General features: G+C 53.9%; 4 protein-coding genes and 1 long non-coding RNA gene across 9 annotated transcripts in view; 1 reads left to right on the top strand and 4 right to left on the bottom strand.

The window, feature by feature from the left end:
* SMIM11 (small integral membrane protein 11) overlaps window positions 1-8,628 on the bottom strand; it is a 10,916-nt gene extending 2,288 nt beyond the window's left edge. For 2 of the 5 annotated variants that reach the window (XM_071567332.1, XM_071567323.1), the window contains exons 1-4: window positions 8,523-8,613; window positions 6,788-6,849; window positions 2,231-2,313; window positions 160-339 (exon numbers count right to left, since the gene is read on the bottom strand). In XM_071567332.1, the coding sequence (XP_071423433.1) occupies window positions 172-339; window positions 2,231-2,251 (189 nt within the window). In that variant the 5' untranslated portion in view covers window positions 2,252-2,313; window positions 6,788-6,849; window positions 8,523-8,613 and the 3' untranslated portion in view covers window positions 160-171. Of the gene's footprint in view, window positions 1-159; window positions 340-2,230; window positions 2,314-6,787; window positions 6,850-8,522 lie in introns of all 5 variants that reach the window. The other 3 variants (XM_071567350.1, XM_071567340.1, XM_071567359.1) reach the window with 3 other exon arrangements.
* A 7-nt stretch (window positions 8,629-8,635) lies between these two features.
* Window positions 8,636-12,293, top strand: LOC139677419 (uncharacterized). The gene is made up of 4 exons (XR_011698861.1): window positions 8,636-8,701; window positions 9,706-9,772; window positions 10,812-11,021; window positions 11,836-12,293. It is a non-coding gene; the product is annotated as an uncharacterized lncRNA (long non-coding RNA).
* On the bottom strand, window positions 10,547-12,893 carry KCNE2 (potassium voltage-gated channel subfamily E regulatory subunit 2). The gene is made up of 2 exons (XM_071567310.1): window positions 12,800-12,893; window positions 10,547-11,088 (listed from the first exon to the last, which is right to left on the bottom strand). The coding sequence occupies exon 2, from the start codon at window positions 11,081-11,083 to the stop codon at window positions 10,706-10,708; it is 378 nt and encodes a 125-aa protein (XP_071423411.1). The 5' UTR covers window positions 11,084-11,088; window positions 12,800-12,893; the 3' UTR covers window positions 10,547-10,705.
* A 66,700-nt stretch (window positions 12,894-79,593) lies between these two features.
* Window positions 79,594-124,632, bottom strand: MRPS6 (mitochondrial ribosomal protein S6). Its single transcript, XM_071569077.1, has 3 exons — window positions 123,664-124,632; window positions 91,008-91,147; window positions 79,594-80,293 (listed from the first exon to the last, which is right to left on the bottom strand). The coding sequence occupies exons 1-3, from the start codon at window positions 124,630-124,632 to the stop codon at window positions 80,113-80,115; spliced, it is 1,290 nt and encodes a 429-aa protein (XP_071425178.1). The 3' UTR covers window positions 79,594-80,112.
* Window positions 100,131-123,753, bottom strand: SLC5A3 (solute carrier family 5 member 3). The gene is made up of 2 exons (XM_071567298.1): window positions 123,664-123,753; window positions 100,131-108,779 (listed from the first exon to the last, which is right to left on the bottom strand). The coding sequence occupies exon 2, from the start codon at window positions 108,497-108,499 to the stop codon at window positions 106,358-106,360; it is 2,142 nt and encodes a 713-aa protein (XP_071423399.1). The 5' UTR covers window positions 108,500-108,779; window positions 123,664-123,753; the 3' UTR covers window positions 100,131-106,357.
* Window positions 124,633-140,007: the final 15,375 nt, after the last annotated feature.

The following is a 140,007-nucleotide window of genomic DNA, read 5'->3' as shown; positions in this document are numbered from 1 at the left end:
AGAATGGGCATGGCATGAGTGTGCAAATACAGAGACATCCCAGCTGCTCCAGGAACTCAGTCCATGGTGATGGTTCTGACTGCACATCCAACCCCAAACTGATGGGATTAACATGGCACTGCCATCAGGGAACAGCAGCAGGTGGAACAAATCCCATACCTGAGGGACTCCTCAATCCTCCTTCTTCTCTGCTTCTCTCCTCAGCTTCTCCTCACGTTCCCTCTTCAGTCTCTCTTCAATCTTCTTGCTCTGGTACATTTTCACTCCAGCAAAAGCCAAGCACAGGATCAAAGTTTTAGCTGCCAAAATGTACATCAGCAATGGGAAACTCTCCAAAGCCTGGAATGCAGAAGAGGTTCAGGCACTTCCTGCAACACTTGGATGACTCAAAAGGCATTTGCAGGGATGTTATAAAGATTCCTACAGCAACAGCATTATCCAGGCAGGGAAAATGCTCCCCTGTCCAGGGCTTTAATTCCCTTAAATCAGACAGATCAACAATCAGGGGAAAACCAAAGACAAAGCCCCTTCACTCAAGGTGTACCTGAAGCCCCTTTGGACAGGTCTTGGTGGGTTTTGCTTGTTTTACAACAAATGGGATGTTCAGATGAAAAGGGGAAGAACTGAGTGTTTTAGTGAAATTGGAAAGTGGAAATTGCTGAACAACTGTCATGGATAGGAATGATAACCCCTTGTAATTTTGCCAAGAACTTGCCCAGCTCTGGAAGGCAAAGATAAAATGCCTTGCAAGTGGAAGACAGGGAGAAAATCCACAACCCCCAGTGACTGTTCCACCAGCTTTTAAGGCCTGTAATGACCAAAAGTGCCCAACATATTCTGATGTTATAAAAGCAGAGGCTGTAAGTCCACATGGAGCAGCAAATGGAATGAAAATGGGTCGTGGGCACTGCCCAGGCTGCCAAGGGCATGGACAGGTGGGATCTCAGCCAAAGGCTCTTCCCCCAGAGGGTGGTGGGCACTGCCCAGGCTCCCCAGGGCAGTGGGCACGGCCCCGAGGCTGCCAGAGCTGCAGGAGCCTTTGGGCAACGAGACAGGGCAGGGGGGACTGTTGGGGTGTGCTGGGCAGGGCCAGGGGGGCACTGGCTGGTCCTGGGGGTCCCTCCCTCCAGGATATTCCATAGTAACACTGAGAACTTGGAATATTCTGTGCCCCCTCAGCCTTGCAGCCCCTCACAGAGCTGTGTGGACATCTCACCCTGCTGCATTTGGGCAAAGTCTTGTACCCACTGCCCAGCAGTGCTCAGAAGGGCAGCACCAGCCTCTGCCAAGGCCCACACACATTAGAAGTGGAAATCTCTCTAAATTAACTGCTCTGCAACAGCAGAAAAGCAAAGCCAAGGCTGGGGGTTGCATTCCTGTCCTGGCAAAGGCTTTGATTGACATGTTAAAGTGATTTATCTTGGAAACCTGGAATGGTTTGAGTGGGAAGGGACCCCAAAGCCCACCCAGTGCCACCCCTGCCATGGCAGGGACACCTCCCACCAGTCCAGGCTGCTCCAAGCCCTGTCCAGCCTGGCCTGGGACACTCCCAGGGATGGGGCAGCCACAGCTGCTCTGCCCACCCTGTGCCAGGGCCTGCCCACCCTCCCAGCCAGCAATTCCTTCCCAATATCCCATCTAGCCTATTCCCCTTGTCCTGTCCCTCCATCCCTTGGAAATGGTCTCTCTCCATCTTTCCTGTGGCTCCTTCAGCTCCTGGAAGGCCACCCTGAGGTCCCCCCAAAGCTTCTCTTCTCCAGGCTGGCCAATGCCAGCTGTGCCAGCCTTTCCTCCCAGCAGAGCTGCTCCATCCTCTGCCCATCCTGGGGCCTCCTCTGGCCTCTCCAGCCGGGCAGGGCAGGGCAGGAGGGACTTGCTCAAACATTGGGGTGCCTCACACACGACCCTGCAGAGTCTTTATGGCCCCAAAACACCAAAAGGCAGGAGCAGAAAACCCTCTGCAGTCCCAAAGGAGCTGAGGGCAAAGCTGGGCAGGGCAAAGGCAGGAGCAGAGGAGTGCCCAGGGCTGAGGGTGAGGCCCCACCAGCAGCTCCCGGGGCCAGGGAGAGCACACGGAGCAAGGAAGGACAACAAGGAGTCCCTGGGGGTGTGGTGGGGTCAGAGAGCCCTGCCCTGGGCAAGGGGGGTACCTTCAAACACAGAGCCCACCCACCTCCTGCTGCCTGGAAGAGCAGCCATTCTCTGCTTTGGGAAGGGGAAACAGCCTCACCTTCCAGTTAAATGCCACCATCTTGGCTGCGTCCGCCCCGACACGTGTCACACTCCTGAGGGCACAGGCAGGGCTGGGAGCATCTTGGAGAAAAGGAAATCAAACCAGAATTAGATCTTGAAGGCATCAAAATTAAACCAGGATTAGACCATCTGCTTGTGCTGAGCAGGACAGCCCTTCAGCTCCAAGGAGCTCATCTCCCCAGCAGTGTCCCTGCCCCATGTGGCCCCCAAGTGACCTTCTCGGGTTCTTCTGCAGCTGAGTGACAGCAGCAACGTCCCTGCTGGAGGACAGGGGGGTGACAGGCCCTGGGCAGCTGCCAGGGCTGGGGTTGCACAGCCCAGCAGCTCCCAGAGGAGAACACACAGCCCTGACTGCTTGGGAAAGCTGCCCAGGGTGCCTCGGTGAGTCTGAGCTGTGCAGGACACCAAGAGGAGCCCCTGGTGGTGTCCCAGTCCTTCCTCCTGCTGGTGGGAGCCTGAATGCAGGACACAAAGGCACCAAGAGGAGTTCTTGGTGGTGTCCCAGTCCTTCCTCCTGCTAGTGGGACCCTTGAATGCAGGACACCAAGAGGAGATCCTGGTGGTGTCCCAGTCCTTCCTCCTGCTGGTGGGAGCCTGAATGCAGAACACCAAGAGGAGCCCCTGGTGGTGACCCAGCCCTTCCTCCTGCTGGTGGGAGCCTGAATGCCTGATCCATTTTGAAACCTCCTCTAACTTACCACTTTTCTGTGATTTACTAATAAATTCAATCCTCCATATTAATACTCCAACTTAAATTAAATCCTTCACACTCCAAACACAGAAGCAAACCCAGCCACTCCCTGGGTGCCCTGAGTGGTCAACACACATTTCAGAGCTGAATCTCTGGTTTGGGAAGTGCCTGAGAAACAAGGAGTCAAATCAATGTTCTTGCAGCTCCTGCTCTGCTCAGGCAGCAGATGTTCACATTTCTCCAGCCAGGGAATCCTCTTCTCTCCTTCTCCCCCAGCTGCAAGACCCTCCCCCTGCAGGGACCACCCTGGAAATATCCCCGTGGAGAGACACTCCAGAGATCCTCGTCATGGAGAGCCAATCACATCAAGGCACAGGAGTGGCCACCCCATCTGTCAGCCAGGATTTACTGGTTGGGCCTGAGCAACTCCCTTATCCTTATATTGAGGGAAAGTCAGTCAGGTGGGAATTAATGAGAGTTCCACCTTCAAAAAACAGCTGGTTTGACTTGATGGAATCCCAGAATCCCAGAGTGGTTTGGGTTTGAAGGGCCATTAAAGCTCATCTAGTTCCAAATCTTCTGCCATGGCAGGGACACCTCCCACCAGCCCAGGCTGCTCCAAGCCCTGTCCAACCTGGCGTGGGACACTCCCAGGGATGGGGCACCCACAGACTTCCTGGAAATTCCATCCCAGCCCCTCCCCACCCTCACAGGGAAGGATTCCTTCCCAATATCCCATCTAACTTTACAAGGAGTTTGAAGCCATTCCCCTTGTCCTGTCCCTCCAAGTCCCTGTAAAAGATCTCCCTCCATCTTTCTTGTAGGTTCCCTTCAGGGAATTTCTGATGTTCTCTCCAGAATTCCAGCAGCCACTCAGATTTGCAGTGCCCTGCCAGGTGGGCACGGGAGAAATGCCCCATCAGGGCAGGGTCTGGTTGCCAGTGCAGGACTCAGAGGGTTGGATGAAATCCCAGTGACACAAACCTGACCTGATCCGAGGGGACCACCTGGGCTGTCCCACCTCAAAATTGGGTGGGGCTTTCATCCCACACACCCCTCACTCTTCTCTTCAATTGCTGGAAATTCTGTGCCTCAGGCACAATCCATTTTCCACCATGGAAAAAGGCAGGAATTCAGCCATTCAAGCACGAAGCAGCACCTGCCAAAGGATGCTGAGTGTGGGCTCTGAGGGATCTGTTGTGTGCAGAAGTTCTCGACTCAGCAGACGTTGTGGGAGCCCATCTGTGGGGGCTGATTGGAGGGGGCAGTGCCAGCCCAGCGCTGTGGCACGTGGGTCACTCCTGCAGAGGCTCCTGGGTGGGATTATTCAGCCAACACTGCTGGAATATCCACTTTGCTGAAACAGGAGTGGGCCTGGATTGTGGATCCCTCAGGGAGCTGCACTGGAGCCACAGAGCAGGGGAAGGAAAGAATCACAGAATCATAGAATGGGGTTGGAAAAGTCCTCCCAGATCATCAAGTCCAGCCCTTGGGCCAACTCCAGTCCCTTTACCAGATCATGGCACTCAGTGCCACGGCCAAGCTCAGCTGAAAAACCTCCAGGGATGGGGAATCCACCCCCTCTCTGGGCAGCCCATTCCAATCCCTGAGCACTCTCTCTGCAAAGAATTTCTTTCTGCTCTCCAACTTCAATTTCCCCTGGCAGAGCTTGAGCCCATCGTGCCCCCTTGTCCTATTGCTGAGTGCCTGGGAGAAGAGACCAACCCCCACCTGGCCAGAACTTCCCTTCAGGCAGTTCCAGACAGTGCTGAGGTCACCTCTGAGCCTCCTCTTCTCCAGGCTGAACACCCCCAGCTCCCTCAGCCTCTCCCCACAGCACTTGTTCTCCAGAAATTCTCCCTTTGATCTCAAGAGTGGTGTTTTGATCCAAACCCATCAAATCCTGGAATGGTTTGGGGTGAGAGGCATTTTAAAGATCATCTCATTCCAGCTCCAGACACCTCCCACCAGCCCAGGCTGTTCCAAGCCCTGTCCAGCCTGGCCTGGGACACTCCCAGGGATGGGGCAGCCACAGCTGCTCTGCCCAACCTGTGCCAGGGCCTGCCCACCCTCCCACCAGCAATTCCTTCCCAATACCCCACCTAACCCTGCCCTCCTTCAGCTCAAGACCATTCCCCCTTGTCCTGTCACTCCATGGCCTTCTTTATAATCCCCAAATGTTTCCTAGGAGAGCTGACACTTGTCAGTCTGTTCCCACCACATCTTCTGTGGTTGGAACTGCCTGGCAGTGCCACTGCTCCCCCCATGCTGCATCCCCACATCCCACAGCACCAGCAGCCAAGCACTTGTCCTTGTTTCATCTCTTCACTTCCACTCTCCATTTGATTCAGATCTTATTAAGTATGAGACCCCAGGACTGGAAAATGTGCAGGAAACTGGAGATGAAAGTGGGAGGAGGAGAGACAAAGTCAGGAAGTTGTGGATTCCTCACCCCTGAAAGTGCTCAGGGCCAGGTTGGATGGGGCTTGGAGCAACCTGGGCTGGTGGGAGGTGTCCAGGATTGGAACTGGCTGATCTTTGAAATCCATTCCAAGCCAACCCATCCCAGGCCTCAGTGAAAACCAACCTTTCTCAGCACTGGGGCTGTCAGTCCAAAAGCACAAAGCTCAGACAATGCTGGGCTATCTTAAAAGCTCGTGGGCAAATAAACAGCTGGGACTTCATGTTTGCCTTTTCCTGAGGCTGATAAGGCCCAGAGAGGAGCTGGGAACACATCCACAGGCAGGCATTGTTCCTGCCCCAGGAAAACCCCTGGGCAAACACTGCTGGGCACAGCCTGGGCCCCACAGAAGGGCACTGCTCCCCTCACTGCCAAGCAAGGAGGTCCCGTGTTGAGCCACGTGAGGAAGGGACAGGAGCACCAGGCTCTGCCTGAAGCTCTCCAGATACTCCAGGACAGATGCTCCATGTGCCATCCAGCATGGCATCAGCTGGGATCAGTCTCCCATGTATTTACTGGGATGGCATCTCCCAATCTCTCCCTGTTGTCTCAGTGGTGCAGATCCAACTCCTGCAGGGGGAAAGGACAGGGTTTGCCCATGTCCCACCTCAGCACTGCACTGGGGGCTCTCTGGGAGCTCCCAACACTGTGGCACCCTCTGGGTCCACTCAGCAGGGCCCAAGGGCACCAAATGCCAGAGCCTGGCTTAGCTGAGAGCAGCCCCAGGAGCTCTGCACAGCCCTGTGCCACACAGACCATGCCAGCTGGGCCCAGTGGGACGGGGACCTGTGGTGGAGCCTGTGGTGGAGTCCAGGACTGAATGCAGGTCCCTCAGCCACTGAACTGCAGCTCCAGCCCAGCCCCACATCCCAGCCCAGCCTCTCATGGCACTGTTGGCTCCATCAGCAGCAGGGCATGGACTGACCACCACAAAACATCCCCACAGCCCCCTGGGTACTCACAAACCCACCTGAGCTGCCTTGGCTGGACATCTCGCTCTGCCTGCCAACAACTCCATCCACCCACCCACCCCTGGGATATTCCCTTGGGCACTCCTGAACAACTCCATTTGATCCACTTGGTTATCAGAGTCACCAGCCAGGAGGCCTCAGAAAGCACCAACCTACAGACTGCACTGGGAATGGGGGGATGGTGGAGATGTCCTGAGCCAGGAAAAGGCTGGCACTCCTCAAGGCCACGTTGGACAGGGCTTGGAGCAACCTGGGCTGGTGGGAGGTGTCCCTACCTGTGGCAGGGGGTGGCACTGGGTGGGCTTTGAGGTCCCTCCCAACCCAAACCAGTCTGTGATTGTGGGTTTGGATCAACTCAAGGAACATCAAAACAAGTTAAAAACCATCAGGACCATTGTAAGATCTCCATACCTAACGAAGCAGAAATTAAAATATTAGTGGTTCCTCTGGCAGCTCCTCACATGCTCCAAACTCTGGAAAATAAGAATGAAGCAGATGGAATGTATCAATCACAGAGTCTGGATGGAAACCAAACCCCAACCAGAAAGGCCAGTGGCACATCAGCAGTTCCAACGTGGCTCCCAGGGCATCTCTGGGGCCAGGAAGATGCTCCAGGGCTGGAGCTCCTCTGCTCTGGAGCCAGGCTGGGAATGCTGGGGGGAGAAGGGAGACCTCAGAGCCCCTTCCAGTGCCCAAAGGGGCTCCAGGAGAGCTGGAGAGAGACTGGGGACAGGGCATGGAGGGACAGGACAAGGGGAATGGCTCCCACTGCCAGAGGACAGGGATAGGTGGGATATTGGGAAGGAATTGCTGGCTGGGAGGGTGGGCAGGCCCTGGCACAGGGTGGGCAGAGCAGCTGTGGCTGCCCCATCCCTGGGAGTGTCCCAGGCCAGGTTGGACAGGGCTTGGAGCAGCCTGGGCTGGTGGGAAGTGTCCCTGCCTTTGGCACTGGGTGGGCTTTGGGGTCCCCTTCCAACCCAAACCAGTCTGGGATTCTGTCCCACCCTGGGAGGGGTCTGCAGGAGGCACCTCCCCTGATCCCAACCCCACCTCAGCTCTGCCCCAGGCAGGAGAGCAAGGAATGGGGACTGGTGAGCAAGGAAAGGGTGAAGAGCAAGGAAGGTGGGATGGAGAGCAGGGAAGAGGGATGGAGAACAAGGAAGAGGGGAAGGAGAACATGGAAGGAGCTGGAGAGCAAGGAGGGGGCTGGAGAACAAGGAAACAGGGAAGGGAGGCTGGAGAGCAAGGAAGAGGAGAAGGAGATCAAGGAAGGGGGAATGGAGAGCAAGGGAAGGGTGAGGAGCAAGGAAGGTGGGATGGAGAGCAAGGAAAAGGGATGGAGAGCAAGAAAAAGGGATGGAGAGCAAGGAAAAGGGTTGGAGAGCAAGGAAAAGGGATGGAGAGCAAGGAAAAGGGATGGAGAGCAAGGAAAAGGGATGGAGAGCACTTAAGGGATGGAGAGCAAGGAAAAGGGATGGAGAGCAAGGCAGAGAGCTGGAGAGAGAGCCAGGCCGGGGTGGGGGCTGGAGGACAAGGAGGTGGGTGGAGAGCAAGGAAACAAGGCAGGAGGGTTGAAGGACAGGGAAGAGGGATGGAGAGGGGTCAGAGGAAGGGTGGCTGTCCAGGGGTGGGCAGGCAGGGCAGGGCAGAGCAGGGCAGGAGGGCAGGCAGGGCAGGGCAGGAGGGTAGGCAAGGCAGGCAGAGCAGGCAGGGCAAAACACGCAGGACAGAGCAGGGTAGGGCAGGATCGGCAGGGCAGCACAGACAGGCAGGGCAGGGCAGGGCAGCGCAGGAGGGCAGACAGGGCAGGGCAGGAGGGCAGGCAGGGCAGACAGGACAGCCAGGCAGGGCAGGAGGGCAGGCAGGGCAGACAGGACAGCCAGGCAGGGCAGGGCAGGCAGGGCAGGAGGGCAGGCAGGGCAGGGCAGGGCAGGCAGGGCAGACAGGACAGCCAGGCAGGGCAGGGCAGGCAGGGCAGACAGGACAGCCAGGCAGGGCAGGGCAGGCAGGGCAGACAGGACAGCCAGGCAGGGCAGGCAGGCCCCGCAGGCCGCGGGCAGGCACCGCTCGGGCCGGTGTCGGTGCCTGTGCCCGTCCCGGACCGGGGGGCTCCGTGCGGGGAACGGGGCCGGGGAGCGAGTCCTACCTCATGGGCACGGACACACGGCCACGGACACAGACACACGGGCACACAGACACACAGACACACGGACATGGAACTACCGGTCCCGGCAGCGCCCGCGCCGCGGAAGGGCCGCCCCGGGCGGGGCTGGGCCCGGAGCCCTCGGGGAGGGACCGGAGCGAACTCCTCATTCCCTAAAATCGGTGTGTCTGTGGGAAAGCCGTTCCACACGAATTGTGGGGCACCTCCTGGGCTGGGCACACAGCTGGGCAGGGCAAGGCGGGGCAGGGTGGGCAGGGGGGGATTGTGCCCCTGTGCCCCTCAGGTGAGCCCCCCTCAACCTGCAGAGCTGCTCCAGCCCTGGGGGCAGCACAGGGAGGACATGGAGCTGCTGGAGAGGCCAGAGGAGGCCCCAGGATGGGCAGAGGATGGAGCAGCTCTGCTGGGAGGAAAGGCTGGCACAGCTGGCATTGGCCAGCCTGGAGAGGAGAAGCTTTGGGGGGACCTCAGTGTGGCCTTCCAGGAGCTGAAGGAGCCACAGGAAAGATGGAGAGAGACCATTTCCAAGGGCTGGAGGGACAGGACAAGGGGAATGGCTTCAAAGTGCCAGAGGGCAGGGCTGGATGGGATATTGGGAAGGAATTGGTGTCTGGGAGGGTGGGCAGGCCCTGGCACAGGGTGGGCAGAGAGGAACAGCACAGCCAAGGACAGGGAACGGGCTGCTTTCATAGAATCCCAGAATTTCAGAATGGCCTGGGTTGGAAGGACCCCAAAGCCCCCCCAGTGCCACCCCTGCCATGGGCAGGGACACCTCCCACCAGCCCAGGATGCTCCAAGCCCTGTCCAACCTGGCCTGGGACACTCCCAGGGCTGGGGCAGCCACAGCTGCTCTGGGCAATGAATAACGAAATCAAACTGGCAGTCAGAGTGTTTGCTTTGCAGTGACTTTGTGGAGGTTCAAGTCACCTGCTGGATTCACATCCATCACATTGTTCACTCAGGAGATGGAAATCTGCTCTTTTCCTGGGCATCTCCAAGTTATTTTTAAGATGGTCTTAAGTCATTCAGTTTGGCTCTAAATGACCACTTTGGACAGCTAATTTACAGTTATTCCGAGGTGGGAACATCAGGATCTGCTTCTGGATTTGGGAAAAAAAAAAGCTAAAATAATCAACTTATTCATTCTCTTTGTTTTATTTTCCTACAGGAAAGAATCTCAGAGTGAAGCACAATCAGATATTTCTCTTGGGAGTTTCCTGAGTGGCTGTGCCAAGGTCCTTGTGGGAACCAGTGAGGGGGACTGGGAATCAGTAAGGTGGATTGGGAACCAGTAAGGTGGATGGGAACCAGTAAGATTTATGAGAACAGTAAGGTGGATTGGGAACCACTAAGCTTGATGGGAACCAGTAAGATTTATGAGAACCAGTAAGGTGGTTTGGGAACCAGTAAGTTTCATGGGACCCAGTAGGGTTGGTGGGACCCAGTAGGGTTGATGGGACCCAGTAGGGCTGGTGGGACCCAGTAGGGTTGGTGGGACACAGTAGGGTTGGTGGGACCCAGTAGGGTTGGTGGGACTCAGTAGGGTTGGTGGGACCCAATAGAGTTGATGGGACCCAGTAAGGTGGATTGGGACCCAGTAGGGTTGATGAGACCCAGTAGGGTTGGTGGGACCCAGTAAGGTGGATTGGGACCCAGTAGGGTTGATGAGACCCAGTAGGGTTGGTGGGACCCAGTAAGGTGGATTGGGACCCAGTAGGGTTGATGAGACCCAGTAGGGTTGGTGGGACCCAGTAAGGTGGATTGGGACCCAGTAGGGTTGATGAGACCCAGTAGGGTTGGTGGGACCCAGTAAGGTGGATTGGGACCCAGTAGGGTTGATGGGACGCAGTAGGGTTGGTGGAACCCAGTAGGGTTGGTGGAACCCAGTAGGGTTGATGGGACCCAGTAAGGTGGATTGGGACCCAGTAGGGTTGATGGGACCCAGTAGGGTTGATGGGACACAGTAGGGTTGGTGGGACCCAGTAGGGTTGGTGGGGCCCAATAGGGTTGGAGGGACCCAGTAGGGTTGGTGGGGCCCAATAGGGTTGGTTCCTCAGCACTCACTGACCCCCCTGTTAATTTAATGACCCATCCCCAGCTCTCCCTAATCCCAGTGAGCTCCCACCAAGTGTCCCCGTGGTCCCCTCTCCACTGCCCCCTCCAGAAGCTCAGGGGGACTCCGGGCTCGTTTTGTCCCTTGCTCCCACATTCTCATGGATCACACACTTGAGGTCCTCTCGGTTCAGCACCTGGTTCTTGTACTTCTCCCCCCAGTCCTCCACGATGTACTGGTGGTAGGGGTCGTTGGAGTGCTCCCTCCTCTTGGACTTCACGGTGCTCACCAGGATGGCCACGATGATGAAGGAGAACATCCCAATCATCACCATCAGGTACAGGATGACGTAGTCGAAGTTCTCGGCGGCGACCTCGGCCTGCAGCTTGTTGGCTGCCTGAGTCATGTTCCTCCTCCAGCTGTTCATGTAGGTGAGAAAGGTGTCCTTGAAAATGTCTTCCACTGCCCACGTGAAGTTCTTCACCTCAGCCATCCTTGCTGAAGACAACACTCACTTGAGTCAATGTCAGCACTGGCACAGTTGCATTGGTGTGTCTGTGTGAGGGCAATCAGTGAGTGCCACCCACCCAGCCACCCTCTGCCACCTCCAAGGGCAGCTTTAGGTCTGCTCACTCCCCATCTCTGGGTGGGTCAGTAATTCAGAGAGCCAAGGAGGTCTTACTCAGAGTGGCACAATGGTTTGGGTTGGAAGGGGCCTTGAGTATCACAGAATCCCAGACCCCAAACCCCCCCCAGTGCCACCCCTGCCATGGCAGGGACACCTCCCACAAGCCCAGGGTGCTCCAAGCCCTGTCCAACCTGGCCTGGGACACTCCCAGGGATGGGGCAGCCACAGCTGCTCTGCCCACCCTGTGCCAGGGCCTGCCCACCCTCCCAGCCAGCAATTCCTTCCCAATATCCCATCCAGCCCTGCCCTCTGGGACTTTGAAGCCATTCCCCTTGTCCTGTCCCTCCAGCCCTTGGAAATGGTCTCTCTCCATTTTTCCTGTGGCTCCTTCAGCTCCTGGAAGGCCACACTGAGGTCCCCCCAAAGCTTCTCTTCTCCAGGCTGGCCAATGCCAGCTGTGCCAGCCTTTCCTCCCAGCAGAGCTGCTCCATCCTCTGCCCATCCTGGTGGCCCACTCAGGTCTGTGTGGTCTATGGGGAGCTCTGGTGAAGCCCAGTGAGTTTGGACCCCCATGACCCACATCAGAGGGGCTGAGGGACAGTTCCTTCCCTGCACAGGTGAGACACCAAGAGAAGGATTTCCCCTGAGGAGCAGACAAAGCCCTGCCTGGCATCTCTCAGGGAGGGATGTGACCTTCCTCCTTCCTTGCTGGGCTCAGACATCACACCAGCTGCTGCTCAGGACACCATGAGCCAGGTCTCCATCCCACAGCAGACACCCCTCCAGCACCTTCCTGTTGGACAAGGCTGACCTGGGGTCCCATGGACAGAGCAGCCAATTCCTGCAGCTCCTCAGACCCCCCAAGCCCTACAGGCTGTGGAAGCTCCCCCAAAAGCCCCCTGACCTCAGGGCAGCCCTCAGGCAAAGCAAAGGTGGTGGCTTTCATCACTAGAAGGCACTGGGGTGGCTTTCAGACTGGAATCCAGGAGTTCCTCAGCCTTTGGCCCAGCCTGGTGTGCACACACAGGAGGTTGAAGGTCCATGTGCAGATTGTACTGAATTAAAAGAATCCAGATCATGCTGAAATTGTACTCTCATATGTGCTCAACCATATAAAGGTAACTAATGAAAATAGAAGCAAATATAAATGCAAACTGCCCTGAAACACCTGCCTGTAAAATCTCTCTGCTCTTCCTTTGATTTGAAACTTTTCTGTCTGTAAAATCCCTCTGCTCTTCCTTTGATTTGAAACTTTTCTGTCTGTAAAATCTCTCTGCTCTTCCTTTGATTTGAAACTTTTCTGTCTGTAAAATCCCTCTGCTCTTCCTTTGATTTGAAACTTTTCTGTCTGTAAAATCTCTCTGCTCTTCCTTTGATTTGAAACTTTTCTGTCTGTAAAATCTCTCTGCTCTTTCTTGGTTTCAGAACCAAAATTGCTGTGATTTTCAGGAGGAAACAAAGACTTACTGCCAGAAACTTTCCTGTGCCTGTAAAACTCTGTAAAAACTCTCCTTTCACTTGGACTCAGAACAAAAATTGCTCTGCTTTCCCAATCGAAGATAATGAAGAACAGAACCTTACCTTTCCTGTGGCCCTTTTCCAGGAGATTCCCTCAGGATTTTGAGGTTCCTCTGGCTGGAGGGTTATAATCCCACAGCTCCAGCCTGCCCGGGGCTGTGGGCTCTCTGCAGGGGCAGCACTGCCTTGCACTGCCCCTCTCTGTTTGCAGGCAATTAAAAGCCCAATCTAATCTCCCCTGGAAAGTTAAACACTGGCTGGCACTTCCACGGGCACCCCGGGGGGTGCTGGCTGCCACTCCTGGGGCTCAGTGCTGCAGATCCTTGTCTTTTAGGAGCACTGCTGTGCCCTCCTGGGGGCAAACAGAGCTGCAGCCCCAGCCTCGGTGGCCCAGGCTGGAGGAGACCCAGACTGGGGAGGGGGGAACCATGAGCTCTGCAAAATGATAATAATGGGAATTAGTAGAATTAAATTATTCCCTGTGAGGAAGTAGAGAATGGCTGCTCTTCCAGGCAGCAGGAGGTGGGTGGGCTCTGTGTTTGAAGGTGCCCCCCTTGCCCAGGGCAGGGCTCTCTGACCCCACCACACCCCCAGGGACTCCTTGTTGTCCTTCCTTGCTCCGTGTGCTCTCCCTGGCCCCGGGAGCTGCTGGTGGGGCCTCACCCTCAGCCCTGGGCACTCCTCTGCTCCTGCCTTTGCCCTGCCCAGCTTTGCCCTCAGCTCCTTTGGGACTGCAGAGGGTTTTCTGCTCCTGCCTTTTGGTGTTTTGGGGTCATAAAGACTCTGCAGGGTCATGTGTGAGGCACCCCAATGTTTGAGCAAGTCCCTCCTGCCCTGCCCTGCCCTGCTGGAGAGGCCAGAGGAAGGCCCCAGGATGGGCAGAGGATGGAGCAGCTCTGCTGGGAGGAAAGGCTGGCACAGCTGGCATTGGCCAGCCTGGAGAAGAGAAGCTTTGGGGGGACCTCAGTGTGGCCTTCCAGGAGCTGAAGGAGCCACAGGAAAGTTGGAGAGAGACCATTTCATATCTATCTATCTATCTATCTATCTATCTATCTATCTATCTATCTATCTATCTATCTATCTATCTATCTAATCTATCTATCTGTCTCTGTCTATCCAGAAAGGTCCAGCTGTTGTCAAGCAGCCATGAAATCCAACTGGCAGCTCTGGAATGTTCCTTGTTCAATCCCATCCTGAAGGTCACTTTGCTCAGGCTTTGCTGACTCTCAACAGCAACCAGGTGGTGGTGGAGGACAGAGAGTGTGGGAATGGTGGGAAAGGAGGAGGGTCAGTCCAATGTCTGGGGCAGGAGAGGTGACAGAGGTGACAGCCTGAATGGAGGGGCCAGGAATGGAGATCAGTGCTGGGCAAAGTGGTGCCGTGGAATCATGGAATTCCTGGGTTGGAGGGACCCCCAGGGACCAGCCAGTGCCACCCTGGCCGTGCCCAGCACACCCCAACAGTCCCCCCTGCCCTGTCCCATTGCCCAAAGGCTCCTGCAGCTCTGGCAGCCTCGGGGCCGTGGCCACTGCCCTGGGGAGCCTGGGCAGTGCCCACCACCCTCTGGGGGAAGAGCCTTTGGCTGAGATGCCACCTGCCCCTGCCCTGCCACAGCTCCAGCCCTGCCCTGGGCCTGGCCCTGCCACCCAGCAGAGGGTGAAGATCTGGGAGGCCTTTTCCAAACAAAATGATTCTGTGCTAAAGTAGCAGAAGATTCTTATTGATAATTATGTTTGTCCCCAGACAATTCCCTTTACAGGAACTTTCAGCACTTGGGCACTTTTTCCATTAGTTGTTTCCCTTCATTCTCTACAGTTTTGCACTTTATTTTCAATCAGCAGCTTCTATTTTTATACAATTTCCCCCTTCATTTTCTTTAAAGTGAGGAAACCAACCATGCATAACTTACAGGGTCCCAAACTCAGGATCATGAATTTTACAGGGTTAACTCTTCGGGAGAAAAGAACTGAGCTGCTCAAGGTGATTATTGGGCAGTTCTGAGCATCCTTTCTGTGCCCCTGGGGGATTTACCTTTGGGATTTTAACTATGACTGTTGAAACCTCTTAAGATTACTCAGAATTGCATCTATTAATTAAGTTTAAACTGTTCATTTATGTTGCCTTTCCTTTACAATCCTATTTTTATTTATCTTCAGACTTTTTCCTGCTCCTTTATTGTAGGTGTTGCTCATTAAAGGTGCTGCCTCTTTAGTTTGGGTTTGCAGCTTTTTCTAACTCTCTTCCCTGTTCCCTGCAGGTTTGTACCAGGCCTTGGCTCAACAGTTCACTCTTCTGCCTCTTTCCTTTTCCCCCAAGAAAACCCCAATTCTTTCCTTTCCTGCTGCATTTACCCCATGAATGAGGAACATCCTGTGACAGGGGCAGCTCTTGTGGCAGGGGCAGCAACTCTGACAGGGGCAGCTCCTGTGGCAGGGGCAGCAACTCTGACAGGGGCACATCCTGTGGCAGGGGCAGCTCTTGTGGCAGGGGCAGCTCTTGTGGCAGGGGCAGCAACTCTGACAGTGGCAGCTCCTGTGGCAGGGGCAGCTCTTGTGGCAGGGGCAGCAACTCTGGCAGGGGCAGCTCCTGTGGCAGGGGCAGCTCCTGTGGCAGGGGCAGCTCTTGTGGCAGGGGCAGCTCTTGTGGCAGGGGCAGCTCCTGTGGCAGGGGCAGCTCTTGTGACAGGGGCACTCCCAGCTCTGGCAGGGCTGAATCCCTTTGGGAACAGCAGTGGCTTCCATCTCATTCCTTCACATCTCATTCCTTCTCCTTTCCCATCCCCACCAGAGTCCTGGGAGCTGCATCCAAACCCCTGGTTGCCCTTGGCCCCTCCTGCCCTCCCCAGGGCACTGAGGGGCTGTGCCCTCCCTGCCCAGGACAGTCAGAATGAGGCTGATTCAGAGCAGGAAAATGCACCAAGAGTGTTGGAGGAAAAGGACATTGTGTCCATTCCCAGCAGAGGATTATTCTGGGCAGGTGTGACCATGGTTGCCCCACTCATGTTCTTCCTCAAGCTCAGCTTGGTCCATTCCCTGACGGGTTTCCTCACCTCAACTCACCCCACCCTGTCTGGTGAAGGGAGGAGAGGCAGGACAGGACTGGGGGAAAGTTCAACGATGCCTCTGAGGACAGAGACGGAGGGAGGGTGGGAAGGGCACCAGGAGGCTCCTGCCCAACCCAAGGGGGCACTGACTTGGTGGAGCTTCAGGTGGGACAAGAGGAATAAAGGGGGAGGGCAGGGGAGCTGCCAGAGCCTTTCTGGGAGGTTCCTCAGGGCTCAGATGAGAAAAACCTGCACAGGAGCCAAAGGAAGTGCCTGAAACCAGGACAGTCTCACATTGAACAACTTTAACACTCCACCATGGGCTGTGTTTGCATCAAAACACCTACACAGGACCTTGAGATGGTTTGGGTTGGAAAGGACCTTCAGATCATCTCGTTCCAACCCCCTGCCATGGGCAGGGCACCTCCCACTGGCCCAGGGTACAAACCAGACCACACATGCAGACACAGCTTTTGTATCTCAATCCCTTCTGGTTTTAAAGACCAGACGAGTCTTTCCTAAAGACTCAGGGAACAGAAATGGCCTGGAGAGCCCAGGACAGGGCCTGGGGCTTGGAGATGCTGAGCTAAAGCTGGAAGTCTGATGAGACAGCAAGTCAGGGTGCAAAGGTATGACCACTCCTTCATCACAACCTCAGGGTGAGCTCAGCCTTCACTGCTCCTCATCCAGGTGTGCCCTGAGGTCTCTTCCTACCCCAGGGGCTGCTCCTGCCCCTGGATGTCCTGCTGGAAGAAGGTGCTGGCCAGGGATGTGCTGGAGGGCCCATGTCCAAGTTCTTGGTGCTGGTGAGCTGCAGATTTGGGTCAGGAGCTGCCTGGCTCTGCCTCCTGTGTGGGAGAAGAAGAGCCCTATGATCTGGTTTGAGCAGCATGGCCATGAACTAAACCATGGGAAGTTCCACCTCAACAGGAGGAAAGTCTTTATGTTGAGGATGGCAGAGCACAGGAACAGCAGAGTGGAATGGAGGCTCCTTTTCTGCAGACATCCCAAACCCACCTGGAGGTGTTCCTGTGCCACCTGCTCCAGGTGACCCTGCCTGGGCAGGGGGTGGGACTGGGTGATCTCCAGAGGGCTCTTCCAACCCTGATAATTCTGGGGTTGTGTTACTGGTGGGTCCAGCTCCACCAACACGTGCCTGTGCCACGTTGTGCTGCTCAGGGAGGAAGAGGAGGAGACCACCCAGCAGGGGCTGTGCCAGAATTACCTGGTGTGAGCACCTGGTGCCCATGGCTGGGTACAACCTGCTGCCCAACCCAGGGTGTGGCAGAAGTGCCCAGCTGGGTCTGGAGCTGCTGTGTTGGGGTTCACTGCACCCCATCGCTGCCCATCAAAGATCTCCTTGGTGGAGATGCTCATTGTCCATCCCTGGGGCTTCCATGGAGGGCTGTGGTGGTGGAGCTGGGAGAGGAAAAAAGGGAAGAAGAGGCCAGGTGAGGACATTTGGATGGGACAGAAAACCCAGAGTGAATCCCCACCCCATCCTCCTGCCACGGTGTCTTGAGAAGTTCAAAGGAAAACTCTGATTTGTGATTCCCTTTCAGGAAAACAACTTGGAGGTGTGTCCCACCTGTTAAAAACAGTTGGAGTGAGGAGGAACCAAAACAGCTTGGAGAAGTTCAGTGGTTTGTGTGGTCACTGAAGGACTCTGTGATGGCCCAAGAGGGTCAATCTGCAGCTCCTCAGCTGTGCCTGTCCCTGCTGACCCACCAGCTCTGGGCACCTTTGATGCAGGGACTGGGTTATGGACCCACCACCACGGAACGCTGAATTCTCCCTCTTGTCCAAAGTCCCTCCTGTGCCACCTGCAGGAGGAACCTGCCCGAGAGTCCCCGCAGAGCTGACCCTGTCCCAGAGCTCCCCCTGCTCCCTGAAACAGGAATTAGGGATTCACAAGCGACCAGCATTTTTAATTGCTCCACAATACCAGATACAGGTGCCTGAAGCTCCCAGAATGGGCAGAGGAGCTGGGGAGGGGCTGGGGCACCAGGGCAGGAATGCCAGGGCAGAAATCCCGGGGCAGAAATCTCAGGGCAGGAATCCCGGGGCAGAAATCTCAGGGCAGGAATCCCGGGACAGGAATCCGAAGGCTCCAGGAATCTCAGGGCAGAAAAGGGAATCAACACTTTTCCTCTTCACAAACTGGTCAGTGCCGGAATTTGGCCATTCCAAAGCCTGGCACGAAGGGCCACATGACCCTACGGGTTTGGTCACTTGGTCTTCGCCCTTCTGTGTGCCTATACCTGGCTTAGGAGAAGACAAGCCAGAGGCTCCGCTTATCCCAGAGGCTCAGATTGTCCCAAAGGCTCCGCTTATCCCGGAGGCTCAGCTTATCCACAGCTGAGCTCCTGCCGTTCGCAGGAGCGACCACGGGGTGCCCCCACAGCGCTGTGCTCTGTCCCTGCTCCATCCCTGCTCCGTCCCTGCTCCGTCCCTGCTCCGGCCCTGCTCCGTCCCTGCTCCATCCCTGCTCCATCCCTGCTCTGTCCCTGCTCCATCCCAGTTCCCTTCCTACTCCGTCCCTGCTCCGTCCCTGCTCCATCCCTGCTCCGTCCCTGCTCCATCCCTGCTCCGTCCCTGCTCCGTCCCTGCTCCGTCCCTGCTCTGTCCCTGCTCCGTCCCTGCTCCATCCCAGTTCCCTTCCTACTCCGTCCCTGCTCCCTCCCTGCTCCATCTGTGCTCTGTCCCTGCTCCGTTCCAGTTCCATCCCTGCTCCCTCCCTGCTCCATCCCAGTTCCCTCCCTGCTCCCTTCCTACTCCCTCCCTGCTCCATCCCAGTTCCCTCCCTGCTCCCTTCCTACTCCATCCCTGCTCCCTCCCTGCTCCCTCCCAGCTCCATCCCTGCTCCATCCCAGCTCCATCCCTGTTCCATTCCAGCTCCATCCCTGCTCCATCCCAGCTCCATCCCAGCTCCATCCCAGCTCCATCCCTGCTCCATCCCAGCTCCATCCCTGCTCCATCCCAGCTCCCTCCCTGCTCCTCAGCGGGAGTGCCCAAGTGGCAGCTCCTCTGCATGCCCATGAATGTGCCCCCTCCAGGCTGCTCCGGCCGCTGCCACGGGCAGGGCTGGCAGCGAAACCCCCTGACCTTGAGCTGCTGCGGTGCCCTCGCAGCGGGCACGGAGGGGCCAGCGCGGGCAGTGGGAAAAGTGCCCAGCAGAGCACCCAGCCCTGGAAACCCAACAGTGTGGGGAGGGCACAGGGCAAGGGCTGCAGAGCCCCAGGGGCCCTGCCCGTTGGCATCGGGCACATTGTGCTGAGAGCCCAAATATCCCAAAAAACTCCTTCTTGTGGGATGTTTGGTGTCCCTGTGGGGTGGGAGGGAGAAGCCTCCCTGTGCTTGCTGGGCACACACCTGAGCCCACCTGAGGGCACAGGAGTTGGGGTTACAGAAGAACTTGGCCCTCTAGAGCTGCCCCTCTGCCCCTCAGGTGAGCCCCACCTGCAGAGCTGCCCCAGCCCTGGGGGCAGCACAGGGAGGACCTGGAGCTGCTGGAGAGGCCAGAGGAGGCCCCAGGATGGGCAGAGGATGGAGCAGCTCTGCTGGGAGGAAAGGCTGGCACAGCTGGCATTGGCCAGCCTGGAGAGGAGAAGCTTTGGGGGGATTCCAGTGTGTCCTTCCAGGGCCTAAAGGAGCCACAAGAAAGATGGAGAGAGACCATTTGCAAGGGCTGGAGGGACAGGACAAGGGGAATGGCTTCAAAGTGCCAGAGGGCAGGGCTGGATGGGATATTGGGAAGGAATTGCTGGCTGGGAGGGTGGGCAGGCCCTGGCACAGGGTGGGCAGAGCAGCTGTGGCTGCCCCATCCCTGGGAGTGTCCCAGGCCAGGTTGGACAGGGCTTGGAGCAGCCTGGGCTGGTGGGAGGTGTCCCTGCCCATGGCAGGGGTGGCACTGGGTGGGTCTGGGGTCCCTCCCAACCCATTCCATGGTTCTGTATGTGCATGACCAGCCCTGAAAGCATCAACAGGAACTGGAACACCTGAACTCACCAGGATCCATCAGGAATGTGGTCAGGACCCCCCAATCCCCCTCCCTTGCCCTTTCAGACACGGGGTGTCTCTTCACATCTGGGCACTGCAGGTGCCACAGGCCCTCTCTCCTCCCTGCCCACTGCCAGGTGTGCCAATCACCTGAGACCCAAGGAAGGGGGAGGGCAAATAAGGCCCACATTGTCCTGAGGAAATGGGGAGGAGACACCGATGACTTCTGGGATGCTACAATTCCATAATGGGATGTAGCCCCACCTGAATTGTCTCCACAGCCAGACCTGCTGTGGGTTCCCAACCTGCTGCTCCAGCTCCAAGCCCCTCACCCAGACCAGGGGCATGTTTGAAGCAGGAAAAAAAATAGCAATGGCACAAGAAAGATCCCAACTCTTTTAATGCCTCTCAGTTCTCCTGGTTGAACTGCACCAACTCCTTGACACCCAAACTTATCTCACAACCTCCAAGAGAGTGAGGAAACAAGGCCAGGAATTGAGCTGTGGCTAAGACAGCTCCTGGTTTTAGTTAAGACAGCTCCTGGTTTTATCCTGATTTTAGTTAAGACAGCTCCTAATTTTAGTTAATACAACTGATTTCAGTTACTACAGCTCCTGATTTTAGTTAAGACAGCTCCTAATTTTAGTTAATATAAGAACTGATTTTAGTTAAGAAAGCTTCTGATTTTAGTTAATACAACAACTGATTTTAGTTAAGACAGCTCCTGATTTTCGTTAAGAGAGCTGCTCCTTTTAGTTAATATAAGAACTGATTTTAGTTAAGACAGCTCCTGATTTTAGCTTAGTTAAGACAGCTCCTGATTTTACTTAAGACAGCTCCTGATTTTAGCCAAGACAGCTCCTGATTTTAATTAAGAGAGCTCCTGATTTTAGTTAACACAGCTGCTGATTTTAGTTAATATAAGAACTAATTTTAGTTAAGAAAGCTTCTGATTTTAGTTAATACAACAACTGATTTTAGTTAAGTCAGCTCCTGATTTGAGTTACTACAACTCCTGATTTTAGTTGACAGCTCCTGATTTTATCCTGATTTTAGTTAAGACAACTCCTGATTTTAGTTACTACAACTTCTGATTTTAGCTAAGACACCTCCTGATTTTAGTTAATACAGCTCTTGATTTTAGTTGACAGCTCCTGATTTTAGTTAATACAACTGGTTTTAGTCAATACAACTCCTGGTTTTAGTTAAGACAACTCCTGATTTTAGTTAAGACAGCTGCTGATTTTAGTTAATATAACAACTGATTTTAGTTAATACAACTCCTGATTTTAGTTAGGCCAGCTCCTGATTTTAGTTGACAACTCCTGATTTTAGCTGATACAGCTCCTGGTTTAAGTCAGCTCCTGCTTTTAGTTAATACAACTCCTGATTTTAGTTGAGAGCTCCTGATTTTAGTTTAGTTAAGACAGCTCCTAATTTTGGTTGACAACTCCTGATTTTAGTTAAGACAACTCCTGATTTTAGTTGACAGCTCCTGATTTTATCCTGATTTTAGTTAAGACAGCTCCTGGTTTTAGTTAAGACAACAATTGATTTTAGTTGACAGCTCCTGATTTTAGTTAAGCCAGCTCCTGATTTTATCCTGATTTTAGTTAAGAAAACTCCTGATTTTAGTTAAGACAACTCCTGATTTTAGTTAAGACAGGTCCTGATTTTAGTTAAGACAGGTCCTGATTTGAGTTAAAACAGCTCCTGATTTTAGCCAAGCCAGCTCCTGATTTTAGCTAAGCCAGCTCCTGATTTGAGCCAAGCCAGCTCCTGATTTTAGCCAAGCCAGCTCCTGACCTTGTGCTTCCGTGGGAAAGGGGGTCAGGAATGAGGTGCTGGTGGTCGGGGTGGCTGGTTGGGCTCTGCCCCTGCAGACTGGCAGAGCCAGGGCACACGGGGCTGAGTCCCACAGCCCTGCTGGTGCCTGGCAGATTCCAACCCTCGGCACATTTGCTGCCCTTGCCCTTCTCAGAAATGTGGTCTCACATTTTTCTCCCCCAAGCTTTGGGGTTTTTCCACTCCCTCTCCCATGATGGGAAACACCTCCAGGTCTTCTCTGCACCTTCCACTCCCGCAGGTAAATTGAACCTGCAGGCAAACACCACCCATGGAAAACTCCAGCTCCAAAGGGGAGTGTTTTGGAAAGTCAGGAGAGTGTGAAAGTAGGGCCATAATGGAAACTATTCCTGCCACAGGAGGGAAGGGATTGTGTTCCCTCCTGGGCTCCTTCTCCGCAGAGTTTCGGGTTTGGAGCCAACCCTGAGACGCAAAGTGCACCAAAGGCAAACGAGGCCAACCACGGGCTGACCAACAGTCAATGTTGTTCCATGAAACATAGTTGAGGTGAAGGAAATTGTGTGGAATGGCAGTTGAGGTTGAGTGAGCACAAAGGCAGAGGAATTTGGGCCCGTGGAGGGAATATCTTTGCCTTTGCAGCTGGTACAAATTGGAGATGAAAGTGCCCACCCTGGGCCAAAACGGTGGTTGGGCAAAGCAGCTCCATTGTCTTCGAAAACTAAATATTGTTTCTCGAGGATCTGGGTTTGTGGAGCTTCGAGATATTCCACAGGGAGCTCTGCAGAGAGCCAGGGGTGAGATAAAATTATCCTGCAGGCAAAGCTGGAGGGCTGGAAAGAAAAGCTCCAGGAGCTCTGAGAAAGGGCCCTGTGAGGCTCGTGGAGGTGGCACTTCCAGGGAAAGGTGTGGAAGGGCAGGAAGTGCTGCCCATCCCACCTTTGCTGGGGAGTCTCCTTGTGCAAACCAGGCAAGGTGGGAGTTTGTCCTTCCCTGTGCATCGTCCACTGGGTGGGAGAGGAAGGACGGACAAGGACTGTGGAGATCCAAAGGCAGTGGCAAGAATGGCATTTCAAATCCCACAATCCCGGGATCCCTGAGGCTGGCACAGCCCTGCTAGTCCCTGGAGCCCACCCTGTGCCCAATGCCCACCTTGGCACAGCCCTGACAGCCCCTGGAGCCCACCCTGTGCCTGGTGCCCACCTTGGCAAAGCCCTACCAGCCCCTGGAGCCCACCCTGTGCCCGATGCCCACCTTGGCACAGCCCTTCCAGCACCTGGAGCCCACCCTGTGCCCGATGCCCACCTTGGCACAGCCCTCCCAGCACCTGGAGCCCACCCTGTGCCCGATGCCCACCTTGGCAAAGCCCTGCCAGCCTCTGGAGCCCACCCTGTGCCCAATGCCCACCTTGGCAAAGCCCTGACAGCCCCTGGAGCCCACCCTGTGCCCCATGCCCACCTTGTCCCCCAGCCCAGAGCACTCAGTGCCACGGCCAGTCCTGCCTTGGGCACCTCCAGGGCTGGGCACTCCAAACCTCCCTGGGCAGCCCCTGCCAGTGCCCGCCCACCCTTTCCAGGCAGAAATTCCTGCTGTTGTGCCCCCTACCCCTGCCCTGGCCCAGCCTGAGGCCGTGCCCTCTGCTCCTGTCCCTGTGCCCTGGGGCACAGCCCGACCCCCTGTCCCGGCTCCCCCCTCCTGGCAGGGATTGCAGAGCCAGAAGGTGCCCCCTGAGCCTCCTTTGCTCCAGCTCAGCCCCCCCAGCTCCCTCAGCTGCTGCTCCAGCCCCTGCCCAGCTCCCTGGGCATCCTCCCCCCATGGAGTCCCCACTGCGCTGAAGCTGCTCCTGCCATGAGCAGAGGGAGAGAAAATGAGCTGCTGCCCCTCCTGGGAGGGGGGGGGGGGGGGTTCTGTGCCAAGATTGTCAGGAAAACATTGAATTCCCTGCCATTTTTTATCCCTATTCAGCCAATCAACTGTTTTTTATGCCTTGGAGAATCATCTCTTGCTCCACAAGAATGAAACTCAAGGAGACAAAGACCCTGAGACATCCCAGCTCAGGCATCTTCACCCTCACACCTCAACCTTGTGCTGGTGGCCAGAAGGGTGTGCTGGGAATACAAAGCTCTAAAGGGGCACATGGAATTCACTTTGTATTCACCCTCTGGAAATTTCTGCTTTCCAGGGGCCAAAAAACCAGAATTTTCCTGCTCCTTTCCCCCTCTTTTCCTTACAGAACAATTATTTGAAGTGATGCCATTTCCAGGACATGGCAGTGGTTGGGGCACTTTGTTGTTGCTTTTCTGATCATCCCAATGTGCCCTTCACCACCCAGATCTTTGGGGTGCTCCAGAAATGGGTTTGCATGGAGGAACCCAGAAGGTTCTCCTAACCCAAGGTCAGGGTTTGGCTTAGAGGGACTGTAAATCTATTTATCTCTGATTAGGGGCCCTCTGCATTGTGCTGAAACATTTCCCTCCACAGCAACCTCCCTGCAATTTCATTTCTTGTCTGACCCGAGAGCCCCATTTCTTTAGTGAGATTTGGGGGGTGGGGATGGGATTTCATTACAGGAGCAAAGAGAAGATCATGGGAGAGAAAAATGAATAGTTTCCCTCGTTGCAGTTTAATCTGTTTAAATGACTTTGGAAAAGGCTCAGGGCCTGAAATATCTGAGTGTTCCCCAGTAAAGCAGCTTAGAGAGTCCCCTGCAAACCCCTTGATTGGTTTTCCTCAGGGTAACTGGATATTTAGGTCTTCAAACCAGACCTTAAGGCAGCATTTTCTCACTCTCTTGGAAGAGCTGAGAATTTATTTTTCCACAGGAAAAAAGGCCCTTGGGAGTATTTGAGTTTGCTGTGACTGAGTTCAGGCTCCAGAGCCCAGTGAGATTTTACACCCGGGATAAATCCACGCTGGGACTGGACAATGTCCCAACTGAGGCCCATCAGAGAGACCATGAGGGGTGGTTTCCATTGGGTGGGGAAAGGCTTTTCTAGAGAAGTCCTGAGTTAAGAAAACAGAACTTTCTGCCATGCAGTGAGCAACAGGAAGCCCCTTTCCCCCCAGTGCAACATCCATTCCCAACCTTGGCCTGAAAACCTTCCTGGGGTGGGTGCAGAACATCTCAGTGACTCCTTGTTTGCTGCTGGGACAGGGACTGTTACTCCACTGAGATCCCAAATCCAAACTATTCCAGGTCCTGAAAGCAGCTCCAGACTAAAAGATCTGAAGGTTGGAGTTCAAAAGAGCCAATAATGTGAATTTTCCTGCCTCAGGTCCTCTGTGCTCCCTCATGTGCTGTTACTGCTGGGGGATGATGAACCATTCCTGGGGCAGGACACTGGGGGAGGCTTCAGTGACTTCTTGCTTCTGGAAGAGCCTCCAAATGTCTCTGACTTGCTTTGGCTCAGAGCTGAGCCCACCGTGGGGCTGTGGGAGGACCTGGGGTTGCCACTGACAAACATCTGGTTGAAGAAAATCTCCCAAGTTATCAGTGAAAAATGTGGAATCCCAGAATGCCAGAGGGGCTTGGGTTGGGAAGGACCCCAAAGCCCACCCAGTGCCACCCCTGCCATGGGCAGGGACACCTCCCACCAGCCCAGGCTGCTCCAAGCCCTGTCCAGCCTGGCCTGGGACACTCCCAGGGCTGGGGCAGCCACAGCTGCTCTGGGAATTCCATCCCAGCCCATGTTCCCATGGGTGCAGCTCCACCCTTGGACTGCTGGAAGGCTGGGAGAAAGCAGGATTGGTTTGCCACGGAACTGGAGGGAGAAGGAACCTTCCCAGCCATGGTTTGGAGCTCACTGCAGGTTCTGGAGCTTTCTGACTGCTCCACCTGCTCTCACCTTTCCCTGGGAGTCACTTGTGTCCCACCAGCAGAGGGAGGACCATCACCTTCCTGTGGGAAAGAGCTGAACTGAGCAAGGATAGGAGGGAGGAAATGTGGGATTGATCCATGTCCAGCCAGAAGGAAAGCAGGTCAGAGCCACTGAAATCCCTCCCAGCTGCTTCTCCTGGCCATGTCCACAACTTCCTGTGGTCCCTCTGGAGGCACTCACAGGGAAACACTGATTTTTGGGACAACTTGTTCCTTGTTCTTACAGAGACTCCTGGAATGGGTTGGGTTGGAAAAGACCCTCAAAGCCCACCCAGTGCCACCCCTGCCATGGGCAGGGACACCTCCCACCAACGCAGGGTGCTCCAAGCCCTGTCCAACCTGGCCTGAGACACTCCCAGGGATGGGGCAGCTACAGCTGCTCTGGGAAATCTATCCCAGCCCCACTCCCAGCCAGGAATTCCTTCCCACTGTCCCATCTCACCCTGTCCTCCTTCACCCCAAACCCATTGCCCCATCCTGTCATTATTTGCAGGTATCAAAACTCCCTCTCCCTCCTTTGAGAACCCCCTTGGGGCACTGGAAGGGGCTCTCAGGTCTCCCCAGAGTCTTCCCTTCTCCAGGCTGGACATGGGCAAACATCCACAGCTTGGGCACTGCCCTGGGCAGGTGTGCCAAGGAGCTGGCAGTGCCCTGCAGCCCTGTTTGGGGTGCCCCCATGCTCTAGAGGTCCCTCCAGAGGGTCTCTCCATGGCAGGGACCAGGAGCTCCACCAGGAGGGTGGAGAGTGCCAGTCCCTGCAGCCACCAGGACTGCCCATCCTGTCCTGCTTCTGTTGGGCTGATCTTCAGCCAGTTCATGGAGGGGGACCAGGAGAGACCTGCAAGAGAGCAAAGGTCAAAGAAAGGACTCCTGGAGGAGAAAACCACCCCCTCCTGAACCTCTCTGACACTGAGCCCTTCTCTCTTGACTCCAAGGGAATGGTTTTGTTTTCCTGGGATGGAGCATCCCATTCCCTCCACTGGTGGCCAGGATTGAGCCATGGAGAGTGTTCCCTCCTGGCACAGCTCCTGCCTTTCTGGCCACCACTGACTTCTCCTTGGGCTGGAGCCTCTGGCCGGTGTTCTGGTTCCAAACAAGCCCATCCCACGTGGCTTTGTCTGAACTGTCTCCCAAGGGATCCAAACCTTTGGCCTCCACAATATGTTGTGGTTAAAGGGTTTCACAACTTAATTACACATGGAATTAAAAAGCTCTTCCTTTGGTTTGAAACCTCTGCCTGCTCCTTCCATCAGCCTCTCCTGGCTTCTCTTATTACCAGGAATGATGAGCAAGCCTTCTCTCTTCCCCATTCTTCATGACTTTATGGATCTCTTTTGCCATTCATCTCTTTTCCAATCTGTTAATCACTTCTCTTACATTTCTCCTCAGCTTTATTTCCCTCCTTGCCATCCCTGCCCAGTTGCAGCTGCACAGAATGGGTTCCTGCAGGGGCATCATGTCTGTTTTGGGGGTTAGTTCATTATAATCCTTCTTGCCTGTCTTTTCTCTTTTCCACCCTCCCTGAACACTGAGGTGGCTTTTCAGGGAATGATCCAGGACCTCCCAGACCAGTTTTCTGAATTGCAGCAACTCAGATCACACAATCATGGAATGGGTTGAGTGGAAGGAACCTTAAAGATCATTTAATTCCCACCCCCTGCCATGGGCAGGGACACCTCCCACCAGCCCAGGCTGCTCCAAGCCCTGTCCAGCCTGGCCTGGGACACTCCCAGGGATGGGGCAGCCACAGCTACTCTGCCCACCCTGTGCCAGGGCCTGCCCACCCTCACACAAAAGGATTTCTCCTGCAATGGCCCCTGTAAGGAAATCCTCCTCCGTGGGCACATCCCGTTGGCATCGCTGCCAGGGCAGGGGTCAGTGGCACAGCTGTTGCCAGACCCCTCTCCCTGGATTTTCAGACTCACACTCAGACTCCGAGCCCTCCTGGTGTCCCTGGAGCTGCAAATGCAGCAGCCCAAGGGCTGCTGTGCCCACAGCCCCTCCCTGCCCACGGTGCCCCCAGCCTGCCCCTCTCTGCCCCTGCCCTGGCACACAACTTGGCCTGTGTTTGTCCTTCCCTTCCCTGGCTCTGCCTTAGAAGGGCAGTCAGAGGTTTATTGAGACCCTCCTGCACATCTGGTGGCATCTGCACAACTCACAAGGAGCTCTTTTCTCCCCCCCAGGGAATCTTTGAAGAGCTTCCCAAGGCTCAGCCGAGCAGGACCAGCTCCCCCCTCCCTGCTGGCCGAGCAGCTGCTGCACTTTGGCCCCTCCTCTCCCCTCTTTGCTTCCCATTTTCCTCCAGAATCGCTGCTGTTGCTGAATTTGGGTTGTGCCTCGAGTTATTAATTCATCCCATGCCAAGGAGCTGGTTCCTGGTTCTGTTTGAGCAGCTGTTTCACATAATCCCTCCTTCCAGTTGGCTTCCAAAGCTCCCAGGAGGAGCCCAAGGACTCAGCCGGGTCAGGGCTGCAGGAATTCCTGGGAGAAGCCTGGGATGGGGAAATCCACAGTTCTCCCTGCAGGGATCAGGACACCAGGCCCATTGTTGAGACCAAACTGGGACTTCCAGTACAACCCACTTGTCCCTGACAGTCCCCCCCAACCTCCTGGGGCACAGCCTGAAATATTCTGCCTTTGCTCTTAGGCCAGAGTTTAATTTGTTTCCTTTTAAGAGAGAAGAAAATCTGTTCAGATTAGAACTGATCAATCCAACCAATTAAAAAAAAATAAAAACAAAAACCCACTCCAATGCTCCTTCAACTTGGCCAACTGCAGTAAAACTGTCCTTAAATCCTCCAATTTAGCATCTGCCACAGAGGAATGTGTGGTTGGCCCTGATGGGAGGACTGTGGCAATGAGCTCTTTGGATTGTCCTCCTGCTTTAGCAAGAAGTGGATCCGTGGCATGTTCAGGGAGTTTTTAGTTGGGGTGGTTTGACTCCAACCCAGACCTTTTTGTTGTCCTCTTTTCCCCAGGGCTTCCCATCAGCTGTTCCTTGGCAAGTTCTCAGACCCTGAGGGGTCTCTCCACATTTCCTGACCCCAACTGGCCCGTGGGGCTTTCGTGTCCTGCAGCACCTTCTCACCTGCACAGCAAATTCTGTGGGAAGCAGCTCAGGGTTGGGGACAACAGCAGGACAAGGTGGAATGGCCTCAGAGTGGAAAAGGACAGGGATAGGTGGGATGTGGGGAAGGAATTCTGTCCTGGAAGGCTTGGAAAGCTCTGACAACATTCCCTGGAGGAAAAAATCCGAGCTCCTTGTGAGTTGTGCAGATGCCACCAGATGTGCAGGAGGGTCTCAATAAACCTCTGACTGCCCTTCTAAGGCAGAGCCAGGGAAGGGAAGGACAAACACAGGCCAAGTTGTGTGCCAGGGCAGGGGCAGAGAGGGGCAGGCTGGGGGCACCGTGGGCAGGGAGGGGCTGTGGGCACAGCAGCCCTTGGGCTGCTGCATTTGCAGCTCCAGGGACACCAGGAGGGCTCAGAGTCTGAGTGTGAGTCTGAAAATCCAGGGAGAGGGGTCTGGCAACAGCTGTGCCCCTGACCCCTGCCCTGGCAGCGATGCCAGTGGGATGTGCCCACGGAGGAGGATTTCCTTACAGGGGCCATTGCAGGAGAAATCCTTCTGTGTGAGGGTGAGCAGGCCCTGGCACAGGGTGGGCAGAGCAGCTGTGGCTGCCCCATCCCTGGGAGTGTCCCAGGCCAGGTTGGACAGGGCTTGGAGCAGCCTGGGCTGGTGGGAGGTGTCCCTGCTATGGCAGGAGTGGCACTGGTTGGGCTTTGGGGTCCCTCCCACTCCAACCCCGTCCATGATTCTGTGATTCCACCACCACATGTGGGCAGAGGAACTTCTGCCCAAGGTACCCCAGAACCAGCTCATTAAGGAAATTAAGGAGCTTGTCCCCTCTGTGCCAGCAGCAGCTCTTGCAGCCTGTGCCCTGTCCTCCTTCTCCCACCCTTCCTGCAGCTCTGCCCTCTCTCCTGGGTGTCCGGAGCAGGCCCAGCTCCTGGGCCTCTCCCACCCAACAAGGAGCAGCTCCAGCTCCAGCTCCAGGAGGTGATGGTTTCACAGCCTCCCTGGCTCATCCTCCCTGTGGAAATGGTGCTGCCAACTCCACCAGAGCCAGCCTGTGGTTCCAGCCCAGGATCTCTGCTCTGTTCCTGGGATTCAGCAGATCTCCTGTGTGACTTTGGACAAGTCCCACCAGCCAAAGCCTCCAAAGAGGGGCCAAGCCCATGAGAGCTCAGCAGCCCCCCAGCAAGGGTTGGTTTGGGTGGCCAAGCACATGTGCCCGATGCCCACCTTGGCAAAGCCCTGCCAGCCCCTGCAGCCCACCCTGTGCCCGATGCCCACCTTGGCAAAGCCCTGCCAGCCCCTGCAGCCCACCCTGTGCCCCATGCCCACCTTGGCACAGCCCTGCCAGCCCCTGCAGCCCACCCTGTGCCCGATGCCCACCTTGGCAAAGCCCTGCCAGCCCCTGCAGCCCACCCTGTGCCCGATGCCCACCTTGTCCCCCAGCCCAGAGCACTCAGTGCCACGGCCAGTCCTGCCTTGGGCACCTCCAGGGCTGGGCACTCCAACCCTCCCTGGGCAGCCCCTGCCAGTGCCTGCCCACCCTTTCCAGGCAGAAATTCCTGCTGCTGTGCCCCCTGCCCCTGCCCTGGCCCAGCCTGAGGCCGTGCCCTCTGCTCCTGTCCCTGTGCCCTGGGGCACAGCCCGACCCTGTCCCGGCTCCCCCCTCCTGGCAGGGATTGCAGAGCCAGAAGGTGCCCCCTGAGCCTCCTTTGCTCCAGCTGAGCCCCCCCAGCTCCATCAGCTGCTGTTCCAGCCCCTGCCCAGCTCCCTGGGCACCCTCCAGCCCCTCAGTGCCCCTTCCCTGAGGGCCAGAACTGGGCACAGCCCTGGAGGTGCCTCAGCAGTGCCAGCACAGGGGACAGTCCCTGCCCTGGGCTGTGCCCACACAATTTGTCCACATCAAACCCCTCAGATCTGTGGCAAGAAACAGGCCTGGAAGGTGATGAAGTCTCTGAAAATCCTGGTGGTGAGTGAGATCTCCAAGCAAAGTGGATTAAACATCCAAGGGAATGTTTAACCCAAATCTTGGCTGTTGTAGAACAACCACCAGGGCAGTGTCTCCTCTGAGCCAGAAAAGCTGCTGTGGTTGGGGAACCACGAGGAGTTGTGGCCTTAGGAGGAGTTCCAGAGCAGCTGCAGCAAATTAACTTCTCCAAAGTGATTATGGATGGGATGGAATCTGGAAAATTCCCCCATGTTAGAGGTTGAGTTTTTTTAATGGAACTGTGAAGTGCAAGGCCATGGCTGAGGTTTCATCTCAAGCCTCTCACCCTGGCCTGGCCCAAACCTGCAGCCTTGGAGGGGACACACAAACCCAGCAGGGCCCTAAAAACAGAAATGCAGGGACCTCTTTTTTCCTGCCTTCCTTCCCAAGGACCTGCCCCACATCCCAGAGAGCTGAGGCAAAGGATCCCCCTGGAGGGGCCTGGGAGACCCTGAGGGGTGATCCCAAATGTTCTTACAGAACAGACCCAGGGAATGGGTGGGCAACACCAGGAGGAAACTCATGGGATGGTTGCCCAGCTGGCACAGGGGGAGATTCTGGATTCAGTTGGAAACTGCAAGTGGAAGTCACTGGTTTTCATGTCCAAAGGCAGCACTTGGTGTCCTGAGCTCCAGCAGGTTCTCCTGAGCAGCACCCTCAGGCCTCACCTGTGAAGAAGTTCCAGCCACTCAGCTTAGAGGAGGCACCTTGACCTTCTGGACAACCTTTTCCAAAGGGTAATTTGGGAAGGCACAGACCAGCTGGAGGCTGCTGAGCCCAGGGCAGAGCAGAGGACAGAGGTCCAGACAGGAGAAGGGAGGAATCCAACAGAGCTGCATGAGATGTGAAGTAAAACAAGAGGAGGCTTTGATGTCACCACAGTCACTGCTGGCCTCCAAATTTGTCATCTGGGAGATGAAGAGGCCAGAAAAGTCCTGGAGAAAATCTCCGAGACATGTGGGGTGGGGGCAGGCAGGGGTGGGCAGGGAAGAGCATCTTGTCTTGATGCTCCCAATGAAATCCATCCTGCAATGGCTTTAGGACAAATCCTTTCCATCTTAACCCCTAAAAGCTCTGAGTGAGCCCTTAGAGGAGCAAGTCCCCATCAATGCTTTAGCTCTGGGCTTTCTCTGAGTCCTCCTGCCCACTCAGGGGGCTCTGGAGGGCCCAGGGCTGTCCTTTGACTCGTGTCTGACACGGTGGAGAAACTCCTCAGCCTTGGGCTGCAGGTTCTTGTGAGTCTCAGAGCACTTGGGTCTAATGCAGCAGTACAAGGACAAGGCTTTTGATGTTCATGCTGGAGAAGACAAGGTTCTGGAGAGACCTGAGAGCCACTTCCAGTGCTCCAAGAGAGCTGCAGAGGGACTCAGGGCAAGGCTGGAGTGACAGGACAAGGGGATGGCTTTGAGCTGCAGTGTCACTCACATGTGGCACTGGCAGTGGTTGAGCCTTCAAAGTGTTCTCTCAGAACACACCAGGGACTTCTCCCCAACCCTCAGGTGAGGCAGGGAAGAGTTGGCACAAATGTGGAAACCAACAGTGTCCAGACTGTGTTTATAGGGTGGCTGAGTCAGACCTGGGCATGCTGGACCTCCTTCTCTACCTGAGGACACTTCCCATGTGGGGCACAGTCTGCAGGTCCCTGAGGGGCAGATGTGGGGCCGGGGGTGCCCCACAATCACATTTGCTGCATTCAAGCAGAGGAGTCACTTCAAACACAACCATTTCCCCCAAGCCCTGTGGAAGGAGGAACCTGAGCTTGGCCACCAGAGCACTTGGACCAGCCCTGAGATGCCTTGGCAAACATCAAAGCTCCTGACAGGGCTGTGGGTGTGATCCCTCTGCGGGCCATTCACTGAGGAGCTGGACTTGATGGTCCTTGTGGGTCCCTTCCAACTCAGAATATTCTGTGATTAATTATTCTGTGATTAATTATTCTGTGATTAATTATTCTGTGATTAAAATGGTGCCTTTTTACACAGCCACAGATCAGCCTCCCTGGAGGCAAATAATGCTGGGGGTGGCTGAGGCACTGACAGACACTGGTGGGGCTGTTTATTGCAAATCAGCTTAAAAATGTTAATTTGGGGGCAATCATTGGAAAGTACCAGAGTTGAAAGTGCCTTCTGTCTTTGTTTCATAGCTCAGATCTGGTGGCTTTGATCCCCCTCCTGTCTGGGGCTCTGCTTTGTCTTTCCCACTGTCTCCCTGTGCTGCCTGAGGGAGAAAGATGTGAAAGAGCTTCTGAATTAGTGATGGCAACAGTTTGGCTTGGGAGGGACCCCAAAGCCCCCCCAGTGCCACCCCTGCCATGGCAGGGACACCTCCCACCAGCCCAGGCTGCTCCAAGCCCTGTCCAACCTGGCCTGGGACACTCCCAGGGCTGGGGCAGCCACAGCTGCTCTGCCCACCCTGTGCCAGGGCCTGCCCACAGCCCTTGCTCTTTATAACACAAGGAGAATTACTGTGGAAAAAGACTCATTTGGTGGAGTTCTGAGCTATGGATGTCTCATAGTCAGTGAAGGCAAAAAGCAGGAAGGGAAAGCAACACGACCTTAGTGTGATCTGAACTATTCCAGGACAAACTACCACATGGAAGGGCACGGCTGGGGCTGTGCCAGGGCAGGGGCAGGTGGGATCTCAGCCAAAGGCTCTTCCCCCAGAGGGTGGTGGGCACTGCCCAGGCTCCCCAGGGCAGTGGGCACGGCCCCGAGGCTGCCAGAGCTGCAGGAGCCTTTGGGCAATGGGACAGGGCAGGGGGGACTGTTGGGGTGTGCTGGGCAGGGCCAGGGGGACTGTTGGGGTGTTCTGGGCACTGCCAGGGTGGCACTGGCTGGTCCCTGGGGGTCCCTCCCAGCTCAGGTGTTTCCCTGGGGCTGTCAGGCCCTTGTTTCTCCACTCCCTCTTGCCCAATCCCCTTTCTCCCCTCCAGGTCTCCTCTCACTTCCCTCCCTTTCCCTCACACCATCAGTTTTAATCCTGGGATGATCCTGAAGGTCTCTTCCAACCCTGGGGATCCTGTGATTTTCCCAGGCCAGGGTAAAGATGGAATTGTGTCTGAGCTTCTGTTTCACCCTTGGTTTTATGACTGATGCTTCTCCTGAGTCCAGCAAGGATGAAACCTTTCCCACAGAGAAAATGAAAACCATTTCCCAACCACTTTGTTGAAGATGATGATCCCCAGTGCCAAGATGTGGATTCCCTGGAATACTCACTTTGTCCTTGCTGTAGGGCCCATCCTGGTTGGAATCAGTAGCAGGTTTTGCATCATCTCCAAAGCCCTCAGGATTCCATCCCACCTCACCTCCAAAGCCCTCAGGATTCCATCCCACCTCACCTCCAGAACACTCAGGATTCCATCCCACCTCACCTCCAAAGCCCTCAGGACTCCATCCCACCTCACCTCCAAAGCCCTCGGGACTCCATCCCACCTCACCTCCAAAGCCCTCAGGACTCCATCCCACCTCACCTCCAGAGCACTCAGGACTGATCCCACCTCACCTCCAGAGCCCTCAGGATTGATCCCACATCACCTCCAAAGCCCTCAGGACTCCATCCCACCTCACCTCCAGAGCCCTCAGGACTCCATCCCACCTCACCTCCAAAGCCCTCAGGACTGATCCCACCTCACCTCCAAAGCCTTCAGGATTCCATCCCACCTCACCTCCAAAGCCCTCAGGATTCCATCCCACCTCACCTCCAAAGCCCTCAGGACTGATCCCACCTCACCTCCAGAGCCCTCAGAACTCCATCCCACCTCACCTCCAAAGCCCTCAGGATTCCATCCTGATTAAACAAACCCCTCTGATGTTTCACTCTCGGGGGTTCCTCTCAGGGCAGGTGCCCAGAGGGGCAGAAGGAGCTGAGTTGTCCCAGCAGCAGTGGCTGGGCTGGGACTGGGTCACACCACGGGGTGTAAAACAACCCAAATACAAGAGAAATACAAACCAAATACAGCCCAGCCCTGCCCAGCCCTCCACAGAGGGCTCCTCTCTGGGTCCTACATTTGCATGTCTGATGTCAAAGCCACCCAGGGCAGTAGGTCAGGAGCTGAGTCCAAGGGCAGGTGACTCCTGGGACCACTGTCCTTTCTGAAGGCCAGCGAAGCTTCTCCATATTTTTACCACCTAAAATGATTCTCAGAAGGATTTGATTTTACTGGTGCCAACAAAATGGGGAGTCCTGAGACGTGGAATCCCCATCCCTGGGAGTGTCCAAGGCCAGGTTGGACAAGGCTTGGAGCCACCTGGGCTGGTGGGAGGTGTCCTGAGATCCAGGTTTGCCTCTGGGGCCATGACAGGCTGCCATTATCAGTGTATGTATATTATATTAACCAGGATTTTTTAGCACTGTAGATAAAGGAGCAAATGAAGAAGATTAAGAAAATTTGCAGCAGTTTCTCTCTCATTTTGTTCCTCCTGAGGCACATCAATACTAGAAACACTTCAGAGGCACTTTAAAAAAATTATATTTGCTCTGGATACTCCCAATTATTTGTAAATATCCACCATGTGAACCAAACTGTATTTTTTTATCTATATATCCCTTTCACTCCAGATGACCTGAGTCCAGGACACCACCAAGAGTCTTTGTTGGTGCATCATCTGCAGCGTTTCTGAAGCTGGTGCCTCCTGGGCTTGAAGCCAGGTGGGGATCTGTGACCCTGGGGCAGGACAGACACCCAGACTGGAGCTGTTTCTACCCCCAGCCTGGTTTGGGAAGGGGTTTAACTTCAGTCTTCATGTCCTGCAAACTTGGCCAAGCACACCCTGCCTGTACAAGGAGGATTAATGAAATGTCAGGCAGCATGTGAGGGACTCTGTCCCCATGTCCCCACTCTGCCCAAACTCCTTCCACACCCCTCAGGATGCTGATTTTTATAATTGCATTACAAAAGAAGAGCTGAGGCATCTGCAGGGGCTGCCTGAGCTGCCAGTGGTGCCTCCTGAAGTGCCATTTTCCAGCTGGGTGTTAAACCCCTGAAGGCACATTGAAGGAGGTGCCTTGGGTGGGACTTCACCTACCCCAGAACTTCGGTGTGGTCCCCCTGCAAACAGCCCCCCCTGGCTCATGGGGGTTACCAGGAGAGGAAGGACCTCCCTGGCCTGCTGAGCATCCCTTTGTCTCCTCCTGCTCTTCAATCTCCCTGGCAAAGCAGCCTCAGCCTCCTGGAAGTTGGCACAGCAGAGGGCTCAGCCCTGCTGTGGGTCCACCAAGTGCCAGTTCATGTTTCCCTTCCAGGAGCCAAACAAAATGTCTTTTTTCCCCTCAAATAACACCAGGATTGCTTTGTCCTTCTTGTCCACAGGCCATTAAACAGTTGGGCTCGTTTGTCACACAGAATCCAGTGAGAGAAAGCACAAATTGATGTGTGTCTGCTCCAAAGGAGGACTCACCTTCTGCCAGCACCACCCACTTGTCCACCCTGCAAGGGCCAAATGGCATTCCCCAAGCTGGGAGCAGCTCATGGAGCTCTGCAGTGCCAGACACGGAGCCAGGATTGCCTTCCCTGCTCAGGGCAGTCCTTCAGCAGCACTGCAGCATCTCCCTCTTCCCTGTCTCTGCCCTCCCTGCAGGCTGGAGCCACCTCCAGTTTCCTGTTTGGAATTGGAAAGCAAATGTTCCCCTTGGTCTGCTCCCAGCTCAGCCACCACCAGCTCCAGAAGTGCTGCTTGGATGTTCTTCCAAAGGTGCAGGGGGCACAGCCACATCCTGCTGGAGAGGGAAAAACAAACAGCGGAGCTGCAGCTGCTCCTGGTAGGAATTCCACCCTTGGAACCTGAGGAGACCTCTCAGCACCTCAGAAAGCTGTGCTTGGTGGCACACTGGAAGTCCAGCAGCATCCCAGCTCCATGGCCTGGTTCCATGGAGCTCCATGAGGCATTTCCCAGCACTCTGAGGCTTTTCCTCATCCAGGAAGAATTGTATGACCCCAAAGTCCTGCCTGACTGTGGGAAGAGAGAAAGGTGGAGAGAAACACGGTGGTGAAGAACAGGGCAGGTATTAATAGAGAATCCTGGAATGGGTTGGGTGGGAAGGACCTCAAAGCCCCCCCCAGTGCCACCCCTGCCATGGGCAGGGACACCTCCCACCAGCCCAGGGTGCTCCAAGCCCTGTCCAACCTGGCCTGGGACACTCCCAGGGATGGGGCAGCCACAGCTGCTCTGCCCACCCTGTGCCAGGGCCTGCCCACCCTCCCAGCCAGCAATTCCTGCCTAATATCCCACCTGTCCCTGCCCTCTGGCAGTTTGAAGCCATTTCCCTTGTCCTGTCCCTCCAGGCCCTTGCAAATGGTCTCTCTCCATCTTTCCTGTGGCTCCTTCAGCTCCTGGAAGGCCACACTGAGGTCCCCCCAAAGCTTCTCCTCTCCAGGCTGGCCAATGCCAGCTGTGCCAGCCTTTCCTCCCAGCAGAGCTGCTCCATCCTCTGCCCATCCTGGGGCCTCCTCTGGCCTCTCCAGCAGCTCCAGGTCCTTGCTGTGCTGCCCCCAGGGCTGGGGCAGCTCTGCAGGTGGGGCTCACCTGAGGGGCAGAGGGGCACAATGCCCCCTCCCTGCCCTGTCCTGCCCTGCTGCCCAGGTGTGGGACCAGCCCAGGGCACCGGTTTTTTCTGAGCTGCTTATCTTTGATATCTCCATTTTACTTTCCCAAGAATTCCCAGCCTGACCCTCCCTCCAGCTGCTCTCCCTCATTCCTGGTGGCACCTGGTTGGGAGTCAACCCCAACCACCCTTTTGCTGCTGTTGGCCCCTGGGTCAGCTCATCTTGCTGAGCTGTTTCTCCTCCTTCTCCATGTCCGTGTGAGCTTTGGAACGTTGTTGTCTGTCTGAGCTCCTTTGTGTCTCCTTGACTGGAGCCACGTGGGAAGCTGTTCCTGAGCCAGGAGTTCTCCTCTTGAAGCCAAACACACCTGAAGCCTCCAGACGACCCCAGAACGTGTCCCCATGTCCCTCAAGCACCGAGAGCTCCATCCCAGTGGAGATGCACACCCAGCAGGAGATGCACACCCAGCAGGAGATGCACACCCAGCCCAGACAAGGTTAAATTCATGGAGCACAAAATCCTCCCCGGGAGTGGCAGGACCCAAGTTCTTAAATAACAAGCACAACAGTTCCTGGTGGGTGTCAAAGTACCAGAGTGTTTCACACGTAATTAGCCATTAATTACTCATTAAAGTTGCAACATGTGAGCACATGGAAGGTCTCTAATTGCCCCTGTCTCGCTGGGCTCTGCTTTGGTTCCATTCTAAAAGCAATTTGGGCTTTGCAAAAGGGCAAAGAGCTTGTTCAGGCCTCAGGCCCCAAACTGTGGTGGGGGAAGTAGACCATGAGCAGGAGAGTTGGCATGGAATGATGGAACATTCTGGCTGGACCATCCAGTGCCACCCTGGCCCTGCCCAGCACACCCCAACAATACCCCCTGCCCAGGACACCCCAACAATCCCAGAATACCCTGAGCTGGGAGGGACCCCCAGGGACCAGCCAGTGCCACCCTGGCCCTGCCCAGCACACCCCAACAGTCCCCCCTGCCCTGTCCCATTGCCCAAAGGCTCCTGCAGCTCTGGCAGCCTCGGGGCCGTGCCCACTGCCCTGGGGAGCCTGGGCAGTGCCCACCACCCTCAGGGGGAAGAGCCTTTGGCTGAGATCCCACCTGCCCCTGCCCTGGCACAGCTCCAGCCGTGCCCTGGGCCTGGCCCTGCTCTCAGGGCTCAGAGATGGAGCTGCCCCTCAGGAGGAGCTGCAGCCCCTGCTGAGCTCTGCCCTCAGTGCCCTCTGCCCCTGTTCCTGCTCCTGCTCTTGGAGGATGAACCCTCTCCCTGTTGGCAAAACCTCCCTTCTTGCCCAAAGCCCAGACTCCCTGGGTGCAGCTCCAGGTGCCACATCAGAGGGAAGATGGCAGGTCCCAAGGCTGTCCCAAGCTCCCAGTGATGGTGCACTGGGATAGAGCCCAACTTTTCCTCACCAGTGGGTGCCTGATGCCCCCAGCCCTCAGTGCCACCCACACCACCATCAGGAGCACAGCCTGGCTGGCCTGGAGTTCCTTCCCAACATGCAAAGATTTGTGATTAATTGATCTGCAAGGTTGCCCAGAGATGTTGTAAATTCCCCATCCCTGGAGTGTCCAAGGCCAATGGAAGATGTCCCTGCCCATGGCAGGAACTGGAATGAGATGATCTCTAAGGTCCTTCCAACCCAAACCATTCTTGGATTCTATAGGTTTGCAAACCCTTGCAGGGGAGCAATGGCTGAAGAGCCCAATCCTTGTGGAGTTCTTTCCAATGAGGTCCTGCTCCTGCCTTCCTGGTGGGCCACGACCTCCACCCACCACCAGTCCTGCTCAGCCAGCACTTGATTTCCCAACCCCAGCTGGGGGTCCATATTCTCAGTGTAACATTTCCAGGACAGCCACACATTCCATGCCCCACTCCTGGAATTCCATCAGCAGTTCCTCAGGTCTTGGACATGCCAAGCAAACCCAGGAGCTTCCCAGAGTCCCTTCAGGCAGGAATTAAACAGGGGAGGCTGTAAAATAGACACAGATAAAGTGTCTGATCCCTAAAAAATACATCAGGAATCTGAAAAAGAGGGAAAAAGATGTTTGCTGGGAGCCCTGAAATATGGCCCACTATTCCCATGATGATCAGGGACAGGAATTCTGGGGAAAAAGCCCCTCATTGCTGCCCAAAACTGGGGTGTCCCATGAAACCTCGTGGATACAGAGGTTCAGAAAGTTCCTTGAAGAGCCCGCAGGGGCCTGGAGAGTCCAAGCAGCAGCACCAGGAGATGTTTCAGGCAGGATCAGCTTTACCTCCAGGGGAAGATTTGGGTGGTGGAGAAGAATTCTTGGTCCCACTGCCAAGAAATTCAAGCAAACAAGGCCCCAGTGAGTGGGAACTGGACCATGGGAATCCTCAGCAGAACCTGCTGGATTCAGGAGTGTTGATGTGCCACCTCAGCTGGGAGGGGCTGAGCTTGTGGGTTTGGAGTCACCTCTGGGCTGGACAGGAGAGCCCAGGAAGCTTGTGGAGATCCAGGGCTGGAGGTGTGGATGGATACCCAGCACTGCAGGCAGAATCCAGGGAGGGGAGCCCAGCCAGGGGCTTTTCTTCTGCCACTGCCTCTGAGATAGACACCAAAAGGAAGGAAAAATCCCAGACCTTGGCACCTCCTTTGCAAGGAGAACAGCCTAGAAATATTTATTATGAAGAGAAGTGGCTGAGCAGTGACATTCAGTGTTTCTATTCTTCCATCATTGCTGGTTATTTCTTCCTTTTTTTTTTCCCTTGTGGTCTTTGTACAAACAGCAGAATAATGGCAATTTATTAAGAACTGGCAGCCCCTCAAAATAGTTTCCCCTTCATGTGAATGCTCTTACTGACACTGTAAAATTTATTTACAGTTTCTCCTCTTTCTTCTGTTCATTGTTTGGATGTAGCAGAGGACACCCATAAAAAAAATAAAGGAGTCCTTTATGCTAAACAGATGTGGAAAAGCAGATGCAGGAGGGGTGATAAGAAGCAGCTGGGCCAGAGAAGCTGCTCTGGACTCTGGGGGCCCTTCAGCCCCCAGTTTTTGGGGCATTGGCTCTGCCACTCACCTGATTTGCCAGGCCAGGGATGTTTGGGGGGGACATCTGAGCCCCCATGGCTAAGGGGTGAAGAACAAGGGCTGGTCAGCCCTTCAAAGGGCTTCCCCACACCTGGTGCTCATCCCACCCGAAAGCAAAACTGAAGGAAGCCCCCCAAAACCCCAACACAACCCCCAGGAGAGATTAAAAAATTAAAACTTCAAGAACTCTGATGAAGTCCAAGTGCTGCCTGGGTTTAGCTCAGACACATCCACCTCCAGAGGTGGTGGCCCAGTCCGGGTGGGGTTTGTCCCAATGGTAGGAGAGGATCCAAACCATCATCCAGTGCCATGCAGAGGTGGGAAGGTGGCACAACCACCGTGGGCTCGTGGCAAAGCGGGCTCAAAGTGGTGCCTCAGGGCAGCTCAGACCAAGGAAGGGACAAACACATGAAACTGTGAACTGCTCCAGGCTGACAAGTAATAAAATCATGGAATATCCTGAGTTGGAAGGACCCCCAGGGATCATTCAGTGCCATCCCTGGCCCTGCCCAGGACACCCCAACAATCCTCCTGTCCCTGAGAGTGTGTCCAAATGTTCATCTAGTTTAGCTCTTGCCTTCTTTTGGACGGGGCTTGGAGCACCCTGAGCAGGTGGGAGGTGTCCCTGCCCATGGCAGGGGTGGCACTGGGTGGGCTTTGAGGTCCCTTCCAACCCAAACCAGTCTGGGATTCCACAACTCCAAGATTCCTTACAAAGGAAATGAGACCAAAATCTTCCAGCCCAGCCCCTGCTCTTCCACCCCACCAAGTGCCACAACCTCCTTTTCCTGACCTTGTTCTCCCTCCACCCCACCCAGTAAGGTCCTGATCCATGTGCTCCCTGGAACGCTGTGCTCCTGTTGGACCATTCAGTGGGTCTGGTTCCCTCATTCATGTCACCTACTTGTCCACACAGTCCTGGTGGACAGATGGCTCTCTCCCTCCTTGTGGCATCACTGAACACCCTGAACTGGGATGGACCCCCAGGGACCAGCCAGTGCCACCCTGGCCCTGCCCAGCACACCCCAACAGTCCCCCCTGGCCCCGCCCAGCACACCCCAACAGTCCCCCCTGCCCTGTCCCGTTGCCCAAAGGCTCCTGCAGCTCTGGCAGCCTCGGGGCCGTGCCCACTGCCCTGGGGAGCCTGGGCAGTGCCCACCACCCTCTGGGGGAAGAGCCTTTGGCTGAGATCCCACCTGCCCCTGCCCTGGCACAGCTCCAGCTGTGCCCTGGGCCTGGCCCTGTGGAAAGAAGGATGAACAAGTCCCATTCCAGGTGCTCTGCTGGGTCCACACTCCCTTCTCCCCTCTGACCCCGAAGGAGCCAAGGCCAGGACGGTGGGTGGTCTGAATCCCACCCCACCTCAGCCAAGGACATCAGAGCAGCTCAGCAGGGTCCAGCTGGAGGCTCCTGCTTCTCCTGCCTGTGGTTCTCCCTCCCAACTCATTCCATTCCTGTTGTTTGGTTCCCATCCCATAAAGGATCCATTTAACTCCGAGGGGAAGGAAAAGGAAATGGAAAGATGGGGGAAAAAAAGCACAACTGTAAATTTTGCAGCACGTTATCCCTGAGGGAAAGCTGGGCCAGGTGCAGGTCCCTGGCTGGGATCAAGGCTGGGAAGAGCTCCAAGGGCTGGATGGAGAGGAGCTGAGGGCAGGGTCTGGCTCTGCAAGCAAAGCAGCTCCTGCATGGCTGGGCTTTCACCTGCCTGGCAGGGCGGGAGGGGAGGGAGGGGGGGTGTCAGGGGTTGGAGAAGGTCAGTGCCTTGGCTTTGGGATGGAAGAGAAGAGCAGGATTGGTCTGGGCTGCACCCAAAGGGCAGTGGGCACAGGGCAGGGGGCATTGTGCCCCTCTGCCCCTCAGGTGAGCCCCCCTCAACCTGCAGAGCTGCCCCAGCCCTGGGGGCAGCACAGCAAGGACCTGGAGCTGCTGGAGAGGCCAGAGGAGGCCCCAGGATGGGCAGAGGATGGAGCAGCTCTGCTGGGAGGAAAGGCTGGCACAGCTGGCATTGGCCAGCCTGGAGAGGAGAAGCTTTGGGGGGACCTCAGTGTGGCCTTCCAGGAGCTGAAGGAGCCACAGAAAAGATGGAGAGAGACCATTCCCAAGGGATGGAGGGACAGGACAAGGGGAATGGCTTCAAAGTGCCAGAGGGCAGGGCTGGATGGGATATTGGGAAGGAATTGCTGGCTGGGAGGGTGGGCAGGCCCTGGCACAGGGTGGGCAGAGCAGCTGTGGCTGCCCCATCCCTGGGAGTGTCCCAGGCCAGGCTGGACAGGGCTTGGAGCAGCCTGGGCTGGTGGGAGGTGTCCCTGCCCATGGCAGGGGTGGCACTGGGTGGCTTTGGGGTCCCTGCCCATGGCAGGGGTGGCACTGGGTGGCTTTGGGGTCCCTGCCCATGGCAGGGGTGGCACTGGGTGGCTTTGGGGTCCCTGCCATGGCACGGTGGCACTGGGTGGCTTTGGGGTCCCTGCCATGGCAGGGGTGGCACTGGGGGGGCTTTGGGGTCCCTGCCCATGGCAGGGGTGGCACTGGGGGGGCTTTGGGGTCCCTGCCATGGCAGGGGTGGCACTGGGTGGCTTTGGGGTCCCTGCCCATGGCAGGGGTGGCACTGGGTGGCTTTGGGGTACCTGCCATGGCAGGGGTGGCACTGGGGGGGCTTTGGGGTCCCTGCCCATGGCAGGGGTGGCACTGGGTGGCTTTGGGGTCCCTGCCATGGCAGGGGTGGCACTGGGTGGCTTTGGGGTCCCTGCCCATGGCAGGGGTGGCACTGGAGGGGGTTTGGGGTCTCTCCCAACCCAAACCCTTCCAGGATTCCAGGAGTTTTTGAGTCCTGTTTCGGAGCCAAGGGAAAGGTCTCACTGTGGGGTTAAAGGGCAGATATTTTATTTTAAATTCTGTATTTAATTGTATAAATACTACAAATATTTTATATTTATATCGACCATGCAGAAATTTTATATAATTATTATTATTCAAATATTCCCATTTAAAATTGTGTGTTTAGTCATATCCATATTGCAAATACTTTTATTTATACAGACTGTGCAGAAATGTTATATAATTATTATACAAATATTTAATTTGAATTCTATAATTAAATATAAATATTACAGATATTTCATATTTACATGGATTATGAAATGTCATTTAATCATTGTACAAAAATTGTATTTTAAATTCTATCTTTGATTATATAAATACTACAAATATTTTATATTTATAAAGACTATGTAGAAAATTTATAAAATTATTATTATGCAAATATTCCTGTTTACAATCCTATGTTTAATAATATAAATATTATTAATATTTTATATTCTTATAGATTATACAGAAATTTTATACCATTATTATACAAATATTTTTACTTAAAATTCTATTTTTAATTATATAAATACTACAAGTATTTTATACTTTATTATGTAGGAATTTTATATAATTATTATAAAAATATTCCTTTTTTTAATTGTCTATTTAATTATATAAATATTATACTTTTTTATATTTATATAGATTATACAGGAATTTTATATCATTATAATACAAATATTTTATTTAAAATTCCATATTATATAAATATTACAAATATTTCATATTGAAATGGATCATGAAGAATTTTTATATAATTATTATACAAATATTCCTTTTTTAAATTGTATATTTGATGATATAAATATTATAAATTTTTTATATTTATATAGACTATACAGGAATTTTATATCATTATAATACAAATATTTTATTTAAAATTCCATATTATATAAATATTACAAATATTCCATATTGAAATGGATTATGAAGAATTTTTATATAATTATCGTACAAATACTCCTGTTTAAAATTGTATGTTTAATTATATAAATACTGGAAATATTTTATATTTATTTAGATTATTTAGAATTGTTCTATAATTATTATATAACAATTATATAATTATATATAATATAATTATATAAAATAACATAATATAATATAATATAATATAATATAATATAATATAAATTGTAATATAATATAATATAAATTTTAATATAATATAATATAAATTTTAATATAATATTATACAGGTTATGTAGAAATTTTATGTAATTATTATACAAATATTTCTGTTTAAAATTCTGTATTTCCTTTAATTACTACAAAAACTTTATATTTATAAGGATTATAAAAAATGTTATATAAATATTACAGACATATTTTGGGGTTTAAAATGACCTATTTTAATGATGTAAATATTATAAATATTTATATTTGTATTGATCACTTAGAAATATTACATAATTATTACATACACATCCTACGAATATATTTATATAATATCACAGAGGTAAAAAGAAATATTAATTTATAATAAGAGAATATGTTTTTCTAATGTATTATTATAAAATATAGTTGTATAATATATTATTTACAGTTACTACAAGTAGTTTATATTTATATTGATTGTGTAGAATTTTTATATAATTATTGTACAAATATTTCAGTTTAAAATCGTCTGTTTAATTATAGAAATATTAGAAATATTTTATATCTATAGAGACTCTACAGGAATGGTAGAGAATTATCACAGACATATTTTGTTTAACATTAAACATTTTAACGATGTCAATATTACAAATATTTTATATTTATATTGATTTTATAGATATGTAGTGCAATGATGATAAAATCATTGTATAAATACATTGGCTATAATTTTATTTATTATAGATAATATAATAGATATGTAGAAAGAAATATAAATTTAGAGTATAGAAATATATATTTATATATTTGTAAGGTGCAGTTATATATATAAAATATATAGTTATATATATATTTATAATATATATTTATCATGCATAGTTATATATATATAAAATAAATAGTTATATATATTTATAATATATATTTATTATGTATGGTTATATATATATAAAATAAATAGTTACATATATTTATAATATATATTTATTATGTATAGTTATATATATGTAATAAATAGTTATATATATTTATAATGCATAGTTATATATATATAAAATAAATAGTTATATATATTTATAATATATATTTATTATGTATAGTTATATATATTAAATATATAGTTATATATATTTATAAGTTATATTTATAAGGTATAGTTATATAAATTAAATATATAATTATATATATTTATAAGTTCTAGTTATATATATAAAACATATAGTTATATATATTTATAATTTATAGTTATAGAATTCCTGAATCTCTCCATTCCTCTGCATTCCCATTTCTCTGCTGTAGGTCCTGAGAACTCCCCAAGGACTCCACAGAAGGTTCTCAGACACTTGGAAGAGCAAGAACCTTCTCCTGCTTAATTAACAGGCAAGACCAAGCTCTGTAATTGCAGCAGAATCTCAGTCATGGCCTGGGACAGGACCAGGACAGGAGGACACCACGGAGGATAGGAGGACATGACAGAGGACAGGAGGACATCACAGAGGACAGGAGGACACCGTGGAGGACAGGAGGACATGACAGAGGACAGGAGGACACCACGGAGGATAGGAGGACACCATGGAGGGCAGGAGGTCACCATGGAGGGCAGGAGGACACCATGGAGGGCAGGAGGACACCATGGAGGACAGGAGGACATGACAGAGGACAGGAGGACACCACGGAGGACACCATGGAGGTCACGAGGACATCACAGAGTACAAGAGGACACCAAGGAGGACAGAAGGACACCACGGAGGTCACAAGGACATCACAGAGGACAGGAGGACACCGTGGAAGTCACGAGGACATGACAGAGGACAGGAGGACATGACAGAGGACAGGAGGACACCACGGATGACAGGAGGACACCACGGATGACAGGAGGACACCATGGAGGACAGGAGGACACCATGGAGGTCAGGAGGACACCATGGAGGTCAGGAGGACACCATGGAGGACAGGAGGACACCATGGAGGACAGGAGGACATCACAGAGGACAGGAGGACACCATGGAGGACAGGAGGACACCGTGGAAGTCACAAGGACATCACAGAGGACAGGAGGACACCACGGATGACAGGAGGACACCATGGAGGACAGGAGGGCACCAAGGAGGACAGGAGGACACCAAGAAGGACAGGAGGACACCATGGAGGTCACGAGGACATCACAGAGGACAGGAGGACACCATGGAGGACATGAGGACACCACGGACACCACTGACCTGAGGAGGAGGAACCTTCTTCCTGGAGGGCCACTGTGCTTGGCCATCCCAGAGGGATAAAACCCTCCCTGTGGCCATCAGGGCTGGCATTTCTGGGAGCTTCTGGAATAAATCCCCAAGACACGTGAAGGATCTTTGGGGCCCCACTTGGAAACTTCAAAGCCTTTCTGGCTTTCTCCTTTATGGTGGGAAATTCGTGGTGCTGGTGGAAAGAGACCTCAGGCAGGAGGACCCAACTTGGCTTTTTACCAGCCCAAGGTGGGGGAAGGTGAAAAACCAACTGGAAGGACTTTGGGTGGTGATCCAGGAAATAAAATCCAGGCTGGGGGAACTTCCAGAAGGGATGTTGGGATGGAACAAAGGGATGTTTCCAGTTCCTTGGGACTGGGAAGTGCCTCCTCCCCTGGGGCTGCAGCAGGAACAGCAGCATAGCCCCAACACTTCAGCTAATTAGCAGGTCCTAATTAAATCCCCATATTGCTTCAAATCAAGCTGAAATAGCAACTTGGGCCTGAAATTTTTTTCCAGTAAATCAAACTGGTCACAAGTGACATTAAATTTAATCAAAAAGGGAAACAGCTCCACTTTATCCGAAATAAAACTCTCTGGGAACTGTTTGTTGCTGGGAATTTCCAAATTGGGAATGTTTCACTTTGGGACAGTCAAAATAGTCCTTTTTTTTCCCTTTTTTTTTTTTGCTGTTTGGGGTTTGTTTGTGTTTTTGGCTGAGGGAATGAGGTGTGTTTGACAGGACACTTCAGGAAGCCTGTGGGAATGCTCAGCAGAAGGGGAAGAAGGGCCTGGGAAGGAGCCAGGGCTTGGCAAAGAGCTCTTGGAAGGGCAGGGCTGGGACCTCCACTGCCCAGAACATGGATTGATGGATAGAGGAGAGGAAATAATCCAGATCTCCCAGGTTTGGGAATCAGTTTAAGCATCACCCAATTTCCAGAGCACAATTATTCCCTTTAGTTGTGGCTGGACAGGCTCCTCCATCCCATCCTTCCTCTGGTGACTGAGCACATTCACCTTCCTGGGATGAAGGGATGGACTTGGGTATCATCAAATCTGGGACTTGCTGGATGAAAGTGGGGAGAAATAAAACTGCCAAAGAATAAATGATGAGAATGGAGTAAAAAGGGGCATCACAAAAATCAGTCCACTGGTTTAGGCCTGGAAGGAGCTGATCCTGGTGGGACATGGCCAGAGGGGTGGGAAGGAGTTGATCCTGGTGGGACATGGACAGAGGGGTGGGAAGGAGCTGAGACTGGATCCTGGTGGGACATGGCCAGAGGGGTGGGAAGGAGCTGATCCTGGTGGGACATGGCCAGAGGGGTGGGAAGGAGCTGATCCTGGTGGGACATGGACAGAGGGGTGGGAAGGAGCTGATCCTGGTGGGACATGGACAGAGGGGTGGGAAGGAGCTGATCCTGGTGGGACATGGACAGAGGGGTGGGAAGGAGCTGAGACTGGATCCTGGTGGGACATGGACAGAGGGGTGGGAAGGAGCTGAGTCTGGATCCTGGTGGGACATGGACAGAGGGGTGGGAAGGAGCTGATCCTGGTGGGACATGGACAGAGGGGTGGGAAGGAGCTGATCCTGGTGGGACATGGACAGAGGGGTGGGAAGGAGCTGATCCTGGTGGGACATGGACAGAGGGGTGGGAAGGAGCTGATCCTGGTGGGACATGGACAGAGGGGTGGGAAGGAGCTGAGACTGGATCCTGGTGGGACATGGACAGAGGGGTGGGAAGGAGCTGAGACTGGATCCTGGTGGGACATGGCCAGAGGGGTGGGAAGGAGCTGAGTCTGGTGGGACATGGCCAGACGGGTAGGAAGGAGCTGAGTCTGGTGGGACATGGCCAGAGGGGTGGGAAGGAGCTGAGTCTGGATCCTGGTGGGACATGGACAGAGGGTGGGAAGGAGCTGAGCCTGGTGGGACATGGACAGAGGGGTGGGAAGGAGCTGAGCCTGGTGGGACATGGCCAGAGGGGTGGGAAGGAGCTGAGATTGGATCCTGGTGGGACATGGACAGAGGATGGGAAGCAGCACTGACCACCAAGGTCCACAAAGTTTCTAAAACTTCCCTTAGACTTATCATGCAATCCCAGAATATCCTGAGCTGGGAGGGACCCCCAGGACCAGCCAGTGCCACCCTGGCCCTGCCCAGCACACCCCAACAGTCGCCCCTGCCCTGTCCCATTGCCCAAAGGCTCCTGCAGCTCTGGCAGCCTCGGGGCCGTGCCCACTGCCCTGGGGAGCCTGGGCAGTGCCCACCACCCTCTGGGGGAAGAGCCTTTGGCTGAGATGCCACCTGCCCCTGCCCTGGCACAGCCCCAGCCATGCCCTGGGCCTGGCCCTGCTCTCAGGGCTCAGAGATGGAGCTGCCCCATCCCGAGGAAGCTGCAAACCCCACCGAGGTCCCTCCAGGCCCTTCACCACCTGCACAGCCCCACAATTCCTTTAGGGATAGGGCCTGGAAAAAGGAACACTGAGGGACAATGGGCCCAGAATTCAGGTGATCCCAACAATTAAATTGCTCATTTTATCTGTTGAAAACTACACCCAAGGCTGGAAAGGTCTGCGAGGACTGAAAGCCAAACTGGAGGCCAACATAACACTGAATTCTTTTGTATCAGAGTTTGGTTTGATCTCTTTTTGTTTGGAACCCCCCTGGACTGTGGAGCAGCTGCCCCTGAGTTCTGCAATAAACTATTTCTCAAGCCCAACTTTGCATTTTTACCTCTCTAATAACCAGAACTCCGTTCACAGCATTTGTGCAATGGGTTCAACTGGCACTTCAGGAGCTCCAGAAATCATTCTGTGCACAGACAACTCTGCCTCAGGTGAGGGGAAGGGGAAGAAGCTCTGCAGGAAAGTTGAGAAAAACTGGCTTTTTTTAGCATTTCAGGAGGAATTTCTCCATGGAAAGGGTGATTGAACATTGGAAGGGGCTGCCCAGGGAGGGTTGGAGTGTCCAGCCCTGGAGGTGCCCAAGGCAGGACTGGCCATGGCACTCAGTGCTCTGGGCTGGGGGACATGGTGGGCATCGGGCACAGGGTGGGCTGCAGGGGCTGTCAGGGCTGTGCCAAGGTGGGCATTTGGAATAGGGTGGGCTGCAGGGGCTGGCAGGGCTTTGCCAAGGTGGGCATGGGGCACAGGGTGGGCTGCAGGGGCTGGCAGGGCTTTGTCAAGGTGGGCATGGGGCACAGGGTGGGCTGCAGGGGCTGGCAGGGCTTTGTCAAGTTGGGCATTGGGCACAGGGTGGACTCCAGGGGCTGGCAGGGCTTTGCCAAGGTGGGCATGGGGCACAGGGTGGGCTGCAGGGGCTGGCAGGGCTGTGCCAGCCTCAGGGATCCCGGGATTCAGCAGGGAGATGCCCTGCTGTGCCCACACATGCCCCAGGGCAATGGTGAGGTCCATCATCCCCCTGATTTCCACCCACAGACCTGAAGCTCCAGAACAAACCCCCCCACCCTCTGAAGGCTCTTCCCAACACAGGGAGGGGAGGGAGGTGGGAACCAAAACCCACCAAGTTATTCTTGCAGATTTGATGAGAGGTTCGTGGGCCAAAGGGTTCTGCAGGAAACCCAGGAATTGGGAGCCACCCCAGCCAAGCTCTGTGTGGTTGGTGCCACTGCTGGGAGCAGCTCCAGGGGCCGTGCCCAGGGCACCAGCAGTTCCACTGTGCCAGCCACAGATTAGTTAATAAACCACATAAATACCCACCCAAAGGTCCTGCCCTGCTGCCAGGCCTTGCCCAAGCCAAGCACGTTCAGCAGTGGTTGCCACAATGCAGCATTCTAAGAATTTGTACATAATCTCCTCTTTTTTTGTGTGTGCAAACCTTCAAAAAGGAGCTATTTCCATGGTGAGCATGTTTTTCTTCAAGAGATGACCCTCCTTCCAAGGCAATTAACTGAATGCCAATGAAAACAGGGAGAATTTTAAAGCAATACCAGCCTGTTGGTGAAGAAAGACAGAGGGGGATGAGAACACAGCTGGAACTCTGAAAATGTGGTCACTGGAATGAACCCCCTTCTGTGCCCAGCTGGAACAGGCCCTCTCCTGGAACACTGTCTGACCACAGGAGAAGGAACAAGGGCCTTCATCTTACAGGGGTTCTCACCTGGCTTTGCTTGCCAGGGGGTCCCTGTGGCTGCCTCACCTCAGGGATGTCCTAATGAAGGGGATAATTACACAATTCAGCCACAGAACAATCAGAAGGGGAAGGAAAAATCAAAAGCAAGAGAAGTTTTCTGTAGGATCAGAGCTGAGCAAAGTGTAGGGAATTCTGGGACAGCAACTCTGCTGTGCTGGAGGGTGGCACTGGATGAGCTTTTCCAACCCAAACCATTCTATGGTTCCTGAAGAGATTAAGAAAAAGCTGTTCCAGCCCCAAAGTTTCTCAGGGAACTGAAGACATTTCCCTCTCCTGCAGCCTGAGGTGCCATCAGGAGCTCAGGGCCTCGAAGGGCAGCTCTCCTGGACTGTGCCCACCTTGAAGAAGAGCTCCCAGGTCCCCTCTGGAGGTGCAAACTGCTCTTCAGCAGCTTTGCATCCAAGGAACTGTGATGGTTTAAATGGAAACCAGCAGGAGAAAACAAAGTCAAAAGAGATTATAAATCAGAGTTACAATTTAATACCAATATCACAATAAATGCAATGGCACAAAGAGAAATTGGGTTTAACCCCCAAGCCCAGCAGTGTAACCCACCCCCTGGGGCACAGACACAGGGGGGTTTGGTGGCCCCTGTGCTGAGCCCCACATGGTGCCTCCGAGGCCAAAGAGACAAACCTGTTGGAGCAGATGATGGCACAGTCTGGGGAAGAGTGGTGGGCTCCTCCTGGCCAGGGTCTGCTCCTCCTCTGGATCCCATGAGTGGTTCCCCAAGTCCCCAAATCCCAAGATTCCATCCCCTCTGATTGACCCTGAGATCAGCCCAGTTGGTTAAAACTTGGTTGTAATAATGCCAAGGTCGTGGGTTCAATCCCCTGTGTGAGCCATTGACTTAAGAGTTGGACTTGATGATCCTTGTGGGTCCCAGAATAGTCTGGGATTCTGTGTGAGTTCTCTGGATCAGTTGGGAGCCCCCAGTGCCTCCCCCAGGGCAGGGAGTTCCACACTGGGGGATCTGACTCTGGCAGTCAGGGGGGATTTTGGAATCGTTGCTGGCCCATGGGCAGAGCTGAGCCCTCAGGTGGGTGTGGAGGTGCCAAGGAGTCCCTGCAGGGCAGTTCTCCCAGCTCCTCTGCCAGGCTTCTTTCCCAGCCAGCTCCCAGCCTGAGGGCTCAGCTGTGCCCTGGGCAGCTGCTGCCAATGGGCCATTGGGAACAGTTGGTGGGCAATGAATGGAGGGTGGAGAATGCCCAGCTTTGGTCACACCCACACAGGGACAAACTGGTCCCACCTGCTGGATTAGGACAGAAACTTTCACCAGGCAACTGTGGGGCTCCCCCTTGGCAGAGTTTGAGGAGAAAAGTACTCTCTTGCAGCCAATTTTCCTTCATTAGCACCCATTAATTAGCTGAGCAGGGTCCCTGGGTCTCTGCATTAGCCTCTTGTTTTCTAACTCCAATTTCCCACCGTTCCCAGGGGTTCAGCAAAGAGCCCAGGCCAAGCTACAGTTCCTTTTTGTCTGTGATGCCCACCAGGGGCAAGGCTGAGTGCCAGGGCTGCCAGACCCACCTTGCTTTGTGTCCTCCCTTTCCTGGGGAGATGCCACAAGGGAAGGTTCAGCTCCCCTGGCAAATCCCCCAGCTGGGGGAAGGGGTTTTAACCTCCTTTCACAACTTGCTCCATAAATTTAAGCCCAGCTCAACATCCACTGGGAATTTATCTTGGAAAGCCTCATGTGCAGAAAGAACTTAAATTTTCTCAGCTCCTCAGTTCTGATGGGGCCCCCCTTTTTTTTTTCCTCTTCTAAGTCTCATGTCAGGAATTGGAGCCAAATATGGAGATCTCTTATCCTGCATCTGCATCTAAATAAAAACTGGGTCACAAATCACATTTTCAGGATTTTTTTTCTTTCTAGCAACTTATCCTTTCTTTCCTGAGGTGCTGTTAGAACCAGTTGCTCTCAGGCCTCTTTGCAGGAGGAGGGGAAAATTAATGCCAGCAGCAAAGAGATGCTTTGCTGAGATCCTGGTCACAAAGGGTGCCCACAAAATCCTGTTTCCCAGGACAATAAACCAAGGAGAAGCTCATGCTCACAGTTAATGAGTCTCCCCCTTCTGTCAGTTCTGCTTTTTTCATGACAAATTTAAATGTTTCTGGATGAGGTTTGATTTTTCTTATGCACAGTGACTGCAGATCCTCCACTTTGCCATCAGAGAGTCTCTCAGATCTTATTTCTTGCACCATCTCAACCCTTAATTCTTGTCCCATCTCAACCCTCATTTCCTGCTCCATCTCAACCCTTAATTCTTGTCCCACTTCAACCCTTAATCCTTATCCCATCTCAACCTTTCTTGTCCCATCTCAACCCTTATTTCATGTCCCATCTCAGCCCTTATTTCATGTCCCATCTCAGCCCTTATTTCATGTCCCATCTCAGCCCTTATTTCATGTCCCATCTCAACCCTTATTTCTTGTCCCATCTCAGCCCTTATTTCATGTCCCATCTCAACCCTTATTTCTTGCTCCATCTCAGCCCTTAATTTTTGTCCCTTCTCAACCCTTATTTCATGTCCCATCTCAGCCCTTATTTCATGTCCCATCTCAGCCCTTATTTCATGTCCCATCTCAACCCTTATTTCATGTCCCATCTCAAGCCTTATTTCTTGTCCCATCTCAACCCTTAATTCCTGCTCCATCTCAACCCTTATTTCATGTCCCATCTCAACCCTTATTTCATGTCCCATCTCAGCCCTTATTTCATGTCCCATCTCAGCCCTTATTTCATGTCCCATCTCAGCCCTTATTTCATGTCCCATCTCAACCCTTATTTCATGTCCCATCTCAGCCCTTATTTCTTGTCCCATCTCAACCCTTAATTGCTGCTCCATCTCAACCCTTAATTCTTGTCCCACTTCAACCCTTAATCCTTATCCCATCTAAACCTTTCCTGTCCCATCTCAGCCCTTATTTCATGTCCCATCCCATCCCTTAATTCTTGTACCATCCCAACCCTTAATTCTGGTCCCATCTCAACCTTAATTTCCTGCTCCATCTCAGCCCTTATTTCTTAACCTCTGCCTGGGCCTCATCTATTTTTTCCCTCCCATTTCCCTGTGAAAGGAACTTCCTCCAGAGCCAAGATCTTGCCCCCAGGCTCCCAGCAAGCCCTTGCTACAAACAGCTTGGCATCACATGCTAAATCCTCCTCTGCATCTTCTGGGCTCTCCAAAAGCCCTGCCAGGTCTCGTAGCAATGGGTGGCATCTCCCTGTGGGCAGACTGGGAATGGTCACACTCTGATTTTGTGCCAGGATGGTCCAAGGTTGCCTCCTTCTCATCTCTCCTCTTGTGTTTCCCAAGAAGTGTAGGATTCCAGGAGAGAGGGAGTGGGAGACTGGGGGCTGGGGCTGCCTTTGGGACCTCTGGCAATGCCACAACTCTCATGGATCATGAGAACTCCTCCAAGACTTTCCCAGCTCTCCCTACAGCCCTCCCATCCCTCAGTGCAGCTTTACTCCCCCATCCCTAAATTCCTTCCTCTCCTTTAGCCCCTTGGGCTACACAAAAGGTCCTTCCCATTATCCAGCATCTTCCTCTGCCTCACCTGTCCATGAAGCTCAGCTAAGCTGGATTGGCACCTTTCCCAAGCACAGCAAAAAGGGTTTCTTGTCCCTTTGGCACAACTGCTTCAACTCATGCTTGGAGAGATGCTCTGTGTGCTCCAGGGTGGCTCCATGGCCAGCTGGGTTCAGGGAGGCATCGACTGATTCCTGAGGAGAACAAAGCTTGGACCTGCCCATGGAGACAAATCCTCTGCCAGGTTTTCTGATGCTCCCAAACAGAGGCCTCGAAAACCAGTCTGGCCTTGCCCAGTTGTCTCAGAAGCACCAACTCCAGAAATGCAAAAAACTGAAGGAAACCCCAAAGGTGCTGCATTTCCCAGAGGGGATGGTGCCCTGGGGTGGCACGGGATGATCTGCAGGGCTGGGTCCAGCCCTGGCTCCTCAGCACAGCAGGGACAGGGAGCTCCTGGGGTGGGTCCAGGGGAGGGTGACAAAGATGCTGAAGGGTCTGGAGCATCTCTGGGAGCAGAACAGGCTGAGGGAGCTGGGGCTGTTCAGCCTCCAGAGCAGACCCTGAGAGGGACCTCCCCATGGCTGGCAGTGCCTGAGGGAGGGGGCAGAGCAGGGGACACTGAGGGCACCTCCCCATGGCTGGCAGTGCCACAGGGAGGGGGCAGAGCAGGGGACACTGAGGGCACCTCCCCATGGCTGGCAGTGCCTGAGGGAGGGGGCAGAGCAGGGGACACTGAGGGCACCTCCCCATGGCTGGCAGTGCCTCAGGGAGGGGGCAGAGCAGGGGACACTGAGGGCACCTCCCCATGGCTGGCAGTGCCTGAGGAAGGGGGCAGAGCAGGGGACACTGAGGGCACCTCCCCATGGCTGGCAGTGCCTCAGGGAGGGGGCAGAGCAGGGGACACTGAGGGCACCTCCCCATGGCTGGCAGTGCCTCAGGGAGGGGGCAGAGCACGGACCAGGCTCTGCTCAGGGGCCCAGCAATGGCACCAGAGGAAGGGGCAGGAACAGATGCCCAGCAAGTGCCACCTGCACAGGAGGCAGAACTTCTTTGCTGGGCAGTGCCCCAGCCCTGAGCAGAGCCCAGAGAGGGGGGGAGGCTCCTCCCTGGGGACATTCCAGACCCATCTGGGCACAATCCACGTGCTCTGGGATGGCCCTGCTGGAGCAGATGACGCTCTGGGGTCCCTTCCAGCCTCACCATCCTGTGGCCCTTAGGCCCTTTTAGAGCTTCACTTCTGAAGGACAGCTGGGAATTGGCAAAGGAGGGCTTGGAGGAGAGTGGAGAAAGAATTCTAGAACCATCAAGGAAAGATTCTGAGGGTGCCACGAGAAGAATGAGGCTCTGAGACCCAATCCTGTGCCACGTGCTCTGGGATGGCCCTGCTGGAGCAGGAAGGTGGCACCAGATGCCCCAGTGTGGTCCCTTCCAGCCTCACCCATCCTGGGATGGTGTGAAACAGGGGCTTGCCCTCAGTGTGTGGAATCCTCCCAGCTGGGATCAGCTCACCCCAAATTTCAGCATTCCCCAGTGCAGGCACCAACCACCAACCAGGACTCTTTGGGGCCATGCCAGGGCTCTGCAGGCCATGAGTCATGCCAGCCTCGAGGAGGTGGCTAAATGAGGGCCAGGCAGAGCCCAGGGGAGCAGCTCTGATGTCACCATCTGCCCTTGGACACTAAAGCTCAGTGACACGATGCCACCTCCAGACTCTCCTCAGCTGACCCAGTTTGCCAACCACTCCCATCTCCCTCAGCAGGAAGGAGACCCTTTCAGCTCTGCTGCTATTTCTGTGCTCTGCTGCAAAGCCCAGGCTTGGAGCACAGATATCTGGGACAGACGAGCCCCCAGATGGCACCAGAGGCTTCCTAAGGATGGAAAGGTCCTCCCAGCACGGTTGACTTTCAGTTCAACAGCACTGTCATGGAATCATGGAATATCCTGGGCTGGGAGGGACCCACAAGGACCATCCAGTCCAACTCCTGGCCCTGCCCAGGACAGCCCAACAGTCCCCTCTCTGTCCCTGTCCCATTGTCCAAACACTCCTGGAGCTCTGGATCAGGATGTGACCACATGGAATCTTGCAGGGATCCTGAGGAGGGACCTGGGGGCTGTTCCTGACCTGGAAGAGGCTCCAGTCCTTTCAGCACCAGCCACTCTCCTTCCCTCAGAGCAGGGGCTGCATCCCCTGCTGAGGAATCCCAGCAATCAAACCCCGTGTGCCCAAAGCTCCTGCAGGGTTTGTGCTGCACAACAGCAGCAGGAAACAGCTGGAACAGCTGGAAACACCAGCAGGGAGAGGCCTGAGGGGGAGCCAGTCCAGCCCCCCTCACACATCCTGGAATCCCGCACTGGTTTGGGTGGGAGGGACCCCAAAGCTCACCCAGTGCCACCCCTGCCATGGGCTGGGACACCTCCCACCAGCCCAGGCTGCTCCAAGCCCTGTCCAACCTGGCCTGGGACACTCCCAGGGATGGGGAGTTCACTCCCAAATCAAATATATTCTTAATCAAGCACCTCACAGGACTCTGAAGTCTGTATATGCAGCAATTTAGCCCAAATTATCCTCAATTTAGTTCCTATCATTGCTCAAACAACTCCCAAGGCACACACGGAGAGTTGTAAACACAGAGAGCTGATAGAGCTCAGCCCAGAAAAGCTGAGCCTAAACAAAGCAGGGCAGCAGATGAAGACAGACTGTTGTGGGGGGGCTCAGGAAATGGTCCCAACCAGGAAGGATCATTTGGCAGAGGCTTCCTATTTAAAAAAAAAATTGCACATTTTTTCAGCTGGTATTTCTAGCCCTGGTATTTATGTCATGCTTGAAAAGCTCCTTCCTGACCTGCCTGGTTTGATTTGCATCGAAGCATTTGCCTCCTCAGAGGCTCCCCAGAGGCTGCAGAGCTGTCACAGACTCCCTGTCAGCCTGTTTTGAGCAGAACATCCATGTGTTGTTGCTCTCAGGAGATGCCTTCACCCTGGCCAAAGGCAGGGAATGCTGATCACAGGGTGACCCAGGCTTGTCCCAGCCTGGTGGCCTTCCTGGAGAGACCCCACTCCTGTTTCCCCACCAGCCTGGTGGCCTTCCTGGAGAGACCCCACTCGTGTTTCCCCACCAGCCTGGTGGCCTTCCTGGAGAGACCCCAATCCTGTTTCCCCACCAGCCTGGTGGCCTTCCTGGAGAGACCCCACTCCTGTTTCCCCACCAGCCTGGTGGCCTTCCTGGAGAGCCCCCACTCCTGTTTCCCCACCAGCCTGGTGGCCTTCCTGGAGAGCCCCCACTCCTGTTTCCCCACCAGCCTGGTGGCCTTCCTGGAGAGCCCCCACTCCTGTTTCCCTTAATCTGTTTCAGATTAGATATTAAGAGAAAGTTTTACTCTGAGAGTGGTCAGGCCTTGGAATGAGTGTCCCAGGGAGGTGGGGCAGTCCCTGTGTCTGGAGTGTCCCAGAGGTTGTCTGGATGTGGCCCTTGGGGACATGGATTGGGGGTGATTCTGGTGGTGCTGGTGGGACTGGATGGTCCTGAAGGTCTCTGCCAGCCCTGGGGACCGTGGGATTCTGCACAGGAGAGTGGAAGGAGAAGGAGAGCCTGGGGGCAGCAAAGCTGGACTGTCACCAGCACGGGGGGTCAGTCTGTCCTTCACAACAACTGACAGGGTTCTGCACTAACAGATGGCAATGACTTTAATTAATTTCATTCATTTTAATCAATAATATAAAATATCTTGGCCTACAGATGTGATTCAGGATGATGACATGAGCTTTTCATATTAGAAATAAGGTTAAACGTGTTCATTGGCTCCTCATTAGCAGGGAATTTCTGCTGATGGTTTGTCCCACCTTCTCTGCATCTCCAGCATCTCCTGATCCTCCAACCTCAGATTGAAACCATGAATTCTGTGCTGACACCCAGAGCTGCTCACCCCCCTTTAATTACTACCCTCATCATAAGCCATCTCTAATTACACATTATTCCCTGTATCACCTCTGCTAAATCCTGAATCCAGGATTACCAAATAATTCCACACCACTTGGACATCTGGTCCCAGGATCCCGGAGTCACTCAGGTTGGGAAAGCCCTCTGAGGTCACTGAGTGCCACCCTCACACACAGCAGGGGAGGGTGCCAACTCCCTGTGCCCTGCCTGGAACGTGTGCAGCCCCCAGGCTGGCAGCAGGAGTGTCCCAGCTGGAGGGTTTAATGCTCTTGGAACTGGGAACCTCTGAGCACCAGCCATGGGATGCCCACTGGGACCTTTGCTCCACCCCACCTGTGCAAGGAGACATCTCACCTGGCTTTTAGGAGGACAGTGCACACACACAGAGGGGTTGTGTCCCAAGTCCAGTTTGTGACTCAGCTTCCAAGGCCACCATCACACCTTCCCAGCAGGAATGACCTTTGGCTCAGGCTCACAGGGATCCCACAGACCTGGAATGCCCCAGTGCTCCCTGAGTGTCCTCAAACTCTGGCCAAAGTCCAGCCCACCCTCCCCTGGCTCTCTGGGACAGTGTCCTGTGGATTCTCCTAAGGACAGTCATGGAATTGTGGAATTAGAGAATCATGGAATGGTTTGGGTTGGGAGGGACCTTAAAGCCCACCCAGTGCCACCCTCTGCCATGGGCAGGGACACCTCCCACCAGCACAGGTTGGTCAGAGCTCATCCAACCTGGCCTGGGACACTTCCCAAGGAAGGAGCATCCACAGCTTCCCTGGGCAGAAGATAATTAGTCCAAACCCAGAGTAGTGTTTGCCCATTAGTCCTCTCCAGAAAACACAGGGAGGAAGCCCCTCAGTGGTCCAAGGGCCACTGACCACTGTAATTCCCACCACGCTCCCTCTGGAGAACCTTCAGGGGAAGCCTCAGCAGGGCATGAGCTTCTCCTCTGGCTGCAGGAGGGTGGGTTTGATCTCCAGAGCTCCAGAGTGGCAGCAGGGAAGGCAAAGTGGAGCTGAGGACACCGATCCAAGTGGAGCCTCCCAGGATTCCCATGGTTTGCAGCTCCCAGGCCTGAGGCCACTCCCTGAATGCTGGGAAGGCACCAGAACAATGGAGCACTGCCCAGTCCACGGGCACCATCCTGCCAACGTGCCCCAGGGCCCCCCTGGCACAGCAAAAAGGGACACTGGGACTGCAAACCACATCCCACTGGGCAGCTGGGCTGGACAACACACAGCAGTTCCATTCTTCTCCTTGGAACTCCACAGGGCTTCCCATGCCAACCCTCACCACTCCTGGTGCTCAGGCTGAAGGTGCCCACGTGTCACAGGGCAGGGGCTCGTTAGCCACAGTTAATCACCTTCATCAAGCCCAAACTTTCCCCCAAGGAGAAGGTGCTCCAGTCCCCTCAGCAACTTCATGGCCTTCTCTGGACTTGCTCCAACATTCCCTTCCCTTCTTATGTTGGGCACACCAGAATTGGACACACAATCCCAGGTGGGGTCTCAGGAGGGCAAAGCAGAGGGGCAGAGTGCCCTCCCTCACGTGGTGCCCACTCTGCCTTGGCCACAGCCCGGGGTACAGGTGGGTTCTGGGCTGGGGCAGCTGGGAAAGGCTTGAAATCCTTGAAGGTTTGACCAGGCAAAGTGGGAAAGGACATTTCCATACCCCACTGAGGTGGAAAAGCAAAGCCCACCCTGCAGGCAGGGGGCAGAGCCCACCCTTGGGTGCCTCCCTCACCTCAAGGCATTCCCTGCTGCCTCATCCCCAGGGTGCCTCCCTCACCCCAAGGCATTCCCTGCTGCCTCATCCCCACCACCCGACAGCTCCTGTGGGATGCTCAGGAGATGCACATTCCAGCCCTGTGCCAACCCCTGCCCTGCCCACTCTGGTGACTCAGAACCTCCAGGTGCAACTTCAAAGCAACAACTTGGGTCGTTGCTGTGATAGGATCTCCAGGTGAGAGCTCAGGGATACACATCTCAAAACTGTAACTGCAAACCATGGAGATATGAATGTGTTGGGTGATCCCCTGGAGAAACTGCTGGAGAAACTACCTGGCTTCAGTGCTGGAGAAGGATATTGGGATTTCTGGGGAAAAGGCTCTTCCCCCAGAGGGTGGTGGGCACTGCACAGGCTCCCCAGGGCAGTGGGCACGGCCCCAAGGCTGCCAGAGCTGCAGCTCTCCCAGGCACAGGGTGTGACTCCTGGTGATGGTCCTGGGCAGGGCCAGGAGCTGGACTCGGTGATCCTTGTGGGTCCTTCCAGCTCAGGATAGTCTGTGATGATTCCATGGAGGAGCTTGTTGGGGTCCCTTAATGGGCAGGGAAAAGCTCTTTCCCATCTCAGGGGACATCTGTGAAGAAAAATGGGCCCCATTTTCAAGGACTCTGCCAACTTTGGAGGCCGTGCCCCTCCCTGGCTGCCCCAACCACCCCACGGGTGGCACGAGGAGAAACAGTTCCCTCAGCACTGCAGGGTCCTCCTTCCTTCCAGGGAGCCTCTCCAGTGTCTCCAGGAAAGCCCTGGCTACGTGCTGGGATGCCACATGCCAAGCCCAGGGCTAAATTTGGCCGGTGCAGGCCATGTGGGAGCTGTTCCCATGGAGAGCCCTGTCCTGGGACAGCAGCAGGAGCCACGTGGCACCACTCTGGGTGTCTGCCAGGCAAAACACCACTCTGGGCTATATATAAAAGGTGCAATTTAGGCCCCAAATGCTTCTCCTCAAGGCCAGGGCAAAACTCCACTGTGTGCTGCAGCAGCTGATCCCTCAGGAGACCCTCAGGAGACCCTCAGGAGACTCTCAGAGGGCCCTCAGGAGCCCAGAGATTTTCTGTCATTGCATGGACAACTGAACTCCACAACGTGGGGCACCACTGGCAGGAGGTGACACCTGGCAAGGCAACCCCCAAGGAGAATTCCAGGGGAATGGAGCCCTTTGGAAACCCCTCCTGGCTCATGTCACAGCCTGAAGTTCTGAGCTGGGCAGAAGGAAAGTCCACGGTGGCCGAGGATGTGGCTCTTTCCAGGCGTTTCTGGGAGGTTTCTACACGGATTTTCTTTCCAATCATCTCATTTAAGAATCAAAAGAGGTGCAAACACTGCTGAGGGGCTGCAGAATCCTCAGAGCCTCAGCCAACCACCAGGACATGGTGGGCCCTCCCTGAGTGCAGCATTGTCAAGATCACAGAATGGATTGGGTTGGAAAAGTCCTCCCAGATCATCAAGTCCAATCCTTGGTCCAACTCCAGTCCCTTTACCAGATCATGGCACTCAGTGCCACGGCCAAGCTCAGCTGAAAAACCTCCAGGGATGGGGAATCCACCCCCTCTCTGGGCAGCCCATTCCAATGCCTGAGCACTCTCTCTGTAAAGAATTTCTTTCTGCTCTCCAACTTCAATTTCCCCTGGCAGAGCTTGAGCCCATCGTGCCCCCTTGTCCTATTGCTGAGTGCCTGGGAGAAGAGTCCAACCCCCACCTGGCCACAACTTCCCTTCAGGCAGTTCCAGACAGTGCTGAGGTCACCTCTGAGCCTCCTCTTCTCCAGGCTGAACACCCCCAGCTCCCTCAGCCTCTCCCCACAGCACTTGTGCTCCAGTCCCTTCTCCAGCCTTGTTGCTCTTCTCAGTTGGGTTGGAAGAGACCTCGGAGATCATCAACCCTTGATCCAACCCCACTGTGATCACCACAGAGTGCCCTGGGCTGGTGATCACAGTGGGGTTGGATCAAGACATGTTGGATTCTCTGTCCCTGGAGGTGTTTCAGAGGACACTCAGTGCCACATCCAGTCCCTTCTCCAGCCTCGTTGCTCTTCTCTGGCCCCGCTCCAGCCCCTCAATCTCTTTCCTCAACTGAGGGGCCCAGAACTGAACACAACACTCAAGGTGTGGCCTCCCCAAGGCAGAGTCCAGGGGAAGGGTCACTGCCCTGGGCCTGCTGGCCACGCTAGTTTGGATCCAGGCCAGGATCCCCTTGGCCTTCTTGGCCACCTGGGCACACTGGTGGCTCCTGTTGAGCTTCCTGTCCCTCAGTCCCCCCAGGTCCCTCTGCCTGGCTGCTCTCCAGCCACTCTGTGCCCAGCCTGGAGCGCTGCAGGGGGTTGGGGTGGCCAAAGGGCAGGACCTGCACTTGGCCTTGTTGAACTCCATCCCATTGCAATCAGCCCCATCTCTCCAGTCTCTCCAGATCCTTCTGCAGAGCCCTCCTGCCTTCCAGCAGGTCCACACTGACCAAGCCCTGACCAACCTTTTGGGATACCCAAAGGTCATTTCCCAAAGTCTTTTGCCCTCTCCTTGATCATTTTAAGTCACACAAACCCTTCAAACCAAACCAGTTTGTGCAGCACAGTCCCTGCTAAGCAGACCAGGCTGTCCCAGCTCCACCATGCCCAGTCCAGCAAGGGGCAAGTCCTCCAAACTGAGCCCACTTTTCTGAGGCCCTCAGTGTTCCTGAGCCATTTCCACCCAGGGATGGACAAAGTCTGGCTGGGAGTGCTGAGTGTTGAGCTGCCCAACCAGTGAACAGAGGCTGTGATGGGGCTGAGTGCACCTGCAGGACCTTCAGGTCCCACAGAAATGAATCCAACAAGCCAGAAGGTGCCCAAACCAGCCACTGGGGGGTTCCAAGGACCAGGCAGTTCCTTCAATCCCACCCAGCCCAGGAAAACTGGCTCCCTCCAGAAGCACCAAAGAGGTGTCAGAAGTCCCAATCCTAAATCCTCTCCTCCTGTTGGGCACTTCTACTTGTCCATCTGGAGACAAGAAAACCATAATCTGCCAAGAAAGGAGGAAATGTCCCATTTTTCACCTGTTTTGTTGCACTCCTGCAGTCCCTGGACTTGGTACCTGCCTGAATATTGGAGCTGAGTCTCCACTTTGGCCTGAGGTGACCAACATTGCTGTTTTACAGCAGAGTCTCCCCCTTGGAACCCAAATAGCTCTAAAACCTGGGCCTCACAACCCCAAGTTTCTCAGAAATCACCACAACTGTGATGCCCACACCCTCTCAGGAAGTGATTATTGAGGGCTCAAGGTCTTCTGAGGTGAAATTCTTGGAAAATATTTGTTGCCTGATAAAGATCTGGACTTCCCCTCTGAGCCACGTGAACCTCCAGGGAGAACTTCAGGTGTCTCATCTTCTTCTCACCTGTTTTGGAAGGAATGATTCATGGCTTTTTGGATTGCTTCCACCTCAGAGCAAGGAGAAGGAGGCAGCTCTTAGATGTTTGTGGAGCTGCTGGGAGGCTTCAGAAGGGATTCATTCTCCATCAGGGTTGTCCAAACTGAGGTGGAATCACCATCAGCCCCAAAGTGCTGAATTAGAGCCCATAAACTCCCCGTGCTGGGCTTTAAGTGACATTTCCTTGCCATTCTGTGTCCAAGGAAAACTGGTTGTGTTTCCTCTGGGATTTGGTGATGGAGGAAGGAGAGGAGTCAAAGAGCAAGGAAGGCCAAAATGTCCATTCCCAACCACACACACCCCCTTGGAATGTGGCTCAGCAGGGAGGCTCCCAAAGGCATTGTTGGAAGAACAAAGGCCAGCTGGAGATGACAGACACTTCAAACAGCAGCCAAGCTGGAGGAGCCCAACAAGAATAACAGCTGGAATGGGAGAGGATTAAGTGGTCACCAGCAAACAACAAAAGGAAAATTAACATCTTTTCAAAAATCACAGAGTGGGGAAGAACAATGAAAACCCCAAATTAAGCAGAGTTTAATGGCAAAGCCCACAAAGAAATGAAGCGGCTCCTGCAGAGAAAGGGTGTGGGGAGGGCTTCGAAAGGCACCAAACTCCCAACAGCAACTGAAGAGCTTCTCACCCCCCAAAGCCACCCCACAGCTCCAACCCCAAGAGTTCTGCAAAGGTGGGAAATGAGACAACATGAACCCAAGGGGGGGAGCAGGAGGTGGCTGGGATGGCTTTTGGGGACGTGGCACTTGCAGGGGGAACACTCTGGGGGCAAAGCTCATGGGACAAGCACTGCCCTGGGGTGGGCTCCTGGCTCGTGGGGGGGTGGAAGGTCCAGCCTTCCCTGAGCTGCTTCCCAGAGGGAGATCTGGAGCTGTGAAATTATCTCACTGCTGAAAAGAAAAGCCCTGCTGAGCTTTTCTCTGGAGGGTTTTGCTGCTCCCAGGACGTTAAATTGAGGAGAAGGTTCACCTTGTGCCACCAGACTTCAAGGGAATTGAATTATAAATCTTAGAGAAAGGACAAACCCTCAGCAGAGACTCCTCAGTTCCAGCAGAGAAATATCCATGGAATCACAGAATCCCTGAGGCTGGCACAGCCCTGCCAGCCCCTGGAGCCCACCCTGTGCCCGATACCCACCTTGGCACAGCCCTGCCAGTCCCTGGAGCCCACCCTGTGCCTGATATCCACCTTGGCACAGCCCTGCCAGCCCCTGGAGCCCACCCTGTGCCCGATGCCCACCTTGGCAAAGCCCTGCCAGCCCCTGGAGCCCACCCTGTGCCTGATATCCACCTTGGCAAAGCCCTGACAGCCCCTGGAGCCCACCCTGTGCCTGATATCCACCTTGGCACAGCCCTGCCAGCCCCTGGAGCCCACCCTGTGCCCCATGCCCACCTTGGCACAGCCCTGCCAGCCCCTGGAGCCCACCCTGTGCCCCATGTCCACCTTGTCCCCCAGCCCAGAGCACTCAGTGCCATGGCCACTCCTGCCTTGGGCACCTCCAGGGCTGGGCACTCCAACCCTCCCTGGGCAGCCCCTGCCAGTCCCTGCCCACCCTTTCCAGGCAGAAATTCCTGCTGCTGTGCCCCCTGCCCTGGCCCAGCCTGAGGCCGTGCCCTCTGCTCCTGTCCCTGTGCCCTGGAGAAGATGCCAATCCTGCCCTGGCTCCTCCCTCCTGGTAGGGAGTTCAGAGTGTGGGGCAGACCTGAGCCATTCCCAGCCCACTTCTGGACACACCAACACTTCCCTGTCATTTTTTTCCAACCGACCAAGGGCTTTTCCCACCAAAAACCTGCAGTGCTTGTTCAACCCTCATCTCCCTCTCTCTTATCTGTATCTTCAGTTAAGAGCCTTTAATGACACAGCCCTGGGACCTTTTCCTTCTAATCCCTTGGCTCAATCCACACTCATCCAACACAGCCCTGTCCAAGGGTTTGTTTTCCCACAACCCCCAACCCCAGCAAAGAGTATTTCGAGCACACAACTCCAGCTCCCTCTGAGGAAAATCCTTATGTCTGACAGGAGATTCCCCTCAGCTTAGACCCTTGAACACATCCCTTTTCACTCCCTCACTGATCTCTTTTCCTGTTTCATTCACACTGTTGGCTTTTCCAAGATCCAGACTTTCTTCAGGAGCCCAAGAGTGCAGCCAGAATTGGGGTTTGCAGTAATTAGGACCAGCCTTGCTGGGAGCGTTGGGTCTATTGGCCTCCAGAGTGGCATAAACACCTTGGGAAATGTGCCCCTTTGGGTTGGCACAGCACCGGGCAGTTCCTTCCCCAGCACTCCCCGAGGGCAGGGCAGACAATGAGTCCCTCCTTGGGCACCCCAGCAATGAAAGTGGCTCCTCCCAGGGAGCTCAAAGAGGCCTCAATGGCTCATTGGCAGCAGCTCTTGGAGTGTCCCAGTGGAACACTTGGCCAGGGAGCACTTAGGGAGAGCCCAAGGGCTGGAGCTGCCCCTGGATTGGAGCATCCCTGGGATGGATCCAGGCTGGGGATGAGCAGATGGAGCAGCCCTGGGAGAAGGACAGGGCAGGGCTGGTGGGGGACAGGCTGGACATGGCCCAGCCCAGAACCCCCCGTGCCCTGGGCTGGTGCCACAGCAGAGTGGGCAGCAGAACAGGGGGGATTGTGCCCCTCTGCCCCTCAGGTGAGACCCCCTCAACCTGCAGAGCTGCTCCAGCCCTGGGGGCAGCACAGGAAGGACATGGAGCTGCTGCAGAGGCCAGAGGAGGCCTCAGGATGGGCAGAGGATGGAGCAGCTCTGCTGGGAGGAAAGGCTGGCACAGCTGGCATTGGCCAGCCTGGAGAGGAGAAGCTTTGGGGGGACCTCAGTGTGGCCTTCCAGGAGCTGAAGGAGCCACAGGAAAGATGGAGAGAGACCATTTCCAAGGGCTGGAGGGACAGGACAAGGGGAATGGCTTCAAAGTGCCAGAGGGCAGGGCTGGATGGGATATTGGGAAGGAATTGCTGGCTGGGAGGGTGGGCAGGCCCTGGCACAGGTTGGGCAGAGCAGCTGTGGCTGCCCCATCCCTGGGAGTGTCCCAGGCCAGGCTGGACAGGGCCAGGAGCACCATGGGCTGGTGGGAGGTGTCCCTGCCCATGGCAGGGGTGGCACTGGGTGGGCTTTAAGTTCCATCCAACCCATCCCATTCCATGATTTTGTTCTGTGATTTTATGAACCTGCCATTCCCACCATCACCAACATTGCCCACGACCCCCTCACATCAGCAGAGGATCTTTGTGCCCATCTGCCCTGGATGCCAGCAGGGCTTTCTCCCAGTTCTTTTCTGCCACACATCTGAGCCAGCAAGTGTGGGGCACAGAGGGAGAAGGACAAGCTGTCTGAGTGAGCCAGGGGGACCCTTTGGGCTCAGCCCCCTCCCTGTGCCGATTCTGGTTCCATTGGCCTGGCAAGGGAATGCTGCTGGATCTGCCCTGGAACTCTGCAGCCAAACTGGCATCTGCTCTTGATCCACTCCCTGAAGGGCAAAGGGTCTGCAGGGAACCTGCTCCTGACCCCCAGGGTTTCCAGGGTGTCCTGCTGTTCCAGACTGGCCAGAAATGGATTCAAGAGCCAGTTTAAGCATCATGAGTAATGGAATCAAGGCCTTCCAGCGTGGCCTTTGGTTGGCACCTGCAGCATGACTTGGCATCGGTGGCTGGGATGAGACAGCCACAATGTGGGTTACAAACAAATGGTATTTTTTTTTCTAAATTATTGCTCTCCCCTGACAAAACCTGCTGTTTTCTAGAGTTCAATTTTCTAGACACAAACGATATTAAAAAAGTCTTTGTGGCTGAGGAGATTTAAAAGCAGGATTAGAGCAGGATTGAAAAACCCCCTTCAGCTGGGCCAAAGACTTCCCTCCTCCCCAGATCTGGGCTTTGCTGCTGGTCAGAGGATAATAATACCCACATTAATGCCATGATCCCAGACCAGAGCCACGAGCACTCCCTGGATGGGGTTGCAGCTCCACACCCAGCAGGGAAAGGAAACCCTTCCCAGCAGCTCCAGAACCCTCCTGGGGGATCCTCTGCAACAGAAAGTCCTGGTGGCAAAGAGCACAACCCTCTTTTTGTTCCAAACCAGGAGCATCTCGTGGCCATTGGGCAGCTCTGCTGGTGCAGACAAGGCCAGAGAGGAGCACCCAGGGGTTGGGTTTGAATAACAGAATCACAGAATGGATTGGGTTGGAAAAGACCTCCGAGATCATCAAGTCCAACCCTTGATCCAACCCCACTGTGATCACCAGCCCCTGGAGCCCACCCTGTGCCCAATGCCCACCTTGGCAAAGCCCTGCCAGCCCCTGCAGCCCACCCTGTGCCCGATGCCCACCTTGGCAAAGCCCTGCCAGCCCCTGCAGCCCACCCTATGCCCGATGCCCACCTTGGCAAAGCCCTGCCAGCCCCTGGAGCCCACCCTGTGCCTGATGCCCACCTTGTCCCCCAGCCCAGAGCACTCAGTGCCACGGCCAGTCCTGCCTTGGGCACCTCCAGGGCTGGGCACTCCAACTCTCCCTGGGCAGCCCCTGCCAGTGCCTGCCCACCCTTTCCAGGCAGAAATTCCTGCCCCCTGCCCCTGCCCTGGCCCAGCCTGAGGCCGTGCCCTCTGCTCCTGTCCCTGTGCCCTGGGGCACAGCCCGACCCCCTGTCCCGGCTCCCCCCTCCTGGCAGGGATTGCAGAGCCAGAAGGTGCCCCCTGAGCCTCCTTTGCTCCAGTTCAGCCCCCCCAGCTCCCTCAGCTGCTGCTCCAGCCCCTGCCCAGCTCCCTGGGCAACCTCCAGCCCCTCAGTGCCCCTTCCCTGAGGGCCAGAACTGGGCACAGCCCTGGAGGTGCCTCAGCAGTGCCAGCACAGGGGACAGTCCCTGCCCTGGGCTGTGCCCACACTATTCCTGAGCCAGCCCAGGTGCCCTTGGCCTCTTGCCCACCTGGGCACCCCTGGGCACCCCTGGGCACATGTTCATCCCCTGTCACAGCATCCCCAGGACCTTTTGCAGCCGCTCTGCCCCAGGGTTGTTGTCACCAAATACAGGACCTGACACTGGGCCCTTTGCACAGATGGAGCTCCAAACAAGCCCAGCAACACCCCGTGTGTTCAGCCCCCCAGGGATGTGCCATCCTGGCACTGGAGCCCCTCCTGGCACCCTGGCAGTGCTGGCCTTGCTGCCCAGAGGCAGCTCCCACATTCCATGCCCTGCTCATGGTGCCAGCAAACCCCAGGCTGGGGGGGAGGTTTCCCCAAAGCCCCCAAGGAGGTCAGTGCCAACCCCTGCAGAGCTCCAGCCCTCCTGAAGCCAAAGCCCCTGCTCTGCCCACCTGCTTTGCCCACCCTGGCTCAGCCCCTGCGATGCCAAGGGCAGGCACAGACACTGAATGACTGAATTTCCTCCCCTGGGCCCATTTCTGTCCTATCACAGGGAGATGTACAGTTTGATTTTTGTAGGAAAACACTTGTCTCTGTTTCCACACGAGGCTCCTCCAGCTTGGCTTTGGTGTTTGCCACTCTGGGCACCCCTTCAAGGCACTGACAGCTCCACTTTGCCCACTCAGGGTGGGCACTGGAACTCAGCCCCACCCAGAGACCAGGGAGGAGGGCAGGGAGAGGGCATGAGGCAGGAGGGAAGGTGGGCCAGCCCCCTGGAGATGCTGCACTTCCCTGGACACGGAGTTCTGTTCTCCCAGCAAGTCCCAAGAAGGGAATTGAAACATTTAGTAGAGCAAATCCTAAAATGAGGTTCCATGGAGCACTTTGGGCCCACCAGAAACTGTGCCCAGCTGCTGTGGGGGTAGAGGGGCTGCTCTTGTGCAGTCCCAGCTCTCCCAGCCCATGGAATCCCCTCTGCACTGCTCTGAGCCTCAGGGGGTGACTCTGGGCATGGGCCTGGGCAGGGCTGGGCTTGGGCTCCACAAAAATCCCTGATGCCAACTGGGCATCTTCTGGGATGGTGTCCCTGCCAGCAGAAATGCAGCCAGCAGTGAGTGCCCCGAGGGCAGTTCTGCCTCCCTGTGCCAGGACACTGCCCTGGGAGGCAGCACAACTCCTGGGCCACCCACAGAAGTGCTCCCCTGGTTTGGTGTCCTCAGCCCTTCACCTGCCTCATGGCCCTGTGCATTTGGGTCCAGGCAAACACCAAGCACTGACCCAAAATCCTCCCAGCCCTTTCCATCAGCCCACACCTGCTATGGAGATCCCCTGGCTGGCTGGAGGTCACCTGGCTGGCTGGAGCTCACCTGGCTGGCTGGGGATCCCCTGGCTGGCTGGACATTACCTGAGTGGCTGGAGATCCCCTTGGTGGTTGGACATCACCTGGGTGGATAGAGATCCCCTGGCTGGCTGGACATCACCTGGGTGGCTGGAGGTCATCTGGGTGGCTGGAGATCCCCTGGCTGGCTGGACATCACCTGGGTGCCTGGAGGTCACCTGGGTGGCTGGAGATCCCCTTGGTGGTTGGACATCACCTGGGTGGATGGAGATCCCCGGCTGGCTGGAGATCCCCTGGGTGGCTGGAGGTCACCTGGGTGGTTGGAGATCCCCTGACTGGTTGAGGTCACTTGGGTGGCTGGAGATCACCTGGCCGGCTGAAGGTGATCTGGGTGGTTGGAGGTCAGCTGGCTGGCTGGAGGTCACCTGTGTGATTGGACATCCAACACACGTGTCGAGGTGAGCTCAGACAAGACTTTAAAACTCAGGCAAGCTCAGCATGTTTGTTGTCCTTCCCCACTCCCTGCCCGAGGCAGAGGCAGCTCCCAACTCATTCCTTCCGTGCAGGGAGTTGAGATCATTCCAAACCCACCGTGCCCACTGCACCCTCCCAGTTCTCACACTCTCTGCCACACCAAGGAAACAGCCCCCAGTTTCATGCCAGGGAGGAGAATTTCTGGGAAAGATGCCACCACTTCTCCTAATCAATTGTTTTAAGCTGCCACTGCCTCTCCAGGGCTGGCAGTGCCCCCCTTGGGGACATCTGCAAATCATTCCTTCAGTTTTGGGTCAAGCATTGCCCTCCAGCACCGCCCAGCCCACACTGCAAGAGGAGCTGCAGGGAGGAGAGGCCTCCTCTGGTGCTGAGATGCCCAGGAAAGAGCCCAGAGCTCCTGGTGTGGTCCCATCTGGAATGGCCTTCAATATCCCACTCCATGAGGTTTGGAGTCAAAGCTTCACCCAGCAGGGCCCTCCCTGGGGGAAGGGAGGGGAGCAGCAGTTTAGGTTTCAACCTCAAGTGATAGCTCATTAATTCAGGGAAAAAACCCAACTGTGAGAGGGGATGTGAGGCCTGAGATTCCTCCAAAATGAAAAAAAAAAAGGGACAAACTGCAGCATTCCCAGCCCTGATCCGTGTGCTGGGAGAGCTGCTCATCAGAAAGGAGCCCCCAGGAACAGACTGAGCCAGTTCTGCCTCAGCCAATGAGGGCTCAGCTCCAGGGGCCACCTGAGCTCCTTCCAACAACATGGGAACATCAGTAGATGTTTCTGGATCCCTCAGGAGTGAGGAGGAGCTTCCAGCAATGATTCCCCTTGGAACACCCACCTGGCCAAGGAGGGAACAAACCACAGCCTGCCTGTGCTCCATCTCTGCCTGTTGAGCCTTAAGGAGAAGCTGAGCCCATTCCAGACATGTTGGGATGGATTATCCCAGACAGCATTGCCAGGATGCCACCCTGGCACCTACACAGGGCCAGGGAGGAAGAGCAGGAGCCAAAATGCCCCCCTTGCCCTGCCCACACAGCTGATCCTGAGCCACCTCTGGCACAGACTCCACCACTCCTGCCCTCTGGCAGCTGGGCAAGGGGGCAGAGGGGGCAAAGTCCTGAAAATGGGCAGAAATGGAGCTCATCTAAGGAACTGCCTCCTGAAAGGCTCCTCCCCAGCACCAGGAACTGCTGGAGCACATCTGATCCCAGGTGAAAGGGGTTTGGGTGGCAGCACCAAGTTCCTGAGTGGGGCCAAGCCCAGAATTCCTGATCTGTCCTTCTCCCACAAAGCCCAGACCACCCACCCCAGAGCAATTCTCATGGAACACCAGCCAGGCTTTGCTTAAACCCCCTGGTAGGAGGCCTAGAACTGCAGCACCACCCAAGGCTTTGGGCTGCAAGAGTAGGGTTGAGGGAGCTCAAAGCCCACCCAGTGCCACCCCAGCCATGGGCAGGGACACCTCCCACCAGCCCAGGCTGCTCCAAGCCCTGTCCAGCCTGGCCTGGGACACTCCCAGGGCTGGGGCAGCCACAGCTGCTCTGCCCACCCTGTGCCAGGGCCTCACATTTGGTGATAGCATTTGCCCTTAATCCATTCCAGGGCAGGTTGGACAGGGCTTGGAGCAGCCTGGGCTGGTGGGAGGTGTCTCTGCCATGGCAGGGGTGGCACTGGGTGGGCTTTGGGGTCTCTCCCAACCCAAACCAGTCTGGGATTCTTTGAAACCTGAGAAATTCCATCCCCATGGAATGTCACACTCAGATTCATTATTTAACCCTCATTTGGATTTAGGAGCCATTTTACAACACTGGAAGCTTCTTTTGGTCATGGAATGAATCACAGGATCTCCAGACCTTTCCCCAGCTCCATTCCCTGCCCTGGACATTCTCCAGACCCTTCTCCAGCTCCATTCCCTGCCCTGGACATTCTCCAGACCCTTCCCCAGCTCCATTCCCTGCCCTGGACATTCTCCAGAACCTTCCCCAGCTCCATTCCCTGTCCTGGACATTCTCCAGACCCTTCCCCAGCTCCATTCCCTGCCCTGGACATTCTCCAGACCCTTCCCCAGCTCCATTCCCTGCCCTGGACATTCTCCAGACCCTTCCCCAGCTCCATTCCCTGCCCTGGACATTCTCCAGACCCTTCCCCAGCTCCATTCCCCGCCCTGGACATTCTCCAGCCCCTCAGTGTCCTTTCCCTGAGATCCCAGAACTGGGCACAGCCCTGGAGGTGCCTCAGCAGTGCCAGCACAGGGCACAGTCCCTGCCCTGGGCTGTGCCCACACTATTCCTGAGCCAGCCCAGGTGCCCATGGCCTCTTGCCCACCTGGGCACCCCTGGGCTCATGCCCATCCCCTGTCAGCAGCAATATATGAACAGAATATCTGAGCAGAACATCCCTCCAAGAGCTCCTTGGCCACTGCCAATGACAGAGAGCCCAAAAAGGGAGGAATTGATTTGGGAATGCACCAAAGGAGAGAAGAGAGAAATGCAGAACATGTGAAAATGAATCTGATTACAGAAGGACACCTGATATGGCTTGAGAGCCAATTAAGCACAGGCACCTCCCATGGAGTGGAAGGAGGAGTGACATGTCCTGTTGGGAAGGGTTTGTGTCCTGACAATGAGGCTCAGATTAAAAACCAGACCTGAACTTCTTCATGGCAAAAAAACCAAAAAACAACCCACAGTGCAAAACCTGAACTGAACTGGAGAAGGGACAAAATTCAGGCATTCTGAGCTCCACAAAAGGGTCAGAACTTGGAGAGATGTCACCAACAAATGGCACCTGTTTCTCTGAAGTCAGAGAAAACCTTAACCTTGCCCTACCCCTGCCCAGAACGTGCCAGTCTGGCAGAGCCTTCGCACCCCAAAGGATCCCAACAAACCCCAGAAGGTGTTTGCAGAGAACTGACTCAGAGCAAAGAGGAGAAAACTCCTCAAGGTTAATTGGCTCACCTGGAGAGTCCTCTCTCTTCCAAGAGTTGGGAGTTTGTTATTTTCCAAGGAATGTTTCTTAGAATCCTTCAGGAGAGCTCTGGGTGTTTGGACCTGGGTGGCATCAGCAAGTTCTGGAGTTGGACTGAAATCAACAGGGCTGGCAAAGAATGAAATAATATATCATAAATGATAATAAATAAAATAGTTTATACTATTTATTTTGTAATTAATATGAAATATAACATTAAAATATAATAAATAATAGAAAAATAAACACACATTCTCCTGAAGATCCAAGGAGAAGTCAATGGCATTGAATTAAAAACTCAGCTCCCTGACAGGAGGGCACAGCCTCAGGCTGGGCCAGGGCAGGGGCAGGGGGCACAGCAGCAGGAATTTCTGCCTGGAAAGGGTGGGCAGGCACTGGCAGGGGCTGCCCAGGGAGGGTTGGAGTGCCCAGCCCTGGAGGTGCCCAAGGCAGGACTGGCCGTGGCACTGCGTGCTCTGGGCTGGGGGCCAAGGTGGGCATGGGGCACAGGGTGGGCTGCAGGGGCTGGCAGGGCTTTGCCAAGGTGGGCATTGGGTACAGGGTGGGCTCCAGGGGCTGGCAGGGCTTTGCCAAGGTGGGCATGGGGCACAGGGTGGGCTGCAGAGACTGGCAGGGCTTTGCCAACCCCAATAATTCTGTGATTCCATGAACACACACCCTGGGCACGTGTTTGCAATGAGGCACCTTGAGGATCCTCTGCACTTCTTGCTGCCAACCTCACAAAAATCCTCTCGCAAATACTTTGGGCAAAACCACCTCCCAGGGCACTCCAAGTGGCTTCAGTGGCTTGGCCACATGGCCCATGGCAAGGAGCCACCACATTCCTGTGGCTTCTCACATGAGGGACACCACTATTGTCCTTTCTTCCAGGCCCATGGAATTCACACCACAATAACCCTCCCAGGGGGCTCCTGCTCTTCCCAACGAGGGGGTTTAACCCACAGCTGTTTTTAGAGCCCTCCAGGCCCCAGAGGAATGGCATGGACAGCAGGGATGGGGTGGTTGGCATGGAGAACCCTCCCCACCCTCCCCACAGCCCTCCAAGGATTGCTCTGAGTCAGTGGAGAACCTGCCTGGGGGGGAAAAGCTGCTCTCCTGGGCAGGATCCACCACCAGGCACAGAAACCTGCAGAGAAACCACTGCCTGAAAGGGCTCCAGGAGAGCTGGGCAGACACTCTGGACAGGGCATGGAGGGACAGGACAAGGGAATGGCTTCAAAGTGCCAGAGGGCAGGGCTGGATGGGATATTGGGAAGGAATTGCTGGCTGGGAGGGTGGGCAGGCCCTGGCACAGGGTGGGCAGAGCAGCTGTGGCTGCCCCATCCCTGGGAGTGTCCCAGGCCAGGTTGGACAGGGCTTGGAGCAGCCTGGGCTGGTGGGAGGTGTCCCTGCCATGGCAGGGGTGGCGCTGGGTGGGCTTTGGGCTCTCTCCCAACTCAGCCCATCCCATGATCCCACAGTTCCAGGTGATGATGGTGACATTGAGCACAAACACCAGATCAGTCTCATGACCAGCAATTGTCTCCTCTCCCAACCCAGTGCCACCCAGAGAAGGCTGAGCTTCACCCAACCCTGCCAGGTGAGGACCTGCAGAGTGGGAAGAGCCAGGAGGGGCTGCAGGACACGACTCTGAGAGCACAACAACTCTGAGAGCACAGAAATCAGCACTGGGAGCAGCAACTGCTGAAGGTTTCAAAGGAAGTTTTGTACCAAACCTCTGAAGACACACCAGTCCCACCATTGGTGTCTCTCCAGAGGTGCCCAGGGACAGGACAAGAAACTGAGACAAGTTCCACCTCAACATGAAGAAGGACTTATTTCCATGGAGGTGGCAGAGCCTGGAACAGCTGCCCAGGGAGGGTGTGGAGTCTCCTCCTTGGAGACATCCCAAAGCCACCTGGACCTCACCCTGTGCCACCTACTCCAGGTGACCCTTCTTGGGCAGGGGGTGGGACAGGGTGACCTCCAGAGGGCCTTTCCAGCCCTGATAAATTTGGGATTGCAGATTCTGTGACCTCCACCCTTCATGTCCCACACTGGGCACCAAAAATGACCAGTGTGGAGCTCAAGATGACACAGACACATTTGCTCCATCCCAGGGACATGGGGGAGAACATCAGGACAGAGGGAAAACTTGTGGGCTCAGATGAAGACAGTTTAGCAGGAGAGAAAAGGGAGGGAAAATAATAAACTCATGGATTGGTTTGCAGGGACCTCAAAGCCCACCCAGTGCCACCCCTACCATGGGCAGGGACACCTCCCACCAGCCCAGGGTGTTCCAAGCCCTGTCCAACCTGGCCTGGGACACTCCCAGGGTTGGGGCAGCCACAGCTGCTCTGAGTATCCAGAACTTCTGTGCTCCTCCAAAGCTCAGCCAGGAGCCTTGTCCTGCTCCAGTGGAATCTCAGCATCCCACAGAAGCCCCCTCAGGATTTAAGAGGCCACATTTCCTCTGTGCCAGTCTGGCCTGGGCTGGCAGCCCAAGCCCAAACCCAGCAGGGGCTCAGACCCCCCCAGGTCTCCAGCCTGCCTCACCTCCAGCAGAAAGGCTTTCAGAGGAGACCTGGGACAGCTCAGAGCTGGAGTCTGGTGGTGCCTCAGTGTCTCTCACCAACGTGCAGTGGTGCCTCTCCCAGCCCTCCCCAAAGAGGAGCAGCAGCAGCTCGAGGTGGTCCCTCAGCTGCGGCCAGAGGGTTTCTGAAGGTCTCCTGAAGCAGCACCAAGAAAGCAACATGTTCCCCAGGTCATGGAGAGTCACACCTTTCCAATCTTCCTTCAGGAAGCAGTTGGGAAAATGTAGGTTTTGGCTCCACATCAACTCTTCACTTCTGTTCAAACCTCCAAACTCTAGGACAGGACACCACAAGGACTCTCTGTAATCCCTTGTTCTGGTTCAGTGGGTGGAGAGACCAGTTCCAAGGAATTTCTCAAGCAGCTCGTTTGCTGTAGGTTGTGTTTTTCCAGGAGCTCTTTGGGGGATGTGCCACAAAACTCCTGCCAGGAACAGTCTGTGAGAAAAGCCCCTCAGAAAGTCTGCAGGGCCAAGATCAAGCACGTCACCTTCCAAGCAATGCTCATGGTCCTTAAGCCTGTTCTTACCTGTCTTGAGTTGGAAATAACTGGGGGGTTTGTCTTGGAACTGAGACCTTCCAGGACCTACAAGAAAGGTGGAGAGGGACCTTCTCCAAGAGCCTGGAGGGACAGGACAAGGGGAATGGCTTCGAACTGATGGAGGGCAGGGATAGATTAAGGTATTTGGAACAAAGTCTTCCCAGTGAGGGTGGTGACCCAGAGAGGTTGGGGAGGTCCCTGAAGTGTCCAAGGCCAGGTTGGACAGGGCTTGGAGCAACCTGGGCTGGTGGGAGGTGTCCCAGCCCATGGCAGGGTGTGGAATGAAGTCTTTAAAGTCCTTTCCACCCTAAACCACTTTGTGACTCCACAATTAACGGCCTGCTGGAGATCCTGGCAGTGCTGGCCAGATCCTTGGAGCCTCTCTGAGCAGAGTGCTCATCTCTGAGGAGAAATTCCTGCCTCCAACAGGCCTGGTTTCCATCCCAAAGTCCTCCTTCCTCTGGGAGTGCAGCCCCATCCTGAGGAGCAGAAGGTGACACGTTTTGGGACCAAAGCCAACACTCAGCAGAAGGAGCCCATGAGCCACCTGGACCTTCACCATTCCAATCCAGCCCTGGGTGGCTTCCAAAGAAACACATCCCTGTGTTGGACCCAGCTCGACCTGCAGCTCCCAAGCAGGTGATTTTTAGTGTCTTTCAAACATCCAGTGGCAGAAAATCCTGGAATTCTCCAAGCTCACACTACAATGAAGGGAATTGTGGTGCTCTGGCAGTTCATGGGAGCCAATCCCTGAACACACAAACTCCTCAGGACCAGGGCAGTGGCCTTGGAGTTCTTGGATGGTGCAGTGCCCTCAGTGTGCCTGAGAAACCTCCAGAGTGCAGAATTCAGCTGTGAAAGAAGGGCAGGAGGAGGAAAAGGAGTAATTGAGGACATACCCAAGACCTTCACCATGAAACCATCGTGTTCATTTGTTTGCTGAGAAAACATTCCCGAGCCAGGAGAGCTGCCAGATGTTATTTCAATGCTTACCCAACTCTGTGCATCCCCACAATCCACAAACAAGAAAACCAGAGCATCTGGGAGCAGAGAACTACTCATTTTACACACACAAGCCAAGGGAGGGTTGAGGAGCTTCACTCTTGGATTCTTTGGCAAACAGAATTTGAATTACCGGTGCCCAAACTGCTGGGGCCTTTGGGAATGCCCAGTGGGACAGTTCAGACCATGGTTTGGCTGCACAAACTCCTCTGGCTCTCCAGCAGCTCCACAGTGTCCTGGGTTTGCACTCTGGAGATCAGGAGTCTGTCAGAGCCCAGTGGGACAACCTGGGTGTTGATGATGGAAGAGGGAAAGGTGTTGGAGGCTCCCCTTGCTCTGCAGGGAGGGTTTATCATCACTCGGGGCACAAACACTGACTTGATTCCACACCACCAGTGTGTGCTCAGGCCCAGAACTGCTCCAGCCTGACCTGCTCACCTCCATCCCTGCATTTATCCCACTGGGCATTGACTTCCCAAAATATCCAACTCCTGGGCAGGGCTAACCAAGGTGCAGCCCAAGCCTCCCCCACCACTCCCACTATTACAAATAAAGTGTTCCTATTAGAAAGTATCAATTATGAAGAGGAGAGTGGCTCTTCACAGACCCCTTCTAAACAAATCCTGCTGCTGAGAAGGCACCACCAGGGCTGGGGCAGCCACGAGTGGCCACTGGTGGCTCTGGCCAGTCTGGGTCCCAAAACAGAGATGACTTCCAGTCCCTCCTCTTGGAGCTGCAGCAGGGCCTGGTGTTTGGAGGGATGTGGGACAGCTGAGCCACCCTTGGGATGAGCTGAAATCAGAGTCCAAGTCTCCTGCTCTGACATCCATCAGTGGTCATCAACTGAGGTGAGAAATGGGTCCCTGAGGAAAGATGGACCTGAGTGTCTGAGTGCCCAAAGGTGCCCAGGAGACACTGCCATGGATTCCATAATGAGCTGCCAGGGCTGGAGCTAAAGAGCATCCAGGGCTTCTGCTGAGGGCAGGGATGGGGTGGCAAAAGGGCACTGAGGGGCTGGAGGGTGCCCAGGGAGCTGGGCAGGGGCTGGAGCAGCAGCTGAGGGAGCTGGGGGAGCTCAGCTGGAGCAAAGGAGGCTCAGGGGGCACCTTCTGGCTCTGCAATCCCTGCCAGGAGGGGGGAGCCGGGACAGGGGGTCGGGCTGTGCCCCAGGGCACAGGGACAGGAGCAGAGGGCACGGCCTCAGGCTGGGCCAGGGCAGGGGCAGGGGGCACAGCAGCAGGAATTTCTGCCTGGAAAGGGTGGGCAGGCACTGGCAGGGGCTGCCCAGGGAGGGTTGGAGTGCCCAGCCCTGGAGGTGCCCAAGGCAGGACTGGCCATGGCACTGAGTGCTCTGGGCTGGGGGACAAGGTGGGCATCGGGCACAGGGTGGGCTCCAGGGGCTGGCAGGGCTTTGCCAAGGTGGGCATGGGGCACAGGGTGGGCTCCAGGGGCTGGGAGGGCTGTGCCAAGGTGGGCATGGGGCACAGGGTGGGCTCCAGGGGCTGGCAGGGCTGTGCCATCCTCAGGGATCTCAGGATCACTGAAACTTGGACAAATGAAAGGCAAAATTTAGTGCCATGCTCAGGAAAAGCAAATAAAGACAAACCCCCCATTTCCACCTGGGCTCAGCTCCCCTTTGCCTCAGCCCAGGGAACTGAACCTTAAATATTCTCCTTTCTCCCCAAGGGACATCCAGGACCCAAATTCCCACCAGAGGCAAAGGAACTCCCCAAGTCCCACCAGAGGCAAAGGAACTCCCAATGAACTCTGAACAGCCTTTCAGTCCATGCCCTATTTAAGTCAAGCTGAGGAGAAATCTTTAAGACACATTTAAAAAAATATTCTGTATTTCTGTTTGCACTTTGGCCACCCCAAGTGTGGCTTTGGGGCAGCAGGGGCAGCTCAGGGAGCCAAAACTGCAGCACAGACTCCCAGGCCTCTGAGTCCTCCTTTCCATGGAGGGAAGGATGTCCCACAGGCAAGGACCACGGATGGGCAAAGCTCTGCCTGGAGCAGGAGCAACCTCAGCACAGAGACTGGGAGCAACCACAACCTCCTCCACACTCAGCTGCATTCCCTCTCTTCTTCCACTGCTTTTTCCAGGGAAGAAGAGACCAAATGGGACAGTCTGCACTGAAAAGGAGATTTAAACAAATAAAAAAGCCACACACACAAAAAATCCCAACCAACCAAAGCACACATGTTGGTGCCTCCTAAAGAAAGATGCAGGGGAAGAGAAGGGCTGGTTTTTAATGAAGACACTCAAAAGAAACACCGAGTTCTTTTCCCCCTCCAAGTTCTGCAGCCCAAGGAAAAAGGAGAACCCCACTCCAGAAAGGATCCAGCTCCTGAATTCAGTGAGGAACAGGAGGCTGAACTCCAGCCATGTCCTGTTTCATGAGGGCCCATCTCCCTCCTGTTTTCACAAGAGCCAAAAATACATATTAAGATCTTTTCATCCCCTTCTCATAAGAGAAAAAAAAAAGACAAAAATACCCCCTAAGACTTTTGTCCTGGTGTTTTTTTCAGTTGGAAACATCCAGTTGATGGTAAAAAAAAAAGCACCTTTCCTTCTCCTGGTCACCTAAACCAGGATTAGGCTCCAAGTTGCCCCCTGGAAGTTTCTAGAGAGAAGAATTTTTTACCTGTCCTATGAACAAAGTTCTCACCTCAAAGGGCTCTGACGTGGCTTTTGGCACCTCGAGTTATTTTTCATCTCGTACCTTTTTCTGCTTTCAAAACATGAATCAAGTTTTATTTTTAATCACACTTTTATTCCCCTTCTCCCCCCCAAAAAAAAAAACAAGCCAAAACCAAAAAAGCCCCCAGCAAATCCCATCCTGCCCTGCTCCATTTCCTCCCCAGCCTTCTGCAAACACACACTCTGAATAAACCTCTGGCAGAAATGCTGGTTTGAGTGTCCTGCTGGTGGAGAATCTTCATTCCCAACATAAAGCTCCAAGAGAAAAGCAAACTCCTCTTCAGAGCTGTCAAACATCAAGATAAGCACAGAGATTATGGCTGTTTAAAGGATGGGAAACCAAAGGAACCCCTCAGGTGTCCCAATTCCTTCACCACACACACACCCCAGGGCAAGGCTGGTTGGCTTGGAGAGCTCTGAGTTACCAAAACCACCTTCCAAAGTGGCAACAACCAACTTGTAAGGTGTCAAAAATTTTGGGGGAGTCACTTCTTGCTGGCACTGAGCTGCTCCTCAGGGCTCACTGGGTTCATGCCAGGGCACTCCTCTGCCTTGGCCAAGGGGTGCTTGATGAAGCCCTGCCTGATGACATCGATGTCCCGTCCCAGGTGCTCCATCATGGTCGAGACGATGGAAGGAGGAGCCTCCAGGTCTATCAAGAAATACCTGCAAGGAGAAAGAGGCAACATGAAAGGAAACCCCTGCACTGCAACAGCTGCAGCTCAAGGAACTGGCCCAGGGGGTTTCCTCAGTGACATTTGTGCATTTTCTTTCTTGGATTTTGGCACCAGAGTTGTTGGAAATGAAAGCTCAGGGTTCTGATTTCAAAGATGAAAAAGTTCAACTGAACTCTCCTTTGTTAGTCATGAAATCAAGGAATGTCCTGAGGTGGGAGGGACCCCCAGGACCAGCCAGTGCCACCCTGGCCCTGCCCAGCACACCCAACAGTCACCCCTGGCCCTGCCCAGCACACCCCAACAGTCCCCCCTGCCCTGTCCCATTGCCCAAAGGCTCCTGCAGCTCTGGCAGCCTCGGGGCCGTGCCCACTGCCCTGGGGAGTCTGGGCAGTGCCCACCACCCTCTGGGGAAGAGCCTTTGGCTGAGATCCCACCTGCCCCTGCCCTGGTACAGCTCCAGCCGTGCCCTGGGCCTGGCCCTGCTCTCAGGGCTCAGAGATGGAGCTGCCCCTCGGGAGGAGCTGCAGCCCCTGCTGAGCTCTGCCCTCAGTGCCCTCTGCTCCAGCTGGATAAGCCCAGTGCCCTCAGCTGCCCCTCAGGTGGGCCCTTCACTGTATTTCCACAATAAATTCCCTTGCTGAGGAACTGCAGCTCCTTCAGGAGCCCGAGCACAATTTTGCAAGAGGTTTCTGACACTCCAGTTCACCTGAGGAGCCAAGAGATGCCCTGCCCTTCCCTGCCCTGTGTCACACGGGGCACAAATGCAGAGTCAGAACCCTTTTCTTCATGAGATGTACCTGAAATTCATCTGCAACATCAGGTCTACTGTTCCTGCAGGTGAGACCAACCAAGTGTATAAATAACCCTACAGAGTGCAAAAAATCACAGAATCCCAGACCCCAAAGCCCCCCCAGTGCCACCCCTGCCATGGCAGGGACACCTGCCACCAGCCCAGGCTGCTCCAAGCCCTGTCCAACCTGGCCTGGGACACTCCCAGGGATGGGGCAGCCACAGCTGCTCTGCCCAACCTGTGCCAGGGCCTGCCCACCCTCCCAGACACCAATTCCTTCCCAATATCCCATCCAGCCCTGCCCTCTGGCACTTTGAAGCCATTCCCCTTGTCCTGTCCCTCCAGCCCTTGCAAATGGTCTCTCTCCATCTTTCTTGTGGCTCCTTCAGCTCCTGGAAGGCCACACTGAGGTCCCCCCAAAGCTTCTCCTCTCCAGGCTGGCCAATGCCAGCTGTGCCAGCCTTTCCTCCCAGCAGAGCTGCTCCATCCTCTGCCCATCCTGGTGTCCATGGCCACTCCTCCTCCTTTGAAATGTTGTGAAGGAACCAGCACTGCCAACAGAGCTGGACCCAGAATCCTGCCTGCATTCCAGAGAGTATTCCAAGGGCCAGGACAAGGACAAATCTCCTCTCCTGCTGCTCCTGGTGCTGCTCAACCTCAATCTCCTCTCCTGCCCCTGAGCCGCTGCCCCTGGTGCTCCTCAACCCCAACCTCCTCTCCTGCTGCCCCTGGTGCTCCTCAACCCCAACCTCCTCCTGCCCCTGGTGCTCCTCAATCCAAATCTCCTCTCCTGCTGCCCCTGGTGCTCCTCAATCCAAATCTCCTCTCCTGCTGCCCCTGGTGCTCCTCAGCCCCAACCTCCTCTCCTGCTGCCCCTGGTGCTCCTCAGCCCCAACCTCCTCTCCTGCTGCCCCTGGTGCTCCTCAGCCCCAACCTCCTCTCCTGCTGCCCCTGGTGCTCCTCAGCCCCAACCTCCTCTCCTGCTGCCCCTGGTGCTCCTCAGCCCCAACCTCCTCTCCTGCTGCCCCTGGTGCTCCTCAGCCCCAACCTCCTCTCCTGCTGCCCCTGGTGCTCCTCAGCCCCAACCTCCTCTCCTGCTGCCCCTGGTGCTCCTCAGCCCCAACCTCCTCTCCTGCTGCCCCTGGTGCTCCTCAGCCCCAACCTCCTCTCCTGCTGCCCCTGGTGCTCCTCAGCCCCAACCTCCTCTCCTGCTGCCCCTGGTGCTCCTCAGCCCCAACCTCCTCTCCTGCTGCCCCTGGTGCTCCTCAGCCCCAACCTCCTCTCCTGCTGCCCCTGGTGCTCCTCAGCCCCAACCTCCCCTCCTGCTGCCCCTGGTGCTCCTCAGCCCCAACCTCCCCTCCTGCTGCCCCTGGTGCTCCTCAGCCCCAACCTCCTCTCCTGCCCCTGGTGCTCCTCAGCCCCAACCTCCTCTCCTGCTGCCCCTGGTGCTCCTCAGCCCAAATCTCCTCTCCTGCCCCTGGTGCTCCTCAGCCCAAATCTCCTCTCCTGCCCCTGGTGCTCCTCAGCCCCAACCTCCTCTCCTGCCCCTGGTGCTCCTCAGCCCAAATCTCCTCTCCTGCCCCTGGTGCTCCTCAGCCCCAACCTCCTCTCCTGCCCCTGGAGCTCCTCCAGCAGTGTTGGGGTTGCTGTCCCTCCCTCCCAGGGCTGCTCTGCCCTCAGCACGGGTGGAATTTTCCATGGCACTGTGATCCACTCAGGGGAGGGAGGAGGAGCTGCTGCCTCCTCCAGAACAGGGATGGGATCCCAGCACACCAAACAACCCCCAGCACCAGGCAGGGGTGGCCCTGCCCAGGCAGGAAAACAGGGAGAAGGGAATGGGAAAAACAGGCTGGAAAAACAGTGTTTGTGCATCCAAGGAAGAGAAGGAAGGAATAAGGAATCCCAATGCAAGCCCTGAGACATCAACCCTCCAACCTCCAGCTCAGGCTGATGGTGACCCAACACCCAGCAAAGAACCCCAAATCCTGGGGAGACACAGAGGGAAAATCCAGGAGGGCAGCAGGGAAAGCCTCGGGCTGTTGCAAAGAGAAATGCAGAAGCATTTCCGCTCTCGAGGAGTCACCAGGGGAGAAATGCAGGAAAATTCCACTGCTTCCCTCTGAGAGCACAGTTATTTTTGTCCTCCTGCTTGGCTGCAAACACTGGGATGATTTAAATGCAGGAGAGCAGAGTGGGATGTAGGAAAACAATGCATTGAGTGGCAAAAAAAAATTAAAATATAACAGGGTCTCGAAGAAAGGAGGATGTGCCTTTGCATCAAATTGGAATCAAAAGAAAAACATCCCCCAGTTTCATTTCTCATTTTTAACATATTCAAGCCAGAAGCTCTTTGACCTTTGAGCCCTGAGGACACTCAAATAGGTTCCTTTCCAATGGACAGTGCAGAACTTCAGAGAACCTGTGCCAAAATTCACCCTGAAATCCTCCTGGAGCCCAACCCTGCCAGCCTGGGCAGCTGAGGGGGCACTGGCACATGTGGGGGGCATGGAAGGGGCTGGGTGCCCCCAAAAGTGCCTTCCCTCAAGGAGGTGGAAGACATGGAGGAAAGAAGATGTTCAGAGGAACACAGAGAGGTGGAACCTGGAGCAGGGACATGGGACACACCTGGAGTTCACCACCCCAAGGTGCTGGAGCAGCTCAGTGCTTCTCCCCACCAAGGGCATCCCACAGAAATGAAGTTTTTTTGGCTTCCTAAATGGTCTTTTCATCTTTAGGGCCACTGGAATGGGGTGATTTGTCTTTCTGCTGAACTCCTGTGGCTCCTGCTCCTCCTCAGCAGGACAGAGAGGCAAGTCCAGGCTCAGGGGGATCATCTGGTGGCTGCAAGGACCAGGAAATGGATTCCTTTGAGCTCTCCAAGTGGATGGAAGTCCCTCAAAATCACAAGGACAGCACTGGGGAAGCTCCAGATGGAGTTCCAAGCTGGGTCTTAGTGCCCAGACTGTGCCCCAGCAACGCTGGAAATAACCCACAAAGAGCAACCCCTGTGCCACCCTCAGCCTGCAGGAATGGCACTGCCAAAGTCTGCACAGCCAATTACTGAGCTAATTAAATAATGGCAGGGTATTTTCACAGAATCATTACTGATGAAAAAGCCCTGCCAGCCCCTAGAGCCCACCCTGTGCCCAATGCCCACCTTGGCAAAGCCCTGCCAGCCCCTGGAGCCCACCATGCCCCATGCCCCCCTTAGCAAAGCCCTGCCAGCCCCTGGAACCCACCCTGTGCCCGATGCCCACCTTGGCAAAGCCCTGCCAGCCCCTAGAGCCCACCCTGTGCCCAATGCCCACCTTGGCAAAGCCCTGACAGCCCCTGGAGCCCACCGTGCCCCATGCCCCCCTTAGCAAAGCCCTGCCAGCCCCTGGAGCCCACCGTGCCCCATGCCCCCCTTAGCAAAGCCCTGCTAGCCCCTGGAACCCACCCTGTGCCCGATGCCCACCTTGGCAAAGCCCTGCCAGCCCCTGGAACCCACCCTGTGCCCAATGCCCACCTTGGCAAAGCCCGCCCAGCCCCTGGAGCCCCCCTTGTGCCCCATGCCCACCTTGGCAAAGCCCTGCCAGCCCCTGGAGCCCACCCTGTGCCCGATGCCCACCTTGGCAAAGCCCTGCCAGCCCCTGCAGCCCACCCTGTGCCTGATACCCACCTTGTCCCCCAGCCCAGAGCACTCAGTGCCATGGCCAGTCCTGCCTTGGGCACCTCCAGGGGTGCCCTTGGCCTCTTGCCCAGCCACTGTCACAGCACCCCCAGGGCCACTTTCCAGCTCCTCTGCCCCCAGCCTGTAGCACAGCATGGGGCTAAAAAAATTAAATTAATTAAAAAGAATGAAGAAAGTAAAAATGAAAAAATACTGTCAGACTGCAAAAGAGAAACCTCCCTGACCTGTGTGGAGTCTTTGAAAAGTGATGCTCAAGGGCAGCATCAGGAGTTGGAAAAATGGTCAGGAACAGGGTGAAGTTCCACAGACAGTGTTGATGTGCTCCTGTCACCTCCTGTAACCCATCTCAGAACCCCCAGGAGGGGCTGATTCCCACCCCACCACTGTTGGAGAGGGGTGATGTGCTCCTGTCACCTCCTGCCTCCTGTAACCCATCTCAGAACCCCCAGGAGGGGCTGATTCCCACCCCACCACTGTTGGAGAGGGGTGATGTGCTCCTGTCACCTCCTGCCTCCTGTAACCCATCTCAGAACCCCCAGGAGGGGCTGATTCCCACCCCACCACTGTTGGAGAGGGGTGATGTGCTCCTGTCACCTCCTGCCTCCTGTAACCCATCTCAGAACCCCCAGGAGGGGCTGATTCCCACCCCACCACTGTTGGAGAAGACTAATGTGCTCCTGCCATCTCCTGTGACACAGCCCAGAACCCCCAGGAGGGTCTCACTCCCACCCCAGCACTGTTGAAGAGTGTAAATGTGCTCCTGTCACCTCCTGTGACACAGCCCAGAACCCCCAGAGGGGCTGATTCCCACCCCACCACTGTTGGAGAGGATTGATGTGCTCCTGTCACCTTTGTGCCACCTGCAACCCATCTCAGAACCCCCAGGAGGGTCTCACTCCCACCCCACCACTGTTGGAGAGGATTGATATGCTCCTGTCACCTTTGTGCCACCTGCAACCCAACTCAGAACCCCCAGGAGGGTCTCACTCCCACCCCACCACTGCTGGAGAGGACTGATGTGCTCTTGTCACCTCCTGCCTCCTGCAACCCATCTCAGAACACCCCCAGAGGGGCTGATTCCCACCCCACCACTGTTGGAGAAGATTGATGTTCTCCTGCCACCTCTGTGCCACCTGTGACCCATCTGAGAACCCCCAGAGGGGCTCCCTCCCACCCCACCACTGTTGGAGAAGATTGATGTTCTCCTGCCACCTCTGTGCCACCTGTGACCCATCTGAGAACCCCCAGAGGGGTTCCCTCCCACCCCACCTCTGTTGGAGAAGATTGATGTTCTCCTGCCACCTCTGTGCCACCTGTGACCCATCTGAGAACCCCCAGAGGGGCTCCCTCCCACCCCACCACTGTTGGAGTGGCCACCACACCCCACCCAGGAGCTGGCACCAGGATTTAGGGCATCAGCAAACGGTGCCAGCACCTCCACACCTCAGACTTTGCTCAGTGCCCCTGAAAAGCACCAGCATTCCAAACTGCACTTCCACAGGGGAGGTGGAGGGAAGCAAACCCCAAACCCTTCAGAGCTCTGCTGCTTGAGGAACATCCACACTGAAAGGACCAGCATGTGGACAAAAGACTTTGAAGGAAAAGTAAAGGTTCAAGTCATCAATGAAGAAAGCCCCATCTAGTGGAAGGAGACAATCAACTGAGCAGAAAACACTCCAAACGTGCATAGTCCACAAGGATTCCAGCTGGGCTTTGTCTCATCCAAGGGCAATGCAGCCCCAGAACTCCTTTTTGCTGGAACAGCTCAAGGTGTTCTGAAATCCGAACAGAAACAGGTTGTGCATTAACCACAAACTTCCTTTAGGGGTGTTAAGAAGGGGAAAGTTGCTCCCCTTTAACCTGTTTCTCTTTCCTCCTCTTTAGCCTTCAACAACCATGAAAATCATCAGGAGGTTCTATATGAGCAAAGCCAAACATGTTGGTGTCTGCAGGACCAAACCCTTTAATGGTTTGGTTGCACCCAGGGGGTGGGAGGAGGGTTTGGGCAAACTTGCCAACACTCCAGAGAAAGTTCTGACAGGGAATTATCATTTCAGCCCTTCAAATGAATCCAGTTGTCTCCAGGGGGGTGATTAGCAGAGGACACTCCACATCTCTTGTCCACGTGGAGTGTTTCGTTCTGCCCCGAGCTCCTGCTGAAAGGGGAATTGTGCAAGTGCAGTTCCCAAGCTCAGAGACCTCCTGGCAAGAGGAGAAGTTTGAACATGTAACATCATTTCCATAAATGTGCTTCCAGCAGAGCCAAATGTCTCCGTGGTGCCCAGAGATCTGTGGGCTCCCCACCCCTGAAGGGCTGAAGGCCAGGCAGGAGCAGCCTGGGATGGTGGAAGGTTCCCTGCCCATGCCAGGGGGCTGGAGTGAAATGATCTCCAAGATTCCTGCCAGCCCCAACCATTCCATGATTCCACACCTAATTACTGAAATATTCCTCTTAATGACCATCTGTACCAGCCCACTGAGGCCCCAAGAAACTGAGGCAACTGAGTCACACACAGGTAACAAAGGCAAAACAAGGTGTCCCCGCAGGGTGACCCATCACTCCACACCCTCAGCCACCCTGAGGAGCTGGAGGTCATTGCTGGGAAGGCCAGGACAGTCCCCAAACCTCCCCCACAGTGGCAGAGGAGAACCTGCTCCTGGTGGTGCTGCAGGGCCTCGGCAAAGGACCTCCTTGCGTTGCCATCAAGGCTGGCAGAGACCTTCAGGGTCACCCAGTGCCACCAGAATCCCACCTAAGACATGGCCCCATCCAGACCCCTCAGGGACACTCCCTGGGACACTCATTCCAGTTCCTGACCACTCCTGAAGGGAAAAACTGTTCCTAATCTCCAACCTGACCCTGCCCTGGTTCCACCACCCGAGTCCAGAGCACCCCCAGACACCAGCCTGGACCTCCTGATCCCACTGCCCTGGTCCTGAGCTGCCCCTGGCAGTGCCCAGTGACCTCCCACATTCCCTGGGCACATGGAAAGAGAAGGTCCCAAAAAGGCAGCTCGGCAGGGACAAAGTCAGAGCCAGGTTTGCAGCCTGAGAGGACAAGCAGGGTGGGGACACTGGGGAGGGAACAGCCCAACACAGAGATGGACACAGAGCAGGCAAAAAGCAAAAGCCACCTCTTCACACTCAGGTTTGAAAGGGAGAAAAGAACAAGGCAGGGGAAAACTGGCAAAGAGAACACAGAAATTGCTGTGAATAACCAGGATTGGGCAGAGTTTAGCTGGAGAAAGCAGAAATCACAGAATCATGGAATGGTTTGGGGTGGAAGGGACCTTAAAGCTCTTCCAGTTCCACCCAGCGACACCTTCCACTGTCCCAGGTTGCTCCAAGCCCCATTCTTAGAGCCTTCAACACTTCCATAGCAACAAAAATGCCAATAATAACTCGATAAAATGAAGCCAATGACATGGTAAAGGTGTGGGGAGGAGGGTGTGAAAACATCCCTGTTTTCCAGGGGGATTTGGGGCAACCCCACACAAAAAGCCCAGGAGAAGGGCAAGGCCATGGTGCCCTGGCAGGTCCCAGAGCTGCCCAGGCTGGTGGGAATCTCCTCAACACAGGGAACAGAAATAAGAATGGAAACAACATTGCAGGGGGGATAAAAAAATCACTGACAACAACCTGCAAATTCAAAGCCAAATATTCACCCCCAGTTCCACCTGGCCCCTTCCTGCTCCTCCAAGGTCACCAAGTCCTCATCTGCAGCTTTGGGCCACCACCTCCCCAGGGGAGGGTGGCAAAGGAGCCATCACCACCCCAGAGGAGGGTGGCACTCCTGGTTTGTCACCAAGTCCTCATCTGCAGCTTTGGGCCATCACCTCCCCAAGGGAGGGGGGCAGAGGAGCCATCACCTCCCCAAGGGAGGGGGGTAGAGGAGCCATCACCTCCCCAAGGGAGGGGGGCAGAGGAGCCATCACCTCCCCAAAGGGAGGGGGGCAGAGGAGCCATCACCTCCCCAAAGGGAGGGGGGCAGAGGAGCCATCACCTCCCCAAAGGGAGGGGGGCAGAGGAGCCATCACCTCCCCAAGGGAGGGGGGCAGAGGAGCCATCACCTCCCCAAGGGAGGGGGGCAGAGGAGCCATCACCTCCCCAAGGGAGGGGGCACTCCTGGTTTGTCACAGACTCCTCATCTGCAACTTGGAGCCATCACCTCTCCAAAGGAGGGTACCAATCCTGGGGGATTTTCCCAGCTCTGTTCTGCAGCTGCCCTTATGGCACCTCCCCGAACCCCAACCCACCCTCCATGCCCTCCGTGCCCCCCAGGTACCCCCCTGGGTGATGCCCTGAGTGCCACAGGGCTGTGACTGAGGCAAACAGGCAAAGCACCAAGTGCCAAGGCACAGCCTGAGCCACCACCACGTTTCAAGCAGTTGCTCCCAGTGTGGTGGAGCCTTCCCTGGAAAGGAATTCCAGGCTCCTGGAGCATCCCAAACAACATTCCTTGATTCAGGTGCCAGTCCACACCTTATTCAAATGAGCTGCCCCTTGTTTGTGCCAGGAAGAAGCAGCCCCTGGTCCCATAATGCAATATTTGAAATCCAACCCCCCCGTGGCAAAAGCAGATTAAACACAACTCCTTAACAACAAATAGTGGGGAGGAAAGCCAAGACTTGGCACAAACCTGCTGCCCATTGGCAGGGAGAGCATTGGCATCCTTGTTCATGGCATTCCAAAGGTTTGCAGAGACAGGGACATGGGCAAATAAACTGAATTTCCACACCCAACCCCAGTGGGCCCAGTGTGTCCCTGTCCCATTTTATCCATCCAGCAGCTGAACAGGATTGGTTCTAATTTTGCTGCTCCAATCACACTTTAAAAACAAAATATTAATGCCCCACCATGGCAATGAGGAGCATAAATATGAATTTGCAGCTAATTCAGCCTCAGTATCAGCAAGGCAGTGATTTCAAAGTTTGATTCTTGAGATGGACTCAAACAATCCCCAAATACTGTTCATAGTTACCTAAAAGCAAGAGCTGCCAAGAGCAGGTCTCCAAAAATAAAAAAAAAGGAGAGTGTTTCTTCCCCAGCAGCTGCACTGCAAAGGCCTCAGCTTATCTTAACATCCATATTTAAATTTATTGATAAATAAAATAAAGCACCTGCTCAGTGAGGGGAAGTCCCTGAGGAGAAGAAAGTCAATTGTTTGTGGGGTGTGAGGGGAGTAAAACCCATCACCAAAACAAAGTTGGGCTGGGCTGGGACTGGGGCTACGACAACGTGGGGACCAAAACTGACACCACACAGAAGGAAAGGCAGAAAAGAGTGAAAGCAGAGCACACTCAGCCACCAGGAGCCACTCAGCACCTTGGTGGGACCACACAGGACTCCTCCAGCAGGCACAGGGAAGAGCAGGTCAGACTCATCTCTGTGGCTTTCAAAGGAGCAGCACCAAAGGTTCATAGAATCACAGAATGGATTGGGTGGGAAAAGACCTCCCAGATCATCAAGTCCAACCCTTGGGCCAACTCCAGTCCCTTTACCAGATCATGGCACTCAGTGCCACGGCCAAGCTCAGCTGAAAAACCTCCAGGGATGGGGAATCCACCCCCTCTCTGGGCAGCCCATTCCAATCCCTGAGCACTCTCTCTGCAAAGAAGTTTTTCTGCTCTCCAACTTCAATTTCCCCTGGCAGAGCTTGAGCCCATCGTGCCCCCTTGTCCTATTGCTGAGTGCCTGGGAGAAGAGACCAACCCCCACGTGGCCACAACTTCCCTTCAGGCAGTTCCAGACAGTGCTGAGGTCACCTCTGAGCCTCCTCTTCTCCAGGCTGAACACCCCCAGCTCCCTCAGCCTCTCCCCACAGCACTTGTGCTCCAGTCCCTTCTCCAGCCTCGTTGCTCTTCTCAGTTGGGTTGGAAGAGACCTCGGAGATCATCAACCCTTGATCCAACCCTACTGTGATCACCAGCCCAGGGCACAGAGTGCCCTGGGCTGGTGATCACAGTGGGGTTGGATCAAGACATGGTGGATTTTCCGTCCCTGGAGGTGTTTCAGAGGACACTCAGTGCCACATCCAGTCCCTTCTCCAGCCTCATTGCTCTTCTCTGGCCCTGCTCCAGCCCCTCAAGATCTTTCCTCAACTGAGGGGCCCAGAACTGAACACAACACTCAAGGTGTGGCCTCCCCAAGGCAGAGTCCAGGGGAAGGGTCACTGCCCTGGGCCTGCTGGCCATGCTAGTTTGGATAGGTTGGTTGGAAGGAACACGCCCCACCACGTACCAGCCTCTCCTGTGGCGCTCCATGTGCTTGGAGATCTTGTAGGGCAGAGCCCTCTCCCCCAGGTTCTCCAGGTTCCTCACCACAGCTCCCCTGGCCATCAGGGCCTCCACGGTGCGTCTCAGCACTGCTGCTGTCTCAGCCTGTGAGAGAGGGGGACAACAGGAGAAGTCCATAAATCAGGATGTTCTTATGGTGGGACAGGAGCGACACCTGGACTTGGACAGCTCAGCGCTGGGAGAGAAGGTTCTGCAACCTCAGAGGGCAAAGTGGGAGAAGAACCTCTCCGTGGGGAGGAGAACCTTCACGTGGGGAGGAGAACCTTCACGTGGGGAGGAGAACCCTCACCTGGGGAGGAGAACCCTCACCTGGGGAGGAAAGCTTTTAGGGACAACTCCCCTGTGGATTGTGGCAGCAGCAAAGGTTTCAGTTCGCAGCAGTTTCAACCCCAGGCCCAGCAGAGGAGGGAGGAGAAGGCAGGTGATGGATGGAACTCACCTGGTGCCACTCTGGGTGAGCCTGGCATGGCTCTAAGGGAATGCATGTGGCCAGCACCAGTTTTAGGGTGCCTGGACCATCCTTGCTCATCAATATGGTTCACCAGGACATTTAGAGAGAGCAGAGTGGGGAGAACATGAATCTGGGGGGTGATCCAAGAGAACAAAGAGCACCAGGTGGGTTTGACATCGGTACTTCAACTGCACTGGGGAGCACTTGGAGAGCCATGGAATGTTCTGAGCTGGGAGGGACCCCCAGGGACCAGCCACTGCCACCCTGGCCCTGCCCAGCACACCCCAACAGTCCCCCCTGCCCTGTCCCCTTGCCCAAAGGCTCCTGCAGCTCTGGCAGTCTCGGGGCCGTGCCCACTGCCCTGGGGAGCCTGGGCAGTGCCCACCACCCTCTGGGGGAAGAGCCTTTGGCTGAGATCCCACCTGCCCCTGCCCTGGCACAGCTCCAGCCGTGCCCTGGGCCTGGCCCTGCTCTCAGGGCTCAGAGATGGAGCTGCCCCTCGGGAGGAGCTGCAGCCCCTGCTGAGCTCTGCCCTCAGTGCCCTCTGCTCCAGCTGGACAAGCCCAGTGCCCTCAGTTGTCCCTCAATGGCCCCTTCAGGCCCTTCCCCATCTCCCTGTCCCTCCTTTGGACACTCCCCACCAGCTTTAGATCTTTTTCACACTCTGGCACCCCAAACCCCCCCAGCACTGGAGGTGAGGCTGCCCCAGAGCAGGGCAGAGCTGGACAATCTCCCCCAGAGCTGTGCCTGATGCCCCCCAGGACACACAGCTGGCTGGGCTGGCACTGCTGACTCATGTGCCATTTGGCCCCTTGGCTAAATCCCTGCATCTCCTTCCCTCCACACCTTTTGGAGATTTAAGGAACTAACACAGTAATTAGTCCAACACACAGAGATTTCACCCCTCAGCAAAACAAGTTGGAGGGACAGGCAGCCAAAGAGCCAGGAAGGAAACCAGAGGCAACGTCCTCCTGCTCCCTGTGTGCCAGGGCCCCTCAGAGCACTGAGCCTCTGGGTGGTGCCACCCACCAACAGCCATGGAAATGGGCACCAAAGCAGAGGGAGAAGGTCTGGAGAAGAGCTGCAAGCTGGGACACTCTCAGCAGCAAGGAGTGTTTTGAGGAACAGGAAGGAGCATGAATGGATGTCCAGCTGAACCCAACCATGATGGACAGTTGGAGTCTGCATCCCTTGCAGAATCCATAGCAAGAGACAGCCCAGGCTGCTTGGCCAGTGAGGTGGGAACAGCTGGGAATAGAGAAGGGACAGAAGAGCAGATTTCCAGCTGTATTCAGACCTTATTAAATCAGACCAACATCACAGACCTTCTCACTCAGAAGGAGATCTGTGGAAATCTTCAGTCACCTTGTCACTCACACAACTTGAAGTTACTTTCCTGGGTCCGAGGGACAGATCACAGCATGGTGTGATCAAGAAGTCTAAAGGTTTGAAGAGTCCTTCAGGACCATCCAGTCCCACCATCACCATCAGGATCACCCCCAGTCCATGTCCCCAAGGGCCACATTCAGACCCCTCTGGGACACTCCAGACACAGTGACTGCCCCACCTCCCTGGGACACTCATTCCAAGGCCTGACCACTCTGGCACTGAAAATATTTCTTCTTACATCTAATTTGGACCTGCCCTGGTGCAGTTTGAGGTCATTTCCTCTTCTCCTTTCCCTTGGGCAGAAGAGCCTGACCCCCACCTACAACCTCCTGTCATGAGCTGTGGGGAGCCATGAGGTGCCCCCTGACAGACCCTCCTGAACCACCACTCAGGTTTAACTCAAATATCACGACTAAACTCTCTGCTCTGTGTCCCTCAAACCCCAAATGACACAGGAGCTTCTTGTCTCCTCTTCCCACACCCCCAGCTCAGCACATTCCCCGAGTGGCTCCACATCCAACGTGCTGGGCAGTTTCTGAACACAATGAAGCCCAAAGATTCCACTCCCATGTCTTTAAACACGAAACCAAACAAAAAGAACAAGCAAAGAAAGCCACAGATTTCTCCATTCGGGACTGTAAAATATTACACTTTTTTGCAACCTTCTCCACTTGTGGTCATACTTTGAAAACACAAACTAATGGTCGGGTTTGAAGGCTTGTCACTGCAATCCCTCTCATTCTCCCTCTCCAAAACATGCCCTGGGTTACCCCAGCTCACCCAAAGCCACGAGCCCAGCTATAAAAAGGCCTCTCCTGCCTGCAATCCCACAGGCACAGGTTGCTGGGTTTGCCTCGGAGCCAGAGCAGGAGAGGGCACAGCAAATGGCACTGCCTGGCTCCCAACCCTGCAGCCACAAGAGTTTTTTCCTGAAGAGCCACCACTAATTCCAGTGCCACAGATGTGAGGAGGCAAAGATGGGACAGAGAGAAGGAGAGACTGGAAGCTGGTGCCAGGATGTTGGTGTTGGAGAGCAGGAAGAGCCTGCAAGAGCAGCAAAGCCCTGGATTGTAATTCTAGCTCTGGTTACCCCCTCCTGCTGCCACAGTCAAACCAGAGCCCTTTCAACTGCTCTCACCCCTGGTGAACTTGGTGAACTTTGGCAGTGAACTTGGTGAACCCGCTCAGAGAACTTGGTGGACCTTGTCAGTGAACTTGGGGGACCCGGCTCAGAGAACTCGGGGGACCCGGCTCAGAGAACTCGGGGGACCCGGCTCAGAGAACTCAGTTCACTTCAGTCGGCCATGAGTTGTTACTTTGTTCTCAGAAAGGGACAGAATCCCAGGATGGTGAGGCTGGAAGGGACCCCAGAGGGTCATCTGCTCCAGCAGGGCCATCCCAGAGCACGTGGATTGTGCCCAGGTGGGTCTGGAATGTCCCCAGGGAGGAGCCTCCACCCCTCTCTGGGCTCTGCTCAGGGCTGGGGCACTGCCCAGCAAAGAAGTTCTGCCTCCTGTGCAGGTGGCACTTGCTGGGCATCAGTTCCTGCCCCTTCCTCTGGTGCCATTGCTGGGCCCCTGAGCAGAGCCTGGTCCGTGCTCTGCCCCCTCCCTCAGGCACTGCCAGCCATGGGGAGGTGCCCTCAGTGTCCCCTGCTCTGCCCCCTCCCTGAGGCACTGCCAGCCATGGGGAGGTGCCCTCAGTGTCCCCTGCTCTGCCCCCTCCCTGAGGCACTGCCAGCCATGGGGAGGTGCCCTCAGTGTCCCCTGCTCTGCCCCCTCCCTCAGGCACTGCCAGCCATGGGGAGGTGCCCTCAGTGTCCCCTGCTCTGCCCCCTCCCTGCAGGCACTGCCAGCCATGGGGAGGTGCCCTCAGTGTCCCCTGCTCTGCCCCCTCCCTCAGGCACTGCCAGCCATGGGGAGGTGCCCTCAGTGTCCCCTGCTCTGCCCCCTCCCTGAGGCACTGCCAGCCATGGGGAGGTGCCCTCAGTGTCCCCTGCTCTGCCCCCTCCCTGTGGCACTGCCAGCCATGGGGAGGTGCCCTCAGTGTCCCCTGCTCTGCCCCCTCCCTGTGGCACTGCCAGCCATGGGGAGGTGCCCTCAGTGTCCCCTGCTCTGCCCCTTCCCTGTGGCACTGCCAGCCATGGGTGGGGTCTCCTGGAAGAAGTGACCAAAGGACTGTTGTCTACAGGTCAAATATTCCCCACTCCTCCTACCCCACCTATTTTCACCTTCCAGCTGCCCAAAGGAAACACCTTCACCCCACCATTCCCACCACTCACACCTGGCCCAGGTGCCACACCAAGCACAGGTGACTGCCAAGCTCTGAGTGCTTCTTCATCCCCCTGACCAGCCCCACCTCAAGTCCTGAGGTCAGTTCTGGGCCCCTCAAGGAGGAGACACTGAGGGGCTGGAGGGTGTCCAGGGCAGGGAACAGAGCTGGGAAGGAGCTGGAGCAGCAGCTGGGGGGGCTGGGGGGGTTTGTCTGGAGAAGAGGAGGCTCAGGGGGGACCTCATTGCTCTGCACAACTCCCTGCCAGGAGGGGGCAGTGAGGGGGGTCAGGCTCTTCTGCCATGGCCCAGGGGAAAGGGGGAGAGGAGATGGCCTCAAACTGTGCCAGGGCAGAGCAGGGATCAGGAACAACTTCTCCCTGCAGGAGTGGTCAGGCCCCCTGCAGGAATGAGTGTCCCAGGGAGGTGGGGCAGTCACTGTGTCTGGGAGTGTCCCAGAGGGGTCTGGATGTGGCCCTTGGGGACATGGATTGGGGGTGATCCTGGTGGCACTGGATGGCCCTGAAGGTCTTACCAGTCCCACAGAACTCACGTGGCAACCAGGAAATGTATGAGAGAGACAGGGAACAGTGGGAAAAACCAGGAACACTCTGATGGCAAAGTGTCTTCAGGCATGAGCTCATAGAATCATAGAATGGATTGGGTTGGAAAAGACCTCTGAGATCATCAAGTCCAACCCTTGGTCCAACTCCAGTCCCTTTACCAGATCATGGCACTCAGTGCCACGGCCAAGCTCAGCTGAAAAACCTCCAGGGATGGGGAATCCACCCCCTCTCTGGGCAGCCCATTCCAATCCCTGAGCACTCTCTCTGCAAAGAATTTCTTTCTGCTCTCCAACTTCAATTTCCCCTGGCAGAACTTGAGCCCATCGTGCCCCCTTGTCCTATTGCTGAGTGCCTGGGAGAAGAGACCAAGCCCCACCTGGCCAGAACTTCCCTTCAGGCAGTTCCAGACAGTGCTGAGGTCACCTCTGAGCCTCCTCTTCTCCAGGCTGAACACCCCCAGCTCCCTCAGCCTCTCCCCACAGCACTTGTGCTCCACTCCCTTCTCCAGCCTCATTGCCCTTCTCTGGACTCGCTCATCAACCATGAGAACAAGAGCAGCTTGGAGAGAGAGCAGAAAGGGGGCTGGAAATGAAGCTTTTGGGATGTTGATGCCTCCTAAAAACCAAGGAGCCACCCACCCACCCAGTGCTGAGGGGAAGGAACCAGAACCATGAGAGAGACCTGGCACCACTGCTCCAATTCCATCTCAGAGGGAGAGGACAGAAAATCCAGGGGATGGAAAAAACACAACTGGTCAACAAAGAACCTTGTCAGGCCACCAAAGCTCCTCCAAGAAGTCTTGAGAGAGAGAAAAGGGAGCAGACACCAAATAATTAATTTGAGGGCTCCTTTGGCCACTTGTTCAGTTCAACAGAAGCAGAAATAAATCCATCCCAAGTCACTCCACTGTCCCTTCAATGCAGGAACAGCAGCATAAAGTGACAGAATTTTTTTTGCTGGTTTCACAGTTCCAAAGGTTGTTCTGGGATTATTTACCAAGGTGGAAATCAAAGAATGCAAAATGCACGTTGAGAAGAAAGTGCAACCCCAAAGCAGCAAAACTAAGGGGGAAAACCAACTCCTCGCTGTCATTTACCACATAAGAAAACATCAGAAACTTATTGGAGAAAATGATTAACAATCATCAGATGGGTGAAGGAGCCAAGAAAATCAGGGGAATAAGAAAGAGCTTCCAGGAGAAACAAGGGGAGGTGGAATGAGTCACTTAATTGTCATACTCTGGTTTGGTACACGAGGAGAGAGATGAGAAAAATAAGATTATAAGATGAAGAACGGTCAGAACAGAAGAAATGAGTGCCAGGGTTAAAATCCATACCCAGGTCCAGAACTCGGCTCATGGCAGGGCTGGGCTTGGTCTGCCTGGGGAACAAACCTGAGCTGAGCCATTCCAGGCTGCAATTCCCATAAAAGCACAAACTGCACAGCAGGGCGGTGCCAGGGAGGGGCCCACCATGGCAGGGGAGTGCCAGGGAGGGGTCCCGCCACGGCAGGGGGGTGCCACAGCAGGGGGGTGCCAGGGAGGGGGTCCCCGCCACGGCAGGGGGGTGCCAGGGAGGGGGCCCCCGCCACGGCAGGGGGGTGCCAGGGAGGGGGCCCCCGCCACGGCAAGGGGGGTGCCAGCGAGGGGGCCCCCGCCACGGCAAGGGGGGTGCCAGCGAGGGGGCCCCCGCCACGGCAAGGGGGGTGCCAGCGAGGGGGCCCCCGCCACGGCAAGGGGGGTGCCAGCGAGGGGGCCCCCGCCACGGCAAGGGGGGTGCCAGCGAGGGGGCCCCCGCCACGGCAGGGGGGTGCCAGCGAGGGGGCCCCCGCCACGGCAGGGCAGGGTGAGAAGATCCAAACCCAGATGGAAGTGGGTGTGGAGCAAACAGAGGTGGGAGCTGCGATGCCCCCCGAGGAACAGGGGCTGTGATGGGCCAGGGAACAGCCACAGGAACAGGAGGGCTCCCAACAGCTCCTGCAATCCAGAACTGGGCAGGGATCACAGGTTGGGTTGGGTTGGGCGGCATTTTAAGGAACATCCAGTGCCACCCCTGCCATGGGCAGGGACACCTCCCACCAGCCCAGGCTGCTCCAAGCCCTGTCCAGCCTGGCCTGGGACACTCCCAGGGATGGGGCAGCCACAGCTGCTCTGCCCACCCTGTGCCAGGGCCTGCCCACCCTCCCAGCCAGCAATTCCTTCCCAATATCCCATCCATCCCTGCCCTCTGGCAGTGGGAGCCATTCCCATTGTCCTGTCCCTCCATCCCTTGTTCCCAGTCCCTCTCCAGCTCTCCTGGAGCTCTTTTAGTCTCTGGAAGGGGCTCTCAGGTCTCCCTCCTCAGCCTTCTCTTCTCCACGTGAGCATTCCCAGCTCTCCCAGCCTGGCTCCAGCCCTGGAATCCTCTCCATGGCCTCTCTGGAGAGGCCCCCAGCAGATCCACCTCTTGGTTGTGTTGGGGCCCCAGAACTTAGGAACCAGTTTCAGGGTTCTGGTCAATACTAAAAATAGTTGCTGACAAATTCAAGGGTTCTAAACACCATCATGACCAGGAAATCAAGTTGTCACCTTCCCCTGTCACAAACACCTGAAAAAAACATGAACAACTCAAAAAAAAAAACACCAAAAAACAACCCCAAACAACCAAAAAGCCAATCACCAAGTGCAACCTGCTGAGATGTAGGCAGAGCAAACCCAGAGGTGAAACCTCCTGGTGTTCCCTCTCCCAGCAGAAGAACATCCACAGGGCAAAGTGGGAAAGCCACGGCAAGGAGGGGGAACTCATTCCCACCATCTCCAGGGGTTTTTCCAGAGTCCTCTCCACACAAACTTGGCTGCAGCAGAGGGTGAACTGCCCCCAATCCCCCTGGCCACAATCCCACCCCCAAAGAAAGCCGAGAGCCTCCAAACACCAGGAAATGGGAGGCTTTGCCAACACAAACAGGACCAGCTGGTGCCAAAGAGGCTTCTTGAACCTCTCTGAAAAATCACTGAAATGGGAATCTGCTGAGTAAACATCCAATAAACTAATTAAACAACCAATTCATTAACAGCTGACTAATGCAAACACAGGAGTCCCACTCCCTCCTCCTGGCAATCACAAACCCAAGCCCAGTTTGCAGGTAGGAAAATGCTTATTTTTCACCCCAAACCCGAAGCTTCCTCTCCAAAAATGCTTTAACCATCGAAACAAACAACAGCAAAACTTCTCCCTTCCTTTTCCACCCCAGCAGCAAAAGAATAGAAGAATAATTTTGATTTATGCATTTTCTCAGCAGGTGAAAAACTGAGTTTAGATCCTTCTCAGTCTTGGCCAATGTCCCATGTCCAGAAGAGCATCTCAAATCTCAAAGCACAGGTGATTTCCACCACCTGTCCTTGCTGAGCCCTCACTGCTCAAGGCAGAGGTCACCATTCCCACCTTTTCCCAGTTTTAATGTGTCCTTGCAGGGGACAGGGATGGGAGGGAGAAGGAGGTGCAAGATCCATGGTGGGATTGCCCTGCCAGAACCTGGTGATGTTGGAATTTTGGCAAATAAAACCTGCTTGAAGGTTCCCTGCCCAAAGGCACCAACCCAAGCACTGCCCACCAGCAGCTCCAGGGAGGACACAGCACCTTCCTCAGGGCTGGCACAGCTTCCCTGGACAACCTGGGCACTGGGATGGACTTCCAGATCCCAGTCTAAACCAAACACAAGACACACACAGAGGGGCAATCCCAGAAGGGTCAACTGGGAAATATTTCAGGACACTCCAGAACGAACAGAAGGTGCTTCTGTCTACCAGGAACTCAAAGAGCAGCTGAACTGGGTATTTTAAGGAAAAAAAGAACCAAGAATTGGTTAAAGAGCAGCTGAACTGGGTATTTTAAGGAAAAAAGAACCAAGAATTGGTTAAGGAGCAGCTGAACTGGGTATTTTAAGGAAAAAAGAACCAAGAATTGGTTAAAGAGCAGCTGAACTGGGTATTTTAAGGAAAAAAGAACCAAGAATTGGTTAAGGAGCAGCTGAACTGGGTATTTTAAGGAAAAAAGAACCAAGAATTAGTTAAGGAGCAGCTGAACTGGGTATTTTAAGGAAAACCCACCATAATAATAATAATAATTTTGCACAATATCCAACCAGGTCCTCTCCTAGAGGCGGCTTCTCCCCCATTTTGTGCCCCAGGCCATGGAACATCATCCCAGTCCCACCTTCCCACACAATTGGCCTCCAGTTTCCTGCAGCCAAACTCTGCACCCCCATTTGGGATCCCGAGGCTCTTTCCCAAGACTCCAGGTTGGGTTTGCCCTCCCTTTGCTCCCAGAGGCCCTGGAATAGCAGGGATGGCAGAACATTCCCAAGAGCTCCACAAATCTCGGCCCTCTTGGCTCCTCGGTCGGGTTTGTTGTTTGTTTGTTTTTTTTCTCTATTTTTATTGAAACTTTGTACAGAAGTTTGAAACATTTCCATACAATACTTTTGGACAGGACAAAAAAAAAAATGCCATGGTAAAGGAATGTAAACTGCAAGAAAACACAGTCTGAAGTATCCAAAGACTCTCTAATAAGAGTGTGAGTTTGAAGACTAACGCAGGAGGCAAAATAATGTGCATACAGGATACAAAGAGCAGTTTCCACAGGGCCAGCAATGCTAACTAGGAGAAGTTTGCATCAGATTTACTTCAAAGATTGATAGCAATATGAGAATTCTATACACTAGACCAAAATTAATTTATCATACATCGTTTCTATGACCAAGAGCTCGTCATTAAGGACAGTAGCAACTTACAATATAATGAAGCTGTATTAATCTCATTAACACTTCTAACTCTAAATTCCTACTACAGTAATTGGTTTGGTTTTTTTTTCAGTATATTTGTCTTATAAGATCTGAAGAGGCCTTTAAATAACACTTTCCCCCCCCCCCCTCCCCAAGAGACCTTTGCTCCATTAGAGTGATCTTCTCTCCATGCCCATTTGGCTTTTAGTTCAAATCCAACCAGGGCCAAGGAAAAAAAGGCAGGTTTCAAATGTTATATGATATCATTTGGTTTTGGTCTGAAATGTATTTTTAGTTGAAGAGTTGTTGTTTTTTTTTTTTTTTAAAAAAAAAACCCAACACAACAACAACAACAACAACAAAAAAAAAAGGCAGTTCATTAAACTGGTATTTTATATAAAAATCCAACAGCAACAAAACCCAAAACTACTTCACAGATGCCTAAAAAAAAAAAACCAACCCCCCGTTCTATCAGATACACAATAAAGCAGCAGCACTTGGGACACTGTGCCTGGAAAAGAAGAGGATGAACCAAGAGACTGCTCGAGTGAGATTAGAAAAATTCTGCTTTCTTCTTGAAGAAGACTACTAACATTTTGCACAGCAACTATTTTTTATAACCACCTCATTTTAAAAAAAACGTGTGTTCAGAGACACAAAGTCCCCCCCGGGTGGCCCCGAGTGGGTCTGGGTGGACACCCCCGGGGACGGAGAAGGTCACCAGGTTGTCACCAAGATGTCACCACACCACGAGCTCAGGGGTGGAACACAAGGAAAACCAACAGCAGGGAAAGAAATCAAGTGGTTTGCAACCAAAAAAAAACAAAACAAAACCCAACCAACCAAGAGAGTTGTGAGATCTCACAGTGAAATCAGAAATGCTCATTATATGTTTACATTCTAGGACTACCTTAGGCCAATTAAAGCACATTAAACCATTGAATTATATACAAACATTTTCTCTTTAAAAAAGAAAACAAATGAAAACATTGCACAGAAATCTGCTTTTTTTTTTAACATCACATGACAAGGTTAGTTTTCTTTTCAAAACAATGACATTTAAGGGCACAGAACATACAGAATATACCAAATGAACAGCTGAGTAAATTCTGCTTCGCTGTACAAGCTAAATCCAAAGATTTCCTCAAAAAAAGCCGGAGCTCAACAACTCCAACTTCTTCCATGTATCCTGTTCTCTGAAAGGGAGACCATCTCCCAACACCACCTCTATCTTAGGATTTAAAAAAATAGATATATCAAAAAAATAAAGCTGTTTTAAAGTCGAAAGCATCTTCTCAGATCCTGGGATGGCTCTGCCCTCTCCCTGGGACTGGGCACGAGTCCATCCCTCTGCTCAGCTCCCAATCTCCTGGTGGCCCTTCTGGGATCAGGGGACACACAAGAGAGGGAAAAATACATCACACAATACAGACTGAAGGCCATTTCTATTTCTTACACTCTCCCAACGTTTCCTTCTAGTAAAAGCTACCAGGAAAAATTACCAAAAAAAAAAAACAAACTAAAAAAAACCCCTAAACTTTGGCAGAGAAAAAAGCATCAAATCAGTCAATAAAAAAAACTTAAATAAGAGCAGTCTCCCAAAATTTACTAATAAGCTCTCAAGAAGCCCTTTCCTTTTTTTTTTCTATTTTTTTTTACTTTTTATTTGTTAAATAAAAGGCTTCAACCATTTCTGGGAGAAAAGTCAAATATCTTAACAGAAAAGAAATAAGTTAAGGGAAATAACAAGAAAAAAAAAAGCTGTCATTTCAAAAATCAGATTTTCCAGCCTGTCATTCTCAGCTCAAGGCAATAAATAAACCAAGACAAAAGCCAAGTGTCCTCCTGGATCTCCTCCTGCACCACCACCAAGTCCCATCAAGGAGAAGGAGGAGGAAGAGGAGGAGGCCACAAGATTTATGGAACTGATTGTCCATTCTGGGAAAAAAAAAAAACAACCAAAAAACTTTGGAATTTCACCAGCCCCAAAAATTGGTGTTTCAACCAGACCTCCTGAACCCCTTGCATGGTGAGCAAAGGGATGTTCACGCCGTGGAAAGTCCTCCAGCACCTTCTCCCAAGGGCCACACTCAGGGCCAGGCACCTCCAGGCAGTTTGCTTGAAGCCTTATAAATACAGCTATTTTTATAATAAAGGCCTTTTAGTAAGTGGTTTATTTGCAGCAAAGAACATCAGCAAGTTCTGTGATCTCAACATCAGGAAAATAAGAAATAAACCCACATCTTCAGGTGCCTGATGAGAAAAAAAAACCCAACCTGGAGAAATAATTTGCTTAAAAGCTTCTTCACAATAACAAGTCCAAAGATGGGGGGGATGCAGAGTATTCATTTATTGAGCAATAATTAGGCTGCCTGCCAATTAGCACTGTGGTTCAGTGGCAGCTCCTTGGTTTGGGAAAAGTGGGAATGTTGTACGTGGGAGATGGAGCAGCTCAGGCTCCGCGTCTGTGAAGGACGTGACTCCCTCCCCCCACCCAAGGGTGACTCCCCCATGGACTGGGGGCACCCTGGGCAGGACACCTGGCAGTGAAACCCTTGGAGAGTCCTCCTGCAGGTGGGGAAGGCAAAGAGGAGCTCAACCAAGCAGGGGCACAGCCATTGGAAGCAAAGCCCTCCTCGGGTGGCCGCGAGAGCCGTGCCTTGGACTTGCCACCCTGTTAAGGCACCCTGGGGCAGAAGTGGGCAGGGGGGCAGCCAAGCCGGGGGGTCCCTGAGCAGACCTGGCTTCCCAGGTGGTGGCAAAGCGTTTGGTAACACCGAGAGCGAAGAGTTGGCAAAGCCTGGCAAAGCCAAAGGCGCTCCTAAAGACACAGGCCGAGTTCCCACGGGGCAGTGCCCGGCACACGAGGCTGTTCCTGTGCCAAGGGGGCACTGCCAGCCGGTCCCAGCCTTTGGAGAGGACACTGTTGGGCTGAGACTTATCTCCACCAAGTTGCTGGTTCTCGTCCCACTCACATCAAAAGTTGCCCAACGTTATTTTATCCTCCAGACAACAAACCCTCTCCCTTTGTGCATCTTCTCACCTCTCCCAGCTCAGCCCACCAAGGAAGTGGCTCGAGGTGCCATTCACTCCCATCCCATGATTTCACCACTGAAAAGGATTTAAAGTATCTTTCTGAACGAAACCAGCCACACAAATCACAAGAAAATGTGTCTTGTCACATCGAGATCAGGTGTGGGGACTCTCCCACACAGATTGCAACAACTTCCCAACTTTCCCACCTCCCAGTAGGCAAGTTCCCAGCAGCAACAACCAAGCCAAGTGGAGGAAAGTGGGGCACCTCAACCTCTGTTTGGAGTTTTGGAATGAATGAGATGCAAGTGGTACAAAAACACCACCAAAAGTAACAAAAACACACCCACAAAAACGGAATTGAACAATTTCCTCTGCAACCAGATCCGTGACCTGCTGAACACAGATGGGACCTGGCACTGCTGAGTGCTGGGAAGGAGCCCCAGGGGCAGCACCAACCCCAACTGCAGCTCTGCAAAGGGATTTCAGAGCAACTGGGGCTTGGTTCTATCACAGCTCTGCAAGGTGATTTCATAGGAATTGGTTTTCTTGGTTCTGGCTCAGCCCTACAACATGATTTCACAGGAACTGGTTCTTGTTTCTACTGCAGAGCTGCAAGATGATTTCAGAGGAATTGGTTCCTCTTTCTACTGCAGCTCTGCAACATCATTTCATAGCAACTGGTTCTTGTTTCTGTGCCAAGGAAATGTTGCTGGACCCTTGAATTGATGGTCCCTCAGATGGGTTTTGGCCCAGCCAGTTTGTTCTCTCCCAAGTCCTGAACAAGCTTGGGAGCAAAGACAACCAGAGGAACTATTTCCATGGAAAGCCTGGATATGACCACTGTGCTGGAGCATGGGGGGGTTTAATGCTGGAAGTGCAGCCACACTCTGGGAGCTCTGCACCCAAAAAAATGGTCCAAAGGGGACATGGATTGAGCTCTGAAACTTTTGATCTACTGAGCTGCAGGTGCTGCACACCTGGGACCTGCCCATCCCTGCCTGGGGGGTTCATCCTGCACCAGGAAACATCCCCAGCATCTCCAGCCCTACTAATTGTCTGCCAGAACATTTCTGGAGGAATCACGAGGGCAGACCTCGATTCCTGACACAGATTAGGGTGGGAATCTCCTGACACAGAATCCCTCGGGAGTTTTTTGGGGAGGCTGGTTTAGGTTGGAAGAATTAGGAGGAATTTCTTTACAGAAAAGGTCATTAGATATTGGAAAGGGCAGCCCAGGGAGGTTTGGAGTGCCCAGCCCTGGAGGTGCCCATGGCACTCAGTGCTCTGGGCTGGGGGACAAGGTGGGCATCGGGCACAGGGTGGGCTCAATCTCAGTGGTCTTTTCCAACCTCAATCATTCCAGGATTCCTCAAAAAAAAAAAAAAAAGGAGGTTTGAGAGGGTGAAAGGGGAAATGGGAGAAAACATGAGGCAAGAGGACTGTGGCAAATAAGGAGCACTTTCACCTCTCTCCCCCACCTCCCCTTCCTCTTGTTTGTTCCCCTCACAAACTTCCGTCTGCAGCAGCACCAGGGCTGGGCAAAGAACCTTCCCAACATGCCCAGCAGAGCAGAACTGCCCCTTTCCAGTGTGCAAAACAAACTGAGGACATGCCAAGCCTCCCATTTCTCTTCTTCCCATCTGGCAGAACCTACAAACACATTTTTCCCTAAAGAGAGGCTAATCCTAACCATGTCCTAAAGGTTTGGACACTGAAGAGGCTGAAATTATCTTCATGGCCTGGTGGCCATAAATTAGAACATCCATTTCACCTCAACATGAGGAAAAACATCCTTCCATGGAGGTGGCAGAGCCTGGCACAGCTGCCCAGGGAAGGTGTGGATTCTCCCTCTCTGCAGACACCCCAAAGCCACCTGGAGGTGTTTCCGTGCCACCTGCTCCAGGTGGCCCTGCCTGGGCAGGGGGTGGGACTGGGTGATCTCCTTAAAGTCCCTTCCAGCCCTGACGGTTCTCTGATTGTTCAACTTCAATATAAAACCCAACTAAAGAGTATTTCTTTTTCCATCTCCTCCCAGTGACAGTTGGTCATGTCCAGGCTTATTTTTGGTTTGGTTTGTTGTTTGGTGTTTTAACTCCTCAGGTTGTTTTTTTTTTTAAATACAGCAATTTTTCAGCACTGGAATTTACAGTAAAAGACAAAAATCTTCTTAAAAAAAAGACAGTAAGTGCTAACAACAATCATGTTTTAAGTGCTATAAAATGAGACAAAATAAGTCCCTGTTGTTGCCATAAAAAAGAGAAACTGGAAAAAAAAACCCCCTAACTAGAAGCAATGAGCAAAATGAACAAGTGCTAAGCTGGCCAAGGTAATACAGTTATTGTACAGGACGTGGATCACAGCTCTGCATTAAAAACCTTTTCACACAGCTTGAATCCCTTGGATTTTCCACACAGGTAAATGATTACTCGTTATCTTCACTTAATGCTGACTGAGCTGGAACTGCCTGACTTCAAACACAGCCACCTGCCTGCCTTTGGTATATTTATACATGTAAAAACAAAAGGTTAGTACTGCAAATGGAACAAAAAAAAAACAAAAAACAACACCCAACACAAAAAGGCAAAAAGAAAAAGCCACCACAGAACAGGTTCTGCTTTGAGCAGAGAGAGGACAACACGTCTCAAATGGTCTGGAAATAGGCTAAAGCTGAGTTGATCTTACAATTATAGCGTAAACAATGCCTGGGTTGTGGTTATGTTGTTTGAAAGTCAAAACAAAAGGAAAAAAAAAACCCAAAACAATCTCCAGAGACCTGTATCAACTTCTGTATGTTCAGCCATACCCTTAAAAGTTCACTATTCACTCACAAAGAGAAGTAGACAAACATGAATATTCCGAGCGAACACACACAGACCAGTCCAGTATTTAGTAATAGTTTAACTTTGGGAGTCTCTTCCAGCATTTGTAAACAAACAGTCTCTTCCTCGACCTCCCGAACAGCTCTCTTGGTCATGGTTTTACTTTTAAAGCCACAGAACCAGTCTATGAATTTCAAGTGTCTCTCTGTGTCCTCAGTCTCCTCCTCGTGCTTCTTCTCCCCCATCAGAGCCGCTTGGCCATTGGAGTAACAATCCACCGGCGTCTCGACCTCGGAGTGGCTGCCCGAGATCACCGGCGTGCTGTCGTCTCTGCAGGTCACCAGAAGGTTGATGTCCTCCGGCTTCAGGTTCTTCAGGTTCTCCTCGGACTTGCCGTTTGGAATGATGTGGTTGGCGTTGTCGTTGCACTTGAGGATGCTCTTCTCCTGCGCCTTGTACAGCTCCCCCTTGGCCGCCGCCTCCTTGACGCTCCTGTTCTTCACGGCCCAGAAGGTCGTGGTGCGCACCTGCTCCTTGGTGGGCGGAGGGGTCAGCAGGCTGACCACGAAGGTCACGATGCCGGTGATCCAGAACAGCGCCGTGGCCACGTACATGTAGTGGATGTTTTTGATGAAGCCCGGCCTCGTGTCCGGCTGGTCACACTCCGGAGCGCGGTAAATGAACGCCAGGATCAGGCGGATGGCGCCGAGCACGAACCCGGCCATGCCGCCGTAGAAAGCCCCCTGCTCATTGCAGCGCTTCCAAAAGATCCCCATGAGGAACAGGGCGGCCACCGGCGGCGTCAGGTAGTCCGCGACCTCCTGGATGTACAGGTACATCTGCCCCCCTTGCATCTCCACGATGATGGGCACCCAGGCGATGCTGATCACCACCATGAAGGCCACGAAGACCCTCCCGACGATCATCAGCTCGCGGGACGTGGCGCTTTTCCGGATGAGTTTGTAGACGTCGAGCGTGAAGATGGTGCTGGCGCTGTTGAAGATGGAGTCCAGGTCGCTCATGAGGGCGGCGATCATGACGGCCATCATGAGGCCCCGCAGCCCCACCGGCACCAGCTTCATCACCAGGCGCGGGTAGGCGATGTTGGAGCAGCCGGCCCTGCTCCCGCACACCTGGAAACAGTGCTCGGGGTTGATGCAGGCGATGTCGTCGGCAAACAGGATGCGCGAGATCATGCCCGGCACGACGATGATGAACATGGGCAGCAGCTTCAGGAAACCCGCCATCAGGGTGGAGCCTTTGGCATGAGCGATGTTTTTGGCGGCTAAAACTCTCTGCACTATGACTTGGTCGGCACACCAGTACCAGACGGAAGCCGGAGTCTGTCCCAGCAGGAATCCGGGCCAGGGAATGTCCTCGTCCGTCGGCTCGCGCAGCATTTTAAGAGCGTCGGGCTTTGGGTCGACGTTGCAGGCGTTGACGTTGGAGATGTTGTAGGTCAACAGGATGGACGTGATATTCGGCGCCGCCAACATGTACCTCCTCTTGACTTCTTCAAACCCACCGACCTCCGTGATACTTATGATCATGAGCGTGAGGGCCCCGATGATCATCAGCAGGGCCTGCAGGGTGTCTGTGTAGATGACGGCCACCAGCCCTCCGGTCACAGTCAAGAGCGCGGTCATTCCAATGAGGAGGATAACTGACAAATAGAGGTTCCAACCCAGCGACTCTTGGATAAAAAGCGCCCCCGAATACAAGTCAACCGAGAGTTTGGTGAAGATATAAAGAATTAGAGACAACGCTGCAAAATAGATCTGAATTCTATGCCCTCCGAACCGCTTGGACAAGTATTCGGGCATGGTGTACACTCCCGAGCGGATGTAGACGGGGACGAAGACCCAGCCCAAAAGCTGCAAAAGCATTAAGGCGTTGAACTCCCAGGCGCCCACGGCAAAGCCGCTCGCCGCTCCGGATCCTGCGAGCCCAATGAAATGTTCGCTTCCAATATTGCTCACAAACAAAGAGGCCCCGATCGCTACCCAGGTCATAGAACGCCCTGCCAAAAAGTAGCCGCTCACGGTGCTCCGATTGTATTTCCACATGGCAAAGAAACCTATGCACATGACCAGCACGAAGTACAGGGCCACAATGGCAATGTCTGCCGTCTCCAGAGCGGCCCTCATTGTGGAACCAGCCGGCGGCCACTTCTCGCCCCCCAGCCAGCCAACGTCTCTTAAACCAGTTAACCAATATCAACACTGCGGCTCAAATTCTTTGTCCCTTGGTTTGCTGTCCTGATGCTGGTGGCAGTGGTACATTTACTTTTCTCCGCTTCTCAACTGGGAATTTGGAACTTAGCACGCACTTTTAATCCACATTCCACAAGAGCATCAGCCTTAACTCAGTTGATGTAGGAGAAATTCTTAGTTGCAGCTAAGTTTAGTGAGGCCTACTGTACCAACCCTGCAAGGCAGCAAAGACAAAAGACAAAGATTGAATTAGAGAGGAATTTCATGAAGTAATGAGAAAAAATTTGAAGTGTAGTAAAACAATGACTGAACACCACAGATTTTTCCCCCTTTATACTTCCTGCTGTATTTATACCATCCACAACAGTCATCTTTGAATATTTGTAGAACCAAGCAGCAAAGCCTTTGGCCAAGGCGACTCCAATGCTTAGAAGTACCTTCAGAGACGCAGCAATTCGGGAGCACTGAAGGGCCCAAATTCCCCAGAACAAGGCAAGGAACACAAACACATTTCATTTTTCGTTACTTCAGTGTCTCACAAGTCTAATTCTCAAGCCACTAATCACATCTTCCTCTTCTAAGCAATCTTAGGAAAATAAAATTAAAATAACCCAACAAATGACAACCTCTACGGAGCTCAGGCCTGGCCAGTCATTCCCTGTATGGCTCCAGCTCCAAAAATCCTGATAGATCCTGGCACCACATGGATGCACCAGCTTCCAGAGCTAAAAAATTCAAAGTCAGAACACAGTCATAAAAACCCAGAAATTTAAAACCAGGTGGAGAATGGAGGTTATTCCACAGGTTTGAAGTGACTTTGGGGGTAAAATCACAGGGTTACGTTTTACTTGGGAAGCTCTTCATACACATCCCGTGGGATCCAAGGGAAGAAAACGTCCTGTTCAAGCAAATGGGAGAAGCAAAACCCTGCCTGACATCCCACTTGAGGTGGTTCTGTTGGGATTGTGCCTTTGGAATTTTTGGGAGCACCCCAGGCATAAGAAGCACCACGGGATGGATTGTGGGAGCAGTTGGATGTTCCCAGCATCCCTCTACATCCAACCATGGAGACATTCACCACCGTCAGAGGAGGAAGGTATGGAGGCAAAGCATCCCCTGCTCTTCTCTTCCTGAGGCCCCAGTCCCACCTGACATCACCCCAAAGCGTGTCAGGGAACAAACTTCACTTAGGCAAGCAGGACTGCAGAGCTCCCAGTGGAGAAGACAATAAAGACTTGCTGGCAGAGCTGGAGAAGCTGGGAGAGAAAGGGGCATTGAAGGAGACCTTGGCTCCAACCTCTGTCCTGGAGATGGGACACTCCCATCTCCTGTTTATGCCTTGGAAGGTATCATGGAATCCCAGACTGGGTTGGGTTGGGAGGGAGCTCAAAGCCCACCCAGTGCCACCCCTGCCATGGCAGGGACACCTCCCACCAGCCCAGGCTGCTCCAAGCCCTGTCCAACCTGGCCTGGGACACTCCCAGGGATTGGGCAGCCACAGCTGCTCTGCCCAACCTGTGCCAGGGCCTCATTCACCAACCCAAACCTTTTGATGGATTTGGGGAGTGCCAGACGTGGGATCCTTCCATTCCTACACTGGGCAAGGAAGGGAAGGGGAGACCAAAGCACAGCACAAAGAGCAGAACAACAAACCTTTAGCAGGCAAGATCATTAATTACAGAGAGGAAGGCACAGGGTCTGAGTCCACTCCTCTTTCCCACCCCTTGGGGATGGTGATGCCCACACAAACCCCCAAATCCCTGGAGATCATCCCTGCCCACAGGACCCACCACCAGGCTCACCAGCCTCCCCTGGCAGGAGCTCTCTGGCTGAAGTTCTCACTGTCCTACTAATGAATGATTAATACCAACAGCCAGATAACAGATTCTAATATCTGGCTGGGTTCTTGTTTAGCATCCCTGAAAAATATTCCTGGTGTGTGCAGAGTAGATAAACCCACCACAAATTCCAAGAGAGTGAAGGCTGACAACACACACTTTGCCCCTTCGTGTCGAAGGGACTGATGGTGCTGAGGTAAAAATGTGCATTTCTTGTGGATTTTCAAAAGAGATCCCAGAAAACCCCAATTTCAGCCTTGAGGAGAAAGTCACCGTCGTATCATTCAGACAATGTGGCTGTTTGTCCAAAGAAGTTCAAAATTAACAAAAAAATAATACAAAATACAGGTCACTAAAATAAATATAATTAAAAGCAGATAATAAAAATACACTGAAAGTATTAGAAATACAGCAAAACGTAAAATATAAAACATAAAATATACATAATAAAAATATACAGTGAACATATAATAAAATATTTGATAATATAGAGAATAAGAATATAGATAATAAAACACCACCTAAGGGTTCCCAGCAGGACAAAGCCAGAGAGGAACAGGGATATTCCTTGTGCTGGAGTTCCAGCCCATAACCAAAGGCTGTGGAGACGTGGCCCAAGATGGGCTGATTACAGCAGGGAACTAAATTTGTAATTTCTCCTACGCCTCAAACCACAGATGTATTTTAAATTCTTCCAGAGAAGAATTCCCATTTATTCCCCATCCACCAATCCAGGAGGAGTTAAGTGCTCCATTGGCTTAATCCAACCCCAAATTATAAACACTCCACTCATATGACGCAGTCAGAGACAAGTCCACTGTCCTATTCTTGGGTTTAAGCACTTTGAATAGTGTTGTGTCTTTCACTCTATTCAGCTAAAGTTTCAACTTGGTTATGTTTATACCTAAAATATAAATATTTAAGGAAAGGGGAAGAAAGATTTTTACTCAGACACAATAAAAACTCCTATAGACAAAGTAAGAAGAGTAGCAAGATAAAGAAATAGTAATTGGTATTTTCCCTCTTCTGTTGTGCTCTGTTACTGCAAAGTGTTCAACCTGAACTGGAGTTCCCCTCCCACCACCTTCTCTGTGGGTTCATCAGTGACCTTGCAAAAATATCCCCCACAGAAATAGGAAGAAATCACATAAACAGTATTAAAACTAGTTCTGCTTGATAAAAAACGTGCTCCCCCATCCCTGGGAGTGTCCAAGGCCAGGCTGGACAGGGCTTGGAGCCACCTGGGCTGGTGGGAGGTGTCCCTGCTCATGGCAGGGATGGGACAGGACTTGAGGTCTCTCCCAGCCCAAACCACCCTGCAATTCTGTGTCTCCAAGTGTGTCAGCATTAGATGCAGCTGCCCTCAAATAAATTGTGACATTCCTCAATTAAAAACACTTCCCCAACTCCAGCAGGGCTCAGTTCTAACCAAAATGAGCACCATGTGAACCTCCTGCAGCATTTCCATGGGAAGGCACAGCCAAGACCTCCCCTCAAGCCCCCCCCAGACCTGACCCATCATCTTCTTGCAACCTGAATTTTTGGAAGATGGAAAGTTTTCAGCAGGCTCCCAAACTGGCTGCACTGCCACTCCCTGACAGCCCTGCAGGAGCTTCTTGTACCAGTTTCTTAGACCTAATTCTAAAATAACCCTGGAACTTTTTTTTTTCCTTCATTAGGAAAATGAGTCTTGTCCCTCTGAACTTGCAGCAAGTTTTGCCCTCCAGTCTTACAAAGGACTTTGGAGATGCCCCATGTGAGTTTAATCTCAAGTTATTAGAACAGTGAACGTTGTGGCACTGACAGAAAAAAAAAAAAGGAAAAAAAAAGAGACAGAAAGACAGCCCTGCTGCCAAGGACTGGGAAGTTTTATTCCCCTAAGGCTGTTTTCTGGCTGGATTATATCAAAGACACAAAACAATGTGCTTCCCTCTCGTCTGGAGATAGAGGCTGCAGCTCTGGGCAAACAATTCAGATGTTTCTCTTCTTCTTTAAGGCCAAGAAAAAGCCTCAAGTAAGTCCCTGGAGAGACATCACATAATGTGAAGCAGACCCAGGGTGGGATTTTTAGGAGAAATTTGTAGGGTTGGTCTAAAGGGAAACTTTCTCCACAGAGCTTTTCTAATAAAATGGGGTTTAAGACATGCCAGGATCAAACTGCTCCAGCCCTAAAGCAACTATTTGTTCTCAGCTCAGTTGTCTTCCCATTAGATGGGAAGTTCCTCAGTTCTTCCCTTTTTCTTCATCAATCCCAGAGTTTTAAGGGCTGATTTGGGGGTGCAGATGCCCACAGGTCACACAGGAGTGTCCACTGGCATCAGTAAGCAAATTAAGTGTTAGGTTTTATTCACAGGCTTTTATTGGAAACGTTTTCCCTCTCCACCTACTTGACCCAGGAGTATTTGAACTCCTACCTGGAGCATTTCACCTCTGAACAAACTCTCCTGCTTGAAAATGACTCCAGATTGGCAGACTCAACACCTGGCTGGAAAACTCCAACTCTCTCCCACAGAAAAAGGAATAAATAACAGAAGTCTCATGCCTGGACCAGGGTCTGTCCAACATCCAACCCCTGGGGTGGCTTCTCTGGACCCCTCACACTGCCATGGACACATGAGGGAGTTCCCACCTGCCCACAGGGCTGGCTGAGGCAGCCTCAGGAAAAAACCTCTTGGGAATAATTAAAATAAAAAAAAACCACAAAAAAGGAGGAAAAGCTCTAGAACAGGGGGAAAAAGAAGAGCACAAAAGCTCTTGATGGAGGAACTGATCCATAACAACTCCTGCAGTGCATGCCCTTGAGAAGGCAGAGACCATCCCTGCCAGCTGCAAAGCAAACCCCTCAGCACCCAGGGCAGCAGCCTGAGGACTCCCCTGGCAGAGCAGGGGCAGGGGCAGAAATGCCACCTGTGACACACCTGGGGGGCATGGGGAGCAGGAGAGCTCAGGGCTGAGCTGGAGCATCCATGGATAACTGAGCTGAGGTCTGGACAGGCTGCAGGAGCAGAGGACCAGATCTCCTGGAGCCACCTGGCCCAGCAGGGACCTGCTGAACCTGCTCTTCTCAGGGCACTGATCATCACCCCCCCTCAATCTGCCCTGCCCCTGGAGGGCACAGATGCCACAGAGCCAACCCCACAGGGCACCACCACCAGGAAAAGCCCATTTGAGGGGCAAGGTCCAGGGCACCCACTCAAAGGGGTTGTTTCAAACATGGAATGAAGTGCTTTTGGCTGGGGGGTCAGGAATTGCTCCAGTTCTGGTCTTCATTTTAGTGCAGCACCAGAAAAAGCAGCTTGTTCCACCATAAATTCCTCTTGATCCTTCTCTAAAGAATTGCTGAGGGAGACAGGAGAGAAATCAGTAACCTCAGAGCAAAGGAAACAGGAATGTCACATCCAGGGCCACTGCAGGAGCAGCTGGAGGGATGTGATGCCAACTGCAGGGCACTGGGGCTGCCACTGGGAGAGCAGGAGAGCAATTTAATTGGCATTTTTGGGGGCTTTTAAAACCATTCCCCCCCATCCCAAACATACCCCACCTATTCAGTGTCCCAAATCAAGGAGGGGAGAGAAGGCAGAAGATGCTCCAACACTCCAAAAGCACAGGAGAAGCCACAGTCCTGCTGAACTGCAAAGCAAGAGGAGCAGGGGCTGTTTTCCAGCACCAGCAGTGCCCCAAAGCCACTCTGTGCCACTGCCTGTGCCATTCCCACTGGCATGGTTTCCTTGGGCATGAGTCAGTGCCCAGCACTCTGGCAGGAATAAGACTCATTTGATTCCACTGCTCCTCCCCAAACTCCAAGCACTAAAGGGGAAGGGGTAAAGTGGGCACAGAAAAGGGGAGAAAAAGTGCCTATTTTTGGTTAAAATGCAGAGATACCAGAAAGACAAGAGTGTCTTCTCCATGCCCACCCAGACATCAGGCAGCATCTTAGGCAGGCCTTAAATCATCAGCTTAAGCCAGTCCTATTGCTCAGCACCAGGACAAGGGGGCACGATGGGCTCAAGCTCTGCCAGGGGAAACTGAAGTTGGAGAGCAGAAAGAAATTCTTTGCAGAGAGAGTGCTCAGGGATTGGAATGGGCTGCCCAGAGAGGGGGTGGATTCCCCATCCCTGGAGGGTTTGAAACTGGGATTGGCCATGGCACTGAGTGCCATGATCTGGTAAAGGGACTGGAGTTGGACCAAGGGTTGGACTTGATGATCTCAGAGGGCTTTTCCAACCCAATGGATGTGGCACTGAGTGAGAATCCAACACATCTTGATCCAACCCCACTGTGATCACCAGCCATGATCTGGTAAAGACACTGGAGCTGGACCAAGGGTTGGACTTGATGATCTCAGAGGGCTTTTCCAATCCAATGGATGTGGCACTGAGTGAGAATCCAACACATCTTGATCCAACCCCACTGTGATCACCAGCCCAGGGCACAAAGTGCCCTGGGCTGGTGATCACAGTAGGGTTGGATCAAGGGTTGGACTTGATGATCTCAGAGGTGTCTTCCAACCCAATCCATTCTGTGATTCTGTGATTCTATTCCACACAGGAACTGGAAGAAAAGAGGGCAGAGGAACCGAGTGGGCACGTGGGTGTCAGGAATTGAGGGCACAAGGGTGGCAAGGAGGGCATTTCAAAGCGAGGGGCAAGGGGGTTTCTCTTTCAGGGAGGGGGTGGCAAAAAAGAGACGGTTCTGGGCTCATGCAGCATCCCCCAGGGTTGGCACTGCCCGGGCTGCATGGCAGGGCATGGCATGGCATGGCAGGGCAGGGCAGGGCAGGGCAGGGCAGGGCAGGGCAGGGCACTCCCAGCTGGAAGGGGCAGAGGGACACAGAGCCCAAGGGCTCCAATTGCTGCCTCTGGCAACTTGAAGGTCATTCACACAAATGTGGCTGTTTGTCCAAAGAAGTTCAGAATAAAAGAAAAAATTTATAATACAAAATATAGATCATTAAAATAAATATAGTTAAAATTAGACTATAATGAAAATACAAAAATAATGAAAATATTATAAAATATAAAATAATAAAAATATAAAAATAATTAAAATATAATCAAAATATAAATTAATAAAAATATAATGAAATATAAAATAATAAAAATATAATAAAAATATAAAAATAATAAAATATAATAAAAAATAAAAAAATAATAAAATATAATGAAAATATAAAACAATAAAAATATAATTTAAAAAGTAATTAAAATATAATAAAAATATAAAATAATAAAAATACAATGAAATATAAAATAATAAAAATATAATTAAAATATAAAAATAATAAAATATAATGAAAATATAAAACAATAAAAATATAATAAAAGTATAAAATTAAAATATAATAAAAATATAAAATAATAAAAATATAATGAAATATAAAATAATAAAAATATAATAAAAATATAAAATAATAAAATATAATGAAAATATAAAATAATAAAACTATAATAAAATATAAAAATAATAAAAATATAATAAAAATACAAAAATAATAAAAATACAATAAAATATAATGAATATGTATAATATATAATAAAATATAATGAAAATATGGAAATAATAAAAATATAAAAATAATAAAAATATAATAAAAATACAAAAATAATAAAAATACAATAAAATGCAATGAATATGTATAATTTATATAATAAAAATATAATGAAAATATGAAAATAATAAAAATATAAAAATACTAAAAATATAATAAAAATATAAAAATACTAAAAATACAATAAAAATAAAAATAATAAAAATACAATAAAAATAATTAAAATATAATAAAAATACAAAAATAATAAAAATACAATAAAATATAATGACTATGTATAATATATAACAAAAATATAATGAAAATACTAGAAATACAGTAAAACAAAACATAAAATATATAATAATAAAATATATGTAATAACAATAGACAGTGAACATATAAGAAAATATTTGATAATTTATAGAATAAGAATATAGATAATAAAAAACCACCTAAGGGTCTCTACCAGGCCAAACACTTTCACTGCCCCAAATTAATATGAGGAATTACTTGGTCCCAAGAGCAACAGCAAGAGAGTGGGTAAGACAAGGCCAAACAGACAAGTGTTTGATTTTGGAGTGGATTTGGGAGCACTTCAGCCCCCTGGACATGGAGGACAAACCTCTAATGAGCATCTTATAAAAGCCCCCTCAGGAAGTGCTGAAGGTGCCCCTTTTCCAGCTCAGAGTTGGGATTCACCTGCTGGTTATCACCACACAGCAGTAACTTGCCCATTCCAAGCCAAAAAAAAATAAGGATTTTACCCTATTTGAAGAGCATTTTGGCTTCACAAGACTTGGGGAAGGAGAAAAAAAGTAGTGCCACTGTCACTGGGCAAAATCCTAGGAAGAAATCCTTCCTAGAGGAGTGAAAAAACAAACCCAGATTGTTAAAGCTTATTTAGGACTTCCCCAAGTTGCCCTCACATTGATGGCTGCCCACAACCTTTCCAAGAATATAAAACAGCTCGAGATTTATGGCAAGGTGAGACACAAGTTTCAGGGGGATTCATATTCCCAGAAATTTAAGTCTGAGGCTCTCCAAGATTCCTCTTGCAAGGCTTCTGATCCTTCTTGGGGATTTTATGGGAGCAAAACTGGGCTTAAATAAAGGCATGTTGGTTATAAAACAACTGTCCTACACCAAGCTGTGCAATCCCCTACTTTGAAAGTCACCAAACATTGATTTGTTTTTCTAATAGTCTCAAACACATCAACTCCACTGAAAACATTCCCCTCCTATATCCATGCTCTGCATGTACTTTGCTTTTTAACTATTATTCCACAGGTATTTGCCTAAATGAAAACAAGGACTGGCTTGGAAGGGGACAAACCAGGGTTACAAAACAGCAGAACAGTTCCCAGGCAGTTCCTGACCCTTCCCTCACACCATCTCCTTTTTTTCTTGCCCTTCTCCTCCCCAAGGGGATGAGTTTTCTTTAGAAATTCATTTCCAGCCCCAGGATTTGCACTGGAGCTCCCAAAGTGCAGCTCCTTCACTTCCACCTTCCACACATTTCCTTCCCATCCTTCCCATTCCACATCCACACCATTCATTATATTTGCATCTCTCTCCTTGCACTTATTTCCCCTCCCTTTCACCTTCTTATCAGCAAAATGGACACTGGAGGATATTTTGGGTGGGAAGGGACCCCAAAACCCACCCAGTGCCACCCCTGCCATGGGCAGGGACACCTCCCACCAACCCAGGCTGCTCCAAGCCCTGTCCAGCCTGGCCTGGGACACTCCCAGGGCTGGGGCAGCCACAGCTGCTCTGGGCAGAGATAAAAAAGCAAAATAAGTTACCTGATCAACAATCAACAACTGCCAACAAAGCATTTTTTGGGTGGAAATTTGCCAGGGTTATGGCTCTGGAACGAGGGAACTGGAGAAATCAGGACATGTAAAGAAAGCAAGAACTTCCATAGTTACAAAATACACACGAAAGATTAGAAAGAAGAAAAACACACAGAAGCTGAATTAGCAGCTTATTCTTAGTGATGTAATGGGCTTTTTTTTTTAAAAAGGAGTCAGTCACTTGTGAGAGGTTTTACAACAGTGGAGAGCAATGATGGTATTTTGCACAACTCTGCTTTTCCAAGAGTTAAAGGGCAGCCAGTCTGCTCCAGGCTGAGGTTTAGAGGCAGCTCCCTGTTCCTATCCCAAATAAATCCCCACATCCACACAGAGGGAACACACCACGACCAAACACAGCCAAGAGGGAAGTGAACTGCTGAGGGGCAAAGAGAAGTTGGATCTGGAAGGTTAAGCCACCATTGCTGTCCCCTGAGAAGGGAGTGAATAGTCCCACTGAATCCTGCCCAACATCCTGCCCCAACACTCAGGGTGGGGAGGGAGAGGGGCAGAGGGAACCAGGGAACCCTCTCTGATACCCTCACACTGCACTTTGTGAACCAAGAGGGGTCTGAGTCCCTTATCCTGCCCATAAACTCAGTCCCCACCTTGGCCAACTTTCCCAACTCACCTCAGTAACAAGTCTCAGCTCTAAACTTAAACTGGGCTTGAATTACTTTGTAGAAGAGATTAATCCTCCACCTCCTCCCCTGCCCACGCCAGGCACGGATCCCACACCTGGCACAGAGGCCAGCCTGGAACATGGTCCTTTTTTAAGACTGCAAATGGCAAACATCAGGCAAAGGGCAGGTGCTCCAGTGCTGTCTGCACCCCAGGATCCCAAATCCACTGCTTCCTATGGAATGCTTAAGGCAGAAAGCAAAAAGCTGCTTCCTCCAGGACAGCAAACACCAGATCTTGTCGTTTTCCAGGCTTGTCTTTTAGTCCCAAGTTTTTGGTCTTCTTTCCAGCACCACTGGATCCTTCCCTGCCAGTGAAGAGCCTCTTACAGCCTCTAAAAATGTCAGTGGAATTAGAGGAAAACTTCTGTGCAATTTTAACCTGCTCAGCAGGGAAGGGGGGAAGGGAAAAATGTCCAATTCCACTGAAACAACAGGTGGGTTCACCAGAAAGGGAAGAAAATAAAACCAGTATCTTCCTGCTCCCTTCTCCCCCCTCCTTCCTGGCAGCTGAGACATCAAAAGCCCAATTGCTGCTGCTGCCCACACAGCAATTAAGTGGAATAGTCAAGATGTCAAGCAACACCAACTGCCCATTTACTTTGGCCTTCCTAAAATAGCTGCCAATCTCCACAGGGCAGGTAGGGAATGTCTGAGACTGGCAACCCTCTCCAAAGGCAACAAACAGATGCTGAAGGCAAGTCCTGTTGTGTGAACAGGTCTGGAAAAATGAGAGCCCACATTCAGGGCAGGATAATTATTAATGTTATTTGGAGGTGTCCAAGGCCAGGCTGGACAGGGCTTGGAGCAGTCTGGGCTGGTGGGAGGTGTCCCTGCCCATGGAAGGGGTGGCACTGGGGGGGCTTTGAGGCTCCTTCCAACCCAATCCATTCTGGGATCACAGACATGGGTGGGTGTCTGTCCCAGTCCCTGCCCACAGCAGGGGTGGCACTGGGTGGGCTTTGAGGCTCCTTCCAACCCAATCCATTCTGGGATCACAGACATGGGTGGGTGTCTGTCCCAGTCCCTGCCATGGCAGGGGTGGCACTGGGGGGGCTTTGAGGCTCCTTCCAACCCAATCCATTCTGGGATCACAGACATGGGTGGGTGTCTGTCCCAGTCCAGGGACTTGCTGAAACGAGGTAATTTAATTAGGCTTTAAAGTATGACATATATTATGTATTTGTCCTCTGTTACAGGCAAAGTGATGTAGTATATACATAAAATAGTGCTAATAAAATATGGATAAGCTTCCTCCTTTTCAGTGAAAAGCTCTAAAATATGAATTATTTGCCAGCTGTCCCTTCAGTTCAGCTCCAGTTCCAAAGGTGATTGGCAGACAGGTGTCCTGTGCTCTGCTCTGCCTGACAAGGTGGTGATCAAAGGTCACACCTGATGATCTTGGAGAGCTTTTCCAAGCTAAATTAGGATTCTGGGAACACCACCCTGTGCTGTGCCTGTGCTGGGGTGCCAGGATGCCCAATGCCCTGGGAGGGTCTGGCATTGGTGCCCTGAGCTCACCCAAAAGAGCAGCAGAGCAACAGGGAGGCACTTGCAGCTCTCTCTTCCTTCCCTGTGCCCCCCAGTTCCCTCCACGGGCTCCCAAGGGAGTTCCAGCAGGAAGGGGAAGCCTCCCTGAAGAACTCCCCTGTCTCCAGCAAGCCACAATTCCTGCTGCTCCACCAGCAGGTCCTGCCCTGCCCTGCCAAGGTCCTGCTGTGCCCAGGATGGTCCTGCTGTGCCAAGGACGGTCCTGCTGTGCCAAGGACGGTCCTGCTGTGCCAAGGACGGCTCTCCTGGGGGAAAATCAGCAATAATTAGAAACTCATCTCCTGGTCTGCCCAGGGAAGTTCAGGCCAGGAGCAGCTGAGTCTCCCCAGGCTGCAGCCTCTGGCTCAGGCTCCTGGGCAGCTGTTGTGGGGTTTGCAGACCCCTGGGCACGACCCACACGGGCTCCAGGATGCCCGTGGGTCCCTTCCAGCTTGGTGTGGTCTGGGATTCTGTGACTGCCAACAGCAGAGAACAGTGGCAAAACCTGCCCAAACCTGCCCTCCAACTGCCCAAGCTCCCCTGGCTATTATTTATTTGCACCCTCAAGTGGAGAAAACACCAGACATAAATAAAACTCACCATTTCTACTCTAAGCTCCTGTCACTTCACTGACCTCAAACCTTTCCCAAGGTATCTCCTCCACATCCTCAGACACAAAGCAAGTCCCTCACTCTTCAGATACACTGACACCACAGAGCAGGGGGGTTGTCATTTATTCTGGGGGTGCTTTTAGGGTTTCTTTACTGTTGTTTTCCCACGAGTCCCTGACTGGGGTCTCTGCTAATGAAAGATTCTATGTTTGCAAATAGTGCAAGTCCATTACCCCTCAAACCAGAACAGAGAGAGGCTGCTCAGCTTTGAACTCAAAGTCATGAGTTTTTGTGGAAAGTACACACAGACAAAGCTGGAAAGTGGAAGTTTTCCCTCCTGTCCCCCAGCACCCCAAAGTGCTTCATTCTTAAGGCATAAAAGGAAAGGAAAGAGGCTCTGAGGAGTCAAGCCATGAGGAGACACGGGAGCATCAGGCAGGACCAAGGGGTTGGGCTGGTCCTCAACAGGGTTTAAAGCAACCAAAAGAAATTGGAACGATTTTTCCTGCCCAGATCTATGAGAATGCCAAGGTAACTATTAAAAAACACAGTTGTGGGAGAGGAAAACCCCCCAGAAGCACCAAGTTTGCCACTGCAAAGAGCCAGGAAGGTCTAGAAGGGTGAGGTTTGCACTCGGGGTGCTCAGAGGAGATAAGGACAAGAAAGACAAGTGGCAAAGGTTTGCTGGGTTTTTTGGAAGGCAGGGGTGCTGTCACAGGGGAGGGAGGACATCACAGACACAAGAGAAGAGGCAGCACTTGCTCACACTGAAGTGGCACCAGAACACACAGCCCCTGGCAGGGCAGGACCTGCCCAGGTGCCCCACAAGGAAGGGGTGAAAGAGCAAAGTCTTACTCAGGATTGTGTGTGATCCCTCCAGCTTCTACAGGAAGGAATTCTGAAGTCAATCCACTATTTCAAACTGGTTTACTAGTCCCACATTTTGACTAATTTAAGTTAGTATTACAGGCAGGATCATGGGGGGCATCAGAACAACCCTCCTCGCCAGGATTCAGCAGCACCACATGGCACAAAACCACCAGAGAAATATTTTTCCAAGTGTTCTTGTGCCACAAGAAAGGCAGGAGCAGCAAAACACTGGAACACAAAACCCACCCAGATCTGGTGTGCTGTCAACAGCCCCAAAATAGCAGCACCTACAGCCAGACTCTACTAGTTACAACAAGATGGGGTTAAAAACAGCACACCTGAACCAAAACTTATGGATTTTAACGTATCAAAGAGCTAAAAAAAGCACCTGAAGGTGCATCTATCTGGAAAGAACATGCTGGAGAGTCAAACTTCAAAGAGGCAAAGGCTGCCGATATTAAATCCTGAGTGCATCGATGCCCATTAGAAGCATCTTGGAGCTAAAAGCTCATCCTGCATCTCCACGGCCAGATCCTGGAAACCAAAGGTCCTTTCCAGCAGAGAGCACTCCATGGCATCCTTTCAGAGCAAGTCAGGGGATTTCTGCCTCGGTATTCTGTCAGATTTGCTGCACTTTCTGCCCTGCATTCCCAGTGCCTGCACAGCTCAAAGCATCTCCCACCCCAACAGCGCGGCTGGGAAAGCATCTCTGGCTTAATCCAGCGATGGGGAGGGGAAAAAAAAATCAAGGGAAAAAAAAATAAAAATTAAAACAATGCCAGGTTGCCAACCGAGCCGAACCCCAGCGTTTTCCCCGAGCAAAAGCTGCTCGGAGGCGGCTGCTGCGTTTCTCCGCTAGAGGACTCAGGTGAGATGTTTCTACTACGGCTCCCGCAGTTAAACCGCGGGGTGAAAAAAAAAAAGAAAAAAAGCCCATACGGGGAGCGGAGCGGCGGCTGCTGCCATGTGGCTGTGCCATGCGAAATGAATGGAAATGTACTAGTGCATGCGGCAGAAACACCGCACACACCGCACACACGCACGGCTGGCAGCGTGGTGGGTGCCAGTGCTGCCAATGCTGCTGCCGCAAACCAAGGGCACATCCAGCGCTGGGGCCGCGCTGGGCTGGATCACAGATCTCAGATCAGATCACAGATCTCAGATCACAGATCAGTGATCTCAGATCACAGATCTCAGATCACAGATTATCACAGCCCAACGCGAGGGCTCCGCGTTCCAGCACCAGCACTGCGTGTTACGCTGGAAAGTGGCACATAAACAAAGGCTACAGAAGGTGCCAGAGAAGGGCCAGCACCAGCTTTAATTCCCCCCCATCTGCCCAGAGATGCTCCTGGTTTATTAGTATTATTTTTCTCCCCCCGCACACACACACACACACACACACTGACTCGGCTCTTGTAAAACAGCAAGGGCATCCTAACCAGGCTTATCGTCGCTCTGCCAAACCCAGCCGAGGGCTGGTGGCAGCGCCAGGCACCTTCCCGGGGCGATACGGCCGTATCGGCCCCGCTCAACCCGGGTGGGCATCGGCGATGGGGGGGGGGGGTGGAATTCAGCCCTGGCACTGCCCTGCTAAAACCCGCACCGGGGGGCTGCGGGCAGCGAGTCCCGCCGTGGGGACCACCCCGAGGCCTCCCAAAGGCGAGGGCACCTGGAGATGGGGATGCCGTGACCCAGGAGGTGCCCAGCAGAGCCAAGGCAGGTGCAGGGGGGGTGGATGCAGAGGGAGAGGGGGATGAATGCAAAGGGAGAAGGGGATGGATGCAGAGGGAGAAGGGGATGGATGCAGAGGGGCACGGAAAGGGCCAAGTTCGCCCGCAGTGAGGATGGATAAATGCATCGGTGCGGCGGAGCGAGGAGGGATCTCCTTACCTGCGGCCCGCGAGGGTGGGGGGAAAGGGCACTGCGGCTCTGGGGGAGCAACTCGGCCAACTCTGCAAGGGCGCGGGGAGGGAAAATGCGGAAGGGGGGAGAGGGCACGGAGAGACACGCGGAGCGAGCGCTGCGACAGCGCCGGGGCGGGCGGGCAGGGCCGGCCGGGCCACGCGGGGCTGCGGGGCCAGCGGGGACACCGCAGGGACAGCGCGGGGACAGCGGGGGTACAGGGGGTGTGCCAGGTCCCACCTGCCCCCCTCCCCACCGCCCGTGCCCGCTCCCGCACTCACCCTCTGCATGGCTTTCAGGATCAAAGCCAGTTCATAGCGGGGCATCTCCGAGCCGCGGGCGGAGCGGGCACGGGCGGGGAGGAGGGGGCTGCGGCGGCGCCGGAGAGGAGGAGGAGGGGAGAGGAGGAGGAGGAGGAGGAGTGCAGAGGAGGAGGAAGGCGCTCCCCACGGCTCCTTCCCGCGCGGCTCGGGCTGCACAGACTCACGGCCGGGCAGGCGCGGCTTAAAGGGCGCCGGCGCTGCGCAGGCTCTGCCCAGGCTCTGCCCAGCCCGGCACCGCCCCCGCCCCGCGGGCCCTGGGGGGGGGCTCCGGGGCTGCCCCTGCCCGCCCCCTGCCCGGGGCGCTCCGGCCGCGGGACCCCCGCGCCGCCTCCCCCGCGGGGCTGGGGGCCAGCAGCGCCCGCCCCCGGCCCGGCCCGGCCCGACTGCTGCGGCTGCTCGGGCCGCTCGGGCCGCCGCTCCGGCTGCTCCCGCCGCCGCTGCTGCTGCAGGGAGTGGAAATTTCCACTGCGCCCGCCCCCCGCCTCCCCCCGCCGCGCTCGCAACGCACCGAGCCCGCACACGGCGCGGGGGGGCGGCCGCGGGGCTAACGGCGCCCGCACGTGGCGGGGCGGGCGGGGGTCCCGCACGGTGCGGGGGATGCGGCGGGACCCGCACATGGTGGGGCAGGCGGGGGTCCCGCCGGTCCCGCACGGTGCGGGGGATGCGGCGGGACCCGCACATGGTGGGGCAGGCGGGGGTCCCGCAGGTCCCGCACGGTGCGGGGAATGTGGCGGGGCCCGCACACGGTGGGGCAGGCGGGGGTCCCGCAGGTCCCGCACGGTGCGGGGAATGCGGCGGGGCTCGCACACGGTGGGGCTGGCGGGGGTCCCGCAGGACCCGCACGGCGCGGGGGTCCCACAGACGGCGGGGCTGGCGGGGGTCCCGCAGGTCCCGCACGGTGCGGGGGATGCGGCGGGACCCGCACATGGTGGGGCAGGCGGGGGTCCCGCAGGTGCCGCACGGTGCGGGGGTCCCACAGACGGCGGGGCTGGCGGGGGTCCCGCAGGTCCCGCACGGCGCGGTGGTCCCACAGACGGCGGGGCTGGCGGGGGTCCCGCAGGTCCCGCACGGTGCGGGGGATGCGGCGGGACCCGCACATGGTGGGGCAGGCGGGGGTCCCGCAGGTGCCGCACGGTGCGGGGGTCCCACAGACGGCGGGGCTGGCGGGGGTCCCGCAGGTCCCGCACGGCGCGGTGGTCCCACAGACGGCGGGGCTGGCGGGGGTCCCGCAGGGCCCGCACGGTGCGGGGGATGCGGCGGGTCCGCGCTGCACGTGCGTGGCCCTCCCGCCCGCGGGGCTGGATCACCCGGCATGGATCCAGCGTGCGGTGCGTTCCCGCGGCCGTGCAGATCCCACCCCGCACCGTCCCCCTGCCCGGGGCACCCGCACCTTTCACTAGACCAGGTTACTCCCGGCCCCGTCCAACCGAGGGTCTCTCAGACCCTGCCCCATCCTCGGTGCCCACCCGGCCGCGTCCGTGGGATGAAGGTCCCTGAGCCTGTGCAATCTCAGAATCACAACATATTGAACGGGGAGGGACTCCCAAGGACCATCCAGTGCCACCCTGGCCCTGCCTGGCACACCCCAACAGTCCCCCCTGCCCTGTCCTGTTGCCCAAAGGCTCCTGCAGCTCTGGCAGCCTCGGGGCCGTGCCCACTGCCCTGGGGAGCCTGGGCAGTGCCCACCACCCTCTGGGGGAAGAGCCTTTGGCTGAGATCCCACGTGCCCCTGCCCTGGGGAGCCTAGGCAGTGCCCACCACCCCCAGCTCTTTGGAGGATGCCAGCCTGAGGTGAAGCTGCGTGGTTGGCCTTGGCGCTGTGTCCTCCCAGTGAGGGAGGTTCTGGACAAACCATTCCCAGCTGGGCACACTCCCTTGGCATTGTACTTGGGCACAGACACCAAGGTCAGTGACACAGATCCCCCCTGGCAGCAGCACATCCGACACTGGCATCCAGCCATGGCTGTGCTGAGAGCTGCAGCCACCTGCACCCACCAGAGAAAGTGTCTGGGGGCTCTGGGGGGGCATCGGGCTTGTTTCAACACTTCTCTCATCTGCAGCAGAGACTTGTCCCTCCAGGGGTATCCCTTTCCCTCACACAGGTACCCCACGTGCCCAACAAAGTCTGGCTTTGGGGAGAGACAACTTTCTGCCCAAGGTGTTGAATTTGCTTGGAAGTGCTCAGAAAAGAGGGATGACCCAGCAGAGCCACCACGCTGTGGCCAAGGGGGAGCAGAGAAGGCACCAGAACTCACCATTATAAAACTTCAATGAACTATCTGTGAAACACCAGCCCCAGCACATCCAGAGAGGCCTCAGCCTCACCTGGGCATTCCTTTCCATGCCCAGGGGCACCTGGTTTCTCTCTGCCTGCACAGGAGTGATAGCACAGTCCATGACACGAATCCTGTGGGCAGCTCTTGCAAATGGCAAAGTCCTGGCAGCCCTTTGCCATGGTGAGTGGCAGCCCTTGCCATGGTGAGTGGCTGTCCGTGCCATGGTGAGTGGCAGCCCTTTGCCATGGTGAGTAGCAGCCCTTGCCATGGTGAGTGGCAGCCCTTGCCATGGTGAGTGGCAGCCCTTTGCCATGGTGAGTAGCAGCCCTTGCCATGGTGAGTGGCAGCCCTTGCCATGGTGAGTGGCAGCTTGTGCCATGGTGAGTGGCAGCCCTTGCCATGGTGAGTGGCAGCCTTTGCCATGGTGAGTGGCAGCTCGTGCCATGGTGAGTGGCAGCTTGTGCCATGGTGAGTGGCAGCCCATGCCATGGTGAGTAGCAGCCCGTGCCATGGTGAGTGGCAGCTTGTGCCATGGTGAGTGGCAGCCCTTTGCCATGGTGAGTAGCAGCCCTTGCCATGGTGAGTGGCAGCCCTTGCCATGGTGAGTGGCAGCTTGTGCCATGGTGAGTGGCAGCCCTTTGCCATGGTGAGTAGCAGCCCATGCCATGGTGAGTGGCAGCCCGTGCCATGGTGAGTGGCAGCCCTTTGCCATGGTGAGTAGCAGCCCTTGCCATGGTGAGTGGCAGCCCGTGCCATGGTGAGTAGCAGCCCTTGCCATGGTGAGTGGCAGCTCGTGCCATGGTGAGTGGCAGCCCTTTGCCATGATGAGTGGCAGCCCGTGCCATGGTGAGTAGCAGCCCATGCCATGGTGAGTGGCAGCTTGTGCCATGGTGAGTGGCAGCTTGTGCCATGGTGAGTGGCAGCCCATGCCATGGTGAGTGGCAGCTTGTGCCATGGTGAGTGGCAGCCCTTGCCATGGTGAGTAGCAGCCCTTGCCATGGTGAGTGGCAGCCCTTTGCCATGGTGAGTGGCAGCCCTTTGCCATGGTGAGTAGCAGCTTGTGCCATGGTGAGTGGCAGCCCTTGCCATGGTGAGTGGCAGCCCTTGCCATGGTGAGTGGCAGCCCATGCCATGGTGAGTGGCAGCCCTTGCCATGGTGAGTAGCAGCCCATGCCATGGTGAGTGGCAGCTTGTGCCATGGTGAGTGGCAGCCCTTTGCCATGGTGAGTGGCAGCCCTTGCCATGGTGAGTGGCAGCCCTGGTGCTGCTGTGGCCTTTCCCCCCATGAACAGCTGGGAGCTTTTGGGATTCCCAGCACATCCTGTGCCCTACAGGGCCTGGGTGAGTGTTGGGAGCTGCTCTGGCTTCTGCTGCAGGATCAATTCCCAAAGTGCCACCCCGGTGCTGTGGCAGTAATGCCAGGCACCTGGCACCTCTAATTTCCTGCCTCTTGGTGCCCACCACAGGACGAGCCCTCCTGGGGTTGTTTTGCTTCCTTTTTTTTTTTGCACAGTGTCTGGCCTGAGCTCCTTCCTTGCTCTAAACAGGGGCCTGGCAAGTCCTGGAGGAATTCCAGGTGATGGTCTCCAGTGGAGGTGGAATGCCCAGGGATCCCAGCCATTCCCACCCTCCAGGTGCACCCTGCCAGGGTGGCACAGCCACACCTGAGCCACACTGCTCTCCTTGTCACATTTGGAGCTCTGTCCTGGGCCAGGGGCAGAAAGGAGTGGGGAGAGCCCCAACTTCTAGTCCCACCAATGCTCTACCTCCTTAAAACACTCCTCTGCCAAACAAAAAGGAAACACATCCAATCCCTGTTTCCAAAGTCTTGCTTTCTCTCACACAGACCTTTATGCCAATCGGTCTGTATGTTGAAATCTCCAGTGCCACTCTCAGATGCCAGTCTTTGGCTCTCAGTGGGATGGATATTTGTGTTCCATGGACCCAATAAACCCACTGGTTTCATGGGTGTGTTTATGCATTAATAAATACATATATATTAATATTACATCTTCATTATTATTTCATATATTGATGGTTTATATTACTATATTGATAACAATTAATGTGTTTATTTATTTCTATTCTATTCCACTGATTTTAGGGTGAAACCTGGACAGATATTCAGGTATCTATTGCTGGAAGGAGGCCTGGACTGAGGGTTTCTCATGCACATTATCAACACAGGAACAGTGGCTGCACCTGCCTGTGTGGGACTGTCACATGTGTCTGAGGATCTGGTCTCATGTACCATCCCAGAGTCCCCAAGGTTGGCAGAGACCCTCAGGACCATCCAGTGCCACCAGCACCACCAGGATCACCCCCAATCCATGTCCCCAAGGGCCACATCCAGCCCCCTCTGGGACACTCCCAGACACAGTGACTGCCCCACCTCCCTGGGACACTCATTCCAAGGCCTGACCACTCTGACAGGGAGAAGTTGTTTCCAATCTCTGCTCTGCCCCTGCCCTGGTGCAGTTTGAGGCCATCTCCTCTCCCCCTTTCTCCTGGGCCATGGCAGAAGAGCCTGACCCCCCTCACTGCCCCTCCTGGCAGGGAGTTGTGCAGAGCAATGAGGTCCCCCCTGAGCCTCCTCTTCTCCAGGCAAAACCTGCTCCTCATGTTCTCCAGACCTGCACACAGCCCTGGAGGTCCCTCAGGAGGTACAATCTCCCTTGAATTTCCCAAGTTTATTCTTGCTCCAAAAAAGTAACCACAGGCATCCAAAGGCTGTAGGAAACCCTCATTTAATATTTAAAGATCGAGGGAAGGTCTGAATATGTAGGGCCATGTCCTGAACACTCAGTAAGGAAACATAAACTCCCCTAATATAGATTTCTTTACTTTATTAAGTAATAAGTGTAAACTTTTGCTTGCAGGGCTTGTGCCATGATGTTCATGCTGGAGTTTGGGCAAACAGTCCTGGCTGCATCTTGGTGTCTTTCTCACCCATCCCTGTGCCATGGATGAATGGGCAATGTCACCCCTTCTAATAAAGCCCAAGATCAAAATATGTCCTCGTGCATTCTATTTTCTTATGTAAATAAAGAATCTATTCTTTGAAAAGCTGTTGGAAATGTTTTAGGGTTGGAGCCAGAGGGGGGTCGGGCTGTGCCCCAGGGCACAGGGACAGGAGCAGAGGGCACGGCCTCAGGCTGGGCCAGGGCAGGGGCAGGGGGCACAGCAGCAGGAATTTCTGCCTGGAAAGGGTGGGCAGGCACTGGCAGGGGCTGCCCAGGGAGGTTTGGAGTGCCCAGCCCTGGAGGTGCCCAAGGCAGGACTGGCCATGGCACTGAGTGCTCTGGGCTGGGGGACAAGGTGGGCATCGGGCACAGGGTGGGCTCCAGGGGCTGGCAGGGCTTTGCCAAGGTGGGCATCGGGCACAGGGTGGGCTACAGGGGCTGGCAGGGCTGTGCCAAGGTGGGCATCAGGCACAGGGTGGGCTCCAGGGGCTGGCAGGGCTTTGCCAAGGTGGGCATCGGGCACAGGGTGGGCTGCAGGGGCTGGCAGGGCTTTGCCAAGGTGGGCATGGGGCACAGGGTGGGCTCCAGGGGTTGGCAGGGCTGTGCCAGCCTCAGAGATCCTGGGATTCTGTGAGACACGACTGCTTGGGGGTGGGAATTCCACTGGAGGGGTCAGGGGCTCTGGCAGGATCCAGTTCTCTGCTTGTGGGGGATACGAGATAAGATTAGAAAGAAAAAAGTGAGATCAGACATTGGGCAGGAATTGGTGTCTGGGAGGGTGGGCAGGCCCTGGCACAGGGTGGGCAGAGCAGCTGTGGCTGCCCCATCCCTGGGAGTGTCCCAGGCCAGGCTGGACAGGGCTTGGAGCAGCCTGGGCTGGTGGGAGGTGTCCCTGCCCATGGCAGGGGTGGCACTGGGGGGGCTTTAAGGTCCTTCCAACCTGAATATTCTTTGATTCCATGATGAGAAAACACCTCTAGATCCATGAGCAGGTAGAGAAAGAACATGGGCAGAAGCTGCAGAGCCACCACGGGCACACCACTGGTTTCTGTGCCCCAGAAGAACCTGTTTAAATCTCCCTAAATGGCTCATTAAGCCTCCAAGGGGAGCACACCCTGCAGCAAACCCAGGGCAGGAGGGGCAGCAGGAGCCTGGGGGAATGAAACCCCAAAGCACAAAACAAAGAGATGGATATAATTAGCAAAGGAAAGAGTAAGTACCAGGAAAGCTCTTCTGTCTCTCAGAGCAAACAAGGGCAAAAAAACACCTCCTCTTCAGCGGGCATGGCAACGGGTAAGAGGTGCCACAGGAAGTGCCAAGTGATTGATGTCTTTTTCCCCTCACTCCTCAGCAAGAAGAATCAACAATGGGCCATTGACCAGCCATGAACGTGTGAAGAACAGGAGGAACAGTCGAGTCCGTTATTTTTCAATCAGAAAATGTGATATTTCCTATCAGAAAATGTGATATTTCCAATCAGAAAATAATGCTAGGCCTGACAAAAAGCGACCAAAGCCATGTGGGGAACTGGCTGGAGCAATCCCAGGAAGCACAAGAATCCCTTTCCACAGCACCTGGGGCAGGGACAGAGCCAGGCCAGGTCATTGTAGGACCTTCCCAAAAGAGAAGAAAAGCAGTTGGGGAACAGAAACAGAGCAAAACAGCCCAACTTGAATTCTTGGAAATACATTGAGACAAAGAACGAAACAAAGTTGTCTTTTGTGTGTGGGAAATAATGAAGTGATGAGTAGGGGCCAAGAAAGATTGGCCAGGAACAAATCATGCTGACCCAAAGCTCCTTTCCTCCTCTGACAACTGCAGGTCTCATGGACAGCAGATATGGCCTCTCCTGACTCCAAGGAGCCTTTCAAAAGAAGCTCTTGTGATGTTGGGGAGTGAATTAAAATGAAACTATTGGAAGGTGGACTCAGCTGTTTGGAAAAAATATTCTAGAAGAGGGACTATTGTTGGTTCATCGTTGATGTGGATTAACTATGGAAAGAACTTCTGCAGATGCCCTTCCTGGGATTTGTACCAGCACCACTTTGGCTGGTTTGGAGCATGGCAGATCGAGGATGGCTCCTAAATTGGTAGAGAAAGTTCTACCAGCACTTTGGCAGGATTAACAACTTGATCAGTTGAAGAAATGGCCTGAAAAAGTGGGATTTTTCTGAAAAAAAAAATAGGATTGCAGTAAGAACTTAAGTGAGAAGAAACCCCTGAATGGAAGGAGCCAACGAAGAAAAGACCTGCCCAAAACCACCTGGGGGGTGTTGGAAGAGCTCAAAGCAGGAATTAGCAATGGCATCCTGGAGTGGGAGAGCAGGAATGTAGAGATGGGCTGGTTGAGGTCCATGATAGTTTGTGCAGCCCCCCCAGCACTGGAGAGGTGGGACACGAGACATGGACTTGGGGCATGAACTCAACAAAGCTGCTCATGGTCCCACAGCTGCCTCAGGAGGGCAGCTGGAAAGTCCTGAGGGCAGCAAAAAGGGCTGAAAGTCTCCAAAAGGGCTGAAAGTCTCCAAAAGGGCTGAAAGTCCCCAAAAGGGCTGAAAGTCTCCAAAAGGGCTGAAAGTCCCCAAAAGGGCTGAAAGTCCCCAAAAGAAATAACCCTGGAAGGAAATCTTGAAGAATTGGAGTGGGGCTGTTTTTTTTTTAATCTAGAGAAAAGAACTCTGAGAAGAAACTCGAGAAGAGTCTTCAAGTAGGCAGCAGTAGGAAAGCTCTCCATGCTCAGAGGAGAAGGGAGCTTAAATAGTGTCTAGAATTACAATTTCTGCTCTCCATAAGGAAAAAAATCCCTGCCCAGGAGGCCAAGGAAGTCTTGGTGAGGTCTGGGGGTGTTCAATGAAGCTGAGAGAGGCATCACTTCTCCTGGACTGTTGGGGAAGGGGGGCCCAGCCCCAGGGGCAGCAGCTGGAGAGGCAAAGGCACCTGAGGAGCTGCAGCCATGGATTTCCAAAGCCCAAGCAGCACCTGGAGCTGGGCATTGTGGCACCACCAGGCTGGGTGGAGGCTTGGCCAGTGGGCACCCCCAGAGCAGGGAGACAATAACCAGCTCTGGGCTGCAGCTTTTGCAAGGTTTGTGAACCCTGCATCGTTTCTGCAGGTGATTCTGCAATTGGAAAGGAAGAGAAGGGCTGAATTTCTGCTTCAGGGAGTCCCTGACATGGGTAACACCCAGATATTAAGCATTTGGTGGTAACTTATGCAAAATAAACAAAATGAAATGCAGTAAAATAAAATGAAATAAAATAATAAAATAAAATAAAGCTTAGCTACATCATGTGCATTTCTGGCAGAAGGAGCCTGAAATCCCATCACCTGGGAGACGACCAAGGGCCTGCTCTGCTCCTTTGTGAGAGCACTGAAGGCTTTGTCATCAGCCTCAGAGCCTGTTTTTGTTGCTTGCTCTGCAAATATTCGGGGGGCAACAGTCCCTGGCCCTGTGTTGGAGGCTGTTTGGAACAGCCAAGCCAAGGCAAGGGCTGAGGAGCAGCCCAGGGTGGGGGATAAATGCATGGCACTGCCCAGGGGTGTGTGGCACAGGGGGCACTGAAACCCACCGGGCACACCAGTACTGGCCACCCCCTGCACTGGGGTCCCACTGGGCACTGCACTGGTGGCAGCAGCTGGGCATCCCTGCAGGGGATCGTGGCACAGTGCCCTGGGCTGTGGGGTGTCTGCAGGCTCTGTGTGGGACGGTGCCAGCACCAGTGTGGGCACAGCCCAGGGCAGGGACTGTCCCCTGTGCTGGCACTGCTGAGGCACCTCCAGGGCTGTGCCCAGTTCTGGCCCTCAGGGAAGGGGCACTGAGGGGCTGGAGGATGCCCAGGGAGCTGGGCAGGGGCTGGAGCAGCAGCTGAGGGAGCTGGGGGAGCTCAGCTGGAGCAAAGGAGGCTCAGGGGGCACCTTCTGGCTCTGCAATCCCTGCCAGGAGGGGGGAGCCGGGACAGGGGGTCGGGCTGTGCCCCAGGGCACAGGGACAGGAGCAGAGGGCACAGCCTCAGGCTGGGCCAGGGCAGGGGCAGGGGGCACAGCAGCAGGAATTGCTGCCTGGAAAGGGTGGGCAGGCACTGGCAGGGGCTGCCCAGGGAGGGTTGGAGTGCCCAGCCCTGGAGGTGCCCAAGGCAGGACTGGCCGTGGCACTGAGTGCTCTGGGCTGGGGGGCAAGGTGGGCATCGGGCACAGGGTGGGCTCCATGGGCTGGGAGGGCTTTGCCAAGGTGGGCATCAGGCACAGGGTGGGCTCCATGGGCTGGCAGGGCTGTGTCAAGGTGGGCATGGGGCACAGGGTGGGCTCCAGGGGCTGGCAGGGCTTTGCCAAGGTGGGCATGGGGCACAAGGTGGGCTGCAGGGGCTGGCAGGGCTGTGCCAAGGTGGGCATGGGGCACAGGGTGGGCTGCAGGGGCTGGCAGGGCTGTGCCAGCCTCAGGGATCCTGGCATTCTGTGAAATGGCTTGTTTGCCTCTTCAGCTCTTTGCAGAGGACTCGGTGACTCTGCTGAGCCACTTTCCCAGGGCTGGGAGGGTGACAAGGTGACTCCAGGCCACTGAAGTGGCACCTCCCCCACACTCGGAGCCTCTCCCGACTTTTCCAGCTGTTTGTCGTGTGCTCCGGGTGGGAATTCACTGCTAAGAAATTGTGTTGTGGAAACAGAATCTCATGAGCAAGGAAATGTAACCTGACCCAGTTGTTCAATCTCAACTAAACCTACATTTGCTCCGAGGAATCCCAGAGTGCCTTGGAGGGGGACGAGGTTTGGTTCCATCTCCCTCAGGAATCCCACATGGAGAGCCCTGTCCATAGGGCTGATGTGCAGCCAAGCTCATCCTCTTGGAAATACAGGAAAAAGGAAAAAAAAACCACCCCAAGCAAATACATTTCCTCTGGATCCCACCTGTCTCCTGGTCATGGCTTTAGGTGGCTCTTCCCAAACTCTGGTTGATGGAAGTGAAGAATGTTCAGCCAAGCTCTGCCTCTCCTTTCCTGTGGAGACAACAATTCCTGCAGAAAGTTTCCCTGGACAATGTGGAGGGTTTTTTTCCATTCAAAAAGTGTGTGTGGGCAGCAAAGGCAGATTTCAGACATTTCTGCAGAATTTTCAGGTCTCGTGGTCTGACTGGAACTGTGACCTTGAGCTCTCATGGACTCACTGCACACCTGCAGGTCACTCTTATTCCTCATGCACAGAGAGACTGATGATTCCAAGATTTGATGATCAGGATTCCTGGTGGATCAGGAATGGTTTGGATTTACTTGGCATTTCTGATGGGTCAGGAATGGTTTGGATTTCCATTTGCATTTCTATGGATCAGGAATGGTTTGTATTTCCATTCACATTTCTCATGGATCAGGAATGGTTTGGATTTCCATTTGCATTTCTCATGGATCAGGAATGGTTTGGATTTACTTGGCATTTCTGATGGATCAGGAATGGTTTGGATTTACTTGACATTTCTGATGGATCAGGAATGGTTTGGATTTCCATTTGCATTTCTCATGGATCAGGAATGGTTTGGATTTCCATTTGTATTTCTCATGGATTAGGAATGGTTTGGATTTACTTGACATTTCTGATGGATCAGGAATGGTTTGGATTTCCATTTGCATTTCTCATGGATCAGGAATGGTTTGGATTTACTTGACATTTCTGATGGATCAGGAATGGTTTGGATTTACTTGGCATTACTGATGGATCAGGAATGGTTTGGATTTACTTGGCATTTCTATGGATCAGGAATGGTTTGGATTTACTTTGCATTTCTATGGATCAGGAATGGTTTGGATTTACTTTGGCATTTCTATGGATCAGGAATGGTCTGGATTTCCATTTGCAGCCCATCTCTGCCAGCTTGCACAGCAGGTCTGGTGGGTTCACAGCCCCCAGCTGAGGTGCACATGTGTTGTCCAGAACATGCAAAAGGGTTTTGTCTGAGAAATCCCCATGGAAAAAAAACCAAAGAGCCTCTGGAGGTGTTTGTGGAGTTATTAGAAATAATAAACAAGAGATCCCAGAATCACCAAGGCTGTGCCACCATCATCACCACGATCAGCCCCAATCCATGTCCCCAAGGGCCACATCCAGACACTCTGGGACACTTCCAGACACAGTGACTGCCCCACCTCCCTGGGACACTCATTCCAAGGCCTGACCACTCCTGCAGGGAGAAGTTGTTTCCAATCTCTGCTCTGCCCCTGCCCTGGTGCAGTTTGAGGCCATCTCCTCTCCCCCTTTCCCCTGGGCCATGGCAGAAGAGCCTGACCCCCCTCACTGCCCCTCCTGGCAGGGAGTTGTGCAGAGCAATGAGGTCCCCCCTGAGCCTCCTCTTCTCCAGACAAACCCCCCCAGCCCCCTCAGCTGCTCCTCACTCCCAGGAATGTTCTCCAGAACCTTCCCCAGTTAAGGCTCAGACTTAACTTACACTTTGCTCTTTAGTGGGGCAGGCAAAAGAGCAGCTGAGGATTTGTTGAGGAGAGAGAGGAATATTTGGGAGAAAGTTTAGTCCAAGTGTGTTTAGCAGGTGAGGAGACAAATCCCCCCCTCCCCAGGTGCCAGCCTGGCACCTGAGCCAGCTGTGCCACGCTCAACTCCCACTTTGGGAAGTGCTGCAGATCCCACAGCCTTCATTCCAGCAGATTAAAGAATTCTCTCTTAGCCTGACATAAAGAGTGTTTGTCAAGCACCTTCTTTGTTTCCCTCTCGTGCTGCCAGACACAGAAATATCATCATGGGGGAGGGAGAAAAGCTTTGCTCTGAGTCTTGCTTTCTTTATTGCAGAGCAACAGTTTAAAATTGTCCCTGACAAACAGGATCCCATGTTTTTTTCCTGGATTAACTTCAAGGGACAGAGCCCACCAGAGTCAAACTACAAAGGAATTTAGTCCTAGAGTTATTATATTAAGAAATACAAAGGAATTTAGTCCTAGAAATATTTTATCAAGAGGTCTGTTTAGTGCAATGTGAATAATTTCAAATGGATCCTTGTGGGTCCCTCCAGCTGAGACTGTTCTGGGATTCTGGGAAACCTCTCAGATACCACAGTTATTCCTGCATGTCCAACCTCCAGTAGGAGTTATAAAAATGATAATCCTGTGATAACCAGAAGCTTCAAGTTCAGTTTCAACAGATGATTAATGCAGTTGTTAATTTCTGTAATTAACATTTGTGCAAAGTTACTCTCCTTTATGAAGAGCAGGAGCTCAGAGGTGTTTGATGTTACTGAAATCATCACCCTGGGAAAGGAGAGCAGATTTCTGTGATTCCACAATGACCTGGATGGAAACCCTCAGCTGAAGGGCATCTCCAACGTGAGGGCATTTCTGGGGACAAAAATGGAGATGCCCAGAGAGAATGTGGCTGCCCCATCCCTGGGAGTGTCCCAGGCCAGCTTGGACAGGGCTTGGAGCACCCTGGACTGGTGGGAGGTGTCTGAGGTTGGAATGAGATGGATCTAAATTGCTGGCTGGGAGGGTGGGCAGGCCCTGGCACAGGGTGGGCAGAGCAGCTGTGGCTGCCCCAGCCCTGGGAGTGTCCCAGGCCAGGCTGGACAGGGCTTGGAGCAGCCTGGGCTGGTGGGAGGTGTCCCTGCCATGGCAGGGGTGGCACTGGGTGGGCTTTGAGGTCTTTGCAACCCAAACCTTTCCATGATTCTCCAGCTCCAGCATTTCTTGCTGACATCGATCTGTATCCAGAATCCCTCCCTTGGCCCTCAAGAAAATCAGCCCAATTCCCTTCCCATTTCCAGCCCCTGTAATTTACCACACAATTTACCAGCACGGTGGGAGGAGCAGGAGGGTGTTGAATCTGAGGCACCAGGACAAGCTGGGGCTGGCAGCAAACCCAGCTCTGCCAGGCATGCCCCTGTGTGTGTCTGTGCCCACACACATGTCACTGCCCAGCAGGGGGGCATCAAAGGGGACTCTCCCTCCCCAACATCCTCAGGGACAGGAGGGACTGTTGGGGTGTCCTGGCCAGAGCCAGGGCTTGGAATTGATGGTCCTTGGGCATCCCTCCAGTTTAGGATATTCTGTGATTCCATGACTGTCTTCATGAGGTACCACAATGACCCTCAACAGGGAATCCTGGAGGGTTTTCAGCTGAGCTTGGCCGTGGCACTGAGTGCCATGATCTGGTAAAGGGACTGGAGTTGGACCAAGGGTTGGACTTGATGATCTTGGAGGTATTTTCCAACCCAATCCATTCTATGATTCTGTGATTTAAACCAGATTTTCAGACCTACTTCAGCAGCTACAAATGTCTGGGAAACAATCAAAGCTCTTCTTTAGTGGCTGATGATCCACCCAACACGTTGACCAGGACTTGCAATTACAGTCAGAGAATCACAGAACATTCTTGAATTGGAAGGGACTCTCTGGGATCATCGAGTCCAACCATTAAGTTGGACAATAATACCCAAAATGAGGTGACTGAGAACAGAATTTTGCTTTCACGACCCAACATTGTGTCAGCAAAACGTGGGGGTCCCTCCCCAGGGCTGGGACTGGGCTGAGTCAGGGAATGATCCCCACAGAAATTGTGTGTGAGAAAAGTCTGCAGCAAACACGTGAGGGCTGCGGGACAGGGGGAAGCCAAAGAGCCTCTGGCAGAGAAGCTGTGAATGCTGAGACACCAAAAAACCTGCAACACTTCCCAAAAACTGCAACAAACGCCCATTGACCCTGGCGCCATGAGATACCAAAAGTGAAACAAGCTGTGCCAACCCTCCCTGCCACGTGGGACTGCCCGTGGGGTGCAGTGAGATGTTCCCAGTGTGCCAGGCAGCACAGGGTGTGCTGTTCCAGCAGCACAACCCGGGCACAGCAGCAGCTCCTGGAACCAGGCTCTGCGGTGCCCTCCATGCCCAGGGCCGTGCGGGGGCTCGGGCACAGAGTCTGCAGGGCACTCCCTGCAGCTGGTGCTGCTCTGAGTGCCCCATTGCCAATGGAGGGACTGTGAGAGAAGGTGCCCGGTGCCTCCCTCTCGTTTCCAGGGCAGCAATGCACACAACTACACCTTCCACAGCCACTCCCCCTCCCGTGCTGGCAGCTGGCATTGTTGGCACCACCAACCACTTGTGCTTGGTCATGCCAACGTGCCCTGGTGTGAGCCGAGGGTGGTGAGGGCACATCCTGCCTGCCTTGGTTTGCCCCCTGTTGGGGCAGCAGAATGAGCTGCCACAGCACCCGTGCCCCTGAGGAGGCCGTGCCACGTCCACACAGGGCACAGGAGTGCCATCCCTGTGCCACTGCACACCCGGGGGACAGGCAGGGATGGCTGTGCCAGGTCCACACAGGACACAGTGGTGCCACTGCAGTGCCACTGCACACCTGATGGTGCCCCAGGAACCATCCACACGTAAGGACAGCTGGGCCAGGTCTGCACAGGACACAGCAGTGCCACATCAGTGCCCCTGCACACCCGAGGGCACCCTGGGCACCGTCCACACTCAGGGGTGGCTGTGCCAGGTCTGCACAGGACACAGCAGTGCCACATCAGTGCCCCTGCACACCCGAGGGCACCCTGGGCACCGTCCACACTCAGGGGTGGCTGTGCCAGGTCTGCACAGGGCACAGCAGTGCCACTGCAATGCCACTGCACCCCCAAGGGACAGGCAGGGGTGGCTGTGCCAGGTCTGCACAGGGCACAGCAGTGCCACTGCAATGCCACTGCACCCCCAAGGGACAGGCAGGGGTGGCTGTGCCAGGTCTGCACAGGGCACAGCAATGCTGCCTCAGTGCCACTGCACACCTGAGGGTGCCCTGGGCACCGTCCACACTCAGGGGTGGCTGTGCCACGTCTGCACAGGGCACAGCAGTGCCATCGCAGTGCCATGGCAGTGCCACTGCACACCTGAGAGTGCCCTGGGCACTGTCCACATCCAGGGGTGGCTGTGCCAGGTCCACACAGAACACAGCAGTGCCACTACACACCCGATGGTGCCCCAGGAACCATCCACACACAGGGGTGGCTGTGCCAGGTCCACATAGGACACAGTGGTGCCATCACAGTGCCACTGCACACCTGAGGGTACCCTGGGCACCATCCACACCCAGGGGTGGCCATGCTGGCCCTGCACCTCCCTGGCATCTCTCTGCTCACGGTGCCACGTTCCCGCTCACCTGGGTGCCAGCACGAGGATGATCCGTCAGCGGCTCCGTCAGCGAATTCCAGCAACGCTTGGCACCGGCTGGGAGCATTTCCATGGCAATGCTGCTGTTTGGCTGGTGCTGTGTCTGTGCCAGGCACTGTGGGAAGGGGGAACAAGACAAAGCCCACACGATTGGCAGATGGATGACCTGCGGCTGCAGCGCATGGTGGGACTTGGGCAGTCATTCCAAAGGCATGTGGGAGTTCCCAAGTGTGCACAGGAAACCTGGAAAGTTGCTGGAGGGTGTCCAAAGGAGGGACATGGGGATGGGGAAGGGCCTGGAGGGGGCACTGAGGGGCAGCTGAGGGCACTGGGCTTGTCCAGCTGGGGCAGAGGGCACTGAGGGCAGAGCTCAGCAGGGGCTGCAGCTCCTCCCGAGGGGCAGCTCCATCTCTGAGCCCTGAGAGCAGGGCCAGGCCCAGGGCACGGCTGGAGCTGTGCCAGGGCAGGGGCAGGTGGGATCTCAGCCAAAGGCTCTTCCCCCAGAGGGTGGTGGGCCCCCAGGGCAGTGGGCACTGCCCCGAGGCTGCCAGAGCTGCAGGAGCCTTTGGGCAATGGGACAGGGCAGGGGGGACTGTTGGGGTGTGCTGGGCAGGGCCAGGGGGGACTGTTGGGGTGTGCTGGGCAGGGCCAGGGGGGACTGTTGGGGTGTGCTGGGCAGGGCCAGGGTGGCAGTGGCTGGTCCCTGGGGCCCCTCCCAACTCAGGCCATTCTCTGGTTCTGTGTTCATGGAGGAGTTCTGGGTTTATTTAATTTTCAGCCAGATCAAATAAATGCCAGCCTTGGCAAACAGAGATGGAGGAACAGCCGGTGGCGAAGAACGAGCAGCACAGACACGGTGCCACCACGTGTGTGGTGCCAGTATGCCCCTAAAACATGGGATGCCACAGCAGCACGAGTGGAACCTCAG

The sequence above is a fragment of the Pithys albifrons genome, chromosome 1, assembly GCF_047495875.1.
Source record: "Pithys albifrons albifrons isolate INPA30051 chromosome 1, PitAlb_v1, whole genome shotgun sequence".
Lineage (NCBI taxonomy): Eukaryota > Metazoa > Chordata > Aves > Passeriformes > Thamnophilidae > Pithys > Pithys albifrons.
Note: the sequence above shows the minus strand (reverse complement) of the source record. Positions and strands in the feature narration are given on the sequence as shown.

What these genes read in the sequence shown, in the direction of transcription:
- KCNE2 (XM_071567310.1), bottom strand. Translation starts at nt 11,083, where the DNA reads ATGGCTGAGGTGAAGAACTTCACGTGGGCAGTGGAAGACATTTTCAAG.
- SLC5A3 (XM_071567298.1), bottom strand. Translation starts at nt 108,499, where the DNA reads ATGAGGGCCGCTCTGGAGACGGCAGACATTGCCATTGTGGCCCTGTAC.
- MRPS6 (XM_071569077.1), bottom strand. Translation starts at nt 124,632, where the DNA reads ATGTGCGGGTCCCGCCGCATCCCCCGCACCGTGCGGGACCTGCGGGAC. An exon ending in TCCTGAAAGCCATGCAGAGG is followed by an intron (nt 91,148 to 123,663) that starts GTGAGTGCGGGA and finishes CCTCTCTCACAG; the next exon opens with GCTGAGACAGCAGCAGTGCT. An exon ending in GAGCGCCACAGGAGAGGCTG is followed by an intron (nt 80,294 to 91,007) that starts GTACGTGGTGGG and finishes TTCTCCTTGCAG; the next exon opens with GTATTTCTTGATAGACCTGG.